The following is a 127,269-nucleotide window of genomic DNA, read 5'->3' as shown; positions in this document are numbered from 1 at the left end:
GAAAAAAAAAAAAACCCACGATATACTATACACCCACTAGAATGGCTAAAATTTTAAAGTTGAAAATAGTAAACATTGACAAGGATACAGAGCGATTTGAACTCCTCTCATAGTTGTTGATGGGAGTATTAATTGGCACAAACACTTTGGAATATGTTTGGCAGTAATTATTAAAGCTGAACATATATATGTATGTATATATGTATACATGTATACATATATGTGTATATGTATGTCATGCTCCAGCAATTTCACTCTTGGCTTAATATGGAACAGAAACAAGTGGTTATGTTTACCTGAAGACATGGATAAGAATGTTCCTAGCAGCTTTACTGAAAATAGGCCAAAACTTGAAATAGTAGTAGACAATCAGCAGTAGAATATGTAAGTGAATTGTGCTATATTCATGCAATGGAATACTATACAGTAATGAAAGAATAAACTATTTCCATATGCAGCAATGTAGATCAATCTTATAGACGTAATATTGAGTGAAGGAAGGCAGACACAAAAGAACACATATGGTATGATTCCATTTACACAATGTTCAAAAACAGGACGAGCGTGCTAATCTTTTTTTTTTATTAGTTTCTGCTTTATAACAAAGTGAATCAGTCATACATATACATCTGTTCCCACATCCCTTCTCTCATGCATCTCCCTCCCTCCCACCCTCCCCATCCCACCCCTCCAGGCAGTCACAAAGCACCGAGCTGATCTCCCTGTGCTCTGCGGCTGCTTCCCACTATCTATCTACCTTACGTTTGGTAGTGTATATATGTCCACGCCTCTCTTTCGCTTTGTCACAGCTTACCCTTCCCCCTCCCCATATCCTCAAGTCCATTCTCAAGTAGGTCTGTGTCTTTATTCCCGTTTTACCCCTAGGTTCTTCATGACATTTTTTTTTAATTCCATATATATGTGTTAGCATACGGTATTTGTCTTTCTCTTTCTGACTTACTTCACTCTGTATGACAGACTCTAGGTCTATCCACCTCATTACAAATAGCTCAGTTTCGTTTCTTATTATGGCTGAGTAATATTCCATTGTATATATGGAGCGTGCTAATCTTGATGATAGAAGTCAGAAGAGTGATTACTTTTGTGGAGGGGAATGACGAGGATGGTACATGAAAGAGTTTTCTGGTAATTTTGATGAGTGGCAGTTAACATGGATGTGTTCACTTTGCAAACATTCATCAAGCAGGACACTTAAGATTGGGTACTTGACTGATACGTTTTATACTTCAGAAAGATTAAAAAAAAAAGCCCCCCCTCCACATACCCAGGGAATTCCCTAGCTATCCAGTGATTAGGACTCCCGTGCTTCCACTTCAGGGGGCACGGGTTTGATCCCTGGTTTGGGAAATAAGATCCTGTAAGACACATGGCACAGCCCCCCCAAAAAAGTTCCCCCAAATAACCACATTCCATCCACTCCATGAAGTGACAGTGTGAACGGCAGCAAGAGTGTTTCCTGACAGGAAGGCAGAATACTTTGTTAGCACAGTCTTTCAAAGGTCAACAGAAACAAATGTCCTTGGAAAAGTTAGTAACAATATGGAGTGAACTGGCCAATTTTCTTTTCAAGAAAGAAAGGTAAACTTTTTATAGATAAGATCTTTACTTTTCTTGGGTAGGAAAAAAAAAAAAACTTACTGACTTTCCCCTGGGACAAACCAAAGAGCTCCCAGTAACCAACAAATATAGCCTATGTGACAGCTCATTGGTTTCAGTAGGTCAGCAGAAACTGACTTTCACATTTGGAAAGTTCAGACCATGAGATTATTAAAACAAGCCAGGCATAACATGGTAGGATTCCAGCATTTATTTGTTAGGTGTGGCAGTTTCTCCTTCACAATGTGAAATTGAATCAGAAGAAAATATCAAATGACTAAAAGTCCTGTTTGCTGCCAAGATGTCAGAGTGGAAAAGGCATCCTTTGGAAAAAGGGAAGAATTTTCTTTTCTTCTGTTAATATTATTCCTTGCGTTTAGCATTTGCAGATAGCAGTATCTCTAAAACAAATCTTCGGGCTTTTCCTAACAACCTAGATTCTATTTAGCTTAGGGTGGTAGCCCTGTTAGATGACTACATTACAAGGAAATCTCAATAAAGTTATACCACTGTGAACTTCCTATCAGTGTCACTTATCCAACAAAGCATTTATCAAATGAATCTTTGCACCCAGGCACTGTGTGTAAGACATGAGGGAAGCAACATGAAACTGCCCCTTTCCTCAAGACTGTGAGGTCCAGCAAAAGTGCCTGATGGGTCAAGGAGCTTCTCAGCCTTGGTGTAACCTGCTTTCACTCTTGAACACTAACAGCAGAGAAGGAAGAAAGGAAAGTGGGAGACGGCAGAACAGGATATTCTAGGTGGTGCGGTAGTTGTGTTTAACTCAGAATACTTTATTTTTCACACATTTAGCGATAGGTGTGGAAAAGAAATTTAAGATGAGTTTTGGAGGATTTTATGTTAGTTTCAGTTCTCAGAAAAACCAAGCATGTGAGTTCTATATGTTGTCATTCAAGACTGGGGAAGAGGAGAGAGGGTATTGGCAGCTTTAGCATCAGGCTGGGAATGTGCTTACTGTGGCCCAGGAACAGGATAGGTTTGAAGAAATTAAGGTGTAAAGAGACTGGGTAGCGTGTGGGGAAACACTCCGGAATCAGGCTGGCTGCCTTGAATCCTGGGCAGTCACTTCACCTCTTTCAAGCCTATTCTCCTCAGTATTACATGGACCTAATTCCTGTATTGCAGGATTGTTTCAAGGATTAGAGACTGCATGTAACCTGCACACAGTAGATATGCAATACATGGCAGCTGAAATGATAATTGACATTTAACAGCAATCTCTGGGAGAAAGGCCTAAGACTTCTGCTTGTCTTTACAGTACATTCACTCAAAGGTGCACAGAGTGTGCCCGTGTCTGATCCATCACATGCAGTGAGGCGCCAAAAAAGCTCTGATGGCAGCTGGGCCCTGCGTGCTTGTATCAAGGGGCTCACTCTGTCCTGGGGTTGTTACTGAACCAAATTTGGGTCTGCTCACCTGTGTGCAGTAAAGGCAATCTACTGACACTAGGTTGTAGTGAAGAGAAGTGCAGCATTTATTGTAGGGCCAAGCAAGGAGTATGGGCCGTTAATGCTCTAAAGACCCAAATTCCCTGATGGCTTTCAGGGAACGGTTTTCAAAGAGAGGGTGAGGGAGAGGGTTGCAGGTGTGTGATCAGCTTGTGGACATTCTTCTGATTGGTTGGTGGTGAGGTAACTGGGAGTCAACATCATCAACCTTCTGGTTCCAACCAGTCTGGGGTCTATGTGCTGGGGGTCAAAATGCAGTTAACTTCCTCTACCTGGTGGGGGTTTCAGTATCTGCAGAACAGCTCAAGGACATGGCTCAGAATATTATCCACAGCCCTTGAAGAGGAACTAAAGGTCCTGGACTGTTTTATGGCTAAACTGTTTTTATTTTGTCTTGCTTGTTTTTCTTTCTGCATTTTCTCATTTCTCTGATTAAATTTGCTCTTTGGGACTCTGGGAGGGCCTAGGAGGCTAAAGTTTTTCTACAAACAAGATGCAGGCGGAGAACATAGGAAGGGTCTGTCCTGGGAAGGCACCATAGGATCCTGATCAATTACAATCTCCCCTTTTCTTTGATACTCCTCAATCTTGAGGGAGAACAGCTGGAGAACAAGGAATATAGTTTTGGATAGAGAGGGTAGTCAGAAACTCAGCAGAGGAACTCACTTCTAGGGGGGAATTGGTTTCAGGGTGGCTGGAAAGAGGGCTCAGCCACCCACTGGTGTGAGGACTCTAAGAAGCCCTGCCCTGGATCTGCAGATCTACATCAGTAGGGACAAGTAGTAAACCCAGTTCCAAAATTCTTACGAGTGCAGTGGAGGAAGGGCACTCTGCACTGTGGGTCAGTGGTAACAATTTTGTTTCTTTCTGAATCCTAGAGTCAGACACTGGAGTGATTCAGGGTCAGGGAGACCAAGGGGATTTTTGTGGCAATAAAGGGCTGTTTGTTAAAGGCCTGCTTGATCCTTGCTTGTTTTACTAGATCTCAGCACAACAGTTCTCTGTATTTTTCTTGGAATAAAACTGGTTTTTGCACTAGACACAAGGAACTGTGCCCTCAAGCAGCGGAGGCTTTCTAAATATTAGTGACTTTAACTTGATTAAGTATTTCCATTTCCTACTCCTGTGACTTTGTGAGGCTCAAGTTCCCAGAAAGGCTGCTTTTTTGACCATGACTCTTTAGATTGGTTATGTTTTAGGTCATTCTGTTCTTATGATCTACGTAAGTGCTAAAAAACATCAAGATACTTTTAAAAGATTCTTCACATGGAAATGTTTTCAGATTTCCAGCCAGCAAAAGAGTTTGAAAGGACTGCAGAGGCAGATATACTCAAAGATTCTTAGTAAAAGGTTTTGTCAGCATTTCCTTCCTCAAATCTTTTGCTCAACTCACTGACCTCTCGCCTTCTTGGGTTAGGGCCATCTTTTTGTATAGTCTCAGCTATAAAAATATGCTAGGCCTTGCAACATTTTCCTCCTCTGAAGAGGAATGAAAATTAACTCTGTTGGATTCCCCTCTGCCTGACAGAGGCCAGCGAAGCATTTTTATCTTTAAAGCCCTCAGACACCAAATCAGAGGGATGGTGGGCTCTGGCCTCACTTGAGGTTCTGGTGCAAGTGTGCAATTAACTTCAGATCTTTGACGTTCTTTGACTGCTACATTTCATTTTGCATGGGTCATTTTCTCCTAGCCACTTAAAAAGTGTCTTCTGTGGCTTTTGCGCTATTTATGTAAAAATGTCAACTTGGAATACAGCAGGGCCTAAAATCTCTTGAGAAGGTACACATTTCCAACATGCTCGTAACACTTGCCGAACACTGACAGTTTGGATTTTTTTATTTTTCCTTTTATAAGCTTTTAACTTTTTTGCATTTAATTCCTTTGAAATATTTAAATTCTAAAACTATAAACTATAATTCTTTTTTAGGATATCTCAGATCTCAAGTTACAATATGTGACATGGTAGGGTGTTGAGGTCGTTGAGCAGAAAAGTTTCAAGAAATTAGCAATTCTTTTAATAAAAAATGTATGACTACGATAGCGGCTGCTAGTTTTCCTTCAAATCTATTCTTCCCGTTTCAATAATAATACATTCATTTAGTTGTTGAGTTGAGAATACGGTCAACCCAATTAAAGTCTCTGTTTCCCAGCTTCCCTTGCAGCCACGTGACAAAGTTCTGGCCAATGGAAGGTGAATAAATGTTGTGCACAATTTCTGGGTCATCCCTTTCCCTCCCCTTCTCCCCCCTTCTTTCATCCTGTTGCTTGGAATGTAGTTCTGCTGCTCAGCCACAGTGGACTGTGTGACGAGAGGAACACCTTAAGGCCCGTGGAACAGCAAGATACCCAACACCTAAAACGGACACCTAACAATCTTGCAAAGCTGCCGTGCCCACTCAGACTTTCACGAAAGAAAATAAACTTCTGTCTTGTTTGAATCATTGTTAGTGTGAACTTTCTGTTACACACAGCCAAACCTAATCCTAAAACAGAGACTGACATGAATACTAATCTCACTGAAGTCAATGTTTTCAATAGTAAAATGTAGTCTCCAGGACCCTAAATAAGTCTTTGCGGTAAGTATCTATTCTCTGTTATAAATTTTAAAAAGGGCTCAAACTACTTTACAAAGTATTCTGCTTTATCTGAGGGCATCTAAAACCGCCGACCTAAGTATACTTAGATTTGTTGGGCTTGCTGTTTTCAAAACAGTGTTCTGTCACACCAAACTACAGTATTGCTGAAGCTGCCTCAGCACCCAGGACTCCTGCTTGAGGTCATGTGGAGTCAGGGGCTCGGGGTTCTGCTTTGGAAGCAGCTCATGGAACCTCCACCAGCACTGCGCTGACATCAACTATGCAAACAGAGCAGGTTGGATAAATCCAAAGACTGATATTTTCAAAGGTTCTTTAGTAATACTAATAATGGCAAACACTTAAATGCACTTATTAAACGCACTTTACTTACATTAACCTAGTTGATCCTTCTTATAATCCTATGAGGTAGGGTCTCTAATCATTCTCATTTCACAGATAAAGAAACAGGCAGAGGGAAATTTAGTAACTGTCCCAAAGTCTCCCAGCTAGTAAGAGACAGTCAGGATTTGAACACAGGTGTTTTATCTCCAGAATCTAGGCTCTTAACCACAAGCTATTCCGCATTCCAGTAAGAATAGTAACTATGTATTGAACTTCTATCATGTGCCAGGCTGTTTTAAAATGCTTCCATTTATTAATTCATTGACTACATTGGCCCTATGAGGTAGGCACTATTATACCATTTTATAGATGAAACTGAGGCACAGGGAGAGTATGTAACTTGCCCAAACTAGGGTTTAAACCCATAGCAAGGCTGCAGAGTCCACACTGTTACAGCTATGCTGCATTTTCTCATCAAGAAGCAGGTGCTTTCCTCAATGATGGAAATGCTTTCAGAAGGGAAAGAGAATGCTCTTCAAAATAAAGAGCATTTTCTGCACATTGTCCTCCGTATACACCTGTATACCAGGCTCTCCATTTGCCTTTCTTCCACCTCCCAGCGCATCTCACCTCCACTCCAGACCACTCAGCTTTCCCCTTCCTCCCGCTGATTTTTCAGCCTATCTACTCTTTCTTTAAACTTCCTTAACTCCTTCTACTCTAAGTAATTAATGCTGTTAGTACATTCTTTATTTCAGCTCTATTAAGATATAATTGACAAAATTTTCAGGTATTTACAGTGTATAATGTGATTTGATACATGTATACATTGTGAAAGTATTCCTGCCGTAAAGTTAACACATCCATCACCTCACATTCTTACCTTTGGTGGGGGGCAGGGTGAGAACATTTAAATTCTACTTTCTTGGTAAATTTCAATTACACAATAGTGTTATCAGCTATAGTTACCATGCTATTCATTAGATCCTCAGAACTTATTCTTTTTATAACTAAAACTTTGTACCCTTTTACTAACCTCTCCCTATTTCCCCCACCCTCCAGCCCCTGGAAACCAATTTTCTACTTTTTTCTATTTATTTATGTTTTAATTCCACATATAAGTGATAGCATACAGTAATTGTTTTGCTTTTTCTGGCTTATTTCACTTAGCATAATGCCTTACAGTTTCATCTATTTTGTCACAAATGACAGGATTTCCTTGTTTTTAAAGATGGAATATTTCATCGTGTGTGTATACTTATCACAATTTTTTTTATCAGTTCATCTGTTAACAGACACTTAGGTTGTTTCCATACCTTGGCTGTAGTGAATAATGCTGCAGTGAAGATGAGAGTACAGCTGTCTCTTTGAGATAACGGTGCTGTTTCCTTTGGATGTACACCCAGTAATAGGATTGCTGGATCATGTTCTATTTTTAACTTCTTGAGGAACTTCCATACTGTTTTCCATAGTGGCTGTACTAGCTTACATTCCAATCAACAGTGCACTAGGGTTTCTTCTCTCCAAATCCTCACCAGTATTTGTCATCTCTTGTCTTGTTGATAATAGCCATCCTAATAGCCTCACAGGTGTGAGGTGATATCTCACTGTGGTTTTGAGTTTCATTTCCCTGATGATTAGTGATGCCAAGTACCTTTTCATGTACCTGTTGGCCATCTGTATTTCTTCTTTGGAAAAATAATTATTCAGGTCTTCTGCCCATTATTAAACTGGTTTTTTTTTTGATGTTGAGTTTATGAATTCTTTATATATTTTGGATATTAACCCCTTATCAGATGTATCATTTGCAAATACCTTCTCTTGTTCATTAAGCTGCCTTTTCTTTTTGTTGAATTTTGTTTAGTTTCTTTTGCTGCACAAAAGCTTTTTAGTTGATGTAATCCCACTTTTTTATTTTTGCTTTTGGTGTCAAATCCAAAAAATAATTGCCAAGACCAGTGGTGAGATTACCCCCTATGTTTTCTTCTAGAGGTTTTCCAGGCTCAGGTCTTACATTTAAGCCTTTGAGTTGATTTTTGTATATGGTGTAAGACAGGGGTCCACTTTTATTCTTTTGCATGTGGCAATCCAGTTTTCCTCACATCAAGTATTGAAGAGACTATCCTTTCCCCATTGTATATTTTCCGCTCCTATATTGAAAGTTGACCATATATGCCGGGGTTTGTTTCTGGGCTCTATATTCTGTTCCACTGATCTATGTGTCTGTTTTTATGCTAATACCATACTGTTTTGATGACTATAGCTTTGTAATGTAGTTTGAAATCAGGAAGCATGATACCTCCAGCTTTGTTGCTCTTTCTCAAGATTGCTTTGACTATTCAGCGTCTTTTGTGATTCCATACAAATTTTAGGACTGTTCTTTTTCTATTTCTGTGAAAAATGCTATTGGATAGGGCTAGCTAGCATGGAATCTGTAGAGTGCTTTGGGTAGTGTGGACATTTTAACAATATTAATTCTTCTAATGCATGAGCACAGAACAGCTTTCCATTTATGTCTTCTTCAATTTATTTCATCAGTGTCTTATAGTTTTCAGTGTATAGACCTTTGACCTACTTGGTTAAATATATTCCTAAGTACAGTTGACCACTGGAAAACATTTATATGTATATTTTTTCAGTCAATATATACTACAGTACTACATGACCCACAGTTGTTTAAATTTGATTAGCTAATATTCTGTTGAAGTTTTACATCTATGTTCATCAGGCATATTGGCTTCTACTTTTGTTGTAGTGACCTTGCCCAGTTTTATTATCAGGATAAAGATGGCCTCAAAAAAAGTTTGGAAGTATTCTCTTTTATTTTGTGGAAGAGTTTGAGAAGTGTTGGTATTAATTCATTATATGTTTGATAGAATTCACCAGTGAAGCCATCTCATAAATAGCCAGTGCTGTGGTTCTTATAAATGCAAGCCTTGTTGGTGTTTTGGGGGCCCATCCCTTGTGTGGGAGTCTTAAAAGTTGAGGTGTTAAATGTGGGATCCAAACCCTTCACTTCTCAGGCAAAAGCTGGAATTGGATGTTCCCTCCCAATTGTTTGGTGCTGTGCTGGGGTGGAGTTTATGGTGAAAGTGTGTCTCAGACTTACCTACGTGTTTTGACACGGGTATTTGTGTTCTCATTCACTTGATGTGTAAGGGTTGCTCAGCTATGACTACATTTCCTATAGAGGTAATTGCTCCACGTGTAGCTGTACATTCAGTGTGCCTGTGGGATGAGGGGAGTTCAGAAGTCTCCTGTCACCTTGGTCAACCTTCAGTAAATGCTCCTTCTACTGTTTGTGTCTTATCTTTGGTCAGCTCTTCCAGCTACTCCTCACAGGGCCTACGTTTTGCTCATACTTAAGGACTATTCAAATTGTCTCCTGACTGATTTGCCATTTCCTTCTTTTGTCTCTCAGTACAATAGCCACAGTGACCTTTTTGACAACAAAAGTTCTTAAAGAATCCTCTGCTCAACGTGTGCAGTGGCATCCCAGCTCAGAATGAAATCCAAACCTCAGCATGACCTAGAAAGCCCTGGCCCACTGCCACCTCCCTGATCTCTGCTCCCACCAAGCTCCCTCTCACCCACTCTGCTCAGGCCTTCCTGGTATCCTTGATGCCGCTCAGAGAAGCCAAGCATAGTCTCCTTTAGGATCTTTGGTCTTTCCTCTGCCTGTGTATGTGGAGAGGGCAGCCAGTCACATCTTACCATCTTGCTTCCTCACTTCATTTGTCTTAGCTCAAATGTCATCTCATCAGAGGTCTTCCTTGATAACTTATAGAAAGTAGCACCATACTCTGATCATATCAGTCTATCTCTTCACCCTTTTTTTCAGAGTACTCATCATGTCAAGAAATATTTGTCCACTGACTATTCTCACAAGAAAATACACTCCATAAAAGCAAAACTTTTTTTTTTTTTCTGTAGAAACACGTTTATTCAAATGATGGGCAGGAAGCAGTGGCAGCAGGGGATGAGGGTGGCCAGGTGGAGGCTGTGCAGATTAGCACTGCTCCCCTACATCCCTTGTGATCCTGCTTTGATAGCCACCCAAGCTGTTGGCATCAGGGTCAGAAATACTTTCCCTCCTCTCCCAAACTGAATAAATAGCATCCCTCTCCCGAGAGCCGGGAGGAGACTCATGTGCTGAGCTTGGTGCCCTGTCACAGTCCACAAAACCCTTGTTTCTCACACCTAAAACTACTGGCTCATAGAAGGCTCTCAAAGTGTCAAGTGGATGAACAAAGTAAATTTACTTTCATCTTAAAGAAAACTCTTCCTTGGCCTGTATGCCCTCTGCTTATTGTCCTTTACCTTTTTAAGTTCATAACCAAGCTTCTTGATACCTCTACATTCTTCCCACCTCCTCGATTGCATGTAATCTGTCTTCTGTCCCTGCAAAGCCTGGGTATAGCTAGGGGTAGGGTTTTAATTCCTACCTGCTCAGTCCAATGGGCAAGTTTGAGGCTTTATTTCACTTGAGTTGACTATTCCTGACTTCAACTATGTCCTCAACATCTCTTTATTGGTTATTCTCTAGTTGACTGTTCTTTCCTGGTCTCCATTAATTCTTTACTACCCTTTAATGGAAATATTCTCTGGGACTCATCACTGAACTTATCCTTACTCCACACAGTTGTTCCTTTGGTAATCTTGATCACTGTGATGTATTCTTCCACATATTTTCCATACTTTGGGTTAATTTCTTTAGATTTCCAGAAGTGGGATAACAGGGCAAAGGATACAAATATTTTTATGGCTTTCTGAAAGGACTAATTTACAGTGCCCCTAAAAATTATGAGTTGCTAGTTTTCCCTCCCAGGAGTGATAGGATTTGTACAGTGAAAATAGGTTAAACATATAGATGCAAAGGGGCAGAAAACTCGAGTTCTATTCAGTGAAGAGAAAATGCCTGAGCAGAAGTACCTAGAATGGAGGTATGAGAAAGGCTGAAATTGTTGTAGACCTTGAATACTTGATGAGCACTGAGCCACACAAGTACAATGAAGGATTCCAGCAGTTAAAGTGCAGGATTGAAGGGGAGGGGCTGGAGCCAACCAGACAGATGAATCCAGCATGTGATGGATAATCCCCACCCTTCTCTGGAAGCTACAAATTGAGGAGAAAATTGTCAAGTGTGGAAACTTCGTGAAACACGTATGGTAAGGCTTGCGATTGAGAAACTATGCCTGAGAAGCTGCTCGTTAATTGTGAAACTAAAAATGCCTGTGGGTCCTGTAGTTTCCCATAATACAGGACAAGTTTCCTGGGGAGTTCCACTTACCTTCTAAATTTCATATGAAAGTAGAACTCCTGCCGATGAGTGGGAGTCCCTCTTCTCTACTGGGTACCCGGCAGGGAATCTTGTTCTAAGCACTTCAGACCAGTATTCCTCCTGTCTTCAGTGGAGACTCCTTTCCTCCACCTCATTGTCAGCAGACCAACCCTTCCCAGAGGGTTGAAAACATATCTTACACCTTTGGTTGGCTTGGGAACTGGCAGAGCTTGGGGTAGTGTACACTGGCTTCTAATCTGGAATGATAACAGTAAAGATCTGAGTCTCTAATTGTCTACTATCTGCTGATGTAAACTAATCCATGAAACTCACGCTGCTTTGTGTTGCAGGGATGGGGCGGGCATGGCTTCAGGGAGGAATGCATTCCATTAATCTGACCTCTTAGTCTCTGATATGAACAATTCCTATTTTTAAACTTATGTGCTATACAGCAATTGAAGTCCCCTAGCTAAAACCTGACACCCAGGTTATTCACCTGGGTACATTTTCTAAAAGTATAATTGCTGGGTGAAGGGTAAGAACTCTCAAGTCTTCTAACATATCACCAAAAAAAAAAAAAAAAAAGCTGTACTGGTTTATACTCACTTCAGCTTTAGATTAGCAGTCAAACTCTGTGTACTCTTGCCCATGCTGTTATAGATACAGATGCCGTTTGACAGGCAAAATGGCATCCTCCATAACAGTATACAGCACAGTGGTTATGGCAGACCTGGAGCCAGACCATAGGGGCTCAGGACTGCAGCTCAACCACTTAGTGGTTAAGGATCACACAGTGACTTACCCCAGCCGCTAGGCCTGTACCCTTATCTATAAAATAGGTATAACAAAAGGTGCCTCCTTCACAGACTTGATTAAATGAACAATCTGTCCAAAACCACTCAGAACAGCCTTACACTTGGAAAGCACTGTTGTTTTCATTTGAATTTTTCAGTTACTACTAAACTCTTTTCATTGGTCATTAGTATTTCATCTTTGGTGAACTGTTTTTTTAATCATATCCTTCCCCTTTTTCTATTTGACTGAGATAGTCACCTGTTTTTTCCTTCATCTTTATAGTTCCTTACATTTATACTTAACTCACTTGGAATTTATGTTGGTATTATGTTGGAGGGAATTCCACCCCCCTTCCCCAAATAGATATATGATGCTAGCAAACTGGCTTATATAAATACTCTTTTGAAATGCCATCTCAATCACAGAAACACCTCAGTTATTAGGTTTATTATTTGTATGAGAAAAACTTGTGTTTCTCCTTTACTCACACTTACAATATACACCAGATATGTGGGTTTTCCACACCTATTTTAGCACAAACCCCATAGGTTACGGGCTCAGTCCCACAAGACTGCCTCCCCCTACATGACTTCAGAGGCCAATTACAAGTCCAGGTTGTCACCTGTACTCCTGACTGATCAGCTATAAATCAGGGCCCCTGCGACCGACCCCCTTCTTGGTTTTGATAATTTGCTAGAATGGCTCACAGAATCCAGGAAAACACTTAAACTTTACCAGTTTACTGTATAATAAAGGATATGATAAAGGATACAGATAGCCAGCCAGATAAAGAGACACATAGGGCAAAGTCTGGAAGAGTCCCGAATGCAGGAGCTTCTGTCCCCATGCAGTTGGGGTGCACCACCCTCCTGGCACATGGATATGTTCACAACCTGGAAGCTCTCTAAACTCCTTAATATTAGTATTTTTATGGAGGCTTCATTCACAAGGGCACAACTGATCATTAACTGTCTCTAGCCCCCTCCCCCTTCCTGGAGGATGAGGCTGCAGCTGAAAGTTCCAAGCTTCTAATCATCTCTTGGTCTTTCTGACCGGCCCCCATCCTGAAGCTATCCAGGAACCTATTGAGTCGCCCCATTAGAACAAAACACACTCCTATCACCCAGGAAATTCCAAGGGATTTATAAACTTTGCGTCAGGAACTAGGGTCAAAGGCCAACTATTAGAACAAAAGATGCTCTTAGTGCTCGCCTATCACTTAGGAAATAATAGGGGTTTTAGGAGCTCTGTGCCAGGAACCAGGGACAGAGACTACAATATGTATTTTCTATCATTTCATATTATGCTATTTCGTTCGTCTTCCTTTTAAATCAGTATGACACCAGTTTATCGTACCTTTATCGGATGAAGCAAACTGTCATTCCTTGATTTGTACTTTGGACCCATAGTGATGCAAATTCTACATTTCAATATAGTTGTCAAAAGGTCAGCTCCTGGCAATAGCTGTTATGAGCAGCAAACACTGGCGCGGCCATTCCTGCACCTGCCTCTGAAGACTGCTGGCTGGGCTCCTTGGGATATCTCCCCGAGTCTTTCCTCTCCTACAGCAGTGCCTCTGCCTCCTCCAGGTATGTGACATCTGACATCTGCCATCAATGAGTAATCACACAGAAGTGAAGAGCTTTCAGCTGCTACCCTACTTCAGGACAAAAATGATGAGAGAAACGCAGATTTCACTGCCTTTTAGGACGCCACTGAACTAGACGGCAGTGCCAGTGCAGCGTGCTTGATGCTTCTATTTGAAGTGTTCTTGAGACGTCAAGCAAATCAACTGCAAGTTCTGCACATCAGTGCAGACTCCGGAGTCCAGGTTCGTGAAGGAGAGCGGGGGCTGCTTACTTCTCTTCTGATATTTCTTTGCCTCCACTCCAAGCCAAGGTCACAATAACCCAGTGCTTATTTATCAAGAGTACAGGACAGCTGCCAAGTGCCCAGGATCAAGGCAGACGGGCAGGCGCCTGACTGCAGAAGGCTCCGACAGGTTGAGGTTTAGCTCCCCAGGTGATTCTCACACAGAGACTTTTATTTCAAAACCAACTTTGCAATTAGCTTTTGTAGCAGATAAGGGAAAAGCTCTTTGGAATGAGAACTTATTAGGAAGTGAAGTTTCCACAAAGCTTTCTCCTTGCTTCTCGTTCCTAGGTGTATGCCTAAACCCAGCGTAACCTACTCTGCCTCAGAATGGTCTGCCCCAATAGAACCACCACAGAAAGACCCTAACTTTTGACAATGTGGGTAGTTTCATACAGCATAAAAACTACACCTGCATGCTACATCAGTAACAAAGGGGACGTTTCCTAAGTGCTTATGGCAAAATATTGACTAAAATACTAGCTAGAGACTTAGAAAACATTTCTGGTTGGTGACACACTAAATAGAATGCCACTTCTTAGTAAAAGCAAGGAATCAGCTTGAGGTTTTCTGAGAGAGACTGCATGGAAGATGATACTGCAGCCTTTCCATTCAGAGCCTATTCAGACTGCAGAATTCTAGGTGTAGTCAGACCCACGGAAGGTAGCAAATGTGACAGAACAAAGATCTAAGCTAGATGCAAAGGCCACTGATGGAAGCTGTGGAGCCATCTTTTCTCGAGGATAAGATAGATTAAGTTCACCTGGCTGAATGCTGTGGCCTTTCCATATACTGTGAGCTAGCCACTGCTGAACACACAGGAGCCACCCTCCCCTGAATAGAGAGATTCTGTTTTTCTCCATGGAGTGCTGGAGAATAAGCATTTACATCAGTACTCTGAATTCTCAAGAATTTGGAAACATATTTATTAGTGACAATAAACAGGAGAAGAGCCTTGGAATTACTTTAGTTCAAGGAGAAACTTATTCCATAAAGGCCTGCTTTCCAGGGGTAATGTTTTGTTGGCTCGTGGAGAAGTAAAAGATTCCTGCTCTAACATAAGGCCTCTTCCTAAATATGGACTCTCACAGTCAATGGTTAAGAAAAGTATATCTTAAAAATATAATGAACAATAATAATGAGATGTTAAAAGAAAAAATTTTGCAAATGATCTGGGACGGGTTAGCTGCCCTCTGCTAACAATCTCAATCTCTTTCTGCAGCCACTACCAACTTGTTAGCTGGATAGTAAGATGGTGGGGGCATATACAGGTTTATAACCTGATTTAGTTATGTATTTTTTAATGTATTCAACAGCTGACTTACTTCACTTGTTACATTTTGATTAAAGTTAACGTGCTCATGTGTTTTGTGTTTTTCCCTGTCAATGATGTCTGGACATCAGAGCAGGAGGTGGGAAGTATGCTTCATAGGAGAAGGCCATCTGAGAATAGAGAGTGGTCATCAGGCTAGACCACAGAGGGAAATAATTCCCTTTTCAGTTTATGCACAGACAGAACAATGGACCATGAAACAAAGACCTGACTCCAATGTCTGTTAGCTTGTCAACCTGAGCAAGTTCCTTATTCCAATCTGTAAAATGGGTAAAATGTGGATAATACTAACCCAACAAGCCCAAAAGTTTGAACAATAAGATGGAAATGTTTATGAAGGATTTCACAAACTTGAATATGTTGAAAAAAAATGTAGTATAAAAGGAACAAGCCATAGACCTCAAATATAACATCCAGTCAAACACCACCAGGAGAGACAAATCAAAATCTGTGATGATGTTAAGGAAGTTAACTTACAAAAGTACATTTTCCAGTCTGTATGAAAATGGTTTAATAATAGTGAAACTTAAAAAGTGGTAAAAGTAACAAAGTATATCGGTTAAAGACTATTTTTTCCAACCACGGCAAATAGTATGCAGACATTTATCAATGCAAAGCTTTTAGTCCCTCTATCATGTACTCTGAATCCTACTTACTATTCAACATGAAACACGATACAGTCAGAGGTTTCTTTGGCAGACATAATCACATGCATCAATATGTCAAATTCAAAGCATTTTCTCCCTTAAACTTACCTGACCGAAGGCATCTGATCAAAAGACAAAAATGAACAGTTTTAATAAGTAGTTCAGTTTATCAGTGTCTAGAAGGTAACAAAAGTACCAAGATCAAGCTTTTTGGAAGTTAAGTTAAAAGAGAAATAAATTTTACATTTTATTAAATCATCAAATATAATCACTTGGGTATACTTTTATTAGCAAAAAATAATAATACCAATGATAAAGAGGAAAAAAGTAAATGTGCCTCAGACCAGAATACCATAACAAAAGTTTTGTGGAAGCTGCATTTTATTTGAAAATCCACCCATTTTTGCTAACATACATTTTAATATTGTAAACAAAAATAGAATCTGCAGAGACAATGCAACAAGTATGCTTAACTCATGTACAGAATTGCTTTCCTACAACAAACTGTCCTTCTTAAGGCCCCTCTCAACCCAAATGTTAAGATGTATTTACACAAAGCACCGATCAACAGTGCAGCTTAATTCTTCATTAACTAAAACTCTTGGCTAGACATTAACTTTAAAGATACTATTTCCCCTTATTTAAAAGGTACATGATCATAACATGGCATGAGCCAAATAAAAGGTTCAAGGATTTTGTCCCCTCCCCTCCCCCCATAACACCTCCTAGAGTTTTACTGAAAAGAAGGAAAGTCTTGAAGTGAAAGCAATTCCTCACATTCATTTTGGAAAGGCCCTAATGTCAAATGGAAAATAATGACATGCCAAGCACAAAGCAGTAAAGTTCCTTCCCAATGCACTAATGCTGAATTTAAAATGTAGTGCTTTCCCCAGTTCTGTGAACTGTTCCCTTGCAAAATCCTAGGCACAGAATTGACTATAAGGATTAATGCATTTATAATGCTTCCCTAAATCCCATAGAAACTGAGAATTCTTAAGCGATTCAGACCTATGGACTTGCCTTAAAATATTTAGTGCTCTGTATGTCAGCTGAAAAGCATTCTGAATCAGATTCATTCTTATGGATAAAAATCAAACATACTGTGTACATCCATACTCATTTTCATAAGGAGGTTTGATACAATATTAATGTTATGTAAATTGATAATCATAAATAAATACAAATACTTAAGGAATGTCTACTGCAAACTGAATATATAATTTTTTAAAAAGAAAAGTTAATTTTAGTTACTGTTTCTGTATCTGTGAGGACTGGAGAAAAGAAAGATACTGCATAATTAAGAATTATGATTTGATCCCCCCAGAAGAGTCCTGTTGCATTACAGTAAAGGACACAGCTCTTCTCTCCAGGCAGCTTTTCCAAATACAAATTTCACTCTTTCCAAATAAGGGCTTTTCTTGGTAGGTTACTGATTATGGGTATTAATAGGAGATGAAAGAACTGAAGAATTAGTCACCAAAAAGACAGTCTGAATTCATGGCAATTCTTGGCTTTATAAACTGTATTGATACGTTCTCCTATAGACTAGTCCCAATTTCCTTCATGGGCCTTCATTGGGTTACTGTAGCATTCTAATGAGAGTTTAAGAGACAGCAGTTTGGATTTTGCTGGAAGTAAGTATTTGCTGCTTGAGCACTTGTCTTTTTGGAATAATTCCATTCTCTTCCATCTAGTTACATAAACTGTATCTGGGGGGGAAAAAAAAGAGAGTAAGTTAATTCACGGCATTGTAGGATATCTTCTCATAAGTAAAAATGCTTTGTGCCTCTTACTATTCAACTTGCCTGGAAGTGTTCATGGCATACTTATCACAAACCCTGATTACAAAATGAAGTCAGTATTATCAGCTTATCATGAGCCAGAACTCAATATTTGAAGCATAATTACAGGAACTTCCAAATATCTAATTACTAAAAAACCAAGGGATATGGGAAGAAAGAAGATGAACGAATGATTTTTCCATGACAAGTTCAGAAAATCTCTCCATGAACACAAATATTCCACATAAAAATCTCCTTTAGGCAACAAGCAAAATCTGAAATATTATTTCCAAATATTATAATAAAATCAGAGATAATTAAGGAAACAGTAATGTTATGTTTACTAAAAATTTCTAATATAAATCAAAATCTGAAAGATCTACAAAAGAATACTTTTCAATAGGGTGTCAACTAGTCACTCAGATATTTCACTCATGGTATCTTTATCCTTTAAACTGCTCATCCAAAGACATTACTGAAATAGATGTGCTAATAAACTGTTGTCAAATCAGAAGAGTACAAACTCTCAAAGATCCAGAAGGGGGCTACGGCATCAAGAAGAACAAATGACATTGTCTTCCAGGAAAAGAGGCAGTGTGGATCAAAAGCAGAATCTTTCTATCAAAACGGGCACTAAGCATTCACTTGCCTTTAATTTAAAAAAATATATAAGCTGTATTTTTGGAAAATACTATTTTAAAATGAAAAAGGCATACATAAAACTATAACCCTTTAAAGAAACTGTTAAAATGAATTCTTCACAATGAATCCTGGCCATTATATTAAAACTAAAGATGCTCCTAATAAAGCTTGAATCCAGTGTGTAAAATTGTGTTGTTCTCTATAAATCTTTTAAGACTAAATAAAACACCCAGTTTTTAACGGGTGGTGTTTGAGCTCATCCATCTGCTGTGCACAGTGGATGCTTATACGTATATATGTGAGATGGTCCTTTGATTTCACGTCTTCTAATAATGTTAAAGATATTTTCCAAAAGTTCTTTGTCCTTATGCCCTGTCTTGATCTATTCTTCACCTAAAGAACAGAGGAGGAGGAGGAAGAGAGGGAACCTAGAGTCCTTTAAAGAAACAAAGGAGAAGAGTAAATTGTGCTTAATGTTTGGTAATTTTTAAAAGTACTGATATTTAAGTCCCCATCTCCCCCAACAAGCAGCAATACCTAAAGTGATTTATAAGAAATCCTCCAAAGAGAGCTCTGCAAAAGGGTCCTTTCCTGAAGCTCTGTGAGGACTGTGACTGGAGGGGCTGGATGCTGCCGACAGCTGGGGGAAAAGAAGACAGAGAGAGGAAAAGAAAAAAAGATCTCAGAATGACAGAATATGAAAGCAGAAAATGTAATGAAAGAAGAAGTGGTTTTTGTTTTGTCATCTTTAATAAATATAATGGCAGCCCTTGCAGAAGGTGGAATTATTAAAACAAAAGTTTCAGTCACACGTCGAGTTAAAGGGTATCCAATGGCATGTGTTTTTCAGAAAACAAATTCTTGTTTCTGAACTCCAAAGGAATAGTCTTTTACCCGAAAAGGTCAAAATAAACTGACCCATGGTTAAGACTTTTATTGTATGTGTGTGTGGGAGAGGGGAAGACGGGAACCACAGCCTAATTGTGAGCCACAGAAAATGGCTTCCTGTGTCCAGGCTGTCTGTCAAACGGTGTGTCAAATCTGACCTCAGTCCAGACCCAACACATCTAGCTGCAATACCCTTTCCTTCCTTCCTCATAAGAGGTGGAAAGTCCTGTTCTCAGTGTTCACACTTTTTTGACATGGAGTTGTCTCCTGCCTGTTTATCTGGACATGCCACAGCTGATGCTTATACTCTGGGAGGCAGAAGGAGCTTAGAGGTTATCTGGTCCAACTACCCACATACTGCCCTGAATACATGGAATACTTAAGATCTTTGGTTCAGCTTCCTGTTAGAATACATTCACTTGATTCTTGGAATTTGCTCCTGTTGTTTAATTTGAATATACAGTAAGGCAAGCAGACTGTTGAACTCCAAAACATGTCTTTAGTATCCCTGAAGTACCAAGATGTTCATTTCATATATGTATCTCCTTCACCGAGCCTACTTTAAGAGTATTTTAAACCAAATATGAGCCATTTTAGTTTGGAACAAATCTTTTAATTTTTTCCTCCTCCTGCATCAGATTGCAGAGACATGCAAGCACAGGAATGTTCAACTGAGCATTAAATCAAAGTTAAGACTAAGTAGAAATAGTTTCAATTCATACCTCAACATTCGAATTCCTATAAAGGATTTCAAGGCTCAAAATCTGTCTTTGCTGGGTCAAAGTGATCTCATTTCTACCTTTTTATTTTCTTAAGAAAAGCACTATAGAGAATGAAGAGCCAATGAGTTTTCAACAAATATTACATCACAAGTATATGCAATTTGTTGTTTTGGATGCCAAGATTAATTTACAGGTTTAGAAATCATCTTCAGTTATATTAGTGGTTGAGTCATTTTCTTAATCCATACCTTGTTCTCAGAAATAAATGTTCAAAGACAATGGGAAGAGACAATGGAAAAGTTGATGGAATTACACAAGCAGCTACAGATGGGAGGACAGGACAGCAGGTCTGGGTTTGGAGATGCAAGTATCATACGTGCTGAGACAGAATAAGGTGCAACTTAATTAGAAAGACATTTCCTTCTCACCTTTCAGACCAACCAGGATGACCATTCAGAAGTGAAATGATTTTAAGTAAAGTGATCCCTGAGCTGGAGGGAGTTTAAGATTAACTGCGTTTTTCTCCAAAACAGGTTTTCTTTTTCATTTTAAGTTAAAAAACAACAACAACAAAAACCCGCTGCTTTCTGCAGATAGATAAGCATCCAAAATCAACACTCCCCCATGAGAGCCCCACACTAAAACATCTTCTTAAATCAAATTTTCATGAGGGCAGCAGTCTGAAGACCTGACAGTCTCAGGGGGAAATGCCCCTGAAGAATATGGTCAAATGGAACACCAGAATTCTGTTCTTTTCCATATGTGAGCATACTGCTGGAGAAAAGTCCTGGAGGCTTAAAAACAATGTTGAAGAGGATCAATTTTCCTTAAGGGAAGAAGTGCTAGTTTCTAACTAATACTTCTACTATTCTGTTAAATTGGCAAAATAAACACATACATATGTCTTATACCTATAAAAAATATGTAGCTAAGTTAAAACATGAGAAAACAAGACTTAATATCCCTGCAGTAAGTTTCATATAATCAACACCCATTTCAAGCAGATGAAACCTTGGCCCAGACTGGACTGGCTGACTGCAGAGAGTGCCAAGGACTGGGCCATGGAGCAGCTCTTCACCAGCTGGCCCCACCCCTTCCTGGCACCTGTACCAAAGCATAGGCACATCATGCACTGGTGAGAAGGTAGTCAGCTGAGCGAGTAAATAAGGAAGCAGAAGGAAAGGAAATATACTGCAGTCGCCCAGTTAATGCTCAAGGAAAGAAGGAAGAACAAAGTACACAAAGGAGCAACAGGATCCTGGTGGGTGAGAAGCAGCAGGATTTAAAGAGCCTGAGAAAGTCACGTTAACCCTCCTTTACTTATAATTCTTGGGAGTAGATTAAAGAACACGTAGGGTTGCTACGTACTGGAGGATAAGGAATTTAAAAAAAGAAAAAATCCAATGACCACCATTAATTACAAAATCACCACATTTTACAAGCCAGTGTAATAAGACAAATTGTAACTGACCATTCCAGTAAAATTCTACTACAAATATGCCAACACACACACACACACGCCAAACAAAAGAAAAAGACTTTCACTCATTTATTTCAAGTAACGTTCTCTATACCAAAATTCCCACAGAGCTAAAAAATTAGTACAGCTATCAGTTTGTTCAAATTAAATCGACCTACCTCACAACTAAATATGCCATTTAAACAAAGCAGTCAGTCTCACTAGTCTAATACAGACATACTTAAAGTCTTCTCATTTTATAGGAAAATGAAATACTGAGAAGCAGTGAAAGAAGAGTCACAGATAAATAAAAATACTAAAATGTACATGTAATTGATGATGGCAACTCTCAGTTGACATTCCTTCACCCCCTCCCGCCACCCTAATCAACCTTTAAAAAAAAAAAGTTGAAATAGAAAAAAAAAAAAATCTAATGTTACCAAAAACCTTTGTTTTTATCTCCAGAGCAAAGATTTTTTTTTGGCTGTAGTGTGTGTTTAGTATAGTAAAGACAAGAGTACAGAAATCATAAGTTAACTTTATAAAAAAGCAAACATACGGAGAGTAAAGGAATTTTTTAATAAGAATTCTATCAGTACACTAAAGACCATAAATAAAAATGGTTACTCCTTCATTCTACTCCTATTCAACACCAAAGAAAGAAAATTTCATGTTAGAACAGGAAAATAGCATCAGTCTCAGAAAGTGAACCTAGTGCAACTGAAAGCTTACGGGAGAATAAAAGACTGGGTATTTAAGGACAAACTTGGCTGTGCTTAAAATTCTTAGAGAAGAAGCACCTTTGCCACATCTTTACATTTGAATTTGCATCCAAAAGCCTGGATAGCAAATAGCAATGCTGTAAAGACTCATTTTGTCTTTGTTGAAGAAGCAAAGTTAACATCTTAGGAAAAAATGGGTATATTTCCTTTGCCTGGGATGAGAGAGCACAGTTTTTTTGCGGTACGCGGGCCTCTCTCACTGTTGTGGCCTCTCCCGTTGCGGAGCACAGGCTCCGGACGCGCAGGCTCAGCGGCCATGGCTCACAGGCCTAGCTGCTCTGCGGCATGTGGGATCTTCCTGGACCGGGGCACGAACTCGTGTCCCCTGCATCGGCAGGGGGACTCTCAACCACTGTGCCACAGGGAAGCCCACGAGAGAGCACAGTTTTATGGAAAGATGGAAAGGAATCTAATCCTGGCTCTTTTGTAAAATGAGGTTAAGAACATCAAGACCCAATACCCACATCCCCGTTAATGGCTATCTTGAGGATTAAAATATACAAAAAGCACCCTGGCATATGTTAGTCACTCAAATATTAGTTCAACCTTCCTTACCACCTACAATCAAATGCTCATCTAGTGTTACATATTAGGAGCCACTCTGTCTTGTCTGTGTTGCTCTTATAAGAGTTCTTATTTTACCATCAACCAGTCACTTGTGCTTCCATATTATACTCACCTTTAGGCTCCTCAGATGTAAGAAATATATTCTCCCTGTCTCTTGTTCAGCAACTAGCAGTGACTTACACATATTATAAGCATTCTATAACATGCTAAACTAAAATGTTTTTTGGTGATAAAACAAGCTCTGTATAAAAATGGTCACCAAAGTCGGATATTAGAAGTACTAGAACTTCCCGATTAATTTTTACCCTTTTAAAATGTCTATTTTTACATGTTATTTAATGTACATAACATATTGTTGTAGGGATATATAAATATAAATACACTGAGGGTACATGCTTAAAGAATATTTTCCTGATATTGCTGTGCAATGGAAACATTTTAGAAACCTCAGCCCTACTTAATATGACTTCACAGAGATGTCAGATATAAAACTGAGTACAGAAAGGTATGTTGTTTTTGAATAATGTTAGACCACAGCCAGACCACTGAATCCAGATGCATAGGGATATAAACATATAGTGCTGCATTCCAAAATTTTATACTAAAGATAATGCTATTCTCAGCTGCCTCTGTGAAGTATGGCTAAAAGAGAGGACTTCTTTCTCTACTGCATAAGGTAGAGGGCCTGTCCTGTACGTTGAGTCTGGTGCCTTTTGATAACTGCTTCTTGGGTTTATGCTTAACACAACCCATCTTGGGCTTCTGCCCATCAATAACATCACAAAGTTACGCCAACCTTACTCCTGTCACCTTCAAAGCACTACTTCATCTTGTCTTAGGGGCACCAGACAGTGACCTAAGAGGATTTCTTTGAATGTATGTTGTTTCTAAACCTCTCTACTGCTAGAGTCCACATAACTTAAAACTATTAACATAGGAGTGACATTATTCCAAAATGGCATCTAAGTCATCTCCTTAGAATTATGGCAACCTAAACCGACAAAGAGTTAATAAAGAAGACCAAATTGGAGAGAGGGAAATAGATCAGAAGATTTCCTAAACTCATGGGAGGAAATACTATTAACTGACCTAAGCCAAAAATAAACAACATTTCTGTATATCAGAAGTATTTGCAAGGGTAAGAGAAGTCTGTTTAAAGTTCCATTTGATGGATGGAAATCATGAAAACTGACTCAGCTTATTTGAATAAAATGTTCACTGCTCATTCATATTAGACTCTTACCCCTTGAAAACCAAAGAAAATGAAAAGCTGTAAGGTTTATGTCAACTGGTACATAAGGAGACAAAATAATAATTACATGTGCCTACAATGCACCACTTATTTGCTGTTTATTGAAAATATGGCACTTTTGTTTGGTTAAAAAAAGTTTCCAAACTGTGTTCCATATATGAGCTTGAGGCTACCTGCTTTTACCTGATTTATCTATTGGGCTTCCACTAAAAATGTCTAAGACAGAGTTCCTTAGACTGAGACATTTTCAAAAGAGGTTTGCCCCTCCACACAAAAAGAGACTTATAAACTGTATTAAATTGGACCAAATAAAGATTTTAATTACTAAAAAATAAAGCTTGGTACTTTAGGGTAACACCACCTCCACAAATGATGAGCCAATTCTGGTGCTGCTGACAGAGTCCTCAAGAGCGGTGTGTTGGGTTCCTGTAAACAATGTCCAGCGTCTACACCTCATGTGGATGATTCAGGCCCTAATGCAGACCGTGCTCACCCAGCCTGCCCCATCCCCACACCCCAGTGACCACCCTAGCCTGTGGTTCTCTATAAGTTTTTATCTGATGTCATCAGATAATAGTGAGTCATGATTAAGGTTTCAAAATAATGAACTATGAATTATTATATTTACAATAAAGATAATTTGTAACACATGGGAAGAAATCTAAACTGTATTATTATAAATCAGAAGTTGGGAATAGGGACGCCTCATGGAATAGAAACAATTTCTGAAAATAGGGCAACCTTGTAACATTTTCTTCTAAAGACAAAAAAGGTTCCTTATAATCATCAATAAAAAAACATAAACATCCACATTCCTAAGTCAATTACAAATATTTTTATTTGGACCTTTCAACAAACTTATAAAGTACACAAGGTAAAAAATCACCATTCTATAGATAAAGAAACTGAGACTCATCAAAGTTACGTAGACAACTTTCTCTGAAACACCTGGTTAGTGAGGAGTCGAGCTGAGAGTCTGTTGAACTGTATCCCCTAAAAAGATATGCTGAAGCCCTGACCCCTATGAATGTATTTATGAATGTGACCTTATTTGGAAATAGGGTCTCTGCAGTTGTAATCAAGTTATGATAAAGTCATTAGGCTGGGCCCTAGTCCAATGACTGATGTCTTTGTAAAAAGAAGGAAAGGCCATGTGAAGACAGAGATACAAGGAGGACGCCATGTGAAAGAGGCAGAGACTGAAGTGCTGCAGCTCTAAGTCAAGGAATGACTGGGGCTACCAAAAGCTGGAAGCGGCAAGGAAGGATCCTCCTCTAGAGAATTCAGAAGCAGCATGGCCCTACTGACACCTTGTTTTCGGACTTTAAGTCTCCAGAACTGTGAGAGATTAAATTCCTGTTGTTTCAAGAAATCGAGTCTGTGGTACACTTTGTTACAGCAGCCCCAGGACACTAATAACAGACTCGAAAGCAGACCTGCTGACTCCAAGGCTGGTGCTTTGCTTTCTCTCTAAAATCTGCTATCTCAATCTCAACTCAGCTAGAATTCATGGCTATATTTTAATGTACAGAAAAAAGTTGAAGAGTAGAGAAATAATTTTTTAAAAAGGACTTCTCTAGTAAATGTTAGACAGTTAATACACCTGTGTGCTTTCTATATTCACAGTGCTGCTGAAGATTTTGTAGAACTTCACAGCCACCCAAGATTTTATGAATATGTTCTAAGTTTTGTTTAAAACAAGAATTAGATTTCCACCTTTTAGAAAAAATTTTCTCAGCAAAAATCCAGTGAAAAGGCCTGGTCGTACATGTTGTCTTATTAACAATAATGGTAAGCAGACGGGACTCCTCGAATTTTTGTTTTGACTGATTTGGGTGTGTCCAGGGGACTGCAGAAACATTCTCACCTATGGCCCTAAATCCCAATTCCCAAAGTAAATCCCCTCATGGGATCTTCTACTAAGCAAGGATGAATGAGCACAACACACTGCTGACAAGGCAAAACGCCTTCACAGAAATGCAGCTGAGAAGATCAGCTGACAGAGAGGCACTGCCAACACCCAGTTAACATACCAAGAAAGTAAAAAAAACAAAAAACAAACAAAAAAAACTAAACTAAGCCTAAAAGCAAAGAGAGCGATTAGTTCTTATACACAGGAAAGTCATTAAAAAGGCTTTTTTTTTTTTTTTGGTAAGACTTGAATTATTCCAACATCCAAAGCCAACAGTGCCCCCATTTAGATCGGTAAAAAGCACTCACAACTAGCCATTGTGTCCTTTCAGACACTTAACTGATGTCATACTTACTTAAATTTGGCCAATATAAACAAAACCCAGCAGCCATTTTACATCTTTAGCCACATCCTCCATTAAAAAAAAAACCCTCAAAGTCCCCCAATACCAATCAAGAAAACAATAAAACTTTTAATATGCTTCTTTTAAAAATTAAATCCCCAAATGTAACACTCTACTATGGTTTTCATATTGCTTTTGGGAAAACAGATAAGGGATCAGTTTGAGTTTCTCATATAAATAAGTGATAAGAACATAATAAACACAACCCTCCCCCTCAAAAATCTTCAACATCTAAACTGTCTTATAAACATTCATTAAGAGAATGTTAGTTCACGTCACAGTAACTTAAAAAAAGCGAAACTAACTAGGTTAACTGTCTTCATGCTTAGTAACATAATAGCTGCATATTGCAATGCAGAATGAGTTTATAAAATACTGACCAGCAATGGACATTTCAATTTATATACCAGTAAGTACCAGTAAGATTTATACAAAGCATGAGTGAGAGGGCATTAAGAGTCCCCACTCTCCCCAAGTTAATAAACACATTAGTAACCGGTAACAGGCAATCAAATAGTGTGAGGAAGCACAGAAGAGAAAAAAAAGCATTAACCATAGGTATCTAGTGTTTTCCATGTAGTCAAACACCTAGAAAGATGCACTCATGTAGAACATTTAAAAAAAAAAAAAGCTACAATGTTAGGCATGAAACACAAGAACATAATACCCATCTTTAAGCATCTAATAGTTGTGTTAAAAATATCTTAAAAAATACAGAATAAGCCAGCACAAAAAATGGGAACAGAACAGAAGAAGTGTATAGGTGTATAGGGAGGCATAATTTCAACATTACAGTATAGTCTATTAGATTAAAGCTATCCTGAAGACCATTTCCTAAAGAACAAAAAGTCTGAGCTAACAGTCATGTGAAAGGTATTAGCTACTTTCTCACTAGCAGGCCCTAACACAGCACTAAGAGTAATCTAGATATAATTTAGAACACACAACACATTGTTTGAAATACCTCACTAATGGTAATATGATAAATATATGTGGGAGGGTTGAGGTACTCTCAAGAATATTAACTTGGTTCAATGGTAAGTAGGCAAGAGACCAGGAGCTACAAGTTACGCCTTTGGTAAGTAATGGCTCCCAAAAGAAATACTTCAAGGAAAAGGAAAAGACTTTTGACAAGAGCTGGAGAACTGGGATTTGATTAAGAGGTTCTATTTTGATGGCATTTGACTTACATTTAAACTATCATTTACTTTACAATGTACAAAGAGACGTCTCTGCCTCAAGGAATTTTTATTGAAAAAAGAGCAAAACAATGAGAGAACAATTAAAAGGTAATTCATTAAGAAAAATTATTTTGGTTACTACTACCATTGGATGGACAAAGTTAATGCAAGGGACTGGCTAAGAATCATTAAAATACTCAAGCATGAGAAAATCTTTCCTACTTCAAAGATAAATAGTTTAATTTTTAAATGATTAAAAATATTCAATAATGAAATTAAAGGTGTCTTCATTCTTCAGGTGACAGTCATCTAACATTTTAACTTATGGTCTATTAGCCATGAAATTAGACCAATTTTGAACACTGCTATAAATTATTACAATGGTTATAAGTAAAAAGATATACCAATGAGAAGCAGAGTAAGTTATGAAATGGTAAAGGTAAGTTTTCAACCAAATTCACTTGTTTGACAAATAATGTTCAAAAACTATTATGAATCAGGCACTGTTTTAGGAACCATGAACACAGAAGTAAACAAGCCACATATAAGCCTGCCTCTATGAGGGTTACAATCTAGCCTCTTGCTGGATCAGATGGATGGATGGATGAACGGACAAATGGATAGACTGATGGACAAACAGATGTCAAGTAGTGGTAAGTTCTATAAAAAAAAATAATGCAGAATAAGGAAAAGAACTTCAGATCTCAGAAGAACTGAAAAGGGACAAGACATGACTAAGATAGAGTAAAGAGTAAATGTACTTTATGACAGACAAAGGACTTCTGGAAAAGACAAACAGCAGAAGAATACTGGATACTTACTGAGAGTTATAAAGGCATGGGAATTGAAGAAGCTGAATATTCTGTTTATTCATTATTATTCTTACAAAGAGGGAGATTTTGTGAGGTAGTTTTTATGACAGAAGGAAAGCCTTACATTTCAGTTATATTAGTCTCCTCAGATTTTTGAATATGGAGATGATACAAATGCTGCCTATAAAAGTTTACTCCAGTATCTACAAAATGGATTAAATTAGAAAGGCAAGAAAAGTTCCAATCTGGGCAAAGGATATAGACTGCAAGAAGGGTGGAGCTAATAATAGCAGAGGAACAATTAGTGGGACTTTATGACAAGACATATGGAAAACAAAGGGGGAAAAGGAATTAAAAGTAACATTATAAAATTTAAGATTCTGACTTTCAACTGATTCAAATAACTGCGTAAGGAGAAGACCAAAGCCTCTTTGAGCCACTTTACTGACACCTGATTTTCTTTTCCTAGTTATCAATTTCCTTCCTTCACAGGCTTTTCTCAATCAGTAATATTTAAAATTAAGTACTCGCTTCAAATTTGATTTCTCAACTAGAAACTTATTACCTTAATGTTCTCATTCTCTTCTCTTCTGGTCTAATTAGAAAAAGGCAGTTCTATCACTCTTTCATTTAAAGAACTTGGAAATTCTTGCACTTTTTTTGGTGTTTCAGTGAAAGCTACATGGATTTCAAAAGGAAACAGGATATAAAATCTGTGTTAAGAACACATGCCAGGGGGCCAGCAATTTTTTTAAAGGTAGATTTTTTACTAAGTTTTTTTTTACCATATTAAAAAAAAACCACCTCATATAAAATGTTTCAAGGTTAAAAGTATTATCCAAAATTGTAGAGGATGCTCTTGACAACTACAGTAGTTATATCCCAAATACATAAATATAGTTTATAATACAACAGGAAACCCAAGGAATTAGCAGAGTGCTTCGCTGCTGACAAAAGGAAGACAGTACTACCGTAGTGGCCACAGGGGCTGAGCTGCACTAGTAGAGAGGCAGTGTGGCACAAATGAGCACTCGACCAGGAATCAAGGATTCTGGGAGCTAAGTTGCATCTCACCACTTATTTAGTTGAAGAACCTTTCCAAGTCTCAACTTTCTTTACCTATAAAGATAAAGGATGATGACAATAGTGATCCTAGGCCCATCTACCTTAAAGACTATTTCGAGAATAAGATGAGATAATGTATGTGAAAGTGCTTGGAAACTGTCAGGCAGCATCCAAGGTTAAGGTAACAGTATATTCTGTTTCTGATAGAACTTCAACTGGATCAATACAAATAATTTTGGCAATGTAACACTGTATGCACTGGCAAGTGTAATACTTATATCCATTCAAGTGGAAAAGGAATAAGTCCATTACCAAACGCTCCCATGAATGTTTTCAAATAGCATTAAACACATAAAGTAACCAATCAGTTGGCATCAGAAGCCAAGAAAGGTGTACTTTAACAATCACATGTCATTATTTCTAACTGTTAAACGATATGAGCACAGCCACAGATATAGAAGGACAAGCTGTCCTATCACTTTACAAGGATCTCATTCCATAGTATGCCGCCAGAGAAGTAAATAACAGAGGAACTTCATATCTCCTCTTCTCACCAGAATGAGAAGCTTTTTTCAGAAAAAAACAGACTCCCCTGATGCTAACAATGAGATGAAAAAGAAAGAGTGAATATTTAGGTGAATTTTCTTGAACTGGAAGAAGGCCTTAGAAACATTTGAAGAGGAAAGTCTTTCCTGTGAAGACATTAGGTCAGCATGGCATTTCAAGCTTTTTTGCCCTTTTGGGGGGGTTTGCTTTTTAATATGATCTTTAGCAGCAGGAAGTTATCTAATGAAAAAACAGCATTCCCAACTTTTGAAGACTTGTCAAGTTTCACAAACATCTCAAAGGCAACACCTTTACTGTAGCACCATTCAAGCCAAGGCACTGAGTTCTGAGTTCAAGGTTTCTAAGGCCCACAAAGGAGAGCATGTCAGAATTATTATCAGAAAAAAGGTTCCTTAACCTCAGAAAAACCATCCTCTGGACCCACCAACTGTAAGTTATCAAGAATTTTCCATCTTTAATATTTGTAATCTACTTATCCTTTCTTTCCAAATAATCAATATTCCTAAAAACTCTTAGATGAGAAAGATATGCGAAGAAAATAACATCCACAATGAAGGGGAAAAAATGCTAATAACCTGCTTCTCAAGTTGTATAAAAGGATTTTTTGTTATTATATTTCTTCCACATCAAGCACATTAAAACAGTTACGTGTAGCATGTTAATTAGTACCTGTGCTCCTGATACAGGGCCAAAAGGGTTTGGTGGTCTCATGACAGGCTGGCTGTATATTAAGGTTGGTTGTGTCATTACAGGTACACTTCCCATTTGAGGAGGCTAAAAAAACAAAAAAATGTCAAGTTAAAGGATGTTAACTCACATTTTCCTTATTATGAGTAAGTAAACAAGAAGGATGACAGGGATGAACAGTACTAGTACTTCTGTAGTAACTCAAAGGGAAAATACCTGTAAATGCAAATAAGACTGACAGCTACAAATTTTTAAGAGTATTTTTTTATATGGAAAGTCCTTAATGTGCTCTTTTAAAGTGTGCAAAAAGCTCAACTTTTTCTACATGAGTTGCAAAATTCAAACTACGATAAACAGACAAAATAATTTAGACCAAAAATATTTCCAAATTTGCCAGCTTTAGACATGGGAAACTTGAAACTATAAAATGGCTAAGATGGGGCTTCCCTGGTGGCGCAGTGGTTGAGAGTCCGCCTGCCGATGCAGGGGACATGGGTTCGTGCCCCGGTCCGGGAAGATCCCACATGCCGCAGAGCGGCTGGGCCCGTGAGCCATGGCCACTGAGCCTGGTGTCCAGAGCCTGTGCTCCGCAATGGGAGAGGCCACAACAGTGAGCAGGCCCGCGTACAGAAAAAAAAAAAAAAAAAAAAAAAAAAAATGGCTAAGACATTTCAAAGAAAACTGCCTTTGTATATCAAATCAAGTTCTTATGCCATTATGCAAATAAGCACAAGGGAAAATAGTTGACTGTTTGAAGAAGTTTACTCCCAATGGTTCTTTCATTTTACTTCAGGCATTTTTAGGGAAAACCAAAAGGCTTAAATTACACACAAAGAGGTTAGTTCATTCTTAAATAATTGAAAATAAATCTCAACCAACCATCTCTTTAAAAATTACCACCCCATGGTATATAATTAACGTAAGTGACAAAATAGAGTACACACTGACCACCATATTATTTTGGTTAAAATGCTATATTCTAAAGCCTTATCTTTCTGCAAGTTCTATTTAGCCTTTTAGGATGACTCCTATTTGTAGTGAGAGATTCATTTTGAGTTTTTTGTGCAGACACCTTTTTTATGTAATGACTACTAATCCAAAAGCTGTGAAACTTCTTCATATGCAGGAAAAGAGCTACAGATGTATAATAAATGAAGAAGTAGCAGAAGCAGCCACAGTAGCAATACCAACGTATGGAGTGATGCCTCCCAACAGCAACAGTTCCGCCAAGTGTATGGTGGGCTGAAGCCACTACCTTCATTTCTTATTTATGTGAGTCTATGTATTAAGAGAGTTGGGAGAGTAAGGGCAGTCTAGAATGTGGGTTGTGGGCAGCTTAAAGGTTTAAGGACTGTTTCTGTACTATCCCACTCATGTCATAGGAAAATTTCTGCGGCCTTTACTAAACTAAATTTACCCCTACACTATTCAAGAAATATTAATTCCCCCCTTCCCCTAGAGTGGTATTCAGGTTATAAGACCTCACTGGTATTAATGTAAGGTCACAGCAACAAAGACTTGGAATTAACATTAATGTTTAAATGAGTTCATAATGAAGTATAAAATGCTTAGCAAACTTATGAGAGGAAAAATAAGCCAAGTAGATACAGTGAACTTTAATAAGTAGTATCTGTTGTATAATGACTATTCTAGAAATACTTATGAAACCTATGCTGTGGTGCAAGGTTCTGTGTTAGGCGTTAAGGATATATGTGGCACTAAGTTCTCTTTTCAGTTAAGTTGGGAAATAAATGCATGTTAAATGTGAGTCAACCTATTTTCAAAAAGCTGTGTTGGGAAAAATACTTACGATTCCATATCCTATCATGCCTGTTGGTGTAGTAGCAGGATAGGCCATTACAGGGGGTGCCTGACATGATGAAAGAAAAAATAAACAAGGAAGTATAATTCATGTATGTCAACGGAGTTCAAGGAATTAACAGCTGCAGTTCCACTAAAAAGAATTGCTAAGACAGCTGTGATTAAATATGACATTTGTGTTCGTTAATAATTGCGTCAATTAAAGCTCAATGAAAAAAAGTGTCCTGAAATTAGCAGAAAAGCAGAATTATCAGAAAGAAAAAATACCATTTAAAGTTAGATACAACAGTGATCTAAGATTTCAATGTGCTTTTACAAGCTTTAAAAATATTCAGATTTTTAAATATACTCAAAGTTCTAAAATTTAAAGTCTATCACTAACATAAAAAATGTTTGCCTAGAAAAGTAGCATTACTGAATGTTTTCCTAGGTACTTCATTTTTTGAGCAAAAAAAAAAAAAAAAAGATCCCAAATCAATGAACAATCTGATCTTCCAAAAAATTAGTTTCTAAGGACCTCATTCACTCTTTTCAAATAACTCCAAAGATTTCAAACCACTATGGAGTATGACTATTTCTAAGAAGCACAAGTTCTTACGTAGAGTATGTATACTAGTATTCCTTCTAATTTATTCCATAAATTATTTAAACTATCTTCTGCAAAGCACTAATTTCGAAGAGCAATACATTTTTAAGTCTGTTTATGCTTTAAGTCCTAAAAGAGCCATCTACCACTAAGATGTTTAAGGTCCCTTCCTCCTCCCACTTTAACTCAAAATATACAATCTCAGCACAGAATCATTTTAGATATATCTGCTGTCTTAACAACATTCCCTGTGTGTGTTATCTTATAATAAAAACTGAAGCTGAATACAGGTGAAAGACCAATAACACTGCTAAAACATGAAAAAAAACAACAAATTATATGGCAATTTGAACATACACATGGAGAAGTTAAATGAAGCATAACTAAAGTGAACAGTTACAAGTTTAGTATTTGGGCGAGCATGTAGGACTTATTGGTCTCTCCCTACTTAAAAACCAAGAGCTGCAAGAGCAGTAGACAAACTGCCAAGTTCAGCAGAAGCCTGTAAGATTTCATGCAATTGTTATTTTCAACATTACCACAATCAACATTTCCCTTCATTCAGAAGTCATCAAGTGCATAGTGGCAGCACAGATACAGACACAGACACCCAGCCATCTGGCAGCAAATGGCAGAATATTAAGCAAGAAAAAAAAATTTATATTTCCCATGCCACCATCAGAATCAATTCTGCAACAAACCCACAAAATCAGTAGATGCTAGGAAGAATTTTTGGCACATTGAAAATCTGAATGTGAAAACAAGTAATAGCTAGAAGGTTATGAGATTCTGCTACAGCATTGGTTAACAGCATGCCAATTTATTGCAAAAAAGGCTAGTTTTTGGTCACTTACGTATTGTGGAAAATGCATGCCATTCTGTTTTTCCCAGGGAGAACAATTACATAATGCAATAACACTGGATTAGAACAAGTACTTACACAACAGAAAATACATAGAGAGCATTTTAGTTCACATGAACATTCATTAACTACCTAAAATCCCTTGTATTTCCAGTATCTAATGGAAGAACATCTATACTAAAACACTATCAAGGTTGACGAGGGAAATTTAGTCTTTGGCATCATCACCTTACTTACATAATAGTTTATTGAGTGTCATCGAATAGTTTTACAAGTGTCATCAAAACATAAAATCTATCAGTAACATCAACAGTGCAAAATTCAGTGCATCCCATAAACAGGGTTGCATTGCATAATGTCTACCACAGAAAAAAAGCAAACAGTAATGAAAAGAGTTGGTAGTGTGACATCATTATATATTTTAATAAAACATCAATGAACGTTTAAAATTTAAAAAAATTTAAAAACCTTGACAGTGTTTAAGGATTAATTAAAAGGTTAGAAATGTAAAGAAATGTCAAAAGCAGCAGTTTATCTAAGTAGTGAATCACATCACTAGCCCTAAATGTTAGTCATTAAAAAGAACCTCTATAACATACATACAAATGTTTTAACAAAATCCTTAAGAGATGATATACCTTACCATATACAACACAGCACCATAGATATTGCTTCTTATCAACAAATTCTAGATGATTAGATGCCTATTACATGCTAACAATCTTAAGTCAAGTGTTATTTGCAAACTTCTAATACTTCATACAGATTAATACTAATTTAATACAAAATAAGAAAATATTCATTGTATTTTTATATCATCATTTGGATTTGTATCATTCCTCATATATTATCAATGTATAATTCACTCCTGAGGCTATAACATCTACTAACCTAACCTCCTGCCATCCCTAGTCAGAGAGGTGTGTTAGAGTGGGAAAAACACTGGATTCCGAGTCAGAAGGGATGGATTTCAATTTAAATCTGCTTTCTAGTTGCTTTGCACTTGAGAGAAAAAAAAAATTGCATAACTTTATCCTTACAGTTGGGACAATAGCTGCTCAAACTCCTCCAAGAGTGCACTATTTACAGACTCAGGATAGTGTGTGTGTGTGTGTGTAAAAATGTAAACTATTTAAATGCAAGGTTTTATTATTGGTGACGGTAGTGACCACTACCAGAGAAAAAGTACTGATTTAAAAAGGTGGCTAGGGCTTCCCTGGTAGCGCAGTGGTTGAGAATCTGCCTGCTAATGCAGGGGACACAGGTTCGAGCCCTGGTCTGGGAAGATCCCACATGCCGTGGAGCAACTGGGCCCGTGAGCCACAGCTACTGAGCCTGCGCGTCTGGAGCCTGTGCTCCGCAACAAGAGAGGCCGCGATAGTGAGAGGCCCGCGCACCACGATGAAGAGTGGCCCCCGCTTGCCGCAACTAGAGAAAGCCCTTGCACAGAAACGAAGACCCAACACAGCCAAAAGTAAATAAATAAATTTTTTTTAAAAGTAAAAAAATAATAATAATAAATAATAAAAAGGTGGCTAAGTTTCAATATTATTTTCCATTAATGAAGACTGAAACTAATAAAACTCTTTAATGTCATGTAAAACTTTAACAGCACACTATTTTTAGCTCAGCCCTATTAATTTTAACATACAATTAACCCAAGGAAACAGCAACAGCACAGTGCTCTGGAAGAGATTTAATAACAAAAAGTAGCTATAACAAGGATAATGTGGGGAGATCAGCTCAGTGCTTTGTAAGGACCTAGAGGGTGGGATGGGAGGGTGGGAGGGAGACTCAAGAGGGAGGGGATATAGGTATACATATAGCTGATTCACTTTGTTGTACAGCAGAAACTAACACAACATTGTAAAGCAATTATAACCCAATAAAGATGTAAAAAATAAATAAATAAATAAAATGAAAAAAACTTTAAAAAAAAGAACTAATGCCCCTGAAGGTATATTAAAAAAAAGTGGGCAAATGGGGATATATGTATACGTGTGGCTGATTCACTTTGTTGTACGGCAGAAACTAACACAACATTGTAAAGCAACTATACTCCGATAAAAAAAATTAAAAATGGAAAAAAAAAAGGATAACGGGGGTCTCTAACAACAACAGAAAGGATACAATGTGTGGCTTGTGTAATCAAATGCTGCTTATTAGCACACACTGTTGCAAGAAAGCATGTTTCAAATTTTTCTGCAAAAAGAAATTGGTTTGCTCCGACCCAGGGAGACTTACTGGATTGGTAAAACAGCGGCTGACCAAGGATAGGGGTACGGCGACAAAACTACTGTGGGACGACCATACCTTATATTAATTAAAACCATTAGAACTTCTTCAGTACTAGATGCTAACTCATTAATTATCATATACAATTAATTTTCCTTACTCATGGATTCTGTATTTGCAAACTTGCTATGCACTGAAATTTATTTGCAATCCTAAAATCAATACTTGTGGTGCTTTTAAAGTCATTCACATATGTGCGCAAAGTGGTGAAAAATTTGTCACCGGATGCATTCATTCCCAGCTGAGGTCAAACAAGGTGGGGCTGTGCCTTGTGTCAGCTCTGACATGAAGATGACCAGAAGATGGAGAAGTAGGGAACAGTGTAGTGTACTGCAAGAAGCTCTGGCTCTGGGGCCAGTTGGATAGGGAGAGTCTCTCAATTCAGGCACCTATTAGTGGGGATGCCTCAGGCAAGTCACTTAACACCTCTGGCACTCCTTTTCTCTTTTGTAAAATAAAAAAATATATAATCCACTAGAATGAGTTTTTTGTTTTGGGATTTAAGATTATAATCTATGTGAGATGTGTACTTGTACAGGCATACGCAATTAAAACTATACTTGCTTGGCTTTTGTTAATACTGTCATATAATTTATATAGTTGATTCTTATTTGCTGCACTTATATTCTTGAAGTCACCAGAACACTGAATTAGTGAACACTGCACCATCAGTGCAGCAGTCCCCAACCTTTTTGGCACCAGCGACGGGTTTCAGGGAACACAATTTTTCCTCGAGTGGAGGAGCGGAGAGGGGAGAGAATGGCTCAGGCGGTAATGCGAGCGATGGGGAGCGGCAGATGAAACTCCGCTCACTTGCCCGCCACTCACCTCCTGCCGTGTGGCCCGGTTCCTAACAGGCAGCGGACCTGTAATGGGTCTCTGGCCCCAGGCGTTGGGGACCCCTGCATTAGTGAACGCTGAGCCATTGTTGGGGGAAATATGTGTATGTGTGTGAATCTAGCAACTGGTTTAGTGTTAAGGTTATTTATTTATTGTAGATAAATAAATAATAGATTTGAAACCAGCAGTAGAGAATAGTGATTAAGAGAATATGCTCTGAGGTGAGGCTGCCTGGGTTCTAAAAACCCGCCCAATCTCTGTGATCTGGGCTTATTACTTAATAACCCTGTGTTTTCATTTCCTCATCTGTAAAACTGGGATAATAATAGTTACTACCGTGTAAGGTTAATTTGAGGATTATATAAAACAAAACCACATATTATTTGTTAGAATGATGCCTGACACAAAGTAACCTTTAAATAAATGCTAGCTACCAAAATTTACCTGGCAAACATAGTCAACCAAGCTTCCTTTAAAAGAAATACAAATTACTTATATTTCTAAAACTTGATAACAATCTTTCCACTTATGCCTTATCACTATTTTAAAAACATTTTCATGTTACACATTTACCTATATCATTCATGTTAGTATACAATGAGCTTTTCCAACTCACCATTGTTGCAGCACTCCAAGCAGTTGTCGGTGCAACCTTTGGTTGCCAGTTAGATCCTCCAGTTAGCTTCTTTTCACCTGGCTGACTCCAATTTACATCACTTTAAATAAATATGAGTGAGAATATTAAGTGTGTGTAATTATGAAGTCTCTTTACTATACATTTAGCTTGAACAGAGCATTTAAGATGCAGATGACATCTCTACATATACTTTCTTGAGAGGAAAGCCTAATCAACCTCTAAATGGCACACAGGGAAAGAATACAAATAAAACGCTCACTTCTTAGTGGTTCCATTTCCAATGCCAAGATCTAGGACAGGAGAAAAAGAAAGCATTTAAAAACTAGACTAATTTTTATAAAACAACTTATTTTAAAGATTAAAGAATACAAAAAATACTTACTGCCAACAAGGTTGGCTAAGGAAGAATCCAAGTCATCAGATACTAACTTGTTAGGTGGGAGTTTGGCAACAGGAAGACTCTGGTTCTGAGAGGCCACTGTTGGTTTGAGAAGTCCACCTAGTTCATCAAAGCCTTAAAGTTACAAACAGACGAAATAGGATTTGTAAGGAACTTTATGGTGCTACAGCTTTCTAAAGGAGGTCTCTGCCTTTTCTCCTCGTTTGTTTACTGGAGAAGTCCTCCAGGAAAATGGGCACTAATAAATGCTCTTAAGTGGAAAAAGGAGAAATCCACCATTTCAAATCCCTTCTCTGTGAAAGAGAAGGGAATGGAATTAATCCTTCCCCTCAGCTGACAAAATTTTCTGAAGACTCACTTATACCTGAAGTAATACAGGTAAAAAATATATCTCTAACTTTGAAAAAAAAGTTCCTTTTAAGAAATAATATTTTATAGACCTTTTTATACTCTTCAAAGTGGAGAATGTAAGGTATATGCAAAACAGTATATTAGAAGCAAGTGAAAATGAACCATTAGGTTATCTCTTTTCCTGTCTAAAAACAGCTAGCCTAAATTATACATAAGAAATAGCTAAACTACACTCAAACTGCATAAAACTATCTAGTAAAGTAGAACACTGCTTAAAAATAAAAATAAATAAATAAATAAAATAAAATCCCTTAAGGTTCTCTACCAAACGGTAGAAGGTAAAACAAATCCAATCAACAAACCACCAAAGGACTAAACGGCACAACCCAGAAATACTAGAGAATATGAAAAAGAAAGTCACCAAAAACGGGGGTTTATAAAATAGGAACAATTGGTTTCTATTTCCTTTATCCTTTTCCCCAGCAAGATAAACTCCAGAGGAAAAAGTCAAATGTGTCAAAAAATATAATCATAAGACCCTACTAGTGCACAGAAAACCATGAATCCCTAGTCCATACACATTCTTTATAAGTTGGCGTCTTACTTTTCTATGTATACTTACGATAACTAATTGTGTATTATAAAATTAACAACACCTCAGTATATTTCTTTAAATGGCTTGAGTTTAATTACTACACTTACTACCCCATGATTAAGAATACAATTTGGTGCCAACTTTATAGGAACTCATCTTTACAAAACTTCAAATTACCAAGACGTTAAATGGAAACTCGCCTCTACAGATTTATAAAGTTCTCTTAAGATGACTAAACAAGCATACTATAAAACAATAAAAAGCCCCTGAACCCACAACTCTGATATTTAATTATTCTAGCTGTTCATTACACAGACTGCTTCAACAAGTCAAGGTACCACAGGTCATATTTTCCTAGTTTTCAAAAAAGCCAATTTCATTTCAGTAAAGGTAAAAATTAGAGTAAAAGGTACAGCATTCTACACAGAGTCACTAGCAATTTAGCAGTCTAATCTGAGTAAAATCTCTTTTTTTCTCTCTTATTTAATAGCTCTGGGAGAAACAAAATCTATCCAGATTCAAAATTGCCACTAAGAAAAGAGTAAAGGCTAACAGTCCCTTGAAGCTTTCTTCTAGTGGCTGGGGGAAGAGGGACCACTTCTTTGGCTACCCCAATTTCATCTATTTACACATGTTAAAAGGACCATTATCTGTCCTTACACAGACTCTAAACTAGAACATTATAGTAATGTTAATAAAGCAATTTTTTCTTACCCCCAGAATCTACAATAACGTTGGTAGATTTATTTCCAAACACAGATTCAAAGTCAACATTAAGGCCAGCTGAAGGATGTGGCTGTGCAACTGGAGAAGGAGTGAATCCTAAGAAAAACCAAAATGGAAAAAGCTCAATTCTTTAATAACTCTACGTCTACAGCTCTTTAATAATGATGACAATAGAATGGAAAAAGCAGTAAATCCCCACAACAAAAAACAAAGCCAACCTTTCAAGCAAAATGCTTCCTAGACTACCACATCTCTTGTGATTACATTTTCCAAAACAAAATCATCCCACTGACTAAGAAAACTAACAAAAGAGCAAGTGAAGTTGAACTACTAGTTTGTTTCATTACAGAAATAACATTTTTTGCTTATTTTTTACCTTAAACTTGTAAGCTGATGGTAAAAAACCAAAAACATCTAAAATTCTAGGATTTTGCATGAAGCCAAATTTAATTTAAGGGATCATTTGGGAATAAAGTATTCTGTGGTGCTTTAAAAAAATATGAGTCTACTTAGTATCCCCCAAGTCTTTCTCCCTCTACCTACTCACCTTCCATACTTCTCTCTCCTTCCTTCCTTTCTCCCTTCCTTCCTTCAGTGGTTAATCAAAAGCTATATGGTTTAAGTTAATTTGAGAAGTGACAGGACTCTGAAAGTTATAACCCACTAATCCTTATGACCCCCGCTTGTGTCCAGATGTGTTCTGAATATTAAAAAAAAAACCAAAAAACAGACTATTTTCAACACCCAACCACCCTCTAACTTCAACTTAACTACTTCCAAAAGTGGAGCTGACATGTATAATCAAATATACTCATTTACCTAACTGCTCTGAAACACCAGAAAATTTATTCTTTCCTGTCCATGTTACACTGATGGTAGTGGCAATAAGCCAACAGACACCCAGCTCATGCTGCTGAAACCAGGCAATGCGAGGTAAACGTTAAGATTTTCAGTTGTGTGAGGTTGTATTTTGTGAGGTGAGGCTCTGAATTTCCAGAGGCTGACAAGAAGAATTAAAATCATCTAAAACCATTAGGGCTGTCACATGACTTGGGGAGCTTTCAATCACTGAGTATATATCCAAGTAGAGAACAGTCTAGCAAGGATCACAAAGAAGGAATTCTTTTGCTTTGTGGAAGGCTGTAATAAATGGCTCCTGAATTCTCTTCCATTTCTAAATTCTATAAAGTCAGAATGTTAAAAATTTTTTAAAAGTCTGGTATTAGAAGATTAACAACTGTATCATTAACGAGAAGTTAAACTTTTGAGCCCTAAACATAGACTCTCTCTCTCTTCCTGTCCCAACTTTCTGCTAAAGGACTTTCAGTCTGTAAGAATCTCACTTTGAACTCTTAATGTATACCACCAGGATATAAAGAAGTACAATAACGCTGTACTAAAAGGACTAATCTTAAAGAAAAACAAAAGGTAGAACAAGATTTGGTGAGAAGTTCAAGTAGGTCCTCAAAGCCAGAGAAGCCAGAAAGCAATGACTTATTATTAACAATGACCCACACAAGCTGGTATACATCAATGATACTACTTTAAAAGTAGCATTTTACATCATAGTATGAATATTCTGTAGGGCACAAAATTTTTTAAATGTACAAGTTTGATCTTATTCCATAATTATTTAACCCTTAAAATACTCTTAACTCAAAGACACTGGTCATACAATGAGAATACAAGCACTATCAAAACATAAAGTAATTTAGTAAATAAATCTGACCATTCATCAAAAGGCTCCTAGAATTCTATAGATATACTGATTTAACAGCTCTTTGAAGTGTACGAACTGCTTAAGAAATATACCATGGGCTTGATGGTTCTTCTCATAACTCCTTAAAAAAGAACAGATGTATCTACTCAAGAAAGACAAAAATCTATCATGCTTAATTATATGCCCATGCTAAACCACCACACATAGCATTCTTTAAATCATCCTGGAAATAACATCTGAGCTATGATATCATTCAACTTCAGAAAACACAGGGAACAATAATTTATAAAGTAGGACGGCATACCAATTTCTCTTTTCCCTTGCTATCTTGTCCCAAATTCTTTCTAGAATTTGATATTATCAGAGATGAGCCTATCCTTTATAATAACACAAAAACAACTTCATTACTTTCTGTAAAGAGAGGAGCCATCTCCTGAGGTCCCTAGGGGCACCAATCTGTGAAATTATATTACTGCCTAAAAGTATAAAAGATTTGAAAAGATATAAAGTAATCCAGAGCTAGTACCTCAAATTTTAAAAGCTTTTACATAGCAGAAGAATAAACTAAAAGAGAAATTCTTAATAAATTATAATAGCTGATTAGATTGTCAACCTTTAATTTTTAAAAGTTACTTAAAGCAAAGTTACAGAACTAATACCATCATTTCAAAAGAGCAGATTTAGGGACCCCCCCCCAAAAAAAGATGAATAGGCTATCAAAGTTAAGGTTAATTTTATGAAATAATCACTACATTGAACTGCCTAACTCTTTCATTTCACAAAGCCCAATGAAAACTCTGTCACTGAACAGCTCCAGCTCACAGATTAACATTGAGAAACCACTGTACTACAGGGCAAACCTTGAGAGGACAATAGTAAGGTGACTGAAAGGCACAAGATGAAAAAACTTTTGGGACAGAAAGGCAATCCAAACACCTTTGAGAAAAATTGGCTGGGTTGTTTAATAGATTTTGGTGGTAGTTCTGTAATAAATAGGCCTCATTCTTTTTTGAGAAAATTACTGCTACTATTTATTAAACATTATGCAAGGGCTTTATAGATAGGTTATTATTTAAACCACACAATAACACTATGAGACAGTTATTATTATCCTCATTTTACAGATGAGGAAACTAAGAGATTAAACAACTTATCCAAGGTAAAATAATTAGTAAGTGGCAGAATCAAGACTTAAACCCCAATTTCTTTGATTCCAGAATCTATTAAGGGTTTGTGGTTTATCCTGAGTATTTCATCTTATATAAATTAGTAGGTAGGAAAATTAGTTTTTATTATTATAGTTATAATAGTTATATCTACTTATCAGGACTCTTCAAGTTTTATGAACTTCTTGAGCTTTGAAATAGCAAATACTGGGCTAAAAATTAAATAGCCCTTGGCAATTTAAAAATCTGTAAGCAATACAAAAACAATGAGTTTTCAAGATTATATCTGATGATTAAATAATTTAGGTAAGAAGTACACTACAAGTATGAAATGATCTGCATACACAGATAATTGCTTTTTTTTTTGGCCTCGCCCTGCGGCATGCGGGATTTTAGTTCCCCGATCAGGGCCTGAACCCTTGCCCCTGCAGTGGAAGCGTGCAGTCTTAACCACTGGACCACCTGGGAAGTCCCCACAGGATAGTTCTCAATACAAGTAGTTTTAATGATAATTCTGTGTCAGGCATTGTGCTAGATGTTATACAGGCATATATGTACACCTCATTAACAATCCTGCAAGACATTATTATCCCAATTTTCATAGTCTTAGAAAGGTTAAATACTTGCTTAAAGTCACACAGGTAAAGGAGTGTAACTGGAATTCACACCCAAGTTCACCATATTCCAAACATTTTCTTTCCGTTAAATGCCCTCAACAATTCCATTTTTAAACACTTTTAACCATGTCTAATTCTTACTGCCAGTCAAGAACCTCAGTTCTTCAGTTGTGTCAAACCTACTTTTTAATGCCAACTTAACTAAGGTAACAACTCCTATACACAAAAAAATTCAGCTGGATTTTGAGGTCTTATTGCTACCGCACTGGCCTAGACAGAATACATTTGGAAAGATACAGATCAAATTGGTTACACCTTCCTGGAAACTACTTCCCATTTCTATGGCCTTTGCATAGCACTGGAAAAGCATGCTTCTTTCCAGTATAATCTCCCTTCACCTGTGCCACAACTGTTCAAATCAAAATTATCTGCCATTCTATCACTAAGATCTATACACAGAGCTTTAAATTCCATAAGCTTGTAATATTAAAATGTTATAAACTCTTCTGAAAATTTGAAAGTTTTGAGAATGAATAAAAGCAGGAAGATGACAGGCATCCATTCATAAAACAATCGTGTTTAATCAAGGAAAACAAAATTAAGCAAAAAACTACCTGTTCTTCAAAACCAAGTACTTTTTTTCTTACCAACTCATTTTAAGGAAAGCAACAAAAAGAAACCCCTCTTGCATAAATGAACTGATAAATTTTAGAGATTACTGTTACCTACCTCCAAATAAACCAGCTACAGTAGAAGGCTCATGGCACATAAGGGTAGTATTACGATAAGCTTGAATACCACAAAAAGAATCTGACAAGGCATATAAGGGGGGAAAAGAAAGGACAGGAAAAAAAGAAAAAAGAGAAAAGTGAGAAAGTGAGGAGGAACAGTTAAGAGTGGAATGGAGTAATTAAAAACAAACAGAAACAAATAAAAACAAACAAAACAAAAGAAAAAACAGAGGAGTCCAAGCCATTGGTGTTCTTCAAATTACAACTTACTAAAAAAAAAAGCACTTAAACCTCCATTATAAGTACTATATTTAAAATATATATATAAATAATATTCACAACAAATTTTTAAAAATAACCAATACTGCATTTCTTTAGATAAAGAAATATGAACCAGTTGGCTTTTTAGTCAATACCAACATGTCTTCTTTTGCAGATGAGGAAGCAGGCCTAGACAAGGTCACAAACATGTTATAGCTGGGACCACAACCCACTCCCCTTGACTTACAAATTTCAGTATTCTTATAGCTTTAATGAGGACAAGCTACCAAGTACACTGAGAACCGTATCATCAAATCAAGGTTCTCCCCTGGAAGGGTTGGAAGGTATCTACATACCTAACTCTGATTGTTCTTGGTCGTTCTTAATCCTATAGAGCAGGGGTTGGCAAACTACAGCCTGGGGCCTATTTTTATATGCCCATGTGAGCTAAAATGGTTTTTACCTTTTGAAAGGGTTGTTTTTAAAAAAAAGAAAGAAAGAAAAAAGAAAAGATGACGACTCAAAGATTTTATGCATCCTATAAAAGCCTAAAGCATTTACTATCTGGTTCCTTACACCAAAAGTTTCCTGACCACTGTTCTAGAGCACTATCCAACAGAGCTTTCTAATAACAGAAATGTTTTATAAATCCACACAATATGCATATATGTGCATATGGTACATTATGGTAGCCACTAGGCACATGTGCCACTGAAGAATGGAAATGTGGCTAGTACAAGTGAGGAAGTAAAATTTTTATTTTATTTAACATTTAATTTTAACCTTTAAATGATGACATGTGGCTAGTGCTAATTAGACGATACAGTGCCAGGAATGGCACACCTTGGGTGGTCCTCTCATGCTCTTACTACTCTGAGTAAGAAAGTATTGGAATTTTTATTACACAACTCTACTTCTCAGGAACTTTCAACTTGCATTGAAAGACTTATAAAAAGCCTCTTCTAGGACAGGCATCAACAAACTACAGCTGCTTGTCTTTGTAAATAAAGTTTTACTGGAACACAGCCAAGCTCATGTGTTTATGTCTTGTCTACGGCTGCTTTCATGCTATAATGTCAAAGGTGAGCAGCTGTGAAAGAGATTGTGTGACTCACAAGCCAAAAATATTTACAATCTGACCTTTTAAGAAAAAGTTTGCTGACCCCTATTCTAGACTAACGCCTAATGGTTTGACATCAGTGGTTTTTAATTTCCCCTTCTGCACTCATTTTCATTAAAAAAAGAAAAGTATTTAACAAGTTTTTTTTCTCTAATGACAAAACTTGGCAGATGTGATTTTTTTTTAAGTATACTTCATACTTTCATTTGTATTATTTGCCCTCAGAAAGAGGAAGATAGGGTTTAAATGAAAGTCTGCACTTCCATAAGGGAAAGAGCACTGCAGAGCAAAGCTGCTGTCTCCTGCTTTAGGCTTTGCTCCCACTAGCTGGGTTATCTTGATTAACTTTTCTAGGACTCAGGTGATGCATCCATAGAACGGTAATAATGTTCTTTTACCACTGTGAGAGTTGAGAGCTGGACCAAACATTCTCTGCAGGTTTTTGCAAACTCTAAGTCACCAATTCTATGATTTTAATTTTCAAATGGACCGACTGACCTTGGAGTATATAGCCATCAACTTTACTAATCTGCTTTGATTTCTGGTCTTCCTCTTGCCCCAAATTATAGGCCTTAAACTTAAAAAACATTAGGAATATGACATTTCTAGTATATTCCTCTTATTACAGGCTTTCCTTGAAAAGTCAAAATAATAATTAACTCTCTCACATGACTTTTATATTTTTTACTCTGTTTTTGTTTATGTGTGAAATAGCTACAACCTTCAGCACTTAAGGTTACTGCCCTCCATTCTGTCCCTCTTCAGGGGATACAGATATGACATCCTGAAGCCCATGCACTGCTCTGACCTAAAAGATCTAAATATATAGTCCCAAAGCAAAGATTATCTGTTTCATATCCCCAAATTAAGGCAACTGACTTAAAAAGATACAAACAGCCATATTTACAATATACAGACTATTCATATTCAGTAAATATGAAGAAAAGATAAACCTAAAAAACCACTACCCCAACAGAACACTCCAAAGATAACTCTAGTTACCCCTTATTACCAAGCAAAAAGGCACTCCATTTGATAAATTTCTAGAGCAACAAAATGTATAATTTAGTTTCAATTACTTTTTATATAATTTTTAAATGTATTACAGTATAATAAAGGAATTATTGCAACCAAATATTACATTTTAGAACTATTAGACTAGTTGTATAACTGGAGCACCTGCCTTGAAACTTTCTCAGATCTCCAACTACTGCTTTCTAGTCACCTTCCATCCTCCCCTCTCTCAGATATATCTAACAGAATATGGCCACATGATCTACCTAGGGTACACAGATGACTTTCTGCATGCTGCTTTAATCAAAGATTTAAATTTGTGTCACCTTACGCTGTTTCTTTGAATTGAATAAAAGCAGTTTTCATCATCTTTTAAGGGGGTTTAGCATCTTTTTAGCAGGATTCAAAAACATTTATTCAGTTTAGTATGTACTTAAAAACTTATTCTTCCTTGTACAACTTTGGTATGAAATTTTGCCTTTTTACAGATTTTTATACCACAATTAAGACTATTCAGTCAAGTTGCTTTTCATTTTCTACTTTTCACCCCAGGCTAACAATGAAATGAGACCCTTAAGATTGGACAGAGGGTATAGTGGGTTTTAGACAATATAAAGTTGTACCATTATTTGAAATTAAAAAGGGAAAAAAACCAGAAAGATTCAGAAAGCTACTAAGAGTGACAATCACCCTCTTTCTCAAGCAGAGAGGGAAAAATATAAGCACATATAAACACCTAACTAAGTTTAAGAGATGTTACTCCTTCAATCAACTCTCCTAATAACTATCTCTCTGAACTAATAAACAGGATGTAGCATGTGAGGCTACAGTATGATAGAGAACAAAACAAAGTCCAATTTCAAAGGAAATTTTCTTTCCTAAAAACTTGCACTAAATAAAATTAGGGATATTGGCATAAAAAATCTCACTACACTATTGCTGTTTAGTTTACTTTAAAATTTGTTATTAAAATACAAAGTAATTATTGCAGTGCTTTAAAAATAATGGATACGTTAAAAAAATACTTAGGCAGTATAAGCATTAATTGGAAAGAAAGGTTAAATGGTACTTTACCAACAAACATTTCATGAGTAGGTGTCCTAGTAGTAAAAGTGGATACATCTGAAGAAATGGGAGGGTGAACATCACCACTACTTTTTGTGAGGAAAGGATTTAAGCTTGGAATGGCATCATCAACAGCATCTACAGTAGCAGAGAAAGGATCTGTGCAGTCCAAGTGCATTATAGCAAAATGAAGAAAGGAAGTAAATTAATTAGTATTGTAATCAGTCAAAAGATGCAACGTGAAAAGTAGTAGCTATATTATTATTAATCTAAATGCAAATGATCAAATCTAATCACCAAGATAGAAGAAATACATTTAACATATTTCAAAATGAACCCTCAGAAAAAAATACTTATGTGTCCGTAACAACAGTAGCATACGAAGGCTAGATCTGCGTTACATCAGAAAGCCAACAGTCATGTAGTTAAAAAAGAAGATATGTAAGAACAAAAACGTTTCTATAAAAGAGCCATCTACCCTGAACCGTGTTCCCACCCAAGGTGGGAGTGTATCAGTTCTGGTGGCATAGCTATGTTTACACACATAATTGATATAAATAATTAATTCAAATGTGGAATAAGCAGTATTTCAAAAGCCAAAGGGAATTAGGGGTTTCTAACATGTGAATATAAACTCTTGTATAGGTTCAGATGTAGGAAACAAAATAATAAAGACGAAGAAAAGGTCTAATGATGGGAAAGGAATTTTAGAAAAATTAAGAACAGAGACAAAAGACTGGCCATCCCAGTAGACTGGGATTAGCTTTGAAGGCCTAACTATGAGTTTTAAAGCCTAAATGATTTGGAAGGAATAACAAAAGTATTGTTCCCTACTAGAATGGTACCAAATATGTACTTTATTATCAAATTTAGAATCACGTATTTACTATACCTATACCTCATTCAAGATAACTGTCACTGTAATGATTGAAAGCCATTCATCATACTTTAAGTAAATGGGGAGAAGAAAAAATAAAGAGCAGCGAAAATATAGTGTCATAATTTTTTCTCTTATAACACAATTAAAAATGAAAAGATATTCCTGTACTTCCAACCAGCGCCTGTTCTTGCCTCTTCTAGTCTAGTTTGTGGTCCTTAAGAATACAGTATTAAGCACTGTATTTTACTCTAAGACTGTATGATAAAACAATAAGGAAGCAATGGCCTAAGGATCAGCTTCTGCAAAACAATATAGGCACACTTTATCCTTAAAGTCAATAAATTCAAAGCTAGTGTTCCACAAATCCTGCAACTGCAACTTTAAAAAGAAAAATATCAAGATAATATTGAGGTCATTGTATGAAGTCCTACAAACATCAAAACTCACTGATGTACATTCTAACTCAAATGATCATGTTAAACATCTTTCCCACCCCTCCACTTCTCAATAAATGGAACAATGGGGGAAAAGAAACAGAAAAAATAATTCAGAAATAAAAAGCAGAAAATAGTCAAAAGCAGAAAATAGTCTAAAACAAGATTCACTTTTTTGTACTAAAATAAAAGTGTAACGATGACCGCTCTAACTCCTTCTCGTATAAGAAAGAGTTGCGTTAAGTTTAGAGTTGACCGTTTTGGTTGAAAGTACTACTTTTAAATATTTGATAGAGGCATGGAGTTTTTAAAGTACATCATACTTTGTTGGACAAGTAACACAAAACTTCTCTCTGGTTTTCCATGCAAAAGAAGTCATGAGAGAAGTCATTCAAAAAGAGTACACACATTTCTACAACAGATCTATTAGGTTCATGAGAAAAGACATGTTTGGAAAAAGTTACTAGTTATCTGCTATTCTATTGATTGGCACTTTTTACCTAAGCACTTAGTATCAATCATTTCCTATTATATGAAACATCCTAAAGAAGAATATGCAGAAATGCATTAAGTGAATCTGTATATTTAGATCAGTCAGACAATAAGAAAAAATAGCTCTTAATCTACCTTGACAAAACACTACTACTATGGGTAGCAGATTAACATCATTTAGATTAGATGATGATTTTTAAATCTAAATGTTAGTCTACTATACCATAAATGATTAATTCAAATTCATTAAAGATAAAAAAATATAGTAATAATGTTATAGCTATTCCAACTTAAACTGTACTTATCAGACTGGCAACTCTAAAATTCCTTATACTTTTAATAAATACTTTTTTCCATTATTTTTATCATTTTTCACTTGAAAGTTTAATTTTATGTTACATTAGAGTCATAGAAAAATAATCCAAAAAATTGAAACAAAAATAGTACCAGTCATATTACAGTCTTGAGGTAAATATTTGATATCTACATTCATTCACAGAAAATTGAGTGTTTTCACAGTGTTGTGTGTCTCATGCCAGCTGAGGCTAAAACAAATACAACTTCAGAAAGGGTCATTCTTTTTTGCCTGAATTAAATTCTGAAATCTTGCTTAAAATATACAACGGCATACTTAACCTGGTAATACTGTATATTTTTAGATTTGCTGTAACTCGAAGTTTTCAAGGTGATGAAAACTGATATCTCAAGATATTAGTATTCAACACCAAGTGCTTGTTTAGATGCCAGACCATTTCTTGAAAAATCAAAGGCTCACGAATAATGCAATGAGAGAAACAGGAGAGCTTGTGTTCTCTCTCTTCAATGTTCATTTTTAGGTGGAACCTTAAAATGCCTCTCACATTAAACATACGAACTTTACCTCCTCTTAACTCTGTATCACTAACCTAGCTGTGATTGGGAATACACATTGTTTCTGTGGTGCTTATGATAAGAACTAAATTAAATACCAAATCTGTTGTTAACACCCATTTTTAGCAAATGAGAGCAAGGAAAGCACAGAATAAGATTTTAGAATTATTAAAAAAAAAGCATACCTTTGTTTTGTCACATACTATAAAAAAGCATGATGTAAAATGCTACATATTTCAAATGTTCAGGTAAATGGTTAACGTCAAAAAAAAATGCCTTTTAGAATTTACTGTTATGATCAAAGCTTTTTATATAAAAGATTTATCTTAGTAACTTTAATTTTAAAAATAAAGTAAAAAGTCTTAATCTGAATGTCATGGTGAACAATACAATGACTAGATTAGGAAGTATTCAAATTTCTTGGCTTAAAATACTCTTCCACTATCCAATTATGCAGAAGTCAAAACTCTGAAATTATCACCAACTCAGAAACCAAATATCTTTATATGAAATATAAGACAAGATTTCATTCTTCTTAAATTGAGGGGTTTATAGAAGATCACTGTCCTTTCCTCATATGTAATTGTAAGCTTTTGGAAAAACAGTAGTCAGTTGCTACTGCCTCTGCTCTCAACTGTACTTGATAATACTTTTTTTTTTCTAAACAGTTTAACAGTGTCACTTGGACACAGCAAGCTTAATGTTAAAATATGGGAGAAATTTTGATGAAAATAGTACATAAACCAAAATAACCTAAAATAGAAAAGGAAATCATGATTAAATGTACTCCCACACTGTATTCACACACAAATTGCCATGGAATATTTCTTCTAACAGAATATAAAACAATTTTTATAGGCTGAAATTACTTAAAATTATTCTCCCACAGTAACAGTCTATCTGCCTTCATATACGAGCTCAATAATTCCAAGCAGAAACTTTAATTTGTCATTGTTAGAATTAATTGTACATGGTATCCAGACGAAACAATTTCACAGCTCAGTTTCATTGAAATGTTATATTAGTTCTCATTAAACCTTCTGTAAAATTTTTCATCTATCTAAAAATATAACTTTTCAGCCTTAGTTTTAGAAAAGCTGGTTTGTCTTTTTAAAAGGTGAGCAAGCTAAAACTGCTTAAACGGTCATGTTAATCCTACTAATGTTTCCTAAAGCAATTCACAATAAGCAGTAAATAAGCATGTAAGTTTTGGCAGATTAAAAATCCTAAAATTGTAATGACCATTAGGATATTAAGAAACTGCTTTCTTAACCTTAATTTGCTGTCTACAGATCATTCAGATAAATAATTCTAAAATATTTACTGACTTTAAACTAGCTTATCACTTTTAGAAATTACTCCCAGATCTTAAGATTTAGCTAAATTAAACTAGCTTTCAAAATCAATTAGTTTTAAAAATCAAGTTATGGCTCACAAAATTAGTCTAAAAATCTAGTATTTTAGTGTTTCACTATTCCTGTTCCCTGCCCTGTCTTGAACCAGAAATAACCTGTCCCCCAAAAAAGAAAATGTCTAATCATTCAACAAATATTTACAAAGTACATGTTATATATCAATAAGTATTCTAGGCATCAGGGATATATCACTCAACAAAATATTTTAGAGCTCTTCCCTTCACATAGTTTACATTCTATTATATAAAATATAGTCTTAAGAAATAACTATTAAAAAACCCCAAAAAAGTTATTAACTCAAATCATTAAAATAAAGATGAAAAAGTCTAATACACCATAAAAACTCACTAGAACAATGAATCCCGCTATGAGAAGTAAGCCAGTCAATTCAGATTTTACATGTGAGCCAACATAAATTTTAAGGTAGCTTGCCATTCTCTAACGGTTCTCTAGACAGTGTCCTTCCTCAGAGTATCTTTCCCTCCCAAATAATTTTTCAGTGTTTATAAAATAATATTGATACTTACATAAAAACAAACAGAAGTACCAAAACCAAACAAAGGAAATGATTTGAAAACATACTAAATGTCTAAGCAAAACTGCTTAAAAACTGACATGGACTAGGCTCATTCCTTCAAAGATGCCAGGTCATGATCATTATATGGTCACCTTAAGATCAAATAACTACTCAAGGTGAGCAAACCTTCCTGTTGGTACTAGGGGAAAATTTCTTTGAATACCAAAATCTTACAGGTCTGAATTAAATCAACATTTTAGATACAAGTAGCATAAAGTCTGTCATGACATTCCTGCAGAGAAGATAGTGCACTGCCTGATAACACCATCCGAATTTTATTAGAACTTTATTAGATGAGTTTTCCCCTCTGCAAGTAAATTTTTTTCTATACCAAAGGTAAGATAACCATTACACGTTTTTGGGTAATAGAACAGAAATTCAACACTGAAAGAATGATTTCACAATTAAACATATATTTGGTCCTTTTTCATCTTCATTAAACTTCATTTCATAATTTAATTGAACATACATTCCAAAACTGCATTTATAAATGAATGGAAATGTCTTCAAGGGGCAAAACAACTTCACTGTCATATTAATATTTTTCAAGTACTCATGTATCAAGTGTAAGGCAAGTAAACCCCACAGAATGGGGAAGGGAGATGCCTATACAACATACAAAGTAGGTTCATTAATGCTTACCTCCCCATGTACTTGCTACCTGAGAAGCAGCTGACATAGGAAGTACAGATGGGTGAAAAGTTGGCTGTTGCAAATCCAGCAGATCATTTGGTAGCTTTGATGTGCTAGGAAGATATTTTGAAAAGATGCTTTATTTATTAGATAAACTTTGCTACATTAGCCACTCCCCTCATCCACCCCAGTAAATAAAAACATTAAAAAGAAAAGTGAAAAAAAGTCCCAATAATATAAATCTCCAAAGGAAGAACAGGTGCAGCAAGCTAACAGCTGCATACCCCTCATTTAACAGCGTATTTCTAAGGAGGCCTGGAAAATTATTCAAGTACCATATCTTAAGTTTACATAGGATTCAAATAATAATAGCCCTTCTGGAAAGAATCAATGACTTCCCCAGGAAAAAACTAATTTCTTTATTGAAAAGAACCTAGAACCTAAACAACATAATTTTAAAATATGAAACGTCATGGCAATTAATTTTTTTTAAAAAAATTTGTTTTCTTACTCTTCATCTTCAAAAAACTTCAATTACATTTGCAACACCAATACCCCTACAAAGTAAAATACCTGTTAACCTTACCTTTATTGCTTCAAATATCAAACATATCAACAATACATGGAAAAAATTATACATGCATATATGATATAAATTTATAACAAAGCCATCCCATTACACAACTCTAGGGGAGTACTACTTACGTAATATATTTCCTGTTACACGATTAAGGAACAACACAAAAAAAGATCCCAGTTTCCATGAATTGAGGCATTATGTGTATCTCAGCATAGATTATTTTTAACTTACACTTACGCAAAAACAAAAGTTTTGAAGACATATCTTTCAGATGTAAAACATAGTTTTATAAGTATATAAATCAAAATACAAAAGCATTTAGTGCTTTGGGGAAAAGTACAGAATATGCAATAAGCATTCTGTAATAGGCTGTTGGTTTGTCCTCAATTACTATTAAAAAGGTGAAAATGTTGAGGGTATTAAGGGAAATAAAAAGATTAGTTCTTTATCTAATAATTTGTTTCATCCTCAAACCATCAACATTCTTTTCCATTTACCCCCATCCCCCCACCCCACTAAGACAGACTCCTTTTTAAGGTCCCTAAGTGAAAAACTTGACACTTAATGGTTCAATGTTATTGGGGACTAAGGAAGGTATTATACAAAAATCAAAACAAACAAAAAGATAAAGCTGAAAGAGAAACACATAGCTAAATTCAACATCTACTAAGACTTCAGGGAGCAGGGAGCAGCTGAGTTAGTAAAAGTTACACTGAGCTGTGACGGGAGTCGGTAGGTGGAAGGGAAGACCGTTTAAGGATGAGTTAATAAAATAAACAGCAACAACAACAAAATCAAAGAAAAACAAGCAAACAAAACACCCCATCACTCTCTATGTAGCATTTACCATGCACTAAGCACTGTGTTAAACCCTATACTAGTGATCCTGTGACCCTGGCAGAAATGAAAATTCTTGGGCCTTACCCTGCAGGTGGGGCTCAGAAATCTATGGTTTAATAAACCCTCCAGGTGATTCTAACGTTAGGTAAAGACTGAGAACCACTGACCTATACCATACATTATCTTGCTTGGCAACTGAGGTTTTTAAAAAAAAAAAAAAGAAAAGAAAAGATTAAGAAATAAATGAACCAGGATTCAAACCAGAATCTGAACTTCAAATTTCTCTAAACCACTCTGAGGTAAAACATAGGAGGAATTTAGAAAAATCCAGTTATTCTAATTTGCCTGGAAATATAATATTCCTATTGTTAAGTAGCTTGAAGTTGGGCTGGTAGGCTTCAATACCATAGAAATCTGGCAACTAAACTCTTATTGTGTTCCAAATTACTGAGTTTAACACCAGGGACTAGAAATGAAAAACATTTAACATGTTATACACAGGGTCTTGAACCATTAGACACTTCACAAATGTGTTTAACTATAGTTAATTTTTTTTACAATGAAACGTTTGCCCAGATAACCCACCAGCTTTCCAATTGGTATACCACCACCTTTCCAATTGGTGTAAGTCTATCATTTAGCCATATCCCACTTCTTAAATATTTGAAATATAAAGTCTATCACTTTATATTTAGCTATTATACCACTACCACCATTTATCACTACCTCCTTTGTGTGAATTTATGATTACAAAATCATGTATCAAACTAAACCTGAAAAACTCTGCAAAATTTCTGTTAGAAGTCTTTAAGCCTAAGTATTCAAAGGTAATCATTAACCACTCCACCTACCTGTTAGAAGAACTAGGGGTAGAAAATATGTCAATGGCTGGTGCAGTCACTATACCCCCTGCTGAGGTGGATACAGGAGAGGCTGCGGTTGTTAAAGAGGTATGAGGTTTCTTTGCAAGTTCTTTTAGGCGCTGTTCCTGTTGAGAAAGGGAATTACCATAAGGAATCCAGAAACCAGATATGTTTGTATGGCCTCTGGAAAAAAAAGGCATTTTCTAATTTTGTTTTGATAGCAGAAAGGTATTCTCTGTTTTGCTAGCCACTCAATGTCAGGATGAAAAATTAGACTACTGAATTTCACCCCATTTGTACAAATATTTATTAAATACTGTTAGTCTGTACAGAAGTCCCAATTACTTTATGAACTCCTATACTTGGTTTTCCAAATAAAGAGAATGCACACACCTACCTTTAAAGCTTTTAAACGAGCCTGTTCTTCCTCTAATGCTGCCTGCTTTTCCCTTTCATCCACTTTGGTAAGAGACAGGCCAGTGCTTGCCAGGGAAGAGACTGCATTGGAAAGTGTTGTCGCCCTAGGATAATCAGACAAAGGGAATTTGGTTTTTTGCCAAACATTTATTTCACTGGTTATGAAATGGTCTAGCAAGCTAGCCATGGATAAGCACCATAATTATGAAATAAACTTATGGAGTCAAAACCCATACTTCAGATGAAATATTCTACCCACTGACCTAGAGGATTATTAGAAATTAGTTGATCTACACATACATTCATTTATTTTTTTAAAGTAAGTGTTAGACTTTGGAAAGGGTTCACAGTAAAGGTGAGGGACATTGCCTCTTCCAAGCCCCAAGGTAGGGAACCAATGCAATTAGAGAAGAGCTTACATACTTCTAGGAAAACCCTGATGTGTAAAAAGTATTGAATTTCTCATAGGAAATGATCTTCTGCTAATTTACAGCCTGGGTTTGGCAGTACTACTACAGAATACTAAAACATAAGTACCAGCAATAAATAATGTATGTCTAGGTATGTTTCCCTTATAATAACACCCAAAGATGTCATTCCCAGAGGACCCACAGGTTCTCTCAAAGGAAGATCAGTTTCATTCCAGTCACTGGTCCATCTGGCACCCCCTTTCCGTCTGCTACTCTTTTGCCAAGCTAGAATTTTCTTTTCAAACATATTATATATGCACAATACATCATCCCTTACTGGTGGATTCACAGCAAACCACCTCGTTTCCCTTATATCAAAACCTTATCCAGATCATAAACCCCAACATTTAATTCCCAAATGTTAATTCTAGGCAAAATAAACAAGTGTGGTAAAGAATTCTAACAGGAAACTACTCCTCAGTGACTGCTATTAATTTTCCTTTTCTCACACACCAAACACCATTAATTTCTACTCTAAGCACACAAGTGGAAAAACTAAGTTTCATGTAAAATAAATTTTATAAATGAGCCAATATAAAGATATAACTCAGAAGACAAAGGAAGAGTAATACTGTAGTGAAGAAATACAAGAAACCCAGAATATGTTATGTTAAAAAACATACGAAGGGGCTTCCCTGGTGGCGCAGTGGTTGAGAGTCCGCCTGCCGATGCAGGGGACACGAGTTCGTGTCCCGGTCCGGGAAGATCCCATATGCCGCGGAGCGGCTGGGCCCGTGAGCCATGGCCGCTGAGCCTGCGCGTCCGGAGCCTGTGCTCCGCAACGGGAGAGGCCACAACAGTGAGAGGCCCGCGTACCGCAAAAAAAAACCATATGAGGTAAATCGGTGTACCTGAGCTACCTGGCTATATTTTTCATTACTTTCTCAAATAATCAGGCCTTATAACTTGGTTTATACTTCTAAAAACCTACTAGAAAATTCAAAGAACAAATCGGCAATTAAAAAGCATTAAAATCCAGTAATGACATTTTCCTTTACAAATTACTTAAATTTTGTTGCTAAAAAAAAAAGTTCTGAAACAACAATCAAAAAGAATTCTCATTATACTTCATACAAATTTCTTCTTCATACTGCTAAAAGGAAATCTTCAGAAGAAAACATGAGAATTACTCAAGTTACTAACCAACACAAAAATCATGTTACAAGGTCAATAAGCGATGATCTATATTACTTTCAATTTGCTGGTCTTGGTCTTGGAAATCAGCTAAAAGTCTAATAGAATGATTAAAATATGTCCACAATCAACCCCATGAACTGGCATTAGAGAAAGATGATGAAATCTTATGTCAGACATCCTAGGTTTGAGTCCCAGAATTACTACTGCATACTTCACAGGGCTATTGTGAGGGTTAGTCAAATCTGTAAAAAAAGGCATCTTGTAATTATAATACACCATATGAACCTATGCATTTCATCTTCAAGAGAAATACTGACATTATGAACACCATTCTAAACCACGTAGTTTTCACTGTCATATTAACAGATGCTGACATTTACTGAAAATTAGGAACTATCCCCAAAACTTACATGTGTTAATCCTTAACAGCTCTGAGGTTGATACTATTATTAAACCAACTTACAAATGGTTAAATCAAGATAGAGAGAAGTTCAATAACTTGGAACTTCAGCTAGACCCATCTACTTTCTCAGAAACATCACTACTGTTCTTTGCCCCACAAAGAATAATGTACCTGCTTGCAGCTGTAGAATCTTTGATTTTCTTTCCTTCCAAGGAAGCTAAATGTTGCTCCAAAGCATCAAGAAGACTGCTGGGGGCCTAAAATTGTACAAATATTAAGACTTTCTTTCATCAAAATAAATCAAGTATTGTCTAACACAGGAGAGCAATAAAAATAAATAGGTATATTCCTCATGATCTAATTAACAGTGCAGTTTCAGCCACCTAAGAATGACACTATTATTTTTATTACATAAGCATGACCTGGAAAGGGGTATTAACAAACATAAAGATATAAAAACTAAGACTATGTGAACATGAAACATTAAGAGAATCTTAGAATTTTCTATATTTAACTTATTTAAATTTTAAATAGAAACACAACCCTAAAAATCAGACATACTGTTGAGCATGGTCCTGGTACTTAATAACTACTCACTGAGTAACTGAAAATGTCCAAACACTATTTCTGAATAGTTATTGACAAATGAAACTGAAGACTAACATCAAGGAAACACAAACTGAAATCACAGTGAGATATAACTTCTTACCCACTAGAATGGTTAAAGTTAGATAGACTAGTAATATCAAATGTTGATGAAGATATAGAACAAATGCAACTGTCATACAATGCTGGTGGGAGTACATCCACCTTGAAAAAAGCTATGGGTTTTTTTAAAAAAATAAAGTTAAATATACAACTACCTTAATTACCCAATTCTATTCCTAGCTATTTATTCAAGAAAGAGACAAATGTTATCTCCACAAGACTTGTTCAAGAATGTTTCAAGCAGCTTTATTTATGATAGTTAAAGAACTGCAAATAATCCAAAACTTTCCAAATTTTCCAATTTAGAAAATAGGTAAAATTGTGGTAAATTCACATGATGGAATACTATTCAGCAATTAAAGAGAATTAATCAATGGTATATTCAACAATATGGACAGATCTCAAAACATTATGATGAGCAAAAGAAGCCAGATATGAAAATAGTTGCATGACTCCATTTATATTAAATTCAAAATCTGATACAAATTATTCTATTAGAATTCAAAATAGTGACTTGTGTGGAGCAGATTAGGGAGTGACTGGAGGGGGACAGGAGGATTGGGGTGATGGAACTGATTTATATCTTGAATGGGGTGTTGATTACACAAGTGTTAATGGTTATCAATCCTCATTCAAATAGATATTTACCTCAATTTTTTTTAAAGACTAGCTTTAAACCTTCAGTCTATATGTCAAATCTCAACTTAATATGAACAGTTAATTACTTTCAAAAGGAAATCTTTTCTGTGAATTGAAAAGGAATTGTTCACTATTTTTAAGTGAAGCAAATACATCAGTGGCATTCACTTACATCAAATATTCTTTAGGATTTCAGATAGAGTTGCTCAATTACAGGGATCCAAAAGCAGTTGGAAGAGACAAGACTAGCCAACTTCTCTGCCAATTATGACCTGAACAATTTCCTTCATCCTGTATTTTCTCTCTACATATCAAGACCTTAGCACAAGAAAGATATGGTAGAAAACACTGACTTCTTTGTTGATCTGAGAACACATGTGCATTCCCTCACCCCCAACGAATCAGCAGGCCAACTACTGTCCCAAGAGCTATTGTCGGAGATGATGATGGGAAAGTTAACAATAGCGGTTAACATTTTAAAAGCTCCTGTAACACCACAGACACTGTGCAAGCTACCTTGTATGTAATCACTGACTCTATGAGAAAGACACTACTACATATCCATTTTACAAATAAACAACCTGAAACTGAAAATTAAGCAACTTGTCCCAGATCACATATCTGATACATAGCAGGAGCTAACACAGTGTGCAAGGTTTGTCTGATCTGAAAGCCTAGATACTAACTACTATGCTACAGAATCCTAAATTAAAACTGTGGTCATTTAAACTGTACTTTATTTTCTTCTGAAGGGTTTAAGCTGTGCTTACAAATATTAAACTACCTAGTTATGATAATTAATAAACTACTTCCCAAATCCCTTCCAAATGTATCTGGCTATTCTTTAAAAGTCAAACCCACATTACAAAGAGTGAAAGAAATGTGATGCTTCACATCCTAAAAAGAGCAATTTATAACAAACAAAAAAAGAATAATCTCAAATTTCCTCTTCTGTGTTTAACTACCATCTTCCCTAAAGTATAAAAAGCTTTGTTTTAATTCACTTGAAAATTTTCTGAATCATTCAGAGATCATCAATGAAGAGGGAGGGACAGAGGGTCAGAGGCTGGCCAACCCTACCCAATCACAATACCGTGAATATTAAAGTACAGACTGATGATAACAGTCTGGCCTGAGGCTGATGCTTTTTAAACAGATAGGTGAAGCTGACATGACAAATGGGGTAATGGCTTATCTGAAACTGCCAAATCAGCTTATAGTACATATTGTTCAAACAATGACTCTTCTCACATTTAGCCTACAGTAATGTGCTTAATCTTAATGACATCAATTATCTCATGTGGGCATATGCAGAAATTTTTTATTTACATACAATCCATAACTAGATCTAGTGCATACTCTTAGCCTGGTGATCAAAGGGATGAATCAGAACAAATGAGTAGAGAGAAAAACAGTAAGAGCCTTGATACATAAGGATAGTTTATGCCAGGTACTTTCATTCTTAATACTCAGTAAACAAACACCAGAAAAGGCCAGAACTTCAGGTTTAAAGTTTCCTTCCCAGAAATTTTTAGAAGATAATGATGATAAAAATAATATTATAATAGCTAACACTGAGTACTTAATGCTCTAAATGTTTTTTAGGAATTAACTCATTTAATCCTCCCAACTACCTAATGAGATGGGTATTGTAATATCTGCATTTTAGAGATGAAACTGAAGCATAGAGAGTAACTTCTCCAAATCACAGGGCCAGCTAGTGGAACAGCCAGGACTCAAACTTAGACAAAGCCTGCTCTCTTAACCCAACATCATGTTTTGAGGTTTATCCCATTTAATATATTTACCTGAGCCAAAGAGCCAAAGTGGAAGGTTTAAAACAGGAAAAATAAATCCTGTATAAGATAATTCTCTACCAACAGTATACTGAAAATTTTGTTTTTAAAATACCATTCTCTAAGTTCAGTTCTTTCTTTTTTTTTTTGATAATGATAATGATGAGAAACAAAGAGAGATTAAAGAGAATAAACTAAAGGAATAGTAGAGTAGTGGCTAGCTCCACCAATATAAGAGATGAGTAGATTTTATACGGTAATAATGTTAGAACAATTGTCAGGAATGCATCAAAATGTTAAAATCTGTCAAGAAAAATTACACTGATCTCCTTGACAGCGGGGGCTGCATATTATTCATCTTTGTACCCTTCATACCTAGCAGAATATAGCAGGCAGTGATTGGTATTATAACAATACTTACCTGTGAAAGGTCTGGTATATCACCTCTGTCAATTCCAACTTGCTGTAAGAAGAAGCAGCATTGTATTTAATAGATAAAATTACAATAGGGTGTTTTATAAGTAAAATTTAGAAAATGACATTTATGACTAGTACTATGAGCAATATTTTAGAAAGAATTCTTTAAAATTAGAAGAATATTTAATCCCCACAGATATCATTCAGTACTTCCAAGGACTCAGATGTTGTCTGATGGCTCTAAAAGTTCTAACAGGAGGGGAGCAAGAGCTGGAAATTCAACAAGGCTATTAAGTTACCATCTCCACATCTTCTAAGCACCTATATAAACTACCTTGTCACAATCTGAAAAATCTATCACTTCTATGACAAAAACATTACACCAAGAATGAGCAAGGCTGACCATGAACAAGTCCCCTGGGGCATAAGAAGTTAAGGAACAAACCTAATGACAATGACTCTCTCTCCATATAGTATGCTTTCCCTGGCAATCACCACAGATAACAATTTTTAAAACCTATGTTCACTCAAGCAGGTCAGGTTTTATACAAATACCAAGTGATATTTAACCAGGATATAACTGTCCTCACAAAGCAATCCCCATACACTTTCATGATGTTCAGGTACTAGGTAATTTCTAGCAAAAAAGATAAGAACCATTTCTATTTATTCCAACACCCAAATTTAAAAATTCTTTTCCCTCCCATGACTATATGACTATATTTCATCTTCTAATCATTCTCTCTTCCTTTTCTCAACCTCTCAAGGGCCAGTCCCAGAATGACAGCAGTGGAAAATTTGATAAAATAATTCATACTAAGATCTTAAGAGCTAATCACTAATTGATATATTTGTCCTCTTCAAACACATTTGAAAAGGTTACTTGCGTCTTTTTTCATTTTTAAGTATCATTTTGACTTTTTTATTTTGGTTGCGCTGTGTCTTCGTTGCTGCGTGTGGGCTTTCTCTAGTTGCGGGCAGTGGGGGCTACCCTTTGTTGCGGTGCGCGGGCTTCTCATTGCAGTGGCTTCTCTTGTTGCGGAGCATGGGCTCTAGGCACGCAGGCTCAGTAGTTGTGGCTCGCGGGCTCTAGAGCACAGGCTCAGCAGTTGTGGCGCACGGGCTTAGTTGCTCTGCAGCATGTGGGATCTTCCCGGACCAGGGATCAAACCCACGTCCCCTGCATTGGCAGGCATACTCTTAACCACTGCACCACCAGGGAAGTCCCAGTTATTTGTGTCTTTACTCCAAGAACTAAGGTCTCATAACGAAATTGCTAGCCCAAAGACCGCCTCATGAAAGAACAAAAGAAGCCAAAGGGAAAAGCCAACAAACTAAAACTTTATTTAAAGAATTTACTAGAATCATAGCATAAACACTACCTTTTTCTGATTTTAGTATGTGACTGACCCTGAAGAAATGGGGGAAAAAACATGGATTTCTCCTTGAGAGATACTTTAAATCCAAAATAAATTTCAGTACACTTCATAAAATAGCTGATTAACACCACAAAGCTATTTTCTTCAAAGGTCTCATCATCCTTTTCTCCTATTCCTCCATCTGCTACAGAATAAAACATCACTGTGGTAATAGAGCTAGAATCACCAACTTGCTAGTTTCAGATTAACTACTTTGATATTATTAATCAGTTATATAGTCTATTCATCTTCTAGAATTATCCTAGCAAGACACCTCTGGTGGTAATGCATAGAGGGCAGAGAAAGGGAAAACAAACAAAAACACTTCAAGTGCTGCCTCTGTGCAAGAAAGATAATGCCCACAAGCATTATGACAACTACCTTCTGTGACAGTCTCAGAAAATTATTTTTTAAACAGATTTGTAAAATTAGATTATCCTATAACCTACGTTCATGGTTTTCATAATCAATGACAAACAATAAATGCACTATTTTCACTTCTGAAGGGAACAAAACATTTTGAACCATGTGGCTCCAGCTGCAACTCTCGCTGGAGAAAAGAGACTTGCACTAACATAGAATATTCTCTACCATATTGAATAGAATAAATCTTCTACAATACATGGCCAATTCCAAACATAAAAGTCACTGCCACCTACCTGATTTTATAGAGAAATAAACAATTTAAAAATAGATTACCTTTCAGTATTCAATACTGAATTAAATATACAGGATATTTTTTATTCAATATTATATCATATTCATACCATAGCACAGAATTCAATATAGCATAGTGATATAATTGAATATATACCTTACTATACTTAAGACACTTCTTTCACTTGGATATAGACTGATTTCTTTGAAATGCACACTTAAAGACAAAAAAAGCAACTTAAGAGATACAGTCATTTAAAGACAGTTTACCTCTGCAACTTTGAGAAACTCTGAGATTCTTGTCATCCTAGTCAGGAACTTCTTATAGATGTCAAGACCTTCTTTGCACTGGTTCTTTTTCATATCGAAATATTTTTCTGCCAAAAGTAGATGTAAATATACTTTTATTCACTTCAAAATATAACACTCAAAAAGAAAAAAGATTTAAAACAGCTCCAAAGAGATTATATTGATGTCTCAGAGAACACATTCACCCTACAGAAAAAAAGTGTTAAATAAGCTTAGATATTTAAAGCAAATTAAAATAGAGATGCTGTTATATTAAAAATTAAGAAATTATAACTTTACTCATATTACTACTATGTTCTACAATATTTCTTCCCTCACAATTCCCTAAATATATACTTGCATGTTAATACAGATCACATTTGACTCCATTTAAAACAGTGCTAACATCTATTTCCAAATATTCTTACTAATGATAAAGAAACATGGGGGCTTCCCTGGTGGCGCAGTGGTTAAGAATCCACCTGCCAATGCAGGAGACATGGGTTCGATCCCTGGTCTGGGTAAATCCCACATGCCACGGAGCAACTAAGCCCGTGAGCCACAAGTACTGAAGCCCGCGCTCTAGAGCCCACGAGCCACAACTACTGAGCCCGTGTGCCACAACTACTGAAGCCGGTGCTCCTAGAGCCCATGCTCCTCAACAAGAGAAGCCACTGCAACGAGAAGCCTGTGCACCGCAACATAGAGTAGCCCCCGCTCACTGCAACTAGAGAAAGCCTGAGCGCAGCAACAAACACGCAACGCAGCCAAAAATAAATTAATTTAAGAAAAAAAAAAGAAAGATGGCAACTTTTCCATGTCCAAATGTCACTTGGAAAGCTAATTTAACTTAATATATAAACAGCAGTAAAGAGCTTAATTTATACCAATCACAGGGTGGGAGACTATGCCTTCCAAAACTTTGTAGAAAAGAAAACTTTCCATTTTTCACTTGTTAAAAAAAAACCAACCCTTTTCCCCTATCTCCATAGATTAAAGCATCCCTGAATGAGTCTGTATTAAGCCAGACTATGAAAAACAAATTTAAATAAATTCTAAAAAAAAAAAAAGGAATGAAAAGGGAGAACAATTACATTGGAATATTTGACATCTGACACTTGATACTTTGGCACACTTGGCAGACTGTTAATTGTCTACTCCAACCAAATCCCATTAAAAAAAATTAGCATCTCTAGGCAAAATTAACTGCATTCCATATATACTGAATACACAGTAAAGCACCACATTCCTAAAATGCCTCAAAAGTAAAAAGCATCCTTAAAAATGCGTGTTTAATTATTTTAAAATAATTTGCAATCTGAAAATTAAGTTTAGAAAAAAATACCAATTTTACAGTTAAAGTTCATTTTGGAGTAAATTATGAGGAAATGATTTTCCTGAGACAGAAAATTCCAACTTAATTTTTATGAAATTTTTGTATTTCTAAAAATAATAAAACTGATAGAAAAAAAACATATATCTAAAAAATACAAAATTCATCTAGCTGAACATTCTAGTTGTGTAAGTATTTAATCACTTAGCATGTGTAGTCAGATATAAAATTCTTTTCTCCAAATTGTTACAACAAATGACTATATCTCAGTGGATTTTTAGGCAGCTTTAAGTAACAACTTAGACAATATTATTTACTATATGACACAAGATAAGAAATAAAATGTTATTAAACTATAGAAATATGTACCCAACAGGTTAATAATTCCTTCATTGTATGCTGCAAACAGTCTAATGGCATCTTTGAACAGGAGCATGAAGGCAGCATTTATTACCCCATTTGTAAGTTCATTGCTATTAACCTGGAAAAAAAAAAAAAGGAAAGATTAGCTAATGTTTTGTTTTAAAATGACAATTACTTCCTTCAAATTAAAATACAATGAATTCAAACATTTAGGTGTATGAGAGGAAGACATTTATCTCTAGCAATCAGAGTTATAGCCATATAGTACAAAAATCTTGATCAAAGAGTTCAGATCTATTTAAAAGCTACAAACACAAATCCTACAACATTCAATTTAGTTCAGAAGTAAGTCATTGAGAACAAAAGTACCCTTTAACTCTTGAAATTCTTAGGTTACATCTCGAAAGTCTTTTAAGTTCATTTCAACATTAAATACTTCTAATTGCAAAATAAAGGCCATTTCTAGGTAGAAGTTCACTCTGAGTCATGAAGAATTTACTGAATATTTTTAAATCAAAAAATATTTATTAAATGGCTACTACAATCACCAAGGCACTGAGTTAAGCTAGGCAGAATATGTATTTTTTTAAAAATATAGCTTTTCCCAATATTACAAACAAGCTCACCTTCAAAATGGATATAATAATATTTCTACCTCACACGGTTACTGGGAGAATTAAATGATATACTGAATGTAAAGAGCCTGATGCAGTACTTTACAAATAAATGATCAATATTTATTATTATTAGTGAATTATGCTTTAACAAAAAAAAGCACTTGTTTACCAAGAAATACAAGAAATACCTTTAGTTTTATCTTAAAGAAAGAATCAAAAGGATAAACCAAATTTATCTTAAATTCCTTTTTAGATATCTAAGTACATGACAGTTACCTTGTTAAGTATAGAAAAATATAAGCAAAAAGCTGTATGGTAAGCAACCAACTGGTAAATATTTGCAGAATATCTGACAAGGTTGACTTCCATTATAGAGAGAATTCTATAAGACAATTCACAAAATAAAAAATACATATAGCTAATAACATGTGAAAAGAAGTTCAACTTCACTGATCAAGTAAATTAAAATAATCAAATTAAATTACTGAACTATCCTTTTTTGAGCACCAGACTAGTAGGTATCAAGATAATCAAAACCAAGGTATTATTCTATACAGAAAAGGATGAAGAAAAACAGGCACCTATTGACAAGTGACGGGCTCAACCCTTCTGGAGTGTTAAGTTGGCAAGATTTAAAATTTAAATTTCTTAAAAATTTAAATGCTGGGACTTCCCTGGTGGCGCAGTGGTTAAGAATCCACCTGCCAATGCAGAGGACACGGGTTTGATCCCTGGTCTGGGAAGATCCCACATGCCGCAGAGCAACTAAGCCCATGCGCCACAACTACTGAGCCTGCGTTCTACAGCCCACGAGCCCCAACTACTGAGCCTGGGCAGCACAACTACTGAACCTGTGAGCTGCAACTACTGAGGCCACACTCGGCAACTACTGAAGCACGCACACCTAGAGACAGTGCTCCGCAACAAGAGAAGCCACCTCAATGAGAAGCCCGCGTACCACGACAAAGAGTAGCCCCGGTTCCCCCCAACCACAGAAAGCCCCTGCGCAGCAATGAAGACCCAACACAGACAAAATAAATAAAAAATAAATAAAGTTTGTATTCCTTAAAAAAAAAAAATTTAAATGTTTATGTCCTTGAACCACCAAATTCTTTTTCTAGGCATTAACCCTACAGAAATAGGTTTATAATTGTGTAGATACACTATTATCTAACACACACAGAGTATGCAGTGTCCCTCCCTCTTGTTTCTTTTCTCCACTTATTTTCTGAATTAAAAAACCAAAATACCCTAAATATTTATCAACAGGAGGATCAGATAAGTTGTTACACACAATGCAGGATAATAGACATTGAAAAGAATATGCAATTTTATAAAGGTACCCACAATAAATTAAGTGAAAAAAAAATTCATGGTTGGACCCTTTCTCTATAAAAACCAAAATAAAGCTCAGTAGTTACATTAATCCCCTGTCATCTAGACTAGGGGCCAGCAAACTTTTTGGTAAAGGGCCTGATCGTGAGTATTTTAGACTTGCAGGCCATATGGTCTCTGTCACAACTACTCAACCCTGTTATTACATCAAAAAAAGCAGCCACAGGCAACATGTAACCAATGAGCCGGTTCTAAAAACACAATTGTGGACACTGAAAAATAAACTTCATATACTTTTCACCTGTTAAAAATATTCTTTTTTTATTATTTGCAACTATTTAAAAATGTAAAAATATTTTTTATTATTTGCAACCATTTAAAAATGTTCTCAGTTCACAAGCCTATAAAAAAATACTAGTTTGAGAACCTGTCCTAGTCTATAAAGCACCTTCAGGATTCATTTATTGAATGTTTACTGAACACTATCTATGTGCCACACACTACTGACAATGGGGACACAGCAGGGAAAAAGAAGACCTGGTCCCTGCCCTCTAGAAGCTTAAAGATTACCAATTAATAGCACACCATTAAAGGAAAATCAATTTCAGCATAAAACTGTCACAGTTCCAATCACTAACTTGCACTTACAAGCTCTATAATACAATGTCTTTAAGCTAGATGCACCAAAAAAGAAAAGACTTGTAAATGCTAACACCTAACATATTACAAACAAATGACAAAGCTGGCAACTTGGTTCAAGTAACAGTCAGTAAAACAAAAATTCCAGGGAACACAATGTCCTTGGGCAATAGCTATATTTGAACTTCCCTTTATTTCTCAGTAACTGTCATGCTTTGAGTTCTACAATGCAGACAAAAAGTGAAATATTAAGTTAGCTCATCATAAAGAAAATCTTTATATATTTTTAATATCTAAAAACCATTATCAAAAGAAAGTAGATTTTCACATCAATCTCTTCATCTCTCCATCACTTTCTTTAGTATACCCTATAATTTGGGGGTTAGAGAAGCACCACCAAAGAAATCAGAGTAAATCTAAAACAATTATAAAAATGGAAAGTAATCTGATTTGGGACCACATTTATAGAAAATCCTTAGGCAAATAGGATATTAGTGTGAAAAAATTAGTCTATGATAACTCGAGAATAAAAACTCTAACCAATTAAAATGATATAATTTTTAAAATCTCAAATTATAAAAGCATTTATGCAATGAACTTACATTAAAATCAAGAAGGGCATCCATTTGATTTTGAATAATTGGTACAGTTTTTAGGAGTTTTTCTGTGTTCATTGTTCTCATAACTCCATCAGCCCTGTTTAAAACAAAAAAACAAAAACAATTGAGTTTGTTATTAAATCTACATTTTGAACTCCCATCTGCTTCTCTATTTAAACAGAGAACAAGGTGCTACAAAACATCGCACGTTTTTAAGTCACTATTGAACCTGAAACCTCAAGTATCAATAGAAATCACATAGAAAAAACAAAAGCAGCAAACACCGCTATGTCCAATATCAAGGTGCTCGTTTATAACTAAAAAGAAGATGTAAAGCATGAGACATAAAAATAAAAGCTTACATTATATAGCCAAGTTTATACTACACTTTTTACATGAGAAAATCATCTGATCCTCACACCACTCATGTGTGTAAAGGGCAGTTTTACAGATTTTTTTTTTTAATTATAAATTTAAAAAAATCATTTCCCTCAAATCACTAAATAGGACACAATGGAGTCTGCAGTTGAACACAAGTCTTGGTGAGCACCACTTTATTTAACGTACTTTATTTGTGACTCAAATCAAAATAAAATTATTTTATTATAAAATAAAGGACAATTTTACCAAGTCATTCTAATCTGGCCATTAAAATAAGTGATAATTAAGAGGAATGGTTTTTAATAAAATGTTCTGTTAAATATTTCCAAAAAGATTTCTTTAAATATTTCTTTAGATATTTCCAAAAATAGAGAAATATCAGCAGTACCAAATAAACTAGAATTTTACAAAACTGACACCAAAAACACTACCTAAGAGGTACTGGGGTTAAGGTGCAGAACTAACACTAAGTCTTTATTATATATCAGGCTCCATATTAAGGGCCTGATGTATGTTTTTCAAATCCTCACAAAAATCCTGTGGACAGTCTTCTCCCATTTTATAGACAATGAAATTTTAGGTTCAGGAAGGTTATGACTATCTAAGTTCAGAAAACAAATTCATTTTAGGGCCAGTATGTAAACCCAGGTGTATGAGGCTCCAAAACAGTGCTTTTCTTAACCTTTTGGCAGAGGAACAAGACCCTTTCAAAAAATATATAGGCTTTCGCTAATTCACAAATGATCCATACTTATAAACAGCTGTTCTACCCTAAGCTACCCCTTCAACCACAAATCCAGATACCAGAAAAACAATTAAGCTATGAAAAGCAAAAACAGTGCTTTGCAGGGCAAAACAAGAGTTTAAAGAACAAACACTGGACTGCCTTACATAGGCAGCTATTGACCAGCTTTAGTCCAACAACTCTCCCACATAAGATGTGTTAACCCACGGACACCTATATCCTCTCAGGTATTAAACTACATTGACTGGAGTTTGAGATAAGGACACCACTCCCTCTTTGTAACCCTTTCTTTATACTCATACACATCACACTCTCACTTTATCAGTCACCGTTAGTCCCCTTTTAGTTCTTCCTCGCTCTCCTTGCTGAAGTAATTTTTGACCTCCTGGTCACTTCCCCTCCATCACAGAAGACTTGAATACTGGCTCAGTTTTTCTCAGTTAACTTCAACATCTTAACATGCACAACCAATCCAACATCTTGATCGCAAAATCCCTTAACCACAACCCCTATTCCCATAGTCAGATCCTGACCTTAACTGCCCATCCCCCCCAAGAAACAACATTATCCCTACTCCCACTCCTACTCCCTTATCCCCACCTTAAGAAAAAGACAAAATTCAGACACCTTATCCTGACAATAACCTTTTAACTTTCCAGCTGCCTTGGTCAAGTGTCCCATGGCAAAAACTATTTGACTTTATCATAAACTTCAATGCATCAACCCCACCACTACCCACATTGATCCCTTTTCATTTTTCCTTCTTTAATCTAGCTTATAATTCCACAGATCATTATTATAATCACTCCCTTGCTAATACCCTAACTCTCTTATACCTCTCATTCCCTTGCAGTCACCTGGCAAATTCACAATCCTGGGTGAACACACATTTATCTTCTCCATGCCTGTACACATGCAGCTGAGTGCTAGTAAAGAAAACTGGGTAAACTGGTAAAACTACAAATTCTTGATCATCAGCCTCAAAATGGGGACTCAGCATTGCCAGCAGCCCTCTTAGGCTCTCTAGTGAATCCCTCCCCTGAGTACTTTCAAACCACCTTCTCCCACCTGTCCTTCTCCACCCCTCCCCCACATCCAACACACAAACTCTCAGCTCATAACTCTCAAAGTATTTCATTCAGAAATAGAAAATGACAAAAAGAGACTGTCTGATTAACTTGCCACCAAAACTACATTTATCTGATCTGCTCATTTTACATTGGAGGAAGTCTATTTCTTTCTATCAAATGTAAATATCACTCACACAGATCCTTTGGATCCCACTGTCACAATCTTTGGTTATCCTCTTTCTCTCTAACACAGCAGTGTCCAATAGAACTATGTGCAATGGTAGAAATGTTCTACACCTACACCGTTCAGTATAGTAGCCACTAGCCACATGTGGCTACTGAGCACCTGAAATGTGGTTGATGCAACTGAGGAAATGAATTTTTAATTTTATTTCAGGTGAATTTAAACAGCCACACGTGGCAAACAGCTACCATATTGGACAGTGCAGATCATTAATCTCTTTTACACTAGATCATTCCCATGAACATGCAAGTGAAGTCTACCACACTTTAAAGATTACCACACTTTAAACACAAACACACACACACTTGCACTAACCCCACATTCCCATTCAGCTACCACTTCTATTGCATAGTCAAGCATATTTCTTAAAAGAGTTGCCACTTCCTTGCTTTTCATTCATTATTCAATTCACTCCAGTATAAGATCCACTCTTGCCTCTCCAATGGGTATTTGTCTAACATTACCTGACTAGATTTCTCAGCATCATTCAAAAGTTTCCCTCATTCTTGTAATACTCTGTCTTAGCATCCCCTATATCCCCCACTCCTTGTTTTCTTCCTACCTCACTATCACTTATTTAGTCTCTTTCATTGACTCCTCATCCTCTACTCATTCTCTAAAATAAATGCTGTGTATCTCAAGATGTTTCTAGGCCCTCTCCTCTCATTCTGTATTTATTCCCTAGGATACTGTCATTCCCAAGGCAGAAATTACCAAACTGCCACTGATGTATTTATATTCCCAGACTAGAAATCTCAAAGTTCCTAGTTAGTATTGTTGAATTGCCTAATTGATACCTTAACTTATAAAAGTCACAGGCATCTAAAAACTAATATTTCAAAAACGAAATCCTTAATTTTTAACCACTATACCCTACCCTACCCTGTTCCCAAAAACCTTCCCAGTAAAAGGTAACATCTCCCCAATGACTTAGGCCAGAAACTATGGGGATGTTTTTTTATTCTTCCCTCTCTCACTAGCCTACACATCGTTTCATCCCAGAGAACTTAAAATTTTTCAATTAAGAAAAATCCTAAGTTATCACATGCTTACATCAGACTTCAAAAAACTCAACTCACAAACCCAAATGCTTAAATATGATTCAGACCAAATGTATGACAATTCATACTCCATGCAGAACACAAGTTTTTATTACTTCTTAAATAGATTATAATTAAATTCAGATACTTGCTTCCCAAATATAAGAGCAACGAGTTAAAGGATGATCATCCATATCCTTACTCACAGACAATACCTCTATTATTCTTTCTTTTGCTTGTTATGTAACAATGTCTTGTTACTTTGAACTGTACTAATTTAGAATTCAAGATAATTCAACATGGTAAGTTAACACTATCAAAAAATGGCATGTTAAACAAATAGAAAATGAAGAGACCAATCTTTAACACAACCAACTAAAAAGATAAATCTTCAGGCAATTTATTAGATCCATTTTTCATAGAATCATTTAATGTACTATTTAGAAACACTTAGTCATCTTTTCAAAAACTACTACATATCTACTATGTTTAGATACTGTGGAAAGTCCTAAAGATATGAATCTGAGTAAGACTATATTGTCTTCATGGATGGACAATCTCATATAAAATCTAACAGAAATAAGGCTTCCTCAAAAAAATTATGTTTGAGTGAATTCTTGAAGAATGACTAAGAATTTGCCAGAATAACGAATAAGGGGCTAGATAAAAGAAGTATATTTAAGTGAAAAGTCATTTAACCATACAAGGGTAATAATTCATTTTGCTTTTGAATATCCTATATTTCTATTTAAAATTACAGCTAATCTCCACCTCAATTTCTAAATACCAAGATATATTCTAAATGAATTAAAGATTTAAATATAAAATACTGGATCCATAAAAATATGCAATGAAAATATAAATAGCTAGTTGATCACTTTGGGGTAGAAAACCCCGCTCCAAGTTTGCTTAAAAGACAACAGCCATAAAAATAAAGATAACAGGCTTTTCCTGGTGGCGCAGTGGTTGAGAGTCCGCCTGCCGATGCAGGGGACACAGGTTCGTGCCCCGGTCCGGGAACATCCCACATGCCGCGGAGCAGCTGGGCCCATGAGCCATGGCCGCTGAGCCTGCGCATCCAGAGCCTGTGCTCCGCAACGGGAGAAGCCACAACAGTGAGAGGCCCGCGTACCGCAAAAAAATAAATAAATAAATAAAGAGAACAATTTTTAACACATAAGAATTTTTTTAAGTTTCAATACTGCTAAAATAAAACCAGGAGCAGTATTTGTAACCTGTGACAGTTTATTTTCCCAATAAAACCAAAAGCTTATTTGTTAGTTTGCCATGTGCTATAAGCATTACATAAAATATATCATTCAATTCTCATAACAATCCTAATAGATAAGTGCTATTAACATCACCATTCTACAGATGAAAAAATATTTACAGATGAAATAACTTGAAGCTTAAGTCAAGGTTTCCCAGTTGTGCCACAGCAGACTACTATGGTACAACTGGATCATATGTATGCCAACACATTAATGCCTAACCCTTCAGCCTCAAACAGTCTTCTCCATGTAACTAACCCACTGTCCTGTACAAATAACATAAGTTTGTGTGGCATGATGTGGAAATAGTTAGCAAACTGATGGATATGTAAAAAGAAGATACTTGTTCTTAGGAAATAGACACTGAAGTATTAAGAGCTATACAATGTAAAAAGGCATGAGGTATGTAATCCACTTTCAAATGGATCAAAAAAAGAAGTATACAAACACACATACACAAAGAATGTGACAAATGTGACAAAATGTTAAAGCCTGGTAAATCTGAGTAGAGTGTATAGAAGTTATCTGTATTATCCTTGCAGCATTTCAGGAAGTGAAATTATTTCAAAATAAAATTATTTTTTAAAACTTAACAAGCTGGCTGAAGTATCCTACTAAAATCTTTCATCTAACTGGAGTGAAGCTAGAAATCAAACCTAAATTTATCTGATTAAACAGCCAGTTAGTCTTAAGACAACAGAAAAGAATTGTAAAAGCCCAACAGAGAAGTGGGCAAAGGACATTGAAAAGCAATTAACAAAGCATGAATGCCATTTTTAAAAAGAGAGAAAGAGGCTCAATATCACCATTTAAAAATTAGTTGATCAACCAACATACAATGAACATCTAATGAGATACATTTTCACGATGATGGAAGAAAACAGAGGAAGAGGTATTTATAACTGTAATTAACTCAATAATCTGGTACCACTTTTATCCAGGGCAACTTAATATTTTCTAATAAAATGGTAAATGTCTATAATGTTTGACTTGTCAAGTCTAAGAATTTATTCTATAGGAAACTTCACTTAATGCAACCAGAGAGAGGACAGACAGAAGAATTACAATCCTGCAGCCTGCAGAATGAAAACCACAATCACAGAAAGATAGACAAAATGAAAAGGCAGAGGACTATGTCCCAGATGAAGGAACAAGATAAAACCCCAGAAAAACAATTCAGAATAATGATAGTGAAGATGATCCAGGACCTCAGAAAAAGAATGAAGGCAAAGATCGAGAAGATGCAAGAAATGATTAACAAAGACCTAGAAGAATTAAAGAGCAAACAAACAGACATGAACAATAAAATAACTGAAATGAAAAACACATTAGAAGCAATCAACAGCAGAATAACTGAGGCAGAAGGATAAGTGACCTGGAAGACAGAATGGTGGAAATCACTGCTACAGAACAGAATAAAGAAAAAAGAATGAAAAGAAATGAAGACAGCCTAAGAGACCGCTGGGACAACATTAAACGCACCAACATTCACATTATAGGAGTCCCAGAAGGAGAGAAAGAGAAAGGACCCGAGAAAATATTTGAAGAGATTATAGTAAAAAACTTCCTTAACATGGGAAAGGAAATAGGCACCCAAGTCCAGGAAGCACAGAGAGTTCCAGGCAGGATAAACCCAAGCAGAAACACGCCGAGACACATAATAATCAAACTGACATAATTAAAGACAAAGAAAAATTATTAAAAGCAACAAGGGAAAAATGACAACATACAAGGGAACTCCCATAAGGTTAACAGCTGATTTCTCAGCATAAACTCTGCAAGCCAGAAGGGAGTGGCACAACATATTTAAAGTGATAGAAGGGAAGAACCTACAACCAATACTCTACCTAGCAATGATCTCATTCAGATTCAATGGAGAAATCAAAAGCTTTACAAACAAGCAAAAGCTAAGAGAATTCAGCACCACCAAACCAGCTCTACAACAAATGATAAAGGAACTTCTCTAAGTGGGAAACACAAGAGAAGAAAATGACCTACAAAAACAAACCCAAAACAATTAAGAAAATGGTAATATATATATCGATATATAATATATATCGATAATTACCTTAAATGTGAATGGATTAAATTCTCCAGCCTAAAGACACAGACTGGCTGAATGGATACAAAAACAAGACCCATATATATGCTGTCTACAAGACACCCACTTCAGACCTAAGGACACATACACACTGAAACTGAGGGAATGGAAAAAGATATTCCGTGCAAATGGAAATCAAAAGAAAGCTGCAGTAGCAATACTCACAGCAGATAAAATAGACTTTAAAATAAAGAATGTTACAAGAGACAAGGAAGGGCACTACATAATGATCAAGGGATCAATCCAAGAAGAAGATATAACAATTATAAATATATATGCACCCAACAAAGAAGCACCTCACTACATAAGGCAACTGCTAACAGCTCTAAAAGAGGAAATCAACAGTAACATAATAATAGCGCAGAATTTTAACACCTCACTTACACCAATGGACAGATCATCCAGACAGAAAGTTAATAAGGAAACACAAGCTTTCAATGACACAACAGACCAGACAGAACTGATTGATATTTATAGGACAGTCCATCCAAAAACAGCAGATCACACTTTCTTCTCAAGGGCACACAGAACATTCTCCAGGACAGATCACATCTTGGGTCACAAATCAAGCCTCAGTAAATTTAAGAAAATTGAAATCGTATCAAGCTTCTTTTCTGACCACAATGCTATGAGATTAGAAATAAATTACAGGAAAAAAAACGTAAAAAACACAAACACATGGAGGCTAAACAATACATTACTAAATAACCAAGAGATCACTGAAGAAATCAAAGAGGAAATCAAAAAATACCTAGAGACAAATGACAATGAAAACACGATGATCCAAAACCTATGGGATGCAGCAGAAGCAGTTATAAGAGGGAAGTTTATAGCAATACAATCCTACCTCAAGAAACAAGAGAACTATCAAATAAACAATCTAACCTTACACCTAAAGGAACCAGAGAAAGAACAAACAAAGCCCAAAGTTAGTAGAAGGAAAGAAATCATAAAGATCAGAGCAGAAATAAATGAAATAGAAACAAAGAAAACAATAGCAAAGATCAATAAAACTAAAATCTGGTTCTTTGAGAAGATAAACAAAATTCATAAACCTTTAGCCAGACCCATCAAGAAAAAGAGGGAGAGGACTCAAATCAATAAAATTGGAAATGAAAAAGGAGAAGTTACCACAGACACCACAGAAATACAAAGCATCCTAAGAGACTACTACAAGCAACTCTATGCCAGTAAAATGGACAACCTGGAAGAAATGGACAAATTCTTAGAAAGGTATAACCTTCTAAGACTGAACCAGGAAGAAACAGAAAATATGAACTGACCAATCACAAGTAATGAAATTGAAACTGTGATTTAAAAATCTTCCAACAGGGCTTCCCTGGTGGCTCAGTCGTTGAGAGTCCACCTGCCGATGCAGGGGACGCAGGTTCGTGCCCCGGTCCGGGAAGATCCCACATGCCATGGAGCAGCTGGGCCCGTGAGCCATAGCCACTGAGCCTGTGCATCCGGAGCCTGTGCTCCGCAATGGGAGAGGCCACAACAGTGAGAGGCCTGTGTACTGCAAAAAAAAAAAAAAAAAAAAAAAAATCTTCCAACAAACAAAAGTCCAGGACCAGATGCCTTCACAGGTGAATTCTTTCAAACATTTAGAGAAGAGCTAACACCCATCCTTGTCAAACTCTTCCAAAAAACTGCAGAGGAAGGAACACTTCCAAACTCAATTCTATGAGACCATCATCACCCTGATACCAAAACCAGGGAAAGATACTACAAAAAAAGAAAATTACAGACCAATATCACTGATGAATATAGATGCAAAAACCCTCAGCAAAATACTAGCAAACAGAATCCAACAATACATTAAAAGGATCATAAACCATGATCAAGTGGGATTTATCCCAGGGATGAAAGGATTTGGATACTGTAAAACTCTTAGAGTAAAACATATGCGGAACACTCTCTGACAATAACTGCAGCAATATCTTTTTTTTTTTTTTTCTTTTTGCGGTATGCGGGCCTCTCACTGTTGTGGCCTCTCCCGTTGCGGAGCACAGGCTCCGGATGCGCAGGCCCAGCGGCCATGGCTCACGGGCCCAGCCGCTCCGCGGCATATGGGATCCTCCCAGACCGGGGCACGAACCCGTATCCCCTGCATCGGCAGGCGGACTCTCAACCACTGCGCCACCAGGGAGGCCCAGCAATATCTTTTTTAATCCACCTCCTTGAGTAACAGAAATAACAACAAAAATCGACAATACTTAAAAGCTTTTTCACAACAAAGGAAACCATAAACAAAACAGAAAGACAACCAACAGAATCGGATAAAAATGTTTGCAAATGAAGCAACCAACAAGGGATTAATCTCCAAAATATACAAACAGCTCATGCAACTCTACGTCAGAAAAACAAACAACCCAAGCGAAAAATGCGCAGGAGATCAAACCAGACATTTCTCCAAAGAAGATATACAGATGGCCAAGAGGCACATGAAAAGCTGCTCAACATCACTAATTATTAGAGAAATGCAAATCAAAACTACGAGGCATCACCTCACACTTGTTAGAATGGGCATCATCAGAAAATCTACAAACAAATGCTAGAGAGGGTGTGGAGAAAAAGGAACCCTCCTGCCTGTTGGTGGGAATGTAAATTGATACAGCCACTATGGAGAACAGTATGGACGTTCCTTAAAAAACAAAAAACAGAACCACCATATGACCCAGCAATCCCACTACTGAGCATATAGCCAGAGAAAACCATAATTAAAAAAGACACATGGGGCTTCCCTGGTGGCGCAGTGGTTGAGAGTCCGCATGCCAATGCAGGGGACACGGGTTCGTGCCCCGGTCTGGGAGGATCCTACATGCCGCGGAGCGGCTGGGCCCGTGAACCATGGCCGCTGAGCCTGCGCATCCGGAGCCTGTGCTCCGCAACGGGAGAGGCCACAACAGTGAGAGGCCCATGTACTGCAAAAAAAAAAAAGACACATGCACCCCAGTGTTCATTGTAGCACTATTTACAATAGCCAAGTCATGGAAGCAACCTAAATGTCCATCAACAGACGAATGGATAAAGAAGATGTGGTATATATGTACAATGGAATATTACTTGGCCATAAAAAGGAACGAAATTGGATCATTTGTAGAGACGTGGATGGACCTAGAGACTGTCACACAGAGTGAAGTAAGTCAGAAAGAGAAAAACAAATATCGTATGTTAACGCAGGTATGTGGAATCTAGAAAAATTGTACAGATGAACCGGTTTGCAAGGCAGAAATAGAGACACAGAAGTAGAAAACAAACATATGGACACCAAGGGAGGAAAGCAGCTGGGGGTGGGGGAGGGTGGGATGAATTGGGAGATTGGGATTGACATATATACACTAATATGTATAAAATAGATAACTAACAAGAGCCTGCTGTATAGCACAGGGAACTCCACTTTGCTGTAGAGTAGAAACTAACACAACATTGTGAAATGACTATATTCTAATGAAAAAAAACAAAAACAAACAAACAAACAAAAAAACTGCCCAGTCATATGGTTTGGCCCTCTTTAGGCAGAAGAATGGATCTTCTCCAGGGATCTCTGATCAGATCCCTGGAAGCTAATTTATAACAAAGCCCAAAGCTAATGGCTCCCTGGGGCCACAGCAGCATCCACATCCAAGGTGTCAAGATGAGGAGTGGGCCTTTGGTAAATCATAGAACTACTATGCTGATTAATCCTTCTGCCCAGTTTTCTTGTTGAAAGCCCTGCCATACATTCTGATGCTGTGTAAAGGTTCCTATTCCACATGTCCATTCCTAGGGAGTAAGCCCAAATCTAGTTTGTTATTCCCCCTTGTTCTCTAAAACAGTAATACTTGTATATACATCTAACATATAATTAAATGTTACTAACAAAAGAAAAAATGCAACCATATGTAAAAGAATGGTCAATGTGTTACTTTTGTAAGATAAAAAAAATGGGAATAAATCAAATGTACATCTAGAACATAATTCTAAAGTCATTCAAAAGAATGAGATGGGGATTTCCCTGGTGGCACAGTGGTTAAGAATCCACCTGCCAATGCAGGGGACACGGGTTTGAGCCCCAGTTCGGGAAAATCCCACATGCCACAGAGCAACTAAGCCCGTACACCACAACTACTGAGCCTGTGCTCTAGAGCCCGCAAGCCACAACTACTGAAGCCAATGTGGCCTAGAGCTTGTGCTCCTCAACAAGAGAAGCCACCGCGGTGAGAAGCCCCGCACCGCAACGAAGAGTAGCCCCCACTCGCTGCAACTAGAGAAAGCCCGTGTGCAGCAATGAAGACCCAATGCAGCCAAAATAAATAATTTTTTAAAAAAAAGAAGAATGTGATGGATCTATGTGTACTATGTGTACAGACATTGAAAATACTTAAAATATATATTAGGGGAGGGAAGCAGTCTTCAAATAATGTGATTATGTAATTTTCTGTGTCCCTTCATACATGTATTTACACACAGAAAACTGATTAGATACACCAAAATATTGTTTCTTTAAGTCAGAATGCTATGTTGCCTGAAATTTTGTAATAGTTTATTACTTTTGTAAACATAAAAATTCGTTACCCTAGTAAATAAAACTTTACTACTTACTACACAAACCCTCTCCAAAACTGAAACAGTCTACTCAGGTTTTTGCCATCGTATAATAAATTTCACGCCTTCATCTTATATTCTTATGTTCTATATTTTTCTTTCTTATTTATACTGATATATATGTGTATGTGTAGGTATCTGGGTATTTTATACACCCAGATACATACACATGTTGTGCTATTCTTGATTCCATTCAATCATAGGTCCTCTTTGATTCACTTTCCTTTTCCTTAGCATTAAATAAGAGTAATTTCCTTTAAATCAGTACTAATTACATTGTGTATAATCAAGGGCTGTTCTCATCCAAGTAATAAAAATTTGCTCTACTAAATATAAAAATGCAGCAACACTCCTCAATCGCGAAACTGGCCTTTCAGCTTAGAAAAAAAGTTACAATTTAAAAAATATATTAATCTGGGACTTCCCTGGTGGCACAGTGGTTAAGACTCCATGCTCCCAAAGCCAGGGGTCCAGGTTCGATGCCTCATCAGGGAACTAGATTCCACGTGCATGTCACAACTAACAGTTCACATGCCACAACAAAGGAGACCGTGTGCCACAACTAAGGAGCCAGTGAGCCGCAACTAAGGAACCCGTGAGCAGCAACTAAGATACAGTGCAACCAAATAAATATTATATATATATATATATATATATATATATATATATATATATATGATGTGAAATCTACAAATATCTTGATCAGTTTTAACTGAACATGCTTTACAGGAAGTATTAATATAAACCCAGCTGGAAAGTGGTTTACTGGACAGAATACTGAGGGTTAAGAATCAGACCTCTAATATGACCTCCTCTATCATAATCACCTGCAAAGTACCTAAATATATGAAACAAAAAATCTGTGGAATTCAGTTTTGGTAGGTTCCAAACTCATCACCTCCCAACTAATTTGAAACAGTGACACAGAAACATTTAAATTCAGCTTTAAAACTTCTTGAATAACTGAGAGGTTACTTTACATTTGTATTAAATTTTCCATTTCCGTCTAGTAATTTAACATGTCAAGAGAACAATTTAAAGGAACATATTAATTGCGTAGATCTTTGGGATCTTTAAAGAGCAGGGAAATTCAGAAACTCAGAGTATTTCCGCAGAAGCCAGATTCCCCTCAGGGCAGGCTTCCATAGTTACAAGGGTCATTGATGCCCCTTAAGAATGTCTTCTTTCCTGGGCTTCCCTGGTGGCGCAGTGGTTGAGAGTCCGCCTGCCGATGCAGGGGACACGGGTTCGTGCCCCGGTCCAGGAAGATCCCACATGCGCGGAGCGGCTAGGCCCATGAGCCATGGCCACTGAGCCTCAGCGTCCAGAGCCTGTGCTCCACAACGGGAGAGGCCACAACAGTGAGAGGCCCACGTACCGCAAAAAAAAAAAAAAAAGAATGTCTTCTTTCCTGAGGACTCATTATATATCCTAAAAAAAAGCCTGTACACCAGACTTTTTATCAGGTATAGAAGCACTGATTCTATCATTCATGAGATTAGTTCTTATGACAAGAAGACTGTGATTTAGGGCATAGCAAGAAATAAATTCAACCTAAGCGTTCAAGATTAAAAAGAACCTTAAATACAAAACAGCAATGAAAGAAATTACACGAGATAAACAGAAAGACATCCATCCTGTATTTATGGATTAGAAACAATGTGTTAAGACACTTAACACTTCCCAATTTGATCTACAGATTAAATGCAATCTTTATCAAAATCCAGCTACCATTTCTGCAAAAATTGATAAGCTAATCCTAAAATTCATACGAAAATGCAAGAGATACAGAATCGCAAAACAATCTTGAAAATTAAGAAGAGAGCCAGAGAACTCACACTTCTTAATTTCAAAACTTACTACCAAGCAACATTCTTTAAGACAAGTGTGGTACTGGCATGAGGACAGACATAGATCAACAGAATAGAATTGAGAGCCCAGAAATTAGCCTTTACATTTATGATCAATACATTTTCATCAAGACCATTCAATGGGAAAAGAAAAGACTTCAACAAATGGTGCTGGGATAACAGAATATCCACATACAAAAGAATGAAGGTACACCCATACCTCACACCACATACAAAAATTAATTCAAAATGGATCAAAACCTAAATGTAAGAGCTAAAACTACAAAACAGAAAAAATGTAGGAGTATATCTTTGTGATCTTGGATTAAGCAATGCTTTCTTAGACATGATGCCAAAAGTACAAGCAACCAAAGAAAAATAAATAAATAAAATTGGAATCCATCAAAATTAAAAACTTACGTTTTTCAAAGAATACCATTAAGAAAGTGAAGACAAGCCATGGGAGGTGAGAAAATATTTGCAAATTATATATATGATAAGGAACTGATGTCCAGAATATATTAAAAAACTCTTGCAATTCAGCAGTAAAAGGACAACCCAATTAAAAAACAAGCAAAGGACTTGAACAGACATTTTTCCATAGAAGATATACAAATGGCCAATAAGCACATAAAAAGACACTCAACATTATTAGCCATCAGGAAAATGCAAACCAAAACACGATACATCACTTCACACCCACTAGGACGGTTATAATCAAAGACAGACAATAACAAGCACTGACAAGAACGTGGAGACATTGGAACCTGTATACATTGCTGGTGGGAATGTAAAGTGGTTCAACTACTTTGAAAAACAGTTTGCTACCTAAGGAGGCAAAAGACCTGTACTCCAAAACCTATAGGACACTGATGAAAGAAACTGAAGATGATGCAAACAGATGTAAAGATATACTGTGTTCTTGGATTGGAAGAATCAATATTCTTAAAATGACCTTATTAACCAAAGCAATCTGTGGATTCACTGCAATCCCTATCAAATTACCAATGGCATTTTTCACAGAATTAGAACAAAAAATTTTAAAATTTGCATGGCAACACAAAAGATCCCAAATAGCCAAAACAATTTTGAGAAAGAAGAATGGAGCTGGAGGAATCATGCTCCCTGACTTCAGACTATAAAACAAAGCTACAGTAATCAAAACAGTATGGTACCAGCACAAAAAGAGACACACAGATCAATGGAACAGGATAGAAAGCCCAGAAATAAACCCATGCACTTATGGTCAATTAATTAATCTATGACAAAGGATGCAAGAAGATACAATGGAGAAAAGACAATCTCTTCAGTAAGTGATGCTGGGAAAACTGGACAGCTACATGGAAAGAAAGAAATTAGAACATTCTCTAACACCGTATACAAAAATAAACTCAAAATGGATTAATCACCTAAATGTAAGACCAGATACTATAAAAACTCCTAGAAGAAAACTCAGGCAGAACACTCTTTGACATAAATTGTAGCAATATTTTTTTGGATCCATCTCCTAGAGTAACAGAGATAAGAACAAAAATAAACAAATGGACCTAATTAAATTTAAAAGCTTTTGCACAGAAAAGGAAACCATAAACAAAAAAAAAGACAACCTATGGACTGGAAGAAATTATTTGCAAACAATGCTACCAACAGTGGATTAATTTCCAAAGTACACAAACAGTTCATACAGCTTAACATCAAAAAAAGAAAACTCAATTGGGACTTCCCTGGTGGCGCAGTGGTTAAAAGCTGCCTGCCAATGCAGGGGACACGGCTTTGTCCCCTGGTCCTGGGAAGATCCCACATGCACGGAGCAACTAAGCCCATGCACCACAACTACTGAGCCTGCAAGCCCTAGAGCCCGCACACCACAACTACTGAGCCCACGCACAGCAACTACAGAAGCCCGCATGCTCGAGGGCTTGCGTGCAGCAACTACTGAAGCCCATGTGCTTAGAGCCCATGCTCCACAACAAGAGAAGCCACCTCAATGAGAAGCCCACACACCACAACGAATAGTCCCCACTCGCCGCAACTAGAGAAAGCCCTTGTGCAGCAACAAAGACCCAATGTAGCCAAAAATAAATTAGTTAAATTTTAAAAATAAAATACAAAAATGGGCAGAATTAAAAAAAAAAATTTTTTAAGGGCAAAAGACCTAAATAGACAATTCTCCAAAGAAGACATACAGATGGCCAAGAGGCACATGAAAAGATGCTCAATATCACTCATTATTAGAGAAATGCAAATCAAAACTACAACGAGGTATCACCTTACACCAGTCAAAATGCCCATCATTAAAGTCTACAAACAATAAATTCTGGAGAGGGTGTGGAGAAAAAGGAACCCTCCTACACTGCTGGTGGGAATATAAACTGGAGCAGCCACTATGGAGAATAGTATGGAGGTTCCTTAAAAAATGATCCAGCAATCCTATCCTGGGCATATATTCAGACAAAACTCTAATTCAAAAAGATACATGAACCCCAATGTTCACAGCAGCACTATGTACAATAGCTAAGACATGGAAGCAACCTAAGTGTCCATCAAGGACAGATGAATGTATAAAGATGTGGTATGTATATATATATGGTGCCTCTATATGATAGAATATTATTTGGGCATAAAAAGGAATGAAGTACTGATGCATGCTACAACAAAGATGCTATAACTTGAATACATTATGCTGAATGAAAGAAGTCAGACACAAAAGGCCACATATTGTACGATTCCACTTATACGAAATGTTCAGAACAGACAAATCCATAGAGATATAAAGTAGATTTGTCGTTGCCAGGGTCTAGAGGAAGAAGAAAATGGGAAGCAATGAAATGTTTTGGGATTAGACAGCAGTGATACTGCACAACTTTGTAAATATACAAAAAACCACTTAATTGTACACTTCAAAAGGGTGAATTTTATGTTGTATGAATTGTCTCAATAAAGCTGTTATAAAATTGAAAAGAACTTTGAAAATCCTAGTGCAAAAAGTATCTGATATACTTCTTCAGAGAAAAATGAAGTTCACCTTTTAAAACTGGCCTGAAATTCAATAATTCATAATCAATAATGCCTATGATTTATATTTTAAAATATTCAAATACATCAGATGTCAAAAAAAAAAGCAAGCTTAACTCACCCTCTTTTCACTTTTGTGAAATCAAATGCAACTTGTCTGTATGAAACTGCTTTTTCATTTAGATATCTACTATACCGCCTAATAAAGGTAGACATATCATATCCTGTAAGAAAAGAAACAGAAAAGGGTTTCATAAATTATTAAAATCCCAATTAGCTTAGAAAACTAACTCATTTCATCCAATGGCCATATTGTCTTGTTATCCCACCTTCAATTTAGTGATGTAAATTAAGTGACATTAAAATCTCTAATACTTAACATTTTTAAAGTCAGTTATGTCATATGTGGCTTAGAAAAATCTTCCCCCTTAGAATTTCACTAAAATAATAATTCTGTTTTATTTCTGACCAATATTCCTATCTTTTAGTTATCATGAATTGAAAAGCCTGTTTTCTTATACTACCTGATAAACTCATAACTCAAATTTAACGTCCTATGGAACCACAACCCCATTCCTTAAATCATTAATCAATTTAATAATTTTCATACTTACCAATCTTTAGTTGCACATGACTTAGAACAATTATAACTTATGTGTACCAACCTTATAAGTAGTAGAGAAAATTACTGCATAGTACAATGAAAGAAATGGCAATATGCAAGTTTAAGGCCCAACAAAAAACAATTATGTGGGGCCTCCCTGGTGGCGCAGTGGTTGAGAGTCTGCCTGCCGATGCAGGGGATGCGGGTTCGTGCCCCGGTCTGGGAGGATCCCATATGCCGCGGAGCGGCTGGGCCCGTGAGCCATGGCCGCTGGGCCTGCGCGTCCGGAGCCTGTGCTCCGCAACGGGAGAGGCCACAACAGTGAGAGGCCCGCATACCGCAAAAAGAAAAAAAAAAATAAAAAATAAAAAAAAACAATTATGTGAATGTTTTCAACTAAACTTTCAAAATGAATACCTAAATCATTCTAAGATTTTGTTTCATCACAATCATGAGATTTGAAAACTTCAGCACCATAAAATCTAATCAATATTATTAAAAAAAAAAAAAAAACTTGTGTTTTAGCTATTGCCTGGCTCAGTGAGGTCTACAAATTTTTGCTTCTCATTGTAAAAGCAGGTCCATTCTATCATTCTATTTTAGGTCATCTTCATCTAACACGTTCAACTTTAGTTGTTGATGGTCTCTGCTACTTTAAAAAGATAATACCAAAACAAGCAAAAAAAAAAGAAAGAAAGAAAAGTGACTGGATTTAATGTAATCACCAATTCATTTATTCAGCAAATATTTCTTGAGTGGCTACTAACTTGCCACTGGAGAAAAATCAGTAAATAGAAAAAAAAATCACTGCCCTCAGATATTCTCATAGCTACTAGTGCATTTCATAAGGTGTTACATACTCACATTCTTCAGCTCTTTAGTTAATATTGTTCCCTGTAATCCACACTACTCCATCCTCACTAATGGGAGAAATCTCGCTTATCCTTCAAGGCTCAATCTCTGAAACTTTCCCTGAACTCTTTGTGCTCCCATATTATTCTTACTCCAAGTACAGCTCAAAGCTACTAGATGTACACAGTGTCTATCTCACTCACCAGACTGGAAGTTTATATTATATACACCCAGTATATATTTAAGAAAACATATCAGACTCCACCCAACAAAATACATCAGCAATCAAAACTACAAAAACACCCCTGAATTATATACTTTTAATTACCATTTCAGTCTTACCTTCATAATCTCTTTAGAATATGAGCTTTAAATAAAAGGCCCAAAAACTGTTCTCTACATAAAAGGAATGAAAGCCTTAAAACCTTATCACTAGAAGTGCTTAATTTCCATCTTAAGAAAGTAGAAAATCAGTAGCTAATAAGACACAAAAAACCCACTTGGACATATGCATATTTTCTGCTCTAGAGTAGTGGTTTGAATATTGCTTTCCACAGACTCTCATAGTTCAAATGAACTGAATAAGGGGGAAACCAGAAATAAAAAGATGAGCAGGCAGAGTTTTCTCCATGTTCCGGAAAACATAGCAGCTCCAGTTTCATCTGTTATATATATCTAGCTTATATTTAAGATTTTATTTGAGGGCTTCCCTGGTGGCGCAGTGGTTGAGAGTCCGCCTGCTGATGCAGGGGACACGGGTTTGTGCCCCGGTCTGGGAAGATTCCACATGCTGCGGAGCGGCTGGGCTCGTGAGCCATGGCCGCTGAGCCTGCGCTCCGCAACGGGAGAGGCCATGGCAGTGAAAGACCCGCGTACCGCAAAAAAAAAAAAAAAAAAAAAGATTTTATTTGAAAAAGGGATTCCATTGCTTCATTTTTTTCCCCCTTAACTATTTAAGGCATTATATCTCTCATTAAAGTAAAATCAATCTTATAACACTTGGTCCTATGTATAGATTACTGACCTTCCAGAATCTCTGGAAGACTGGGTATTCAATTCATTCTAATTAATACTTCCATCTGCCAAAAGTAAATAAGTATTGAACTGGACAGTTCCTAAACACAAACACAGTTAGTCACTAAATTCCATTGATTTTTATTGCCACAAAAGCCACAATTCAAGCCCTCATTAACTCTCTACCAGATGACCAAAATAATGACCAGAGCAGTCTCAAGGTCTTTAAGACTTTATCTACTCGAATCCAGCCTGCACTGTGCTATGGTGCTTTCTTTATAACACACACTCCCTCTATCCTCCTCCCTCAACTCAAAAAAGTTTGATGGTTTCTCGCTGCATTACAAAATCCCAACTATATCAAAATCTTCTGTGCATGATTTTGGCCCCAAACAGCTTCTTGAGGGCTATCTGTCACTACATGTTCTCTAATACCTCAACCTACATTCTATTCACATTCATTTGCTCTATAAATGTTAAACACCCCATGCTCTTTCTCTTTCACATCCACGTCCATCTGTGTACCTTTGCTTAAGCCAACTCATGTTCTCGCCCATCTTTCAAAGCGCAGCACACATCTCACAGATCTCTAAAGATACTTCCCAGTTGAACCTTATTGCTGAGTATCCCTTTAGTATGTCTTAGTATGGTCTTAGTATGTCCTTTATGAGGCTCTTCCTAGAGTTAACATTCTATAATGCTAACAGCCTAGTTCTGGAACTAAGTATAACAGATCCCATTAAGACAGAATGTACATGGAGGGTGAGAATACCAGATTACAGCAATTTCAACTTACTGAATTAAAAGTAAAATAAATAACAGGTAAGTATCAATGAACAATTCATCTGAATAACACATTATGCTTACCTTTGCTACTAAAATGTATGATATTCCCAACTACATTTCTTGGAATAAAGCATAAAATAATAAGAACAACAACAATGAAAGCAGATACTTACATAGTGTTTCCTATTTGCCAGGCATCACTCTAGGCACTTTACATGTATAACTAGGTTAAGCCTCATGATAATCCTACAGGGTGGGTGCTATCATTATTCCTGATTTTACAGATGCAGAGAGGTGGAGTAACTTGCTCAAGTTTATGCAGTTGGTAAGTGTTACAGATGGGATTTGAATGCAGTCCGTCCAGTTCCAGAACCCATGCTCTCAAACTGCTACCTTATGCTACTTTTCAAAAAGCTCTGGGTGTCAAGTAGTGAAGTCCATCTTTATCTTCACATGAAAATACAGTTTTTCCTTCCCTACAACCCTCACTAAAACATGAGGTTCCTCCATAGCACATGTTCTAAAGGAAAGAGTTCAACTCTGCAGTAATCCTCAAATGGGGTCACTCTTGATTTTCTATAATGAATAAGTTGTTTTTACCTTGCAATCCACTTTTATCCAAAAAATTGCTTAAGTTAAACAATGTGTTTCTTGAAGCCAAATACTGAATAAAACGCTGGGGAAAAAAACAAACAAATAATTATGTCAAATAGTACTGCCATCTAAGAAACTCTAATTTGAGAATTAGGGGAGAAACTGGTGGTTAACACATTCCATTAATCTTATCTAGTTTAAATTTATCATCCTCAATCCTCCTAAAAACATAAAATATATTTTTCACTAGCATGCAGGAATTTATTAAAGTCTAATGCCCACAGCTATGATATTAAAATAAAAGGAAACAGGCACTTTTAAACTACAAGCAGTAATTTTTGGCTTTACTATAGCATATTATGGCTATAGTTTATCATACTCAGATGGTGCCTTTATTTTACACAGATACCTGGTGACTCAACAATTTTTATGACTTTTTTTAAAAAAACAAAATACCTGTAATCATACTGGAGTATAATATTACAGACATCCTCTTACCCACTGTCCAGATTAAACACATTACCATAATCACTTCAGACCCCTTACAGAATCAAATTACAGAGTATTGAAGACACATGCCTTCAAAACCATTCCCTTCCTTCCCTCCCTCTTCAGAGGCAATGGCTTTTCTGAAGTAGGTTTACATCATTCCCACAAATGTTTTTACAATTTTACTACATATATAAGTATCTATAAACTGTACATAATTTTGTTTTCTATTTTAAATTTACAGAAATACCATACTGTACTTATTCTTTTCCAATGTGATTTTTAACAACTTCGTCCCAAGAATTATTAATACATGTACATCTAGTTCATTCATTTTAAACAATGTTTGAGCATTTAAATGAACTACTATATCATTATGTATCCATTTCTATATGGATATTTAAATTCTTTGCAATTTCACCATTATTAACAATGTTTCACTGACATCTTTGAACTGGTCTCCCACCTGCAAACATACAAGAGTTTCTCATGATATATACTTAGGGTTGAATTGTTGGGTCAGTATGCGTATGAAAGTACATTTTCTCAAAATACTGTCAAAACCCTCTCTAAAGTGCTTACCACAGAACACTACCTTAGCTTCCCTTTACATACAACCTCTAAAATAGCTAAAGAAACTCCTTTCGATTTCCTTTAAAAGGATTACTTTTTTGTGAATGTACGCAGAGGATTATTATCAATTTTATGCACATCATCACTTCTCTGACTCAATCTTGTTCATCAGAGATCACTCCAAACAAACCAGGATTTTGAAAAACAATTTGTAAATCGAAGACTCCTGTTTCATCATTTATCCTAAAATAACCTGTTTCAAAAAGGTGTTGAAATATCCTAAGAAAATATTACACTCTATGATTTTTTATAAGTTTTGATCATTCTTTTTTGTGGGGGCCTGTCCTGTGCATTATGAGATGTTTAGCATGCCAGTAGCCTCTCTACCTACTACATGCCAGTAGCATCCCCTCCAGTTATGAGCAATGGTCCCTTGGGGATGAAAATCACTCTCCGCCCTTGCCCTATTTGAGAACCACTGTTCTATGTAATTTCCAACACCATAGCATAGTGAAATCCTATGTATACTCTCTTACAGACTAATAACACCTGCCAATGCAAAAACCTGAGGGCTGTACAAACTAGCACCAAAAAAAGAGCGGAGCATTGGATTTCTCTTAGCTGCTGACGGGAAACTAGAGTTTATCTGAAAACCACTACTGAAATGCTACCTTTCTCTTTCTATCAGTCAACTGTAAGGAATGACAGTCAACTTTCTGGGTTTTTTGCCTTTATAAAGTTTTTGCTTCTGGTATTATCACCTTATTTACCTCTGAAAGTCACCACTGACAGTGTGCCTCTTTATCCAGTATTGTAGTTAGTTATATTTGTGGCTTTTTCTTTTTAAAGAATAAATTATATATATTTTTTAAAAGGTAAAAAATACATACAAGCCTGAAATTCTTCTGAATAAATGATCACGATCTTAGACAAACACATTCCTGATGAAAATAGAAACTAATATCCTAGTTAAGATCAAAACGTTTCGAGTTACACGGAGGTTAGTATATCCAAATTTTTCTATTGACTCTATATACTGCTTATAATGAATGAGAAAGCAACTGAGTAACATATGTCCTAAAAATGGTCACGTCTGTTACCTAAGTAATCATATTTCAGGTAACGCCTCTGGAACTAATTTTTAAAACTTAAGAACTAGAAATAAAATCATTCAATGTGGTACTGTAACAGTGAATAATCAGAAAACTAAATTTCCAGGAAAGAGAAGAATTAAGAAAATGATGGACCATATGAGCAATTATGTAGTCATTAAAGATGATAAACAGAAAGAACACAGAACATGGAGATGCTTCTTATGATGTGATATGTAAAAAAGTTAAATATAATATTTTATATAGATTATGATTATAGCTATAAAAAATACTTTGGACAGGACCAGAAAGGAACACCAAAACATGCAAACAGATCTGTTGCAATGTAAGAGTTATGGGTAAATTTCTGCTTTAATTATGAACTCTAATGATGTTCTCTTTGGTATCTGTCAAAGATAACAGCAGAGTCTCATGACTGCAAAACCCAAAAAAATGAGTAAAGTGATGGATGTCAGAAAGTCATGTTTATAAATCTGACACCAATGAATAAAGTCCCTCCCCATCTCTATGGGAGCTATCTCCCAGCAACCAGTGGTCTGCATTTTTCTAAGGCACATACCAAGGTACTAGATTTATCTAGTTCCATTCAAATTTTCTTTTAACACAATTTAAAATATTCCTTTTGACAGAATTTTACAAGTAAGTATGCTACGCTGGGAAAATCACCTAAGGTAAGAACTCAAAAATTAGCTATCATGGAAAACAAGATGATTCTCTCCAAACAATAAATTGAAAAAGCTTATGCATCTTATTTGTTACCCTATTTTGGGAAACAAAGGCTTTAGACACAACTCTTTGCTGAAGAAGGCATTCTTCAGTCAGTCTCCTCAGCAAAATGCCATCTTAGTCCTTAATATCACAGCCTTGAACTAGGCAAAGAGCGTCTATAGACAACTACATCAGATCAGACAGAAATCTGATTGGGCTATGATAAAAAAGCAAATGAAAATAGACGAACATACAATCTATACACAAAGGCCTGCAAAAAATCAGTGATGCTTATAGAACCCATCTCTAGGCATTAATCTTTGCTTCTTGATCCCATTACTGAAAGTGCCCTGTGCTCTGACCCATTTTCTGCTTTCTGACTTAAAGGCCATCTTTCCTCAAAGTGTAGGGTCTACAGTTATATTTCTGTATAAGCACCTTGCCCTTTTTACCTATATTATTCAGTTGCTATAGCCATTTCTGTAGTGTCAGTGAGAGAAACTAGCTGAATCAGTCAACTCCCCAGTATACTTCTTAACTAAAAATACTGCTTACCTCATTTCCATACACCATTAAATGATGAGTTGTAATGAGAGATTTGAAGACCACCACCCAACTACTGTTAGTAGTTCTTTCAAATAAACTGTCTGCCAACTGCGGGATGTTCACATTCATCTCATTTGTGCACTGAATTAAGTCTGCAATAAAAAAAAAGATTAATTTACTCTGGCTTTCATTTATTTTTAATGCTAGATCTGCATACTAATAGGGTAAAGATCTAAAAAGAGTGGAGCAACAATGGACAGTTTGCAGAAGTTGTTAAAAATTTCTCAAGAGAACAATTGAGACAGTACTTCTACCTGAGAAGTAAACAGGGCATTGATTAATATCACACAATTGATCAATAATACCAGAAAGTAAATCAAACTCCTTTCACCCTTAAGTATTTTTATCTCAAAAGGAACTGTTTCAAGGCCTTGAGTAACACTTTCAGTTCTCTTACTACTCATAAACCTTCAGAGTTTCAATACTAATATTATTCATCCCCTACATTTAAAAAAAAACTTTAAAAATTCATACATATGGAAGCATAAGCAAGCTGAGGTTCAAACACTTTATTAATATCCCCCCCTAGAATGCTGTGTTTGCACTAATAGAAAGAGCAGGTATGTGGTCTGTGAGTGGATAGGATTCTCAGTTTGTTTATATAAAATAATTCTCATTCTTTTCTCCCTTCAGTTCTACTGAGTTAACTCAGTTTTCACTTGATATCAACTAGCTAACACTGACAAACAAAACTGAAAATGAACTGAAAGTTTCTCAATGCAATAAATTTCCAAAGAAGTGATCCAGGAATTCTACTCGATTATTACTCTGAACAGTTAAAACAATGTAAGTTCTAATTTTGTATTTTAAAATATAAATAATTGGAAAGCATTACCATAAAATCATCTAATACACAATTGTTTTAGCACCAAAACTGAAAAAAAAGTTAATATACCTCAGAGTTTCACCTCCAATCTGCTTCAGAGATATTACTGGCAAATTCAATGAAGAAAATACAAAATATGGTCCAATTTAGAGACTTAATGAAGAGGAAGACCAAGAAATGAGTTGTTTTATTTTTAAAGTATGCATAAAACAAAGTGTATAAATACCTCAGTTATAACTACCATAAAGGGGAAAAAATTAGTTATCTGTGACTCATCAGCAGTTTTGTCCACTTTTAACCTTTAGTACCTAATGATTAAATATGAATTCAAGTGACCTAACTTGGCCGTGATTGCTAGTAAGAAACATCAATGTTAACTATGACCGTTTATCTGCTTATAATCTTTCAAAAATGTTTGTTCTAATAGGTCTAATTACTATACAAAGTAACATTTGATAAGCAAATGCATTTTAGATAAGCAGTTACCCTGGCCCACAATGCCTGAAGAACAAAGCACAAAACAGTCACACAGAATGCCCATGGAACAGGAGAACACAAGGTTTTCACAATTGAGACTACCTGCAACAAAAATTAAATAGTACATTCAACTTGGTTTGTATGGCTCAGCTTCTGATATTTTACTTCTGGTATTTTATAATTTGACCTCTGCCTTCTCTGAAACTTCTTGAATAGTACTTTATACCTGTCCTATGGTACTGAATATACTGTACTTGCCTTATTCCCAAAGACAAATTTTCTGTCTCTCTCAAAATATAATTTACTGGGGGCAAGGCCTATCCATGTCTTGCTCATTCTGAATCCTTTAAAACTTCAAGCACAGTGGTCAAGTTCTGAACTTTATAAGAAGTTATACTTCTAGCTTCCTTTTTTCCCATGGATTTATCCTTATATATTTTTCTATATCCTTCTAGAAACTATCTTGATAAGCTATTCAGTTCTTAAATATAATAGTTACTTTCTCACAATGACATCAAGTCATTTTACTCCTCAGAATCTTATTTTAGTTTCCAAAATTGAACCTGTCACAAAATTTCTTGTCGCAATACTTGCCCAAAGGTGCTCCTACCTGTGTGTGTGTGTTTATAAACACTCCCTAGAGCCAATCAGTAACCAAGTCTCTTAAACCTCTAGCAATCCCACCTTCTCCTCTCCAACCCGTTATCACTGCCAAAGCCAGAGTTCAGATCCTATTTTTCCTTAACTAGAGGTCACCACTTCCTAGAGCATTCAGAAATTGGGGAGAGTGATTACCATGCTCTCTGAGGAGTTTTACTGGCACTTAATGTCAAGGATGAGGGAGACTGTCATGCAATGCACAATTAACACTCCACAATTAAAAATTACCCCACCCAAAACTGTCCCCACTGAGAAAATACTGGACTGACTGGTCTCTTCACTTCTAACGATACCTAATTTGGGGTCTTACCCACGCCACACTTCCAAACATTCTCTAAACTGGCCATAAACTGACCTATAACACAACACTGACTGTCACTGCCTAACCTCAATGATGTCCCAACTGCTTACAGGATTGGCATACATTTCATCTTTGTCCATATCCTCCTTCTTGAACCTTAGCTTCCAACACAGAACCACCTTCCAGTGTTCTGTAATGTACCTTGCTGTTACACAACCAAATCCTTCCATTCTTGCTCATTCTTCAAAATGAATGATGTCTTTTCCTTTGTGAAATCTTCTCCTCCACAGACTAAGGTACCCGCCAAACAGACACTAAAGCTGGTACATAATTCTACATTTTAATTATTTACTTCCACATCATTCTCTTCTTCTAGAATGAGAGATTTTAAAAGTAACCTGCAAACACTTTTGTTAGTAATTTCCATACTCTTATTAATCAGGGAGGGAAGTAAACTGCTAGATTAGTCAGATAGAGCCTGATCCTAAATGAAGCCAAAAGTATAGATTGCAGTTTCAACAACTACAGTATTTTATATATTAGAATATATATATTCTATCTATGCTATATTCCCTTTGTGATCAGCTCTCCTCTCTGCAGCACTTTGCTTCAGTTACACTAATGTCTCCTTTGCAATGCCTCCCACGAGTCAAGTACCCTTACCTCAGGAGCTCAGTACTTCTGTTCCTTCTGCCTAGAATACTCTTCTCCCAGATATCCACACTTCTCTTACTCCCTGGCTTTATTACTATAGATCTTTGCTCAAATGTCATCCATCAGAAGAACATCTCTCAATATTTATAAAAAGTAATAAAGCCTTAAGGGCTCTCCTCTACCTCCATACCCTCACTATACCCGCTTACTCTGCTTTATTTCTCTCCAAAGCACTTATCATCACCTAACTCATTTTAATTTGTTTAATGTCTTTCTCTCCCAATTAAAGTATAAGTTCCATGTAGGTAGGGCTCTATTATGTTCTGTGCTGTATCCCCAAAGGCCGAGAATAGTGCAACACATACAGTGGTCACCCATACTTTTTGAATAAATACACTTATTTTAGTATGCAGGAGGACAGTCGTAACAGGACCATCCAAAATGGTATTTTTTACGTAGACTAAACCAACGATCCACAACTCTCTGCACAACCTGCTGTTCCCAAAAAGTTGAAAAACAAACCTGAGCCCATCGCATGTAAAAATTTTCAATTTCAAGTTAAAGGGGATCTAACAATTAATGGTTTATCGTAATGCTATGAAAACTATATAGTATGCTTTAGAAATGACCACATAAAAACTGAAGGAAAACTCCAGAAGCTAAAATGTAACACTTCACATATAACAGGAGAAATGAGATAAGAGTTCATGCATGAATTCAGAGTAGACCAAAAGCAAAACCAAAGATATACAAACATTACTGGGAGAAAAAATACTGCACGGGTTATACAAACTCCGCAGAACACACTTCCCCATAGTACTTTAACTCAACCAGTCATTTTCTCCAGGGGTAATTTTTCCTCTGAACAATGTTTCTACTATAGTAGTAACCTGAAAATGCTTTTAAGTCTGAGCTCCAACAACTCAGGAAGGAAAATGTTTTCCCCACCTCTGACTAACCAAAAGCAAACTGTTTCAAACAAAAGTCAAGCATATCATAGGAATCTTGATAGCTACTGCTTTTTTCATTCTCAATCCAGATTTCACTTCTTAAAAAGCACAAACTTGGTATTAAACTTCCTTTACCAATCAAAAGGCCTCCAAAGTAGAAACTCATATTTTCTTTTAGCTATTTACCTTACAAATATTAAAAACTGTAAAACCTTCTTTAATATTACATTAGTAACAAATTCTAAACTCTACACTCAAAAAGCAACTACTATATGGCATATAGATTCTCTGCTTTAGGTAGGTGAGAATTCATGAGGATTTCCAGTATTTAAGGGCAGGGAGAAAATAGGCCCACTATGGAAATGAAGAGCATTCTTCCATACAGAGACAGCAGAAGGAACCAATCCCTACTATATTAAAAAAATGTTCTCACTTTTATTATTTAATATGCCTCTCCAACAAACAAGGTCTGGGGTAGATAAAATAAATGTTAATTGTATTAACACAGGTTAGGTGCTTACCCATAGGTAAGGTCACAGGAGCTCACTACTAAATATAACAGATTTATTAACAGAATTAAATTTTTGTAAAAGATAAGGGTGCTTGGAAACATATACGAAGTGAATACCCAACCAGCCAATTTAATGCAAGTTCTAAATTTCTAGCTAACTAAAAACAAAAAACAGAAAGAAAAGTAGTGAAATGCAAAAAAAAAAAAATTTTGTATTCAAGGGAAAATGTTCAGCAAAGTACAAAAACTCGGAAGTAACTAGTTACCAGATGGTTTCATTAATCTTACAGCCGTATTTGTACAACAGGCCACACATCTGTATAGACCTCCCCAGGCAAGTTCACCAACTTTAGAAACTTACAGGACTTGGGGCTGACTTCCACAGCAAGTCAGGCAACCCAGCCAGTGGCATGCACCATTAGCAGAATGTAGAGGCCTCAAGTTCCCATCTAAACAGGCACTCTCTAGGCTATATCAAAACTATGCTGACACCCAAGTAGATTTTCTAATAAATGAGCTTGCCTAAAACTCGTCTTTAAAATAAAAAAAATTTATATATATATATATATATATATATATATATAATCATTTAGCCACATATCATCGTCTCTTTCAAAAGGGTCACTTTGAAAGATACTCTTTTTGCAAATGCTTTCATAATTGATTTTAGTAACACAAGACTGACTTTGTCAACCATCCAGAAAACTGGAGACACACTCAGTTTGGAAGGCAAATTAAGTGGTTCATCAAATGTTCCTTCACTGATCAGATCTCTGAAATTTTCCCTGGGTAGGAGTACAAATAAAAAGGAGAAATATTCACCAAATATCCAGTAACTAGAGGATAAAGAAAACAGTTTCTGAACTTTTGCTATAAAGTATTGGCACAATTTTTTTCACTTAGCAAAAGTGTGAAAGTATTTAGAAAACATGCAAGCTGAAATCAGACCTCAGCCAAAAGATGTCTGGGAAACAAAATGAACAGTCTTATACCTTACTCCATTCAATTTTTTGTGTAAGGGGTCACAAAACACGGTCCAAATTAAGATGTAACTGTTACAATTTTATCTTTAATGTTTGTGGGATCCTCTGTGAGAAACATGTTGCACTTTAACATAACTTCCATTAGAATTCACTCAAAAATACAGTCTTCACAGACTGATTTATACCTTAAGAAATAAATCTAACTAACATTTTAGTTGGATGTTAAAATTAAAACTAGGGAAAGACTCACAAAATATAGAGTGCTCAGTACAAGTAATAAGGATTGAATTAATTTGAAAAGAGGAGAGAAAGGAGCATTCAAAGTACTAAAAAGAAATGACAAAGGTATCTAAAAGGCTTTGATAAAAGTACTATGACGCTAGGATACCTAAGTCACAATGTGAGTGGACACGTCCAATAATGGAGCAATAGTTCATTAAATGGCAGCAGTCTGACAGTGAAATACTATGAGGCCAACAAATACATGGCAAGAAAAGCTGAGTGGGGAAAACGCTCACAGTATATTATATCAAAACGACATTAAAGGGACTTCCCTGGTGGCACAGAGGTTAAGAATCCGCCTGCCAATGCGGGGGACATGGGTTCGAGCCCTGGCCCAGGAAGATCCCAAATGCCGCAGATCAACTAAGCCTGCGTGCCACAACTATTGACGACCCTAAGCCTGCGTGCCACAACTATTGACGACCCCGCGCCTAGAGCCTGTGCTCTGCAACAAGAGAAGCCACCGCAAGGAGAAGCCCGCACACTGCAACAAAGAGTAGCCCCAACTTGCCACAACTAGAGAAAGCCCGTGCACAGTAACAAAGACCCAACGCAGCCAAAAATAAATAAATAAATAGATTAAAAAAAACAACAACACACACGTTAAAGAACAATGCAGAGTAAGCTTTCATTTTTTAAAATCATAGATATACTATATTTTCTGATATATAGTGTATTTGCCCAAATATGGGATGATGCAAAAAGAATTGAACTTTCAAAATTACTCAGCAATTGTTATATATGAACATGTACTTAAAACCAATATGTAAGAGAACTATATCACTGTTATTTCCATAATTTCACAAATTTCAGTAAGCACCTCTCATGTCACACAGCAAACACCAATCCTGTACTGTAATTCATTCCAGACCCTTTGGAGCATATTATGATCAATGGTTGAAAGGACAGCACTGACATGTTCCTTTATTTCCTCAAGGATGTGAGGAAGAGGTGGTACAAGAGTTGCATGGTATAACAGCTGGAAATTCGGCAGCCACTCTTGCAGAGGTAAGGCCAATATTTTGAATACAAGCTCAATCTCTCACCATGGTAGCTAAGTCTTGAGGAATCTCCAGAACCCATAAAGAAAGTAAGGCAAACTCCCATCTTACTAAAAAGAAACAAGTTGCAGCTGTAGGAAAAATCAATCTGTTAGCACAACTAGATATGCTATTTCTGTCACCGTGTTTTCTGCAAAATGAATGGACTAAGGATTCACACGTGAAAACTAAGAAATGTAAAGATAACTCTACAATTTGATAATCATATATTAGTATAGTTATATTAATAGTATGATAGTATAGTTATTTTTAACCCGGTTATTGAGCAGTAAGTTTTTCTTTAACTGTTTTTTTTAATCGCCATGTAAAAGGAGAGGTGTTTTACCCCTTAGAAACTATTCAACAGAAAAGCTGCTATAAATCGTCACAAATTCTCTCATTACGTGGTTTTCTGTTTATTTTAAACAAAGTTTTTTTGAAGAAGATATTAACCTGAAAACACCTCCATCAGTGCTAATTTCAGGTGCTTATGGAGGCCACCAAAAGAAATCAATTTTTTTAGAAAGAGGAATTAAAAACAACAGATTTAGGAAGTGTTCGGTGCCTTCAGAACACTTTAAAAACCAATAGAAGATAAAGGACTGACCTCCTTTACATCTGTAGCAGAAGAAAGAAGTAGAACTAAAAAGGGAATTCCTAAGAGAAGAATTCAGATGGAACTAGGTAAACAAAGCCAACCCTAAGGTACTCTACATTAATATTTCACTGAAATTTAGCTCTTATGTCACAGATTAACACAAGCCAAGTTTGCTGAGTTGTCCATACTTTAATTTTAAAAGTTCAAAATAAATTGTTTTAGTTAATGGAATCATCACATAGTTGCCATAAAATTTTAATCACACACCAAGCATCTTCTTCAAATCAGCTCAACCTGTCTCTTTAAATTATCTATTATTTATGCATCTGCCTCTTTACCAAGCAATCTGTCATACATAAAAGTCTTAGAACAAGAGCAGAAGAAAGTTTAAGTCATGAAAGCGCTACACAGAGAAACATATACTCCTGGAATACTCTCAGAATTCACTGCCACTACCTTCTTTCTCTTCTTTCTCTCCGCCCCCCCACTATCAAAATGTTTTAGCCTACTATGTAAAAGCATTCTTAATATGAAAAAGTCTGAAAACCTAAAGCTTTCTCCATGGTGTTGTGATGTACTTTGCATTCCTACCACTAGATGGGAGACTGTACAGAGAAACAACAGGACTGGCAAGAACAGACATGGGTTCAAGCTTACCTATAAACAGACCCCTTAATTTTGAGACTGCTTAGGATTCCAGGTAATTTCCAAACCTAGACAAGTTTAGTCCCAACCCAGATTCCAAATAAGATCTTAGAGGTGAGGAGAACCACATTTTGGTAAGCACTACCTCAGAGGTAACTATTACTTCTGTGTTAATGTTAAATTTACCAGATAATGTAAGGTAACAATAGAAAGTTACTTAACAGAATAAAAACACATCACTTAATATAAGAATAAAAAATTATTTAAATTTATTTAAACAAAATAAAAACATTACAGTGTTCCAACTTAAAAAAAAAATCACATGTCTATGGTATAAGCACAAGGCGTTCTCCTTCCCTTCTTTGGAGATCTGAAGTTTCAGAATTACAATCCCACCTGTAGAAAAGAAAACAAAGTACGGATTGAATAATTTAAGAGTAAATGCCAAAATTACAAATTCTCTTTGTACTACATTCTAGGAACTTAATAATAGTTCATCAGCCCTGTTAAGGACATACAACCAGGATTCTCAAAAACAATCGAACACTGGATCAGAAACACACAAAACCTGATTTCCTAAGCAAAATAAAAGGTCAACTAACAATACATTACAAGTTCTGTACTTACCTCCAACAATGCTGTAAACCAGAACAGTCCAGGGCTGCAGAAAATATGGAAAGAATTCTTTCATTCCACTGAGACCAGGAAAAAGGAACCAAAGCTTGAGAGACTCTATGAGTGCAGATCAGAGTTCTCTAAAGGAGAAGAAAATTATGTGGAGAGGTTCAAAGAACTGGGACTAAGTCTGTAGAAAAGTATGTTATTAGGAAGCGGTGATCAGTGCCCTGATTTTCCTGTAACAGTCCTGGCTTACACCTGTTGTCCCAGTGTTCCATTCAGATAGCATATACTTCACATAGCATATACTTTCACTCTTGAAAGTGACCCAGTTTGGAATATAAATCATATGTCACTCTATTATAAATGACCTAATAAAAGTCTACATGTAGCTAAGGAATTAATAGACAATCACCATCTACTCTGAGTATATTTGCATTTTTCTTTCTCTGAGGGTTATATCATTCTATTTTGTCCTCTCATCCCCAACAGAAACCTCTATGCAAATGATTCTCAAGTTTCTTCTCTGGGGAATTGGAAATACTAGAAATTTTCACCTCTATGTCCAAAAATATATTTTGCTTAAAAAACAGGAACATAATCTTAACTGTAACCTGACTGTCCCACCATTTTTGTTTTAAGTGATAAAGATTAATTCTTTGCTTTTTTACAATAAATTCAGGAATCTTTTGTTTCCTTTTATCTTCCACAACGTGTGGCATGGTTCCTTGTACATGTGTTGATATGATGGTATAAATACTTGTAGAGTTATAGGTGAAACAAAAGTCCATTTCTCCACTCTAAGATCCAGAGGGAAGAAGAGAATAAGAGGCAAAAAGTCCTCCCCATAGCTAGGTTAATGTTATTCAGTAACAGCCAACCCCACATCTAAAAAGTAGGAATCCAAAAGAATTTTAATGGCTTCTCTTAAGAATTTAAATCTGCCTAGACAGAGGGAATAACAAATTGCAGTTAGCCTCTGTGCCAAAGTCTACTCACCCAGAAAACACAAATTTCATGTCCCCAATGCAATTACAACAATAGAATCTTTATATTCCACCTTCCCACAACTTTGCAAACTTCAGTACAAACAAACAGAAATCCCATTTCTTCTACAATACTCACTGCATACTATAATACGCCAAATAGTCTGACGAGTTAGAAATATACAATAGTGGACAAAGTTCTGCCATCATGAAGCTTATATACTAGTGGGGGAGACAATCAATAAACAAATGAACAAAAACATGTCAGATGGTGAGAAGTGCTAAGGATTTGTTAGCCCTTAAGAAGAATGGGGCAGGTGCTTGGGGGAGGTTGCTATTTATACATGATAATCAGGGGTCCTGCATAAAGAGACTTCTAAAAATTAACAGCAACAATGGTAGGGTGCCACCAGTGGCTTGGAAGCCTATGGAACTGACCACCATGATTAATTACCATCTTCCACATAGTAGGGAAGTACGGAGGCATCCCATTCATTCTACATCACCTATGTGTGCTTCTCCCTTACCAAACCAAAGTCATGCTGAACAGCAATCTTGTTGATTCTGCAAAGCCTCTAGTTTTACGTAGTTAAGTAGAGACAGCGGAAATCTCATTTATTCACACACTTCACAATTAAATCAAAGCAATACGTTCACCTTCAGAGAGTCAAAATGGTACCAGCCATCTACTACAGTTCATGAAGTAGGCATCAAGAGACCCCTCAAAGCCAGTGGGTAACAAAGTGAATGCCATTTCTGAAAAACCTTTTTCCAAACTGATGTAAACAGTAATGACAGATATAACCAAAAATAGTAAGCACTAAAGAATAACCCACCTACACGGCTTTAAGTTTTGAAATAACGCTAAGTGGAAAATGTGAGCAATTAATATCTTATTAACAAATCCCAATAAACTAAAGCCAAAGTATTTTTCCTAGTAAGTTTAAACTTGAGCCTTTAAGTTTCTACAGGAAAAAATAATCACTCAGAGTATTTCAGCCAAAAGATCTCCATTCTCACACATTTCGTAACCATACAACTGTTCTTATGAAATTCACTATAACCCACATTTGCCTATTTCTCAGCAAAAAAAAAAAAAAAGCTGAAAATTTCATGACAAATGACTTTCTTGAAAGGCATAATATCTTCTGAGATAAAAATATGCTTTATAAGATGTCAAAATTGAAGATATTACTTTTTCAACTTAAAAATTCCATGTAGGGCTTCCCTGGTGGCGCAGTGGTTGAGAGTCCGACTGCTGATGGAGGGGACACGGGTTCGTGCCCCAGTCCGGGAGGATCCCACATGCCGCGGAGCGGCTGGGCCCGTGAGCCATGGCTGCTGAGCCTGTGCGTCCAGAGCCTGTGCTCGCAACAAGAGAGGCCGCGATAGTGAGAGGCCCACGCACCACGATGAAGAGTGGCCCCTGCTTACCACAACTAGAGAAAGCCCTCGCACAGAAATGAAGACCCAACACAGCCAAAAATAAATAAATAAACAAATAAATAAAAAGCCAAGCATTTGAAGCCCTTTAAAAAAAAAAAAACTGTTGACTAAATAGTTCATTCACCAGCCCAGTATATTAAGTCCATTATCGTCATCAAAAATTTATTAAATATTTACTAAGATATTATTATGCACCAGGCATTCATTATATTCTGGGTATTGGGGATACCAAGACAAAGCAGAGTCCCTGTCTTCAGGAGAAATAAACATGCTCAGGATGCTCTGAGTTAAAAAAAAAAAAAAAAGAAAAAGAAGAAGAAAAGGAAAACAGAAAAAAGAAAATGCCTCTGCAGAGGGATAGAGGAGCAATTTGATTACAACTGCTACTGAAAGCTTGACAGATACGGCTCATCTGACCAACCAGGGAAAGGGGAAGAGGGGAGAAGGTTCCTGTTCTCCCTCACCAAATAAGGGCATCCAACTCAAACATACGTGCCCCAAGGGGGCAAACATTAAAGGAAGATAAACATCCTGTGGTCAACCTGGCTGACTGAAGTGAAAAATTCAGAAAAGAAAGCATTTGAAACATGGTTGGAAAGGCTAATAGGAAGTATTTTATTATCAAGTATTTTAATATTTTACATAATTCACACATTTTTAATATGATAGAAGAAAATCCACATTTTTGTTGGCCATTTTCTCCTAAAACAAAGTCACAGAAAACAATGCTACCCCTCCCTCCCAATGACAGTAAAATATGTAAGTTAAAATTGTTTTTCAAGGAAAGATGATATATTGGTAGGTGAACTACTCTAATTAATGGAGAATGAAGCAAAAGCTCATGAAGAAACCATCCTTAATCTTAGTTTCCAAAGCACCAAGCCAAGAACAAAAAAGCTAAAGGGGCACAAATATAGCATCACAGAACAGCAGAGCAGGGAGGTAATTTAGAAAAAAAGCAATTTAAGTGAGTAAGGGATTTTCCTAAGGTCATATGGAGCTGGGGCCAGCACACCACATTCCAGTTCAGGGCTTATTCCTCTAAAAGCATAAGAAGTATAAGAAGTTGCTGTTTCCAAATGTAATCTTACATATTTACAGAAATTATATTTCTCAAAGAAAGGCTTTCTCCTAACTACATCCCATTCCCTAAAAGTTCTCTGTGAGCTATGAGATTCCCCAGATTGCCTGACTTCTACTCAAGGTTCTTCATTGCCATTTAAGTGCTAAATTTATTCTCTATTTCCTTTTATTAGTAATGTTTCCTTCCTCTGGCCTCAAAGCACCCCATTTACCATCTCCAGTTGTACAGATTCCTTTGTTCCCCAAGCACAGTTCCAGCTTTCCTACCTACAGATGTTTGCTCAGTGCTCTTTCCTCCACCTGAAATGCCGACCGCTCCTCCCTAATTATCATTTAAGGTCCATTTCTTCCCCTTATCGAAAGCAGTTATCTCTCTCTCTCCTCTAGTTTTCAATGACATCTGATCTGAGTTTATCTCACACTGCCTGGTAATACAACTATCTGTATATGTCATCTTCCTTACTAGACTGAGGACGTGATCAGCAATTTCAGTTTTAGATTTCTCAATAATCTCAACATGGTAACTTGTTTATATAACAGACACTCAATATGCAATTGCTAATGCGTATATTAATTTCCACTAGACTAATAAAGTCTTGTTTGGTAGAAATCAGGCTTTAAAAACCTAAAGAAACTAATAATTAATGTATCCTTTGTAGATAAATTGATATGAATTGTTAAACCACATAAATCAAACATGCCCCCAAGAATCTTATCAAACTTTTCCTCTTCACGCTGACCATCATCAGATGATAAGATAGTTTGTGTTTAAGTTCATTCATAAATTTGGAACTCAAAAAAACTTCACTTGCACCCAAGCCCACAAAAGCCATGAGATCAGTGTACCTGATTTTATTTATTCAGTGAGCCAAACCACCATGTATAACAACATTCAGAAGTACACTTCAGGTGCCAAAGCTCATCTAGCCCCTGCACAAATGGCAACAGGATTGTAGATTCCTATCTTCCTTCCCTTTCAATAACCCTGCCACAAATTACCAGGAAAAAGGAAAGCGTACTTCTCCAGTTCCGTAACGCTGGCATCTAAAGCTAGGAAAGCAGCTAATAAATGGGAGGAAAGGGGATCCTAAAATCAGGATCTGGGGAGAAGAGACCAGAGTCTATCAAGATAACTCCTGTCCTTACAAGACATTTAAGGGCTCTCTCTCCAACCTCATCTCCCTCTTACTCTCATTAACACTTTACATTCCACCATACAGCACTACTTAAAGTTTTCCCCAAACACATCAAAATGCTTTCTTGCCTCTGTGTCCCTAAATGTGCTAATCTATTTAGGAGGAATCCCTTTGTCCATCTGGCAAATCACTGTTCATCCTTAAAATTCTTGTTACCTCCTCTACGAAGCTGTCATTAACTCCTTCAAAATTACTCCAGCCCCTACTTTGATACTTCATGTAAATAGTATTATGCATTTATCTCAGTTATTACAATTATTTGTTTACACATTTTCAACATCAGATCTCATGTTCCTTTTAGAGTAACGATTAAGTGCCATTCATTTTACATTACTTTCTAGACCTTGGTCACTTTTCCTCAGCACCCCATTTAATGCTTCTAACCAGGGGTTTTGCCAGCACTGTTCAATTCAACAGAACTCAATCTCAGAACTTTCACCCCATATTCTTGCTCATAGAACAAGCAAAAGATTTTAATACAGTTTCCTAGATAATTTTACTAAAATAACATGAAATTTTAGAAAAAGATCTGCTCTTATAATTCTCTTTTTTCCACTCAGGCCTTCTCCAAGAAATATAAAGTCACACAAAATAATAAACTCTTGAGTCTGCTGGTACACAAATGAATTAAGATTTAGCTACATTACACATTCAAAAAAAATTAACTTGGATTTCCATAGGCAATTCACCACAGAGCCCTAAGACAAGGACAAAAAGGGCATAGGTGAAGTAGGTAGTAGGAAGAAGCCAATCAAGGTCAACATCCAGTTCATTCATTATAGCCTATTAAAGACATATACTTCATTTCTATCTTTCTTTGCACTTTACAAGTTTTGCCAATTATCTTGTAACAAAAAACACAAGCATTTAGCAAATAAGGCCTATAGCATTCTGCTATCAGGTGTGAACTATCACAGATAACACAAACTCTAAAATCAAAGACTGCCTGGAATTCACTTACAACAACCATACATTAGCAAATAATACTCATAATAACAGGGAAAAAAAAGAAAACAAAAACAAAAGAAACATTTGAAATCAAATATACCAATATTAAGTAGGTCCTGGAATAAATAATATTTTAAGTGTGTCAAACTACCCTAATTTTATATAATCTAACTCTGGAAATTTACTTCTTAACTTCCATAATTCTTCACATTTTCAACCAATAAAGAATAAAAATTTACTTCATCACGGAAACAGAAAGAAGTTTAAACAAACAACTACTACTTATAGCAAAGGCATTACCCCTACAGTAATCTTTCTCTTCCTTTGTGGAAAAAATCCTAAAACGTTCTTTGATAACACATTAGAAACCTCTCATGGAAATTTCATCCCTCCTTCATTCTTTCAGCATCTTTTTATTACATACTTGCTATATGCTCTATTTAGCACAGTAAAGAGGACACACAAGGGTTTTCTGTAAACACTTATAATTATAGAAGCTATACATACGTACCCCAATGTCCACTGCAGCACTATTTACAATAGCCAGGACATGGAAACAACCTAAATGTCCAATGACAGATGAATGGATAAAGAAGATGTGGTACATATATACAATGGAATATTACTCAGCCATAAAAAGGAATGAAACTGGGTCATTTGTAGAGATGTAGATGGACCTAGAGTCTGTCATACAGAGTGAAGTAAGCCAGAAGGAGAAAAACAAATATCGTATATTAACGTATATATGTGGAATCTAGAAAAATGGTACAGATGAACCTATTTGTAGGGCAGGAATAGAGATGTAGACATAGAGAACAGACATGTGGACACAGGGTGGGAAGTGGAGGGTGGGACGAATTGGGAGATTAGGTTTGCCATAAATGCACCACTACCAAGTGTAAAATAGATAGCTAGTGGGAACCTGATGTATAGCACAGGGAGCTCAGCTCCATGCTCTGTAACGACCTAGATGGGTGGGATGGGGAGGTGGGAGGTCCAAGAGGGGGGATATAGGTATACATATAGCTGATTCACTTCATTGTACAGCAAAAACTAATACAACATTGTAAAGCAATTTTACTCCAATAAAAAAAAGAAGTACAAGTCATTATAGAGAAGTGCAAGATACTATGGAAACATACACACCATTCTGTATAGACAAAAATAACTGCTTATGGACACTCATGCAACTATGTATTATCTCTTCACACATTTAAAGTATCCCAAGAACCTTAAGAAAAAAAAAAGTTTGTTGGATTAGATTAATTAGTCCATCCAGTTGAAAAATGTTTGACTTGAATTTTCCATAGTCAATGAACTATTACCAGTACAGGAGAATGCCATCAAGGAAAATTTTTTCTCCCTCACTAATCTCTATTTCCACATTACAAGAGGTAGTAGAGTTGTACCCCATGTAAAACTCAAAAGAAGGGGAAAAACTCAAATATCCTTCATTTTCCTTAACGTCACCTTGTGTCCACACACCATATATAAAAATTAACTCAAAGTTGATCAAACCTAAAAGAGCTAAAACTCTTAGGAGTAGGTGAAGTGTAAATCTGCGTAACCTTGGATTAGCCAATGGTTTCTTAAGATATTATACCAAAAGCACAAATATTCAAAGAAAATATAGACAAACTGAACTTCAAAATTAAAAACTTTTGTGCATCAAAGGACACTATCATTTATTAAAAAAATTATGAATCACTATGTTGTAAATGTGGAACTAATATAATATTGCAAATCAACTATACTTTGATTTTTAAAAGGGCAGGCGGAACACTATCAAAAAAGTGGAAAGACAAGACACAGGATGGGAAAAATATTTTCAAGTCATATAAGGATCTAGTACGCAGAATATGTAAAGAACTCTTCTAGCATTCCAAATAATAAAGAACCAAATTTAAAATGAGCAAAGGATCTGAATAGACATTTTTTCAAAGATATACAAATGGTCAATAAGCTCAACATCATTAACAAGATGTTTAACATCATTAGTCATTAGGGAAATGCAAACCAAAATCATGATATATACTATATATATTTAACTAGGATGACTACGATGAAAAAAATTTTTTTTAAATACCCTGAAAATAACAATTGTTAGCAAGAATACAGAGAAACTGAAACCTTTATACATTGTTGTTGGGAATGTAAAATGGTGCAGCTGCTGTGGAAAACAGTCTAGTAATTCCTCAAAAAGTTAACATATAACCACCATATGACCCAGAAATTCTTCTCCTTTGTACATACCCAAGAGAACTGAAAACACGTTAACACAAACACTTCTATACAGATGTTCATAGCAATACTATTCTTCTGGATTTAAAGGGATAAACAACCCAAGTGTCCATGAATGGATGAATGAGCAAAATGTGGTATATCCATACAAGGGAATATTATTAGGTTATAAAAAGAATGAAGTATTGTTACATGCTACAACATAAATAAACCTTGAAAACATTATGCTAAGTGAAAGAAGCCAGACATGAAAGGCCATGTATTGTATGATTCTACTCATATGAAATGTCCAGAATAGGAAAATCCATAGACAGAAAGTAGATTACTGGTTGCTAGGGAATGAGGGTGGAGAGATGGGGGGAGTGATTGCTAACAGATAGGTGGTTTCTTTTTGGGGTGGGGGGAAACGTTCTGGAATTATATACTGGAGATGGTTGCACACAACACTGTGAATATATTTTATGTTATGTGAACTACATCTCAATTTAAAAATTGCATTAAAAAAATCACTTTGCCTCACAATCCCCCTTTTCACATTAGCTTTGGATTAAATGACAATATCTCAAATCAGTCAATACCACACATGATAATAAATTTCTGCAAACAATTGTTTCTAATACACCAAAAAGGTCTGCAAATCCTCTCCGGTGTGAATACCACCCTATTTACTTTTTGGTATATACTTGAATTACGATAAGATTTTTGCATATTAGATGTACTTAAAATGTTACATTTGTATTTCTCAAGCTTCCACAGGATAACTAACTCTATTACCAGCACATAAAAATTTTAACATACATACACACACACACACCCTTGTTCTCAGAGCTTATAAATCACATGAGGAGATCTATAATCAGCAGAAACATGTACATTAAAATACAGCAACTGAGTATACCCTAGGAAGTCACTTGTAAAGTATACCTGCAATCTTTAGTGAGGGAAGAAGTATGGAAAGCATATCTAGCTTCCTCAACCACTACTTGAAAGAAATGTCCCTTGAGTAAAATCAGGGCCCCTAGCAAACTTTCAAGTACTAAGTTTATGACTATAAATACCAGCACCATTTCAGAAATCACTGCTGGAATTCCAAGCATTCAGAGAAGACTTGCAGCAACTCCTACCAGCCCCTGGAATGAATTGATGATCTGGATTTAGTGGTCTTACTATCATGGCCATCACTACTTAGCACTCCAACCTTTGCTTACCCTACAAGGCTTCGTTCTAAAATGGTCATTTCTTTTCTTTTGCGTCTTGATGTTATCTATTACGTGTACTTTAGGCCATCACTACTACTACTCCAACCTTTGCTTCATACCTCACAAGCCTTAATTCTAAAACAGTCACTTCTTTTCTTTTGCATTTTGACATTATCTATTAAGTGTACTTTATCCTTCCTTATATCTAAAGTGAGGCTGCCATACAGTTATATACTGGAGGCACCGTGTACATAGATTATAATGTGATCAGCACCTCCTAGAGTTGTACAAGGAAGCAGCTCTGATGAACATTTCAAATCTAATTCTGGTCCCCTGTTTAATTCTTAAAATTAATTTCTACTTTTAAGACCATATCCTCAAAAACATGCATTTGAATATAGCTTTCAAACTGGGTAGCTGTAACTAAGAAACTTTTTTTCTTTGCTATAACAATACTTTGGAAAAACCACATAATATCTAAACAAAACTAAACCTCAATGCCTCATGGGTGCCATAGCAATTTGTTATAATTTTTTTTATCAATGCTACTGAATGACTCCATATATAATTTTGTAACCAGGTGATTACCATTCACTGCAACTAAGATAATGGCCATAAAAACATTATTAAAATATCTACTGGAATAGATCTCTACGGTGTGTCCATACGTTGTTCATGGAATAGCCTGAGCTGTGACGGGAGATTATGTGTAATCATTCAGTACTTACTGGGTACCCAAAGGGTCACTGATTAGGTACTTTGAGAAGAGACATAGAACAGTACAAAAAAGAACAGTTCCTATTCACAGAGAAAACACACATGAACCCAATATATATACAAAAGCATAATACTAAGTACAGTTAAAAATATATATATATACATGTAAACTTTAAATGTGATAATAATGTTGGACTGACAGAACCAGGGGGAGTTATTCAGTAACGTCTTTATGAAAGAGGTTACTTTAAATGTGAATGTTAACAAAAGCAAGTTATTTTAAAGATTTAAAAGGAAGGATGCATCTGTACTGACAGAGAGGTGAAGATATTTTGTGTCCAAGGAATGGGATTTGCAAAGGCTGGCTAATAGTTTGAGGGTCAAGAACTTATTTTGGCTCAACTGGTACCTAACCTGCTTGGCTGAAAAGAAATAGCTTAGATATATTTAAAACAAAACAACACAAGTGAGGAAAAATAGATCAAGAGTCTCAATTAATGATGGACTCTATCAAGGCCTTTTAGGAAAAATTACATTATTACTGTTAGAGACTCTTTTTGCCCCCCAGAAGTCTCCTTTCCAAGTCAAACAGCACATTCTTTCCAATCTACTCAACAGTATGACGTAATCAAAAGATCACGTCACATCTCTTGCTCAGTCCTACAATGATTGGGCCCCTGATACCCATCAAATCAAATCAAAATTACTCTGAGAATTTAAAGGACCACTTGCATCTAGTTTCTCTCTGAGTATTCTTTTCTCCCCTCTTCTGAACACCCTTCCTTAGAGTTGCATTTTTTTAGTCTCAGAACCTTTACAATCTTAAAAATTGAAGACCCCAAAGAGCTTTTGCTTATATGGTTTTTCTCTATTGGTATTTACTGTGTTAGAAATTAAAACTGAGAAATTTTAAAATATTAATTCATTTTAAAATAATAAAATTCATCATATGTTAGCATTATTCATAAAAAATAACTGTATTTTCCAAAACCAAAATTTAGAACAGTGGCATTGTTTCACATTTTTTCCAAAACTCTTTACTATCTGGCTTAATAGAAAACAGTTAGATTTTCATATCTGCTACTACATTCAATTTGTTGCAGTATCACATAGCCTCTGGAAAACTCCACTGTACAATAGTGGAAGAATGAAAATGGAAAAGGAAAATAATGTCTCAGCATATGAATATAGTTTCCATTTCACAAATACGCTGAAGGGGTCTTGGGGACTCCCAGGAATCCCCGGACCACACTTTAAGAAACAGCCATGAATAGATAAACATGGTCTATTCATTCTCTAGAATAGAAAAGCATTACATAAAAAGTTACACTAAAGTGAAAGCCAGACCTGATGCTAAACTACCTGGGTTCAAATCCCAGTTCTCCTCTTCCTGGCAATGTGACCTTGGGCAAATTACGAAACTCAGTGCCTTAGTTTCCTCTTCAGTAAAATGGTGATAATAATAAAATCCCTTGGACATCGCTGGTGGCACAGTGGTTAAGAATCTGCCTGCCAATGTAGGGGACACAGGTTCGAGCCCTGGTCCAGGAAGATTCCACATGCTGTGGAGCAACTACTACTGAGCCTGCGCTCTAGAGCTCGCGACCACAACGACTGAGCGAGCCCACATGCCACAACTACTGAAGCCCACACGCCTAGAGCCCATGCTCTGCAACAAGAGAAGCCACTGCAATGACAAGCCCACGTACTGCAACAAAGAGTAGCCCCCGCTCGCTGCAACTAGAGAAAGTCTGTGCGCAGCAACAAAGACCCAACACAGCCAAAAATAAATAAATAAATTTAAAAATAATAATAATAATACTAAAATCTCTCACAAAGTTGTTGAAAGGAATAAACAAGTTTATAAATGCAAAGTGTTCAGTAATGTGAGTGCCCAGCACAAAGTAAGCATAAATAAACATTTGTTAAATAAATATAAACACAACCTAGGCATAAACACAAAAAACACATCTAGCTGTGAGTATTGCCACTATATTCTAATGTAACGAGAAATCCTTAATATTCTGATAACCTGGCAAGTTACAATTCTGAACATAATTTTTAATACAAAGGTTTAAGTTCATTAAAATTCCCTTTCAAAGGAATATCATTAGTAAATTGTAACTGCCTACAAACAATTCTCCACGAAAAGAACCATATACACAGTGAATATACAAAATTCTGAAAGATCAAATCCAAAAATTTCAATTCTCTAAAGAAATATATAAAGCCATTTAACTGGGAACATACTGAGACAGAACACAAAGTAACGGAAATGCCACTTCAGCCACCAAAAGAACAGGAAAAGCAAATATTAAGCCTTTACTTTGAAAATCTAACCCTACTTCTTCTTGGTAGGGCTCTAACCTCTTGCCAAGAAGTCTTTAAGTTTATTTTACTTGCTTCTTTGACTTTAAGGGCAAAATCACAGAACTAAGCACGTTGAAACTGAAGAAAACAGAAGAGACTTCCTATGTATTAGGGTGAACTTTCACATTAAATATTCTAAATGATAATCAAAGTCAAAATAAACTACTTTATTCAAATTAAAGCAATTCTGATGAATAATTAAAATCAATTATTTTAAACAAATTGGTGAACTTTCACATTATTTAAATTAAAGCAATTCTGATTAGTTAAAATAAATTAAACAATGTATTTTTAAAACATCTAGAGAATTCCCTGGCGGTCCAGTGGTTAGGACGCCACGCTTCCACTAAAGGGGGCACGGGTTCAATCCCTGATCAGGAAACTAAGATACACCAAGCTGTGCGGCACAGCCAAAAAAAAAAAAAAAATAGGGACTTCCCTGGTGGCGCAGTGGTTAAGAATCCACCTGCCAATGCAGGGAACACGGGTTCGAGGCCTGGTTCAGGAAGATCCCACATGCCGCGGAGCAGCTGGGCCCGTGCGCCACAACTACTGAGCCTGTGCTCTAGAGCCCGCAAGCCACAACTACTGGGCCCAGGTGCCACAACTACTGAATCCCGCATGCCTAGAGCCTGTGCTCCTCAACAAGATAAGCCACCACAACGAGAAGCCCACACACCACAACGAAGAGTAGCACTCGCTCACTGCAACTAGAGAAAAGCCCGCACACAGCAATGAAGACCAACACAGCCAAAAGTAAATAAATAAATAAATAAATAATTTTTTAAATTTAAAAAGTAAAGTGGAAGAGCTTAAAAAAGTTAAAAAATAAAACATCTAATTAAATATCATACAAGTGCTTTACAACTCAAATGAGAGAAAAAAAGCATGTTACTTCATAATGAAGTTTCACTTCTTTTCAGTTGAAATTAAATTCTATGACATCTTTAAAAAGTATTCAGATATATAAAATATATAAACATAAAAAGAACTGCTACAAGGATAAAAAATAGATGAATAAAGTCTAAACAGTATTTCTTAAAGTAACAAGTCCACCAGTGAAACCTAATTACTTTACAAAGAAATTTTAGAATTAATTTGCTAGTTACAAATAAGGCAGCTACCGAAATGGCTATAGGTAAAATTCTCTTCAGGTTTCTCTTTTAAAATACATACTATTCAGAAACATAACTAAATATGTCAAGGAGGAAAAACTTACATTTGTGTAGTTCTACTATATACCTCCTGCATTTGTAATAAGTAGTCAAATCTTACTATTATCACTTTGATGACTTAATTACCATTTTTTTGTATTTCAGAACTATTAAAGTAGTAAGGGACAGAATAGGTCAAATAATGAAAATGAAAATATAAATTATACGATTAATTCTTATGGGAAAGAACAGTAAGCCCAAACATAACTACGAAATAATTGTCCATTTGGAAAGCCCCAGTTACCTTATTTCTAAACAAACGCCATCTAGGGGCAGATCTTCTACTTACTATCTTCCTCACAGGTACCTTCTTTCAAATCAGATCCCAGTTACCAGATATATTCTTGACAATACACAAACTAAGCACCCATTGGATATCATTAACTAAGACATTAAAAATCAATAATTTGCTTAGAAAGATAATTATTTTGGGTGCATGTCAATATTTTATATGTATTTTCAATGGTTATACAAACCACGAACCCAAATACAAATTCCACCCTCTGCATATTCAAAACATTCAGAAATTCTTACTTTAAAAAAAAATATGTTTCCACAATTAAAAGTAGACAGAGTCTAGAGCCAGTACACAACACACAAGTACCCACACTGTATCTACCTTAGAGATATGCTTATAACGGATACTTAATAAGAACATGATCTTGATTTTGTTGTACAGAATGTAAGGCAGATGGTGGCTGGAATGAAGTGTCCCTTGAAATTAACTGGAAAAAATATGGATAAAAAAGTGAAAACATTAGAGCCATTAACATAATATTTCATCTCAGTGAAACATGCCCCAACATAAATGCCCAAGGAAAGTAAACAAGTATAGAAAAAAGTGTTCTTGTCAAAAAACAAGAGTAAAGGTTGTGAAATCAGGTAGGAATGTTTTTACTTTAAGAATTTATAAATTTTAGGGGCTTCCCTGGTGGCGCAGTGGTTGAGAGTCCGCCTGCCGATGCAGGGGACACGGGTTCGTGCCCCGGTCCGGGAAGATCCCACATGCCGCAGAGCGGCTAGGCCCGTGAGCCATGGCTGCTGAGCCTGCGCGTCTGGAGCCTGTGCTCCGCAATGGGAGAGGCCACAACAGTGAGAGGCCCGCATACCGCAAAAAAAAAAAAAAAAGAAAGAATTTATAAATTTTAAAACTGTTCTGTCTGTACTTCAACCAATAATGTTTTAAGTATTCTATACCCTCTTTAAATTTAGTTAGAGATGACCTTCTATGCATATGACTTGCCTCTCCCATAGCTATGAGAAAGGATTAAATTAGATAATGGTTAATAAGTGCCTGGCAAACTGAAGTCCTTCAAATACAAGGCTGCTATTCTTCTATCTTGATTATGGCCATTAGAGGCCTGAAATTAAATGCAAACCATGCTTATTTTTAAAAATATGTTTCAGGTTTGACAACTCTTTTCACACTAGGGACACTACTTAACATTATTATCTACTGACCCTTATAAGCAAAGCAAAAGCTCTTGCTTAAACAAGTATACAATGTAGTATGAATTAAGCCATAATTCATGGATTACAATCATCATTTCCTAATATAGACAAACCTTGGCGAAGTACACAGAAACCACCTCCACACTCTAAAGGCTTATAGGAAAAAACAGTCTTAAGCATATTTTTGTTAAATACTAATATTTAAAAAATGAAATCATTTTTATTAGGGTCAACTAATTAGGCAACAGTTTCTCAGTATATTAAAAGGCGCAAGAGAACTAAGCCTTCACTAGAAAGAAAAATTCCTAAAAGAGGAAAAATTGTAACTACATTAAAGACTTAAAAGTCCATGATGTCAAAACACAGAACTGTTTGTGAAAGCCTTTTCAATTTCCTCAAAGTATGTTAAAGTGTGTGGGGGAAGAAGATGTTTACAAAAACCACTCATTGGTCAGACTTAAATTTATTCCATTAGTGGAACTGGTTATAAGGGTGTTTTAAACAACAATATAAGGAAAATAGTATTACTGTATTTTAAAAACCTCATAGAGTAAGTGGCTCCTTATTCATACAGGTTTTTTTAAAAAATCAAACATTACCAGGAATATTCAGGTTCTAAAGTGGGAATTTATAAACACAGCAGTGGTAGAGAAAAAGACTACAAATGTGAGATTATCCATACCAAACTTAATCCCAGTTCTTATCTGCAGCAGCTTCCATTACAAGAGAAAAGGCTAACATTCATAAAACCACAAGCAAGTCTCACTCTCCTAAATTTACCTAGCCTATTTTCTGACCTTTTCCACAATGTGTTAGAACTGCAACATTTGAAATAAGACAAGAACCTTTAAAAAGACTTTTAAAAGTGGTATCTATTCGTGTTATAATTTATCATTTTGAAGGGAGAGATGAGGATAACAGTTCACAAAGTCACAAGTAGTTTCTTCAACGCCAAAAGCAAACAAACAACAAAACCAACCTAACAAAAGAATTAACAGTGTTAGGGCAAACCATAGATTAGGTAGAGCAAGCCAAGTAGTCATTTGAAGAGAAGTAAACAGTAGAAATGTCTACTCCAAATATCAGACAATCAAAAGAGGCACTTACGGCTTCATAATATATTTTAAAGAATTTTCCATTTATAAATGTGTCACCATTTAAATATATTCTGAATTCTTTAAAACAGTCAAGGATTGATAGTTAACAAGCAGCCTCCATGAACCACACATCAAAAGAAGAACCAAGCAATAATGATGCTTTTTTAAACTTTTCCACAAGGAAGGAATAAGTCACAATGAATAATGGGTTTGTCTGTAGCAGTAACTTGTTCTAACAGTACTTCATGAGCAAAGTATCTTGGAAGAATTCACATTTTGTACATTTTTTTTAAAAGCGCAAACCTTATGGCCAAAGTCCAAACGAGAACTCAAAACAGGACTCCCGTCAGTGAATTCCCTTTCAGGACATGCTCACTCTTGCTTCAAACAGTAAAGCAAAGTAACTTTCACGTAGGATGAAGTCAGTCAGGCTTATGTGTCCAGTAGCCATTTAAAAAAGGAACTTATCTATTACAATGCCTTTTCCCCTATGTTTCCCTGAAAAGTTTCAGGTCAAATCTCCATTGATTCAAAGCTTGAGTAATCCACTGATCTTTGTACCTTGAGGTAAAGGAGTGGAATAAAAAAGGAGGATATTACAGGTGGCTTCCAGGTTTGGAAAAAGTTGGGAGGAGTTAGCTCTAGTAACTGTAGCTAAGTTAGTGAATGGTGTAATATCATGCGTGTAAGAAAAGCTAGTTCCTCAAAAGATAACCAGCATAAATTAAAACGGAGTCCAAACTCAAGCATCACCAAATATCTTTTTACCAGTTTTTTAAAGGATGTATTATTTGTAGATTTGATTATTAATCTATTTTGAATTCCAATAGTCTACGCTTCACTCAAGCTTCTGAATTCAAACCGCCAGACTTAACAGCTCTAGGAATTGATACCAAAATCAGCAAACCCTTTTCCATATCCCCATTAGAAAAAAAAAAGGGGGGGGGTGACTGACATTCACAAATTATCCCAGTCAAAAGCATGAAAATACAATGATTAAACCCCACCAAAGGTGATTAAAAATCCCGACGTTCCACAAAGCTTTCCCCACACCAATGGAATCCCTTTTACTTTCACGCCCACGAAGAAAGTAGTCAGGGTAAAAAAGTCGGATATTGAGTATGATATTTACAATGAGACGAAGAAACTTAAGTGAAGCTACAGAGGCAAAGAAAGGTAACTCAAGGGCGGGGGGGGAGAGGAAAGGTGGACGAGAAAACCGGGAAAGGAAGGGACAGAAGAGGCTAGTGGAGCAAAGGAAGTGGGAATCACTTCAAGGGAGGCGGCCCTCAGGGTTGCGGAGAAAGAGGGATCCGGGCCCACGGAACCGGGCGTTTACGGAAACCCGAAGAATGCTAGTGGGGAAACAATAGGGCGGTGAGGCCGGGAGCAAGCGGGGAGACGCTCAGGAGAGGGCGGCTAGGCAGCACGGGACGGGTGGGAAGAAAGAGTAGACGGCTGCAGCAGACAGAGGAGGCCGGGAGGTGAGGGGCTAGGTGGAGAGGCAAGTTGGCCGGCTGTGATGTGTATCGCGGAGCACCGGGCAGAGAAGCGAGGGTCCCCTAGGAACCCGGAGGGGAGTGGCTTGTCAGGGATTTTTAGACAGGGAACGGAAGCCGTGAAGGCAGGTGTGATGGAAGCAAAAAGAACACAGCTCGGATGAGCACAGGACCCGCCGCGCCAGAGAAGACGCAGGGAGGGAAGAGGCAGCTGAAGCGGGGAAGAAAAGAGATGGGGAGAAGGATGCGGGTCGCGGGGGCAGCGGTCGGCTTCACTCACAGTCCAGGTGCTTTTTCTTGGGCCCCATGATCTCGTGGGTCGTGGCCTTGCATACTGTCTTGGACACGGCGGAGCCAGTGACACTGTGTTGGGCGGCGGTGATTCGGTCTGTCAAGCTCTGGCCGGACATCGCTGCGGCTCCTCCGCCACCCCTCCCGCTCGGCAGCCGGCGGGGACTGGGACCCCCAAGCGCCGGAGGACCCCCACCCCCCCTACCCCCACCGGCTCCTTCTCCGCCTGCCGGCCTGGGGCGGGGCTCAGGGCCGCGCGCTGCCACCCAGCCCGGAAAGAACCGGCTCTTGTCACCCGCGGGGTCAGGCACGATATGGGGCACTCCCCTGCCCCCGCCTCAGCTCAGCCAACCCCCTCCCTGGTCAGCTGAAACCGGGCAGGGCAAAAGGGACAGGCAGCTGCAGGAAAATGGCGGCGCCAGGCTCCTCCTCGGAGCTTTCCGGGCTGCCCCGGGTCACGTGACTCGGGCACCGCCCCTCCTTCTCCGTCTCCCGCCCCTTTTCCCTTCTCTTTCCTCTTCGACGCAGGCCCTCCCTCGCTCGGCGAGGGAACAGCGGGGCGGCGCCCGCGTGTTACGTGCTGGAACCCGCCCGGCCGGCGCAACAGGAGGCTCCCCCGCGGGGGCAGTGCGCGGCCCGCCGCGTCACGTGATGCTCGCTGCCAACAGGTCGCCCGAGGCTGGGCTCGCTGGGGTCACGGGGGGGGAGGGGGAGGGGGCGGGGCGAGGGACGTATGGCGTCTCCCCTTTCCCCCACAAGGGTGTCCTAGTGTCTGTGGTTGAAACCAACGGCTTCCCGAAGAGGAGGTGCAGCTACCTTCACAGCTCCCCCTGAGCAAGGGGGTGTCAGAGCTGCTTGGGCTTTCCTAGCAGAATCAAGAATGTGTTTAGGGAGGCCCCCAAAACCATCCTGGCTTTAATGAAAAGGAAAAGGCTTCCGTCGGCCCATTCTCGGAGGCTGTCAGCAGGCCTCTCCCTACAGTGGGTATTGAAGCTCTCCCTGCTTACTTACCCCAGAAGGGTTGGGGGTTTTTTCCCCTTTTCTTGAGAGGCTTGGAAATGTCACCTGTTTTTGTTTATCTCTTCCCTGAAAACTTGACACATTGCTGCCAGTCTAAATTTGGATACTAATGGGCCAGTATTTTTTCTCTAGAGTGTCAAATAGGACAGGAAACACATAGCTTCACTGGAATTTGAAAAGGGAAGTAGTACGGTGATGTCACCAGAGATTAGCTGACCCTACAAGGCTGACTGCTGTGGTGATTAAAGGTCCAGACCATAGAAGGAAGTGAGAAGGTAGTAAGTGGAGAAGTCCCATTCAGAGAATCCAGACATCACTACCTGCCATCTCCCCTGGTTTAGTCTTTGTTCTCTTTGGCCTCTTTTTCTCTTGCGTAAGCCAGATTTTCAGGGAAAGAAGACACTTGAAACTGTCCTGTGGGCATTTTAGAGGAATTATTATATCCTGTGAATCTGTTCTATGAGATCCAGATCTATTTCACAAAGCCTTTTAAAATGTTAAAATGCCCCACTTTCAACACAAGTTTAAGGATAAATTTTAAAATCTCCATGAATGTTAAATTATCATGATAGTTCTATGTAATCTTGCTAGTTTCAAATGAAATGCTAACATACTCAGAAAGTCTGTGTACACCATCTGCCAGCCAAGTCCAAAATACTGTGCTTCAATCTGGTGACTCTCAAAAGATGCAAAGCTAATGGTTAACATTTTATGTATCATCATGAATTTTGTGGTCTCCTCCCATTCCCTTTCCCCCCTTTTTTTCACTATGGCTGGTGAAAATTTGCAACACCATGCTTTTGCCAAGAACATAAAGTGCTTAAACCAGCAGGCTTCATCTTTGTCAAGCCAGCCCCAAATTTCTCAAAACTGTAATGACTTCCTTCAGTGCATCTGCAATCCATCTGCAGTTTGGTGCCCAGTTTGCTGCCCTGTGTCCATTGGGCCATGGAGTTACCCAATTCTTAAGACATCCTTACTATTCTTCTGTGGGTTCCACTTAATAAGTTACCAGGTGGCCTGAGCCTCTGCATTGGTAGACCCCTGCTGAGGTCAACAGGAGCTAAATCAGTAGCTAAATATTTCATCTTTAGGGAAAATGTAAAAGTTATACCTAAATAGGGGCTTCCCTGGTGGCGCAGTGGTTGAGAATCTGCCTGCCAATGCAGGGGACACGGGTTCAAGCCCTGGTCTGGGAAGATCCCACATGCCGTGGAGCAACTGGGCCCGTAAGCCACAACTACTGAGCCTGCGCGTCTGGAGCCTGTGCTCCGCAACAAGAGAGGCCGTGACAGTGAGAGGCCCACGCACTGCGATGAAGAGTGGACCCCGCTCACCGCAAATAGAGAAAGCCCTTGCACAGAAACGAAGACCCAACACAGCCCCAAATAAATAAATTTATTAAAAAAAAAAAAAAATTTATACCTAAACACACAGAAGGCAACATGTATTTATTGCACTACTATGAATGACATTCTAGGAAGGTATTTCACCATTACTTTTACCAAAGAGATTCCTATAAACCACCATTATTCAAATAACTGTAGACATGTTCACCTTATAAATAAACTAGCTTCTGTTAGAAATATCACTGTACTTTTTTTCAAGGGTATATTTTAGAAGTTTCTAAATATGAAAACAATTAGTGTCAATTAATTGTTAGGGTCCCCTAAATTAAAAAGTATATTGTAGAGAGGTGCGAGGTACAGGGGAGGGAACAGCCGTTTTTTGAATGCTTTCTATGTGCTAGGAACACTACATGAATTTTTTCATTTAGTTCTCATTACTATAACTCTAAAAAGAATTGTGCCACTTAATACAGGGAAGAAAAAAATCTTAGAGATTAAATGCTTATACAATTTTTCTCTATTGCTTAAAAAAAAAAAATTAAGTCTTAGAAGCCCCAGAATCCCACAAATACTCAAGTGATAGAAGGAAGATTTAAAAACTCATTGTCTTTCCATTACTTTATCTAGATTCTTTAAGCAAGACTTGAAGCAACTATCATATATATTAAATTCATTCAACAAATACTTCTTGCCTGCATACCCTGTGCTAGGCATTGCTAGGTGCTAAGATGTAATAATGTGTGAGGCAAACATGGTCTCTGTTCTCAGAGTTCTTACACTATTTTAAATGGCAACAGGGGAGAAAAATAAGTGGGGAGAAGAAAATATGCTGCACTTGAAGAATCTTTATGATGTCTGTAACTTTAAAGTAAGAAAATGAGGGAGAAAAAGAATATGGAAGAGGGGATTGATCAGAATTTTTACCCTTTATTATTTCAGTTAAGCCCATTCCCAAATCCAAAGAGTCTACCAGTTCCCTATTCCCACTCTTCTTAGACATTAAGCTTATCTAAATTATAATCTTTCGACATTCTGTTAGCTAAGCTGACATGAACAACTTGGCAACCCCTACATCCCTCACCTTTCAATGTTTATGTTTCCTGATGCTGCCAAATCAGTTAAAGATCATAATCTTATATAACCTTACACAAAGGTAAGGACTTTTCTTTGAATGTAGCTGAGCTCTCTTGCTAGAACCTCCAGCAAGGACTTCACTTCCTTATTCAGACTCGCAGCATACACCCTTGTGATAATAATAATTACATGCAACTGTGTTGATTACTTACCCTATGCTAAGCATGTTACATGCATTATCTCAGTTAAACCCTGAGACCACCTCATGACCTGAAGTGGCAGAGACACCTCTGAATTCCCCGAAGTCTGTTTCCTTTTCTCCTGAGCACATATACTATGTTTCCCAGCCTCTCTTGTGATTAGTTGGGGTCATGTGACTGACAATACACAATAGACTGTGGACAGAAACCATGAAAGCTGTTTAAGTTTGGACCCACAAAACCTCTAAAACCTCCTACACATGTGCCATATTCTCTTTCTTTCCCTACCTACCAGCTGAATGAAGATTTCAAAGAATCTAGAGGAAGTCAAAACTGCAAAATAGAAGAAGCATGGGGCCCCAAATTAGTCCTTGAAGGAATCGTGCCCCAGAGAACTGCATGACCAGGAACGCCTGTATTGGATTTTACTTGTTTTATTAAATTATGCCTCTAAAATTTTAATGCTGTGTGTTATAGTAGTAATTAGCTACCCTACCTAATGCCCTTCTTTTCTCTTCATTTTACTGATGAAGAAATTGAGGCTTAGGAAAGGTTAAGTAACTTGCTTAAATTTGCTCAGCTATTAGGTAGGGGAGCAAGGATTAGATCTCAGGTCTGTCTGACTTTAGAGCTTGGGCTCTCACTGCTTGAGATCCTTGTGATACTATTTTATATACTTCTAAAAATATTAAAATTTAGTACACACTGCTTCACCTAGCATGCAGAAAAGACAGAAATCAGGGTGACCACCAGGTTCTCCCACATATGTGTGACTGTCTTACTATTTTTAACTCATTCCTGCCACATTTTCCTTTCTTCCAGGTATATTAATTCTATAATTTCAATATGACTTTCAATGTATTTGGGCCTTTTATACCTCTTGAAAGATGACATGTGGACTAGCTTTTAAATATAATCCTTCTCTTAAAAGGAAAGAGTAACCAAACCTTGACCCTGAATCATCATCAAAAACTCTTTAAGTATGAAGCAGAATAAAAATAGGATACCTGTGCTGTTAAGGTACCTGGGGTCCATTCTTCCCTGTAATATAAAGAGGCTGAATCAAGTAAAAATGTATTACAGCATGCAACACTGAACTAAAAGATCAGAGTTTCAATGTTAATGGTAAAATTAGGATATTAAATTTTGACCAGTAAGTATCACTAAAATTAAGGAGATTTATTAATTCATTTGAGGCAATGGGAGAAATACCAGTTTGGAGTCAGACACACTTAGGTTTGAAACTCTGGGCAAGTTATTCAGTTTCGTCGTATGTAAAACAGGGGTAGTAGCATATATCTTACAGATTTCTTGTCAGGATTAAGATAATGTACCTTTGTAGCCTTTATTTAGATTACACATATAAGTGATATCATATGATATTTGTCTTTGTCCTACTTCACTCAGTATGACAATCTCTAGGTCTAGACATGTTGTTGCTAATGGCATTATTTCATCCTTTATTATGGCTGAGTAATATTCCATTGTATATATGTACAAATGAACTTATCTACAAAATGGAAATAGAGTTACAGATGTAGAAAATAAACTTATGGTTACTGGAGGTAAGGAGTGGGGGAGGGATAGATTGGGAGATTGGGATTGATACATACATACTACTATATATAAAATAGATAACTAATAAGGACCTACTGTATAGCACAGGGAACTCTACTCAATACGCTGTAATGGCCTATATGGGAAAAGAATCTACAAAAGAGTGGATATATGTATATGTATAACTGATTCACTGTGCTGTACACCTGAAACTAAAACAACATTGTAAATCAACTATACCCCAATAAAAACTTTAAAAAATAAAATAATGTGCATAAAAACTAGTACAGTGCTTGACACACAGTTGTCACTCAATGAATAAAATCATTCAACAAACACTTGCTCAGAATTTACTATGGGCAAAGCTCTCTACTAGAGTCTCAGGATACAGACATAGATTAGACAAAATGTTAATGCAATGTACAATTGACCCTTGAACAACATGGATTTCAACTGCACAGATCCACTTATACATAGATTTTTTTCAATAAATACGTACTGTAGTGCTACATGATCCCCGTGGTTGAATCTGCAGATGCAGAGATTGGACTGTAAAGCTATACATGGATTTTCGACTTGACAGTGGGGTGGGAGATGGGGAGTAACTCTTGCTTTGTTCAAGGGTCAACTGTATTAAGTAATATGATAGAGGTATGCCTAGAGTACTATTAGAACAAAGAGAGATGACACCGAGTTCTTCCTGATGGGATCAACAAAGGTTTATCAGGGACAGTGACACATAAACAGACTCTTGAAGGATGATTAGGAATTGTGAAGGAATCAAGGAGAAGTTATTGCAGGCAGAGGAAAACCACATCTGCAAAAGAAGGAGCCATTTGGGGACTGCAAATTGTTATATACGGCTGAAACATAGTGTATGTGAGGTTTTTATTTATTCAGTCAATCAGCGAGTAGTTATTGAGCACCTACGTATGCTGAATAGTGTTCTAGGTCCTGAAAACACATCAGTGAACAAAATAGAAAAGTTTTCTGCCTTCTTGAATGGTGTGTATATTCAAGTGGGGCATATAACAAATAAATATGAAACAGATGCAGGGAGAGAAGAGTGCTATGAAGAAAAATTAAGCAAGGTAAAAGAATCAAGAGGACTTTAAATTGGATGATGACAAGGGAAAGCCTTTCTAAGAAGGTGACATGTGACTTGAGTGGATTGTGGGAGTCAGCGGTGCAAATATTGGGGAGATCATTTTGCATAAAGGGAACAATGAGTACAGTGTCTCTCAGACAGGAACAAGATTAACTTGTTTGTGGAACAGTAAGAACAGTGTGGCCACCAAAGAGAGAGTGAAGAGAAAAAGATTTAGGAAATGATCCCAGAGATATGACCAGATTATGAAGGGCTTTATAAGGCATGTTGAGGAATCTAGGTAACATCTAGAGGTAGATGTCCCATGAGAAGAGACAGCCCTAGGTCCTTGGAACAACTAAAGACTGCATGAAGTAGGCTGTTTCCAACCAAGACAGCTGGAACAAGACCCCGTTTGTTGCCATGTTCTTCTTTGTACCTGTATCCCCTTGGGTTTTGCATCTTTATCTTCTCAGCTATTTTCTTCCCCCACTTCAGGATTAAGGTCCTAGATAGCTAATGGACATCTGCGTCCTTTACTCATGGTATCCCCAAGACCTGTATTCCTCATACACTAGTAAGGTTGAATAAACCCTACCCAAATTAAAGGGAAAAAGAAACTTGATTACATAAGGAAAGTCCCAATAGATTGTCACATGCTTTCATTGTTCAGTTTTCAAAATCTAAGAATATGGCTTTCAAATGCCTTTCAAACTCTAATAATTTTTGTCTTAGTGTCTGTCTGCATAGCAGTTACCAGATGTATGATCTTCAGAGTCTTAAATGCTGCTGCACAGCCACTGCTAACACTAGATGATTTACAAATGATCATCCAACAAAAAGAACAAGGAAGCCTGGTACTTATAGAGGTCAATATGACTACCATGAAAAATTCAACATGTAATTGCAACTTACTAAATAGCAGTGCAGGTCTGGATTTATCACCTCCCCAGGAAAATAATCGTCTTTCTTTCAGCTTAGGCTGCAGAGTGACCAAAAGAAGGGGGACTGAGAAATGAAGCCAAAACTAATGATTTGCAAAATGAAATGAAGCAAAAACTGAAATGATCAACTGTACCATTCCATGATATGTAATAAAAACTCTTTAAGCTCTTACTGTTTTAACACCAGCTTATTTAGGCCAATTTGTAACAATATAAGACCACAAATAAACTGATTTAAATGTAACTCTGCACAGATTCATAGGTTCTAGTAATTCAGTTACTTTACAAATTCTCATTTGTAAAATTCCTGCCTAGGCTACTAATGTCCACCACAAAGGCACCCTATGGTTGATCCTATAAATATCTTCCCCTTACCACCCCCTTTTGAGACGTTATTGAGACTCTATTACTGTGATGCTTCCCCTTATTAGCAACTTTAACAAATCCATGTTTTTATGATGAAATATTTTTCTCATGATCTTTGTATGGAATGTGGCAGACTAAATCACATGCCCCACAGAGGTGTCCATGTCCTAATTCCCAGAACCTGTGAATTTGTTATCTTACATAGTAAAAAGGATGTAGCAGATAAGATTAAGTTGAGGATGGGGAGATTATTCTTTATTATCTGGGTGGGCCTGATGTAAAGGGTCCTTATAGAGGGAAAGAGGAGGTCAGAGGGAGAAGAAGGCTATGTGACAACAGAAACAGAAATTGGAGTGATGTGACCACAAGCCAAGGAATGCCAGTCACCTCTAGAAGCTGGAAGAAACAAGGAATGCATTGTCTCTTGAGCCTCTATAAGGGACCAGCCGTATTGTCACCTTGAAGTGAATTCTGGAGGTTACAGGTCTAAAATAAGACAACAGAATAAATTTATATTATGCAAGTCACTGAGTTTGTGGTAATTTTGTTACAGTAGCAATAGGAAACTAATGCAGAGAACTTTGGCAGGAATTTGGATTTTATTCTAAGTGAGATGAGAAGTCATCAGATGGATCTCAAAATACATATATATATATATATATATATATATATATATATATATATATATATTAATGTACGTTCTTGCTGTGTGGAGAATGGAATTTAGAGCAAGATAGAAGCAGGGAAAGTAGGAAGGAATTGCTTTAGACAAGAAGAGCAGTCAGTGACAGTGACTTGGATTAGAGTGGAAGGCATGGAAATGAACAGTAGATAGATTTAGGTATATTTTTAATGTAGAATCAACAGAATTGGCTGGTGGCTCAAATGGTGGGGAGAGAATCTGAGGACAGTGACTCAAGGGAAAGAGATTATACAATGATGACTTCTAAAATTTGGCCTGAACAAGTGGGTGAATGCAGAATAGGGGCAGATGAAGCTGGAATGAAGACAGTAGGCAGGTCATGAAGAACGTTGTATGCTGTGTTTAGGAATCTGGATATTGTCCTGAAGGCAAAGGGAATGTATTGAAATATTCTAAGTACAGGAATGGGATGGAGGTCTAACTGACCTTTGTGTCCCTTTCATTTTCTTAGTTCGATTAATACATTAACAGATGTCCCAAAGCCATAAACCATTATTCCATCTCTTTCCTCATTCTCTACCTGTGTAATGCTTTGGTTTTTAATTTAATTAAAGCCTTGTTATGAGAAAAGTTATCAAGAAAGTTCTGAACAGCTAAGCTTTGCATTTTATGGTCTGCACTGGGCCTGATTTACAGAAGTCTGATAGATTAGAAAACAAAAAGCTTATAAAAATAGTTGTAGTTGTTCATAACACTTAGCCCAAGGGTAGATCAAGGGAAAACTGGTTGGTGGGTAGAGGGCATTGTAACAGTGGCATTA

At 36.7% G+C, this 127,269-nt stretch overlaps 1 protein-coding gene across 13 annotated transcripts; it reads right to left on the bottom strand.

The window, feature by feature from the left end:
- Positions 1 to 16,282: 16,282 nt before the first annotated feature.
- PICALM (phosphatidylinositol binding clathrin assembly protein) lies at positions 16,283 to 118,616 on the bottom strand. Of its 13 annotated transcripts, none has more exons than XM_082627104.1 (22): positions 118,199 to 118,614; positions 91,875 to 92,017; positions 88,444 to 88,519; positions 84,709 to 84,811; positions 68,284 to 68,377; positions 65,097 to 65,208; positions 63,377 to 63,483; positions 61,036 to 61,077; positions 57,643 to 57,728; positions 55,442 to 55,565; positions 55,033 to 55,169; positions 52,771 to 52,874; positions 47,470 to 47,619; positions 39,755 to 39,862; positions 38,077 to 38,193; positions 37,954 to 37,984; positions 37,674 to 37,773; positions 33,915 to 33,938; positions 32,464 to 32,523; positions 30,636 to 30,740; positions 18,894 to 18,996; positions 16,283 to 17,642 (listed from the first exon to the last, which is right to left on the bottom strand). In XM_082627104.1, exons 1-21 carry the CDS (start codon positions 118,326 to 118,328, stop codon positions 18,904 to 18,906), a joined length of 2,046 nt encoding a protein of 681 aa, XP_082483230.1. In that variant the 5' UTR covers positions 118,329 to 118,614; the 3' UTR covers positions 16,283 to 17,642; positions 18,894 to 18,903. The 13 variants fall into 13 exon arrangements, with proteins under 13 accessions (XP_082483230.1, XP_082483231.1, XP_082483225.1 ...); XM_082627105.1 differs by having other exon boundaries at positions 38,077 to 38,208; positions 47,470 to 47,598; XM_082627099.1 differs by having other exon boundaries at positions 38,077 to 38,208; positions 118,199 to 118,613.
- Between the last annotated feature and the right edge of the window lie 8,653 nt (positions 118,617 to 127,269).

This window comes from Mesoplodon mirus, assembly GCF_964341445.2.
Source record: "Mesoplodon mirus genome assembly, chromosome: 7".
NCBI lineage: Eukaryota > Metazoa > Chordata > Mammalia > Artiodactyla > Ziphiidae > Mesoplodon > Mesoplodon mirus.
Note: the sequence above shows the minus strand (reverse complement) of the source record. Positions and strands in the feature narration are given on the sequence as shown.

Bases quoted from the DNA above. Each gene is read 5' to 3' on its own strand.
- PICALM (XM_082627099.1), bottom strand. From the start codon at position 118,328: ATGTCCGGCCAGAGCTTGACAGACCGAATCACCGCCGCCCAACACAGT. The intron at 84,812-88,443 runs GTAAAAACAACT...CTTTTCTTACAG, and splicing joins GGATAAAAGTGGATTGCAAG to GATATGATATGTCTACCTTT. The intron at 55,170-55,441 runs GTAGGTGTGTGC...CTTTCTCAACAG, and splicing joins CTCGTTTAAAAGCTTTAAAG to GAACAGCGCCTAAAAGAACT.